Here is a 144,179-nt window from a genome sequence, read left to right as displayed (position 1 = left end):
ACTGAAAACACCTTTAAAAACAATACATGTGATATATTATAAGCCATAGAGCAATGATTTTAAAATAATGCTAAGAGATCATTCTTTGCTTTAAAGTTTATAAGAAAAGAAAATGGAATAATTTTAAAACACATGGTTAACTTATAAGAAGGCACGACAGTATAAACAATGGCATTAGAGATATGTGACAAATATCTAATATCAAGATGATAGACATAAAGCCTACCTTATGAACTAAATACAAATGAACTCAACAAAAGGAGCAGATTGCAGAACTAGATGATCCAAATACAATCTGTGTTTGTTACTTTATTTTTGTTGAGACAGGATCACTATGTAGTCCAGGCTGGCCTTAAACTCACTATGTAGCCCAGGCTGGCCTCAACCTTGTGGCGCTCCTCCTGCCTCAGCCTCCTGAGTGCTGGGATCACAGGTGTGTGCCACATTCCACGCTACTCTTAAATATAAAGCCACAGATAAACTGAAACTATGAGAAAATATATATACTATGTAATTGGTAAGCATAAGAAAGTTGGTTGACTTCATTAACATCTGACAAAATAGACTTCAAAATAAGAAGGGCATTTTGTTATATGAAAAAGGAAACATAAAATCCTAAATGCATATACATGACACTTTAAAATACATGAAGGAAAACTAAACAAAACTTTAAGAGCTACAGGTGAGTATACAGTGATAGCTGGAGATGTTAATTACACTTTCTCAGTAATTTATAAAATAAACTGTGGTAACAGTAAGAACACAGAATATCTAAACACTACCATCAACAAACTCAATCATATGGACATTATTATAGCTCTCCATTCAAATACAGAATACACAAGGAGTATAAGTGCTCATGGAAGGTTTACCTAGATAAACCATATATACACATATATTTACATATACATACATGTACCACACATGTAACATATACACCACAGAGCAAGAAGAGCAAATTTCATCACAAAATGGAAAGACAACCAGGTGTGATAGGCTGCAACTGCAATCCCAACACTCTTGGATGCTGAGGAAGGAGGATTGCAAATATAAACACAGCCTGGGGAACTAAACGACTTAGCAAAGAACCTCTCTCAAAATAAAAAATAACAAAAGGTCTAGGTATCCACAGTGGTAATCAAAATACACATCAAATATTTAAGTTTCAAAATGTATTACAAAAGACACATTGCCATCAGTCCCACTCAAAATACTCTCCTTTGCTTTGAACACGCCTATCTATCTTTCTTGACACTTTTTAAAGTAGTACTGAAAGTCCCCCTTTGTGTCATTATAAGGTCTGATCAAAAATACAGAAAATGCTGTTACCAAGCTCCATCCAATGGAAAGGCAGGCTCATAAAAACATTAGGGTATTCTCTCGTCCAAAGGAAAAGCAGGCTCATAAATAAGTTAGTGTGTCCTCATGCATTTTATTCACTGGATCTGACACAATGTGACTTCTGTTTGTTCCCCAAAGTCAAAATAATTATGACAGGTAAATGTTTTTTAATCAACTGAGGACATCCAGGCAGTCATGACAATGCCTCTAAAGACACCCACAAAAGACTTCCAGAACTGCTTCAGAGAGTGGCAAGAATGATAAAATAAGGGTGTTCAAAATGAGGAGTATTTTGAGAGGGATTCATGGCAATATTGTCTTTTACTGTAATAATCTTTAAAATTTTGACATTTACCATAGTGCTTGATTACACCTCATAGCTCAATAGAAAGAGCCCTGAGTTCAATCCCTAGTATCACAAAAAGAAAGGAAAGACATTTTTAGCTATTCTCCTAAAAAAAGTAATAAAAATTCCATCACCTAACATCTTTCTTTCACTCAAGTAAAACAGGTCATTCTATAATCTGTATATAGAGAAGATATTTTCTGGAAACTATGACTCATTATACACAATGTCCAACACAAAACATTAACAAAATATATTTATTAGCATAGTATATTAAAAGCCAAATTAATCAAATTCCAAAGCTTCGGTAAAAATGAAGCTCATAAAATCACTTCAACATTCTATTAGCATGTTCAAGGCTAATCTGGACTATACAATGAGATCCTGTCTAAAAGAGAAGCTGATTAGGATGTTTTAAACTGTTATAATTGTGAGCATTATTTTTACTGTTTATATTATTAGAACAAAATTTTTCAGTATCCCAATTTAAATAAATGGGCAAAGGGTGTGAGCTCATGATTCTCTTGTCTGTCCCCCACGTGCTGAGATTACAGGTGCACACCACCATGATCCTCTCCTTAGATTCAATTAATTTTGTAAAGCAATTGCTAGAACTTGGAAGCAACTTTATTATAGCAACAAAGAATATAGCAAAAGTCACAGATGAACAGTCAGATGTGTAGATGTACAGGGGAAGAGGCTCAAGGCTTCGCTGCCCTCCCTGGGTCACACCACTCTAGAAGCACCTTCATGTGTTCAGCACCCTAAACCCACAGCTCAGGGATTCCTATGAAGGCTTCATAGTATAGTCACGGTCAGTTAGTAACTCAGTCTCTAGCCCAGTGATGGTGAACCTTTCAGAGCTTTCAGTAACAAATGGCCAGCCGCAGTTTGTGTGTGACAGGTTCACCACCACTTCATCTACCTTCTCTCCCCTTCCCAGGTGATGGGGGCTAAGCTGAAGGTTCCAAGATTCTAATCATGGCTTAGTCCTTCTGCTGCTCCATTCAGAAGTCCACCAAGAGTCACTTCATTTGAACAAAAAACACCTTCTCATCATTGAGAAATTCTAAGAGATTCAGAGTTTCATGTCAGGACAAGAGTCAAAGATAAAATATTCATAGATACACCTAGCATCCTTATTGCTGAAAAATTACAGGAACTTAAGAGTTCTCTAGTACCAGAGGCAGAGACCAATAAGTGTGTATTTCTTATTATTTTACAAACATATGCAAATCCACACTCGTATATAATCATGTGTATTATTAATTTGAAGAAAAAAATGAGACAAATCACAGTGTTAGGTAGAGTATAGCAAACATACTCTCACACATTTTTGGAGGGACTACAATTGGTATAATAAATTTTGCTGATTTAACTAAAAATTTGCCTCTAAACATTCAAAAATCATAAAGTTTACTCTTAAGAAACTCCTACAGATTACTGATGTTCCCCCAAGGCATACATCTTCATTGCTGCACTGTTAACAGCATAATATTGGAACCTATCTAACTATCCATAAGTGGGGAATTGTTTAGTAAATTAATAATGGTGTACCATGTATCTTTTTCAAAAGAAAAAAGAGACTGAAACATAATAGCTTAGAAGGATGCCCATGATGAAGTGAAAAAAAAAACTCCATAATAAAATTTGGGGCATATAAATAGATAAAAGGTATGAATGGATTTGCATTATACCATTAAAACTGGTTATCCCTGGGATGAGTCTGTAGAGCAGACTGAATTTTCCATTTTTACTCTATACATACATAGTGAACTAGTGTTGATATAGATGATTTTTTATTCTCTCTTGGATTTTATTTCAAATGCTTAAAAATTAATTTGGTACCTTAATTTGCTAGCTTTTATGTAAGATTTCTGTATGTTTACTCTAAAATGTGTGTATGTGTGTGCATATTTTTGTCCTACCTGAACATCAAAGTTGTTATCTTGAAAAAAAATGAATTGGTAGTTTTCTATTTTCTGGGCTATGAAAACCTGAATAAAATAGGAATCGTTTGATTTTGACAGAGCTTCTTAGAAGCTGATATTAAAGTCATCTGCCAGGAATATCCTCGAAGTTTTTTCTACTTCTTCCACCAGCTCTCAGTCTGCTACATCCAGACTCCCTTCTATGAATAAGATTAGTTTAAGAACTATATGGACTTCTTCTCCATGGAAAAGTTATACTCACTCTGTTGCTCATATCCTCAATTTGCTTAGCTCGCTGGATTCTCCTCATTTCTACAACCTTTTCTCTCTTTTTTTGCAACCATGCTTTGAAGACCATGTCGTTCTCTTTTTTCTTTTGTTTCTCTTCTTCTATTTTTCGTTGTTGTTCCTAGAGGGAAGAGTATGAAAAGGTATGAGTGAAAAATTATATAATATAGTGCATGAGCTATCAGAATAGACATAAGACACAAAATTAAGACTTCCTGTCCTGAAACTTTCCCACCTGAAAATATTTTCTCTTTAGAAAATAGGACTCAGAGTCAGGCGTGGTGGCACAGGTTTGTGATTCCAGCATTCTGGGAGGCTGAGACAGGAGGACTGCAGGTTGTAGCCCAAGACTGGGCAACTCAGTGACTTAGTGAGAAACTATTTCAAAATAAAAGAAAAAGGCTGGGGATGTAGCTCAGTGAGAAGGCTCTGGGTACAATCCCCAGCCCCCGCCTGCTATAGCAGGACCTCTAATGTGCTTAGGAGGGAGAAACAATTTTTAAAAGGTAAGTTGTCTTAGTTTCTTTCTTGCCACAGAGACACACTGCCTGACACGGCTGAAAGGAAGAAAGGCTTATGCTGGCTCACACTTGCAGCTGGCTTCTCCACTTCCTGGGGTCCCATTCTGCTGTCAGCTTTACCCTCACAGCCTCACACATGCCCTCTCAGAGGACACGGCCTGGCCTCCGAGGCTTTCTTCTGAAATCAAGATGGATGCCCCCATGACCCCGCACCCAACTTATACTCTACTTTCACTACAGTGCCCACTTGCGTTCTTACCTCTCTCTTAAGCTTTTCTCTCTTCTTTTCTAGCTGTTTCTGGAGTTCTTTCTGTTGAAGGGAAAGATAGTATGTTGAGGTCACTGGCGATATATTGGCAGACTGTGTCCGATGATGAGATTTCCCATTTGCTTTATTTCGATCTGAGGTGGCAGCAGAGCGAGGATGAGTCTTGGGGTTGAGTGGTGGCTGAGGGACATAAGCCAATGATGGCTCTCCTGTTGATAACTGAGTAATGTGTATCTTTGCACTGGGCTCCTCTTTCTTGATGCCGTTGACAGATGAGTTGGGAGATCTGAGTACCAACTGCTGAGGTTCATGTTCTGTACTATTAGCATTAATAATGGGGGGCAAAAACCCCTGGCTCTCAATGTCTTGTAAATTCAGAAGTTCAAACTTTCCATCTCTCTCTACCAGTATCTTCATATCCTTGTTTTCTTCAAAGCTTCCATCAGTAAGTGACAGGAGTACCTTTTCTTGCCCTAACTCACTTGAAATGCATAACTGTGACAGTTTTCCGGACATACTACTTTCATTTTCAAAATAAGTTCTGTAAGTATCACTGTCTTCTAGTGGAGGCACTTCCAAATCAACTAATTTGTCCTTGAACTTAAGTTTTCGCTCCCTTTTCTCATCCACGGGTTCTTGGGTCTGTAGAAGCTTGTTAGCTTGTATAATTTTCTCCTTAATATATCTGCTTACTTCCTCATCTTCTTCCTCCTCCAAGTCTTTCTGACTTTCTAGTTTGGATTCCTGAGAAGAGTTCTCACTATCTGAATCTGATATGCGATCCAAACACTGAATACTTGGGACAGAAATAAAGTCATTTCTTCTTGGTGACATTTCATCCTTCAAAGATTTATCCAGATCAGAAAGCTGTTTCATGTGTTCTATTTCTGTTTCATTTTCTTTTAATTCCTGATTAATATTCTCTTCCTTCTCATAAGCCATCTAAAAAAAGATGAGGTTCTATTTTTCAGCAAAATTGAGACTGTTCATTTAATACACAATCCCAAGTAGAACTTTCTTATTCATGTAGTTTATAGATGGAAATATTTTAAGTACTTCTTGCTCATACTGCACTTGTAATATTCTGATTTATATTTATTAGTATTCTAAGGGTAACATATATGACAACCATCAGGGAAAATATAATTCTACCTATGAATTTGATATGAATTTGATGTTGCTAAGTGCTACACTGATATAAAAAAAAAAAACAATTTTGTGCTAATGCATAAAAAGGTAACTATAAATAATACAATATTGTTTTAATATCTCTGCCTATGAAATGTTTCTCCATTTACATTTTCAGAGCAGTTTTATAAAATGTTTCCTCCTTGTAACATCTGCATTCTTCTAAAAGACATCTTCCTCCCCAGATCATTACAAGGTCAGGTCTTTTGGTCAAGTCCTAATCATTTGAGGTTAAAAATGATTAAAAGAATTATTCAGACTAGTATTGTTGCTAACATCTGCAAGACCTATATCCAAATTCCAGGTAAACTGTTATGTCTTGATCAGATCGTCCTTCCTCAACTATTCTCAGAGGCTTCAATAATCCATACTAACCATCATCAAATAACTTAACCTTACATTAAAAAATTTTAATTCTGCAAACCCTATGCATCAAAAAACTCTGCTCCACATCTGTTGATTCTAACTAAAGGATCCTTCCCTAGCATTGCTCCCATATACACACTTCATTCACATTACACTTTATTCCTGCAATATGTAATTTTTTTCTCTTTTTCAATTCTCTCCCTCCTAATGCAGTTCTAAGAGATACCATATGCTGCTTATTTCAACTCCTTGAAATTGATTTTCTCCTTTACTTGCTCTCAGGTTATCTTTTCTGACAGCCTTTACTTCCTAACCTGCAAAACATGCTAGATATCTAGCCTACCAATAAACTTGGCCCATTAAAATGATTGCCAAATAACTACAATTTAAGTATGATCTCTGCATTGCTCTTTTTTCAAAGCCTTGATTCTCTGGTTCATTTCTACAGTATCTATCTATGAATTCTCCTTTGGTTTTCTTTTCTTTTCTTTTTGAAACTCACCTTTTACAAAGAAATCTTCTCCTGGTTCTCTTACCTGTTTCAAGTTTTGTCATTTTTTTTTTCTCTCCAGCTTCAAAGGAAGTGGTTATTATACTCATGCATTGGAATGTATAAGATTCAAGAAAGCAGTTTGGTTTTTGTTTGTTTGTTTGTTTTGGGTGTTTTGTTTTGTTTTGTTTTGTACCAGGAATTGAACTCAGGGCCTCATACTTGTCAGGCAGGCACTGAGCTTCTGAGCTATATCCCTGGCCCAAGTACTTTGTTTATGGATTCCTAGCTTATCCTCAGCACCTAGAATAAACTCTGACATACAGTAGGGGCTCATTACATTCATTGAGTGAATTAAAAAGTCAAACTAAGAATCAGTGTTATTATGGTGACAAGAGCTGTCAGCATCCAAACTTCTTTGGTAGCACACTTCTGCCCAGCACGAACCATACAGTCATGAGGTGCTGCAGTAATGAGGGAGGACTAAAGCAGCATAAGGTAAAAGTAAATACAAAAGCATCCTTTCCTCCCCAGAGCTAATGTCGTATCTTTCCCAAACACCAGCTGTCCTTATCTAACATCTGAGGGAACTTTTGTGAAGCCTGAGCCAGACCTTAAGCATTTGCAACTTTAGTTACAACATAGGTGGTCCTAAAAAATTAGCAAGGAATAGGATGCCCTGGAAAATGCATTTCTAAAATAGTTACATTTGCCAACTCAGATCCTTTCCTATTTCTTTAATCCCTTATTAAAATCCCTAATTAAAAAAACACAAATCTCTCTCCCTAAGTGTGCTGATCCTCTCTTGGAAACTCACTCACTGTCCCTCTTGACAGTGTGCCCAGTGATCTGCATGAACTCTTTTCTTTCCTATATTCTTTGTCTGTAGGTAAACTCGTTACACAGTTCATGGTCAGTGGTTCTCTCTATGCGCACAGTCTGACATGGCAATCTCTGCCTCTCTAATTCTATCTCCGTGCCGTGGATCTCATACCACTCCCATCATGAGATCTGGGTTCTGCCTTTCACACTGGGTATTTCTGCCTCTACTCATTATTTTCTATGAAGAGGCATAAAATTTCCTTTTAAAAGCCATCTTAAAAATCTTTCACTTTTGAGTCTGTTGCCTCTTTCAGATATTATTTAGCCCATTTGTCTTCTGCATTGCATAAAAAAGCAAAACAGACATAAGAGAAGTTTGTAAAACCTGTCCTCTGCTATTACTGCAGATCACTATCCTTCTAGGGCCACCTATTCACAATCCGGTCTTAGTGTTTTTCATGATTTCCCCACTTATTGACACTAAAATAACCATTATCCAGGAACTGGTTCATTTTCCTGGATTGCCCTTCTATATCTCTGATAAACAGTAAATGATTATGTTTAATGGGTCACATTTTCCTGGAAGTGTCTTATGGCTTAGTCTTTGACCTTTTACTTTACCTCTATATTCATTCCTCTGAAGAACTTATTTAACCTTAAAGTTTCAACTACCTGCTAAAGATTGTTTTTCAAGGATTTTTTTTATTTTCCATTTGTATTAAAATATTACCCCATGATTTTACTCAAGTTCAAAGACAGTAGGAATTCACCATAATTTTTAATTTTTGACCAGCAAATCATGATTTTATTATTTCTTTATATTATTTAGATTATACTTATCAGTTTAGCTCTAAATGCTAATTTAATCCTTGTTCTTGCACTAGCCCCATGTCTTAGAATACATCTAAACTCTCTATGCCTCAATTTTCTCACCTCTAACATAAGGATGATGGTATTTGTACACCAACGTACACCAAAAAAATTTGTGAGAATTAGATAACACATGTGAGAACTTCAGTACCACAAAGCACTTTCCTAATATAATTATTATAAATGTCGCGGCAATTCATATATACCTCTATTATGCTGGCATCAATTTCTTTTTCATTAATTAACCACTCAAGGTCCTTTTCAAAGTCATCTTCATATTCTCCACTTTCTTTTGAATCGGTGTCTTTATTTTCATTCATTTTCAGTTTGTTAAAGAATGACTGCTACAAGATTTTAAAAGATAAGGTACACATTAAATCCCTGCTAGAGGTAGAATAGAGTATGGAGATTAATGTTGAAGGTAATTAACACATAGTAACAACATATAACTTTCAAAATAACCACATATTCATATACATCCTAAAATACACTTACAATGGCAAGACACTTCCATAAGTGGATATTTCTAACAACCCGTCCACCTCCTCCCCAACTCCCAAATTGCTCGTCTACAAGGAGACTTAAAAAGGGAAATAGGAATGAGGTTTAGAAAAGGATTTCTCACATCTGTTGCCAATTATCAAAACTGACCCTATCAGATCAAATGACTCAGTTTTTTAAGGTTTACTTATTTACATTTGCAATGTTCAAATAAAAATGAGTATACCATTTCCCATCTTCAGCTTCTCAATCTTTCTCATAATTTGTATATTGTAATCATACTGTGTGATCTCATGACTTTTAGTAAGTATGTAATAACTGATTCTTAACCACAATGAATTGTCAGTCAACCCTACATACACTTCTTCTTAAAGAAAAATTCTTTAATACCTAACACTATCAAGAACACAGTAATAAATAGAAATGTCAAATGAATGATAATGTTTGTTAAAATATTATATAAATTCAGTCATTAAATGGAGGTCAGTTGCAAGCCCTGCCAACTTTTCAAGCAAATGAAGTATAAAAATCTTCAACTACAATGTCTGTATCTATACCTGTGTATTAGCTTACATATGTACATATAGGATAACTCTGATAAACATTTGAGAACACTTTTTTTTTTGTCTTTTTGAGACAGGGTCTCACTGTGCAGTTCAGGCTGGCCTTGAGCTCACACTGTAGCCCAGGCTGGTCTCGAACTCGCAACGATCCTCCTGCTTCAGCCTCCCGAGTGAGAGAACATTTATTATAGTCCCACATATACTCCTTTAACAATTTATAAAATGGACCTATGCTTTTGCAGTGGGGCCTGCAGTCTCCAGAAAAGACAAAGCTAAATAAAAAAATATAAATAGCTGAAATCAAAATACATGAGACTAAAATGTATACAAAGTGATTAATTCCATAAAAATTATTAATTATTTAACTTCATTATTCAACTGGATCATTATTTCTAAAACAAATTATTTAGATTATAATTATTTGCATTATATTATAATCCAAATTATTTGGATAATTCAAATTAGAATAATTATATACAACAATATAATTAATAATATAATTAATAATTATAATTATCTGGATTATAGTATACTTATTTGGATTATATTATAAGGCAAATTATTCGGACTATAATTCCTCTCGGATTATTTTAAACTAAAATTACAAAATGGATCTTCTTAGGGGCTGGGGATTTAGCTCAGCGGCAAAGCACCTGCCTAGCAAGCGCAAGGTCGTGAGTTCAGTTCCCGGTACCGGAGAAAAACCAAAAAAAAAAAACCCAAAAAACAAAAAACAAAAAACAAAATGGATCTTCTTAAGGGACTCAAAAGTAATGCTTCTATAGTTTCCAAATTAGAGGGTGAAGCAATCATTTTTTAATTTTTAAAAATTTTTGGCACTGCTACTGATTGAATCCAGGGTGTTGTGAATTGCAGGCAAGTTCTCTACTGCGAAGTTATGCCCTGGCCTTTTTGTTGTGGTTGTTTGATTTGCTTTGTTTTGGTTTTTGTTTTTTGAGTCAGAGTCTAAGATATCAAGGCTGGCCTTTCATTTGTGATCTTTTTGCCTCCGACTCCCAAGCAGCTGGCATTCCAAGTGTGCACTATCTCATTCAGCAAGGGCAATAGTACTTTGAGCTAAACCGGACAAGCTAAATCAGTATTTCTGAGTTAGTTTACTTACTACTCCCTAGCTGCAAGGTAGGCTCTACGCCTACCAACACACCAGTTAAAAATAAAGACACCATAAATAATGTGCAACACACTAAAACTCATTCTAACCTAAAATACTTACATATATAATACAATTTTTCACACTCACAATGTCTTGGGATACTTTCTTTTCAGACCAAAGATCTTGAGATTTATTATTTTAAGATGTGTAAGACTGAGGGAGGAAGATGGTACGTCAGAACCCAGTGGGCAACTTGGTGACAGCAGACTCTGTCTTAAAACAGAAAACAAAAAGGGCTGGAGATGTGTAGCTCAGTGCGAAGGCCCTGTTCAATTCCCAATACCACAAAAAGAAAAAAAATAAAACAGTAAATAGTTAAAGTACTATTGAAACAAAGTCCTTAATGTTTTACCTAAAGTTTATAGTAAATACAGTCCTAAACTAATAAGTAAATGATTTCCTGAGGACTGCGGTAAACATGCTTCATTATTTACAAAGAATCCCACCCAGGTGAAAACCCAAGTATAAAACTAAAACATGCAATCAACAGTAAAAAATATAATGATTACAAATTAAACATAAGTGTTATTAAGTAGTACCATGATAATTTAAGAGACAAAACATTGTTGAAGTAACTATGAGGGGTAAATAAAGCTGCATCATATATGAAGTTATTATATGCCTGAATTTAAAAAAACTCATGACTGATTCTAAGTAAACAAAAAACATAAATCATAAATTCTTGTTACCAAGTCCCTTAAGCCTTTTCAAATGCGTCACAGGATATTAAACCCCTTCAATTCTTTTAATCTTCATCCCCAGGAGACTGTCCATATGGTACATAGTCAACATGCTAGAACAAAAACACTTCTTAAATAAACCAAATTACTTGGCACTTCTTTCCACTGTGAGTTTCACACATTTAAATCCCGACATTTATCATCTGTAAAAACCTGGGTAAGTAGCTTAGACCAGATCCACCCTCTGCACAAGCACCTGTAGTACGACACTGAAATTAATTCCTTCCTCCTAAGCGTCGACATATCCTGTGTGAATAGGTGACTGCAGATCTTTTAGTGCGAGTCACAGCCAAGTCCATATGTATACATAATTTTGATAACTTTCACCCAATAGAATATTCAAAAATATTTTCATCTAATTTATTGACTCCCGTCTTACCCTATAGCCTTCTAAATGTATATTTAAAAATCAAGAACTCAAAGAACATTGAAGCAAAATGTCTTATAAATTAAGTAGTTAAGCAAAAAAAAGTGCATTACTTAAGGAAAAATCTCTAACATTATGAAACCATCATCCCCAGTTGTCCTGACGCAACCCACCAAGACTGTGATCCCATGAGTACATTTTTAAATATCACGAATTATCACGATAAGCTACATTATACAAGCACTGGGTGATGTGAATTTGCATTAGCGTCCCAAGGTATTGTTGACTAAATGAGTATTATAGCCTCCTGGTGGAAGCTAATGTTTCTGGAGTGACTTTTTCCCCTCACGGATGAAATTATTACCTTTCATGTTCGAGAACTTTGAGAGGGGAAAGAATTTGATAAATATTCGGGGCATCTACGCTGTCCTCGGAGGGGTTTCCCTGATACAAAGCGAAGCCCGGGGGCAAAGGAGAAAACTGGGTTCTGTAGATCCTGGATCTGATCCTCACACCAGACACGCGTACCTCGACCCTCTCCCCCCCACAACCATTTCCGCAACATCCTTCCCTTCTCTCCCTCTAGACCCACTCCTGCCTGTGTTAGATGCGACGGCTGGGGTCACAGAGATGGCCGGGGGAGTTCTCCTCCCCTTGTCTTTCTAAGCTCTGACCAGCAGGCAAAGGAGACCCCAGCGTTACCATGACAACGGCGTCACCGCGTCCTCCATCCGGGCTTTTTTTTTTTTTTTTTTTTTTTGCTTGCGCAGGCGCAGACGACAAACTGAGGTGTCAGATGACACTTTGGTCCGCGCCGGCAGGCTCTTCTCCAAAGACAAGCAACGTACCAATAAATTTTTGAATAGTCCAAATTGTAGAGTAAGTTAAGTTTATAAAAAATGTGAACGTTAAAATTAATTAAATACAGAGTGTACTTCTTAGCTCAGGTGTAGAATTTATAAATGTAATGACCAGCTGTTTCTACTGCTTCAGGATCCACCGAGGCTAGACACCTGAAGAAGACAAAAAAAGATTATTGACTTAAAGGAAATGTTGTCACATCCGCTTCAGTGAATGTAGAATTACGACTAAAGCTAGAAGTAGCCCGTCGGTTTCAAAACTTTTAGTGTTTTTTCCTCTGACCACACCTCAGAGGTGTAAATATGTTTTCGTAAATAATGATAGATGGCATAACACAATGAACCTGAAAACAAATACGTCATATGAAATAAGGTAAACACAAAAGATTGCAAATGTAAATTCCATTTATATGAAATGTCCAGAAGAGGGACACAAAGTAGATTAGTAACTGCCGCAGGCTGAGGCAGGGGAGTGGTTAGAAGGAACTACTGTAGAGGTATGACTACTGGAAGGGGTGATTTGTATCGTATATGAATTATATATCAAAAAAGATGTTACAAAAGAGTAATTGAATAGTAGGCAAGCCATAACTAGAAAGTTGAAAATATTTGGAAAATATTTTCCTATCTCCTATGTTTAACTAACTCATGAAATATTTTAATTTCTAAATCTAGTTTCTCCTCTATAACATAGAGAATATTTGTCTTTAAGGTTGTGAGGACTGAGCTGATCCATGTGTTTAGCTCTTGCATGATACGTATAAACTGTTGAACAAAAGTTGACTGTTATCATTACATAATTTTTCAAAAGCAGGTTCTAAAATCTTGATAATGCTTATGTGAGTATTCTACAAGAAAACTATTGCCTGTATCAGTATTTTAATTTGTAAATATCTATATGTTAACCAGTTTCAGAGAACATATATTAAGCATTAAAATAGATTTCTTGTTTATATAACCTAGCATTAAAGGTGAAATGAGTAGCATTACATTCAGAAAAAAGATCTCACTAAAATGGTGGAGTTCCAGTTCTCTCAACCACCTCGTTGTGAACAAAAACAAGTGAAAAAGGCTTGGAAGCAATAATGCAAAACTTACCCTTTGTGATCTAAGCTTGACCAGTTTGTAGGACTTTCACAGACCTTTTGCTTACGTTATTCTCATAAACTCGGATCTCTATATTCCTAGCACAGAAATTATAATGTGATCACTTGAAGGAATAGAAACAAGGGGATTGTTAATAGTAAGTGCAATGACACCAGAAGAAAACCGAGAATTCTGACAGAATGACATGTAAGAAGAAGAAATGACAAAAAGAATTAAAAGCAGAGACAACCTAGAATAAAGGCAAACTGAGACAAATACTAAATTGCAATATTGTACAGTCATTTACAAACCACAAAAATAAGCCCAAGATACTAAAAAGGTTTATTTCACTCTTTTTTTTTTAATTTAAAAAGGCAAAGACTATTTGGTTTTCAGTAATTTAGTTTGATTTTGTTTATTGAGCTCACTTGGAAGTAATTCCTACCCTTGACATGTGGGAGCTCAGAGATTGATAAAAGGAAGAGTGCTACATGGCACAAAATGGAGATTTACCTTTTTTTAAATGCAGAGATCAATTAAGAGGGACAACCAAGTGCACACTGCAGAATTGACTTTTGAAGAATGAAAGGAATTATGCAAGAAGGGTAGGGTTTTGTATACAGACATTATAGCACATGCAAAGTTGTGGAGGCACCAACCTATTTACTCTTGGATGTTTGGGTAATTGAGAATTGCTGACTTGAAAGATGGGTGTGGTATAAAATGAAATGTATGTCTCACTACTCGTGGCAGCCTCTTAGGTGTTGCAAACATACTCTAAAAACCAGTGTAATAAAATATATGAATTATCATCAAAATTAATATTGTCCTTAGTAAAGTTAAGTATATCATGCATTTCTACTAAATTACGAGTTCCTTAAAAGCAAAGACTGAGTTTTAGAAATTTCTGTACATGTCTCAGTACAGGCGTGTAAGCATTTAATGAAGTCCTGCTAAGTTCACATGACTAATATATTTTTAAGTGGGTTAATTTTAAAGATAATAAACTAATTTTATTGTAATTAAATTACATATATGTAATTAACTTCATAATTTCCTTCTAATCAGGATAGTGGAGATTACAGAAGGAATTGGTGTTTTAATAGTCAAAGAGAAGAAAGGAATAAATTTCTAAAATGTTTGAAAGTGCAGAACTTCGGTAAATAAATATAATCATAAGTATCATGAAATCACAAGATTTGCATGTAGACAAGGAAGAAATAATGGAGGATGCTAATGACACGCCTTGTAGGGCAAGGCACCCATTCCCTCTCCATACACATGCTGTTCAGGATCATCTCTCTCCCCTCTGATGTGAGTGTCCTTGGGCTGACAGTGACTGATCAAAAAGAGAAAATTAAGGAAATGTAAAAATAAGATGATTTAGGGCCGGGGATATAGTCCAGTGGCACAAGCGCCTGCCTGGCAAGCACAAGGTCCTGAGTTTGATTCCTGGTACCAAAAAATAAGGAACAAGTTGATCTAGGAAGAACCAATTACATAAAGAAAAGGAAGTTGTTTGCTGTACAATATCTTTCACTTACATTTATGATTTTTAAAGTCTATTATGCTAATTATAAGTAAATGACTATTTCAGTGTTAGAGCAAATAAATTTACTATATATATGTGTGTATATATATAATTATGTGCAAACACTGTTTTCCTTCTCTACAACTTGATATTAATTATAGTGACAAATTTAAAATGTGTATATCCTAAAATAAGAGCCCAGAAATACACCCCCAATTTTGTCATTTTCATTATACACTATGTAAAATAAGTACACAATACAAGGAAAAGTGATGTAAAGTTGAGCAACTCTATACATGTGTTTTGAATGGTTTAACTTAGAAAAGCCAATATTCAATTTTAGTGACCAAGTAGAAAGATTAAATAAAGTGCTAAGAATTTGGAAGATATGGCCATATATGCCTCCTAAAACACTGTTCAAATATGGTTTACAGAAAATATTTAGATTTCACATAGTTAAAAAACATTTTAAATCACTCAACAAATAGTTATTCAGCACTTATGTGTCAGATACTGTTCTATGTACTTAAAATTTATCAGTGCACTGGTGTATTACCTGGAAGTCAATCACCTACAACCTCATTGCAAAAACCAAACAAAAACCATACAAGACTTCAAAACAATAATACAAATCTATTACAAAATTTGTGAGTCTCTTTTTGTTTTACATTATTCTAATAAACTCAGATTTCTTAGTTCCCAGTCCAGAAATTAGAATATGATAATTTAAAAGGAGCAGAAATAAAATAGATGTGATATTTAAGTGGGTTGTTTTTCTGATTTTTTACACTTATGCATTCTACCTTTAATGCTCATTATTTATAGAACACAGGGACTAGGGGCTGGGGATTTAGCTCAGCGGCAAAAAGCGCCTGCCTGGTAAGCGCAAGGTCGTGAGTTCGGTTCCTGGTACCGGAGAAAAAACAAAAAAAAACAAAAACAAAAACAACAACAAAAAAATAGAACACAGGGACTGTATTTGAATGTATTTGAAACAGATACATTAACATTGAGATATTTTGGAAATTAAACAACTGTTTGATAATATGAGGAATATTATCTTTAAAAACTCAGAAATTTTTGTCTTCAGTGAAAGGAACTCACTTTCTAATAGGGAAAGAAAACAATAATTAATAAACATGCTAAAATATATGATATGATATGCTAAAAAGTGATTATATGCAAATCATACATGTGTCTCATTCATGGATGGAGTTATACTGAAACTATTCCTAATTATAAATATCCCAGGATATTCTTTTTATGATTTATCCTTATAAATGAGTCACCTTGAAGGCTGGAGGGCTTGAATTTGCCTCTGACCCTTAGCAGCAGGAGAGACCCACTTCAAGTTTGTATTCCAGCAATAGGTTCTTTAGAACAAATGATCTCAGTAAAAAAAAAAAAAAAAGTATTTACAGACTTCATTATTTTCATATGTTCAGTAAAATGGTCAGCCTTTTCAGTGTTTTTCCAGGCATTATAGGACAGAAGTTTAGAGGGATTCCCTGCTGTAAGATTCTGGTTCACATAGTACATGATTAGGAGTTCTATACTTAACTATTAAATGAAAAACTCCTGTGCTTAACTCTTAAGTCTTAACTGGCTTGAGAAGAATACATCATCATGTGAAGGAAACAAAATGAAACCGAATTTAGCCTTTAAGAAAGGAACAAACAATTTACATGTTAACTTATTAACAAAAAATCCATGTGTTTAAGAGTGATTTGTAGATTTTCTTGGTCTGTTGATTTTCTTTCTTGTGAAATTTGTCCTTGGAATTAGGACAATGCTGGCATCATAGAATTAGGAAGTGTTCCCTCTGCTTCTATTTTCTAGAAGGTACTGTAGAGAGTTAACAGCATTTCCTTCTTAAATATTTGATGTAATTCAACAGTGAAACCATGTGGGCTTGATGTTTCGTTTTTGGGAAAATTACTAGTTAGTGATTCAATTTATTTAATAGATGAGATCTATTCAGATTGTGTCTTTCAGTGAGTTCTTTCATCTGAGTTATGAAATTTATGGGGATAGACGTGCTCATATTATTCATTAACCTTAAATGTCTATGGGATTAGTAGAAATGATTCCTCTTTCATTTCTGATAATGACAGTTTGTGTCTTCTCTGTTTTTTCCCTCAGTTCACTTGCCTAGAATTTTATTGATGTTACTGATATTTTCAAAGAATTCTCTCTTTGGTTTTTCTCTCATTTTCCTGTTTTAAATTTCATTGATTTCTTCTCCAATTTTTATTATTTGTTCTGTTTGCTTTAAATTTAAGTTGTCCTCTTTTTTAAAAAATTAATTAAGTTTACTGGTACATTTTAAGTATATATAATGATCACATTCATCATAGGGAATTTGTACCTGTACATGATATATCATGATTCTTGTTTTCTCCCCTCCCCCACCTTCCCTTCAACCCTCCTCCTCTCCTTATTTATAAACGCCTTGTTTCCAATTTTCCCTTCTTTTTGCATTGTTTTTTCCCTTCCTTATTTCCCGGCCCCCCTCCCCCGTTCCTCTTCCCATTTGAACATTTCCTTCTTATTTCACAAATTGTCCTCCTCTCTTTAGTTTTGTAAGGTGAAAGCTTAGACTTTTAGTATTGACTCATTTATTTTCTGACATATGAACTGCTATATTTTCCTCTAAACACTACTTTTGTTATGTCCCACAAATTTTGAATTTTATTTTCAATTATTTTGAAGTATTTTCAAATTTCTCTTGAGATTTCTTTGACATATGTGTTATATCGCTTAGTTACCAAATATTTGATGATTTTTCAGCTTTTTGTTACTAATCCACTTGGCAATGGTGTAAAATTGTGTTTATACACTGTTGGATTCAATGTGCTGTGTTTTTAACAGATGGTGGTTTGGTTTTATTTGTGGTCTGAGAATACAATTTGTATGATTTCTATATTTACAAATTTACACAAATATTTTATAGTCTAGAATGTACCTTACTTTGGGAAATATTGAAGTTTGAGAAAAATGTGTATTCTGGAGTTTTTAGATGGCGTATTCTATGCATGTCTATTAGATTAATTGATACATCATATCTTGATCTAACTGATCTAACTCAACTTGATCGTGTTATTCAGGTCAACTATGTTTCCCTGCTTGATCTATCAGTTATTGAAAGATAACGTTGAGTTCTCTAACCATAATAGTAGATTTACATATTTTCCTTCACAGTTCTATAAGTTTCTGTCTCATGTACTTTGACATTCTGCTATTATGAACATTCACGTTATGGATTATCATAGCTTTCTGGAAAATTGTTCCCTTTGTTGTCATTACTTCTGTCTACAGTCAGTTTCTCTGTTCTGAATTCGCTGACTGCAAATGTGTAACTATGTTTAAACAATTTTTTCCACTTATTTGTAAGTTTTAAAGTTTTAAAATTGTTTAAAGTTCTAGTGCAAAATTTTAAACATTTTTGATAACTTTTCAGATTATCTATGAAACCTCACTTTAATTTTAGACATTGATAATATTTCTTTTATTCAGAAAGACATTAGATGTCTTGTATAAAGTATCTGAACAAATCCTATTAGATTTTGTATCAACTAGTTGCAGGCTATATCTATAGCCTTGTGAATCATTAGTTTTATTTAAAAAGATGACATATTTTGAGATTTTTATAAGTAAATTTCTGTTTTGGGGGAAAGACAATTTGGAAAAAGTCCTAGATAGTAATGGCTTGCTAGGTATGTTTTGTTTTAGTGTGAGTTACCATTGGGGCATTTGTTCACTGTAAAAGCAGACACTTAATATTTACAACAGTTTTCAACAACGACAAAAAATTTTAAGTGCTGAAATTCAAACATATCTTAATGTAAAAATCATCTACTTGAGGTGTTAAAAGGCAGCAGAATTAGTCCCCAGCTCTTGAGGGCAAACATAAAGTTGTTTCCCACTTGCCTACTCCATAGACTCAAGAATATTGACAAGTACCTTTTTTAAAAAAACAAGGTAAAAAAATTAATTTTAAAAGTAAAAATTAGTATAAATTTTGCTTTTATGATAATTGAAAAACACAAAGATAAACAATTTTATTAGCACTATTAGTAAATAGCATTATTGAGGGTGGCACATAAGTAGAAATCCTACCAGCTAAGCATGTGAAGTCCATAACTATTGTTATGCCCATTTTTATCTGGCTTAAAGCAGCGGTAAATCAACCAATAAAGAAAGAGATATTATAGAGGTTGCCCCTCCTCTCTTCCTTCTTTCTGAGGGGGTAGAGGAAATGCAGAGCAGAACAAATCAGTTCTTTCTCAGAATCTGCCCCATTTCCTGGCTCTAGGCCAAACAACTTCTAGGCAACAAGTATAGATGAATGACTTCACAAAGAATTACACAATACTCAAGCTGATGCAATAAGGAAGATGGAATGAGACATGGAGAAAAATGGTCATAGGATTTGTTCACAGGATGCCGGTAAAAGGAGAGTACACGCAAGGATGACTTACATCTTTTAGTTTTCACAAATGGGAGGATGAAATGGCCATATACTGAGATCCAAGAGAAGCAGGGTGGGTGGTGGTTAGGAATTAAAAGCTTGATTTTTGGTTGTTACGATTAGCTACACAGTTATGTAAAGATAGAACTAGACAGCCAGAGAAGAAAGAAATACATATACATATACATTTACATATACATATACTTGGGAGTGATCAATGTATAAATGGTTCACAAAGCTATAGGACAGGGTGAGGGGTGAGGGTACATAAATGAGAAGGAAACAAAAGATGAGTTTGGAGACCTGAGGCCAGAGTGTTCAAACTTTAGCTGTTAGGAAAAATGGGAAGAACCAGTCAAGGAGATCCAGGTGTAACCAGGAGAAATATAAAGGGAGAGCTCAGAGTTAGGTTTCAGAAGACAAGTGAAACATACGCTTCTGGAAGGGATATTGGGCTATGTCAGATGCTGCCCCCAAGTCACATGTAAGGAGGATCAGGAATCACACCAGAGTTACTGGTATGTGGAGATTCTAAACAAAATGAGAGCAGAGAAACGCTAGTATTGACAGCTCTTTTCAAAGAGTTTTGTTGAAAGGGAGAAATAGGCCAATAGGGGAAAAGGCATAAGAGTTAAGTGGAGCAGAATTTATCATGCAACTAATAAAGTCTTTGGGCTTCTCATCTATGCATGTTCCTTCTATATCCCTGGGAGATACAGAAGGTCCTAAACTATGCATGTAAAAGTGTGTTTTTATAAACTTTTAAAAATAAAACATTTTAATTGCAATAAACTAACATTTCCTTCCATTCTAACTTTCCTTCATCAGTTATTCCTTCTTTTTTGTTGGTTGCAGACACTTCACGAAGTTAAGAGTTCAGTTAGGAATACATTTAATTTAGGTTTATGTGTTTTTCTTGATCTAAATTTAAAAGCTGTTTTCAAGTACAACAACAATAACCACACTGAATTGAGAATTTTTTCTGCATGCTTAAATCCTGAAATTCTAAGAAAAAATAAATTTAAAGTGCTAGGCAAAGGGAAGTACCAAGAATTAGGTTTCTGAATGCTAAGTTATGAACTAATGTAGTTATTCTTGGCTGCGGTCCTTTTAAGTAGGTAATTGATGTGAGGCAAAATAAATTTGAAAAAGGAAGGAAGCATTTTTTAAAAGGAAAGAAATAGAAGAGGAAAGCTACGTTATGAAATGGGAAGAAGAAAGAGCAAAACGAGCACCCTTTCTCAGTAGATAATGACTATAGCCAAGAGCCAAACCTCTTTATTAAAAGCATTGCAATAGAATTGGTAAAGAGGATATATCCATTAGTATTTTTAGACTTTTCTGAGCTAGCTAGACAGTCGTAATTCAGTTAATATTAATCAGAAATAGTAGCAATCCACTATCCCCATAAGATATAGTAGTAGATGAGTTTTTATAAAACTGCTAGTTTCACACAGCCTTTTCTGTTGTAATATACAAATACATGATCATTCAGTCTAGCCTAGAAGAATACGAGCTACACAGAACCTGCCACTCTGACAAGGAGCCCACAGTTTTGCTGTTTACTCTGCTTCACCACACAGCAGGGAGGTCCAGGACAGTGAGCATGGATCAGAACCTCTAATCCTGGGAACGCCAACCCCAAGCCCACTCGCCTTTAACTTTATCCTGTCCCACCCAGCTTCACATTTCTCATTTTGCATGCTCTATGCGCAACTATTTTTCCTCTTTTCGGCACTTAACAATATACATTTAAAAGACTATGTGGGTTTCAGGGAGGAAATGTATTTCTGGGATCATAACTGCCACAACATCTTGAAGAGAAGACAGCTATATTGCTGACAAACCCTAGCTAAACCGATTCTAAAATTACCTCCACCTTGCGGTGGTGGGTTTCTTTTTCAGAGACATCAGACTGACATCTGTATAGAATAGGTGGAGTCTCAACAGGGTTCCTACTCAAGTTGTTGCTTTGGTGTCCCCTTTCCTTTAGGATCTAATTAGCATTCTTGAGACAATTTCAAACCTACAGCTGATTTCTTCCACTTCTCGAATGCCTTCTCATTGTTTTCATTTGAAAGCAAAGCCACTTTTAGTAGTCAGAAAAAAGCATAACTTCCTTTTCCTTGTGTATCTTTTTCAGTTAGACAAAATAAAATCTATATTTCAACACTATTGGAATACAATGTAGATAACCTATAAAAAAGGATACTTTTTGTCATGATTACTCCAAAGAATGAAAGTACCCTTATTCATACCTCTTTAAATAATATGTTCTTTAATGGTAACTCCACACAAAATTATTCATCAACTCTTTTTTTTTTTTTTTTTTTTTTTTGGTACCAGGAATAAAACTCAGGACCTTACACTTGCCAGGCAGGCGCTTGTGCCACTGAGCTATATCCCCGGCCCTTCATCAACTCTTAAAAAGATATGAAGACACAATGTTTTAATATTTTGGTATTTGTTCACGTATTACACAGAATTAATGCATTAGTATAGGATTATATTTGGGTGTTAATCAGCCATTGCAGAGAAATTAAAAGCTTACAGTGAAGAGAGGCAACTTTTAGATTGCTCTCAGTCAGCAGAAAATATTTACTTCAGGGTCAGACATACGTGGGCTGAATTATGGGCAAAGAAAGCAGAGGAATCAAAAATCCTAATCAAAATTTGTGGGATGATCACAATGCTTTACTCTTTTTAAAAATATCATATTTGATATGTACAAATGAATATATGTACATAAGCTATATAGATTAACAAAACACCTATCAAATTAAAAGTATTACCAGTGTTTATGATTTACCTATCCCACTTCCCTATCTTACCAATAAAGTAACTATATTACACATTTTGACTGTCATATGTCTGTAAACAAGTTTTTTACTTATGTACCTTATCTTTAATAAATACACTGTTCAATTCTCTTGCTTTTGAGCTTTATTTTAAAGAAATTATTTAACACAGCATGGATATGCTTACTACTTTTTTTCTTATTTGAGTTTAATTAATTCCCAAAATTTATAAATTATGTTGTATGGAATTATGTTTATTTTGCCACCATCTCATTATTATGATATAACAAAACTGTTGTATTCATTTTCCTGTCAGTGGACATTTGGATTATTTCATAGCTTGAATGTTTTTGTTTAAATTGTCATATTTTTATTTCAAAATTGAAATTTTACTTGACCAGTATACACACATTATGGATAACTTGTAAACAAGGCTTAAATTAAATTTTCTAAAGAACTATTCCATTCTTTTCTGACCAGTTACTCCAGTTATTTTTCATCTTAAGATCTGGAGGCAAATTTCCCTTAAGGGAAGATACAAGGTACAAATCATATATTGATAAATTCTTAGATTTAAAGCTCCACTAAGTCACAAGTTAGTGTCATATACACTCCATACCCCAAGCTTTCCAGCCTTTAACAGAATATTAACAATTATAGTAGACTGAGTTTTTTTTTAGGAGCATGGAGTAATTTGAAATGTTAAGGCGTATTTAGTAAATGACTGTAACAATCATGACCCTTGCAGGGAGTTGTATGCCTGGCAGGACAGGACAGGGCAGGATAGAAGGGCCTGTCCTAGCCTGCCTGGACTCTCCTGGCCCGGTGTGCAACATGCATGCAGCTGCAGTGTCAAGCTGGCAGCACTCCTGAGGCTCTTGAGTGTTTATCAGTGGAGCAGACACTAGGTAGAGGAGCCGTAAACCACAAAGCTAACAGTTGTCCTCCCCTGCTGCAGCCCTAACACAGCTTGGGGAGAGGATGGTAAAGATGGACTTCCTACTCTGGTGCCAGTGCCCCAGGGGCAGCACAGCAGCTCCCGGAGACTGAAGGGCCATGAGATTAGAGATGGAAGATTCAAATCTTTGAGAAAGCTGCCACAGGTGTCACAGACTCCTCAAGATGCTCTGGCAGAAGCAGCACATAGCTGCTCTCTGCCTGTGTCCTTCCCCTTGGCTGAGAGGAAGACAGCAGCCCAGATGAGAGTGGCTTTACCTCAGACATTTGGATGGGGCCACAGTCACTGTGCTCACTTTACAGGGAAGAGACCAGGCCTTTCGGGTAAATGTTACAGTTCTTGAAGTATATGATGTTAGCATTCCTGTGGGCAGTTGGAACGTGTACATAACACAACTTAATTGCTTTTACAACCCCTTTCCCTTCTCTATCTCTCCTTCCACTTATACCTTAGTCCCCTTCCTTTTTTTGGTACATGTTTGCAGTACATAATGTTTACATTCCTTGAGTGGGGGGGTTGGTACCTGTACGTAATACACCCCAACTCCCCCTTTTCATTGGTTATCCCTCCCCCACCCATCTCTCGATGTTCTCCTCTGAGAACCGTCTCCCTACTTTCTATTAACTATCTTTTATTTGTTCCTTATTTTTACTCTGAGTTTCTCATATGAGAAACAATGCGATACTTAAGCTTGTGTGTCTGATTTACTTAACATTATGGTCTCAAGGTCCATTCTCAGGGTAAAGGAACACTTCTATACCACTGCTGGGAATATAAACTAGTACAATCACTTTGGAAATCAGTATGGAGATTCCCCAAAACCTCAAACTAGATTTGACCCAGCTATACCCTTCTGGGTATCTTCCTTAAAGAGTTAAAGACATATGCATACCCATGTTTATAACAGCATAATTCAGAATAAGTAATTCTGAGAAGCAGCCCATATATTCATCAACAGATGAATGGATAAACAAATGTGGTATTTACATACCTTGGAATACCATTCTGCCATAAAGAAGGACAGACTTAAGTCATCTGTAGAAGAATGGAGGCACCATTGATATTTAAGCTTGTGTGTCTGATTTAATTCACTTAACCTTATGGTTTCAGGATGCATCAGTTTAGGACAAACACTTTCCAAGGCACTGTTGCTGAAACCCGGACACTGGAGTTTCACATGGGATCCAGTGGCTTCTGGAGCCACAACTATGTTATTTGAGTGAATGTATGAAGGTTGTCAGGGAGTTCCTTTTCAGAGAGTCTCTTTAAGTATGGCAGCCCTTCACTTTTCAGTAACTTCAGTGGGGAACAGGGCAAATTCCTATAATTTAAGAACAAACTCTTGTGCTTTTCAAGCCTTGCCACAGAGATCTTACAAGATGGGATGTCATGACCAAGCATCCCATTAAGCATGCTGTAGCACTACATCTTATCAAAACTGGGTACACTTTAGGTATTCCTGCACTTCTCCAGCGTGAGGGCCTGTGGGCTGCACAGGGCCCACGTAGGGGGACCTGGTACAGTATGGAGTGTCCCAGGGACCCAACACGTGACCCTCAGTCCTCCTGCCACTCATCTGGTCTGGGCAGAGGCCCAGCCAGTTACCTGATCCTCATCTTTGTAGTTCAGGCTGTCCCGGACTCACTATGTAGCCCAGGCTGGCCTTGAACTCACAGCGATCCTCCTGCCTCAACCTCCCAAGAGCTGGGATTGCAGGCATGCTCCACCATGCCTATGATCGTCTTTTAAAATTGTTTTTAGAGCCATTTGAAACCTTACATTTATAAAACATATTATAAAAACATTTGGATAGTAGGGAAGAAAGAGGAAGCACTAAGACTCAACGAATTATATTGATCATACTGGGCTCATTTTCTTCCCTGTTTGAAGACCGAACTTTCCAGTTTCTCCACAAAAGTCATCTCTCACTTTTTGAATAGCCTTTCCAGTTCATTTGTTTTTTGCTCCTTTTTACTTTACAATTTTTGGCAGATTTATCTTACTCTTTTTAGCTTGATTTCCAGTTTTTCAGAACACGGCTAGGAACTTTGCCAATGTCCTCTAAGCTCCTGTTTTACTTTCACTTAAGCTGACCTGCGTTTATCTCAAGTTTCTTGGCAGTGACTTGTGGTGGCGACCAGTTGCCTGGCCACGCACAGGCCATAGCACCGCGGAAGGCTTCACAGAGCCAGAGGGCACTGTTCCTACATCTAAGGAGCTCTCATAAGCCTGATTTACACACTCCTTATGAATGGTATTTTAATGCAAATCACAAAACGAATCATTAATTTTTATTTAATCTAAATGTTTCTTCTGGGTAGAAGTTGTCTTCTCTCCATAATTGGGAGAGCTGATTGATTACATTGTCTTCGGGCTCCCAGAACTGCTTCTGAGAAACTCGCTGGGTGTACATGATTTGTCTTTTCTCTCTGGCTGTTTTTGTGAGCTACCATTGGTCCTGAGACCAGGAGACAGGGAAAGAGCACCTGAATAAGAGTAAGAGGGCCTGAGTAAATTGAATAAACTGAAGGCCAGGAATTCAGAGGAGCTAAATACAAGCCTCAAGAAAATAGAGCACAAACGACAAAGGATGAGTCACTCAGTAAACTAGGAAAAACCTGAAAGGGCTGAAATGCAAAAACCAAGGAAGTAATACAGCCCACTTTCCAGACATCAAAAACCTTACAATAGCAACAGCAGTAATTTCTTACCTGCTCGTTCTCCTACACCTTTCGTCAAATTCTCCATAGCAGGCCCTGGACTTACACATCTGCAATGTCAGTCTTTTGGAACCCCTCCTGACTAGGAGGTGCTTTCTTTTTTATTCTAACAAACCACACCTGGTACCTGTCCCTATTGCTTGCCATGTTGTACTAATCTTTGCTGCTCTCAGAACAAGGACCCAGAGGGAGGGCGCTGCTTAGAGTCTAACTTAATTGCAATTTTACTGTGGTGTGTCTAGGTGTCCATTTCTTTAGTTTCCCTGGTTGAGCTATACCATGATTGCAGTATCTATGGATTCTTGTTTTTTATGTTTTGCATAATTCCTACCTAAGCCTGGACATACTCTGAATATAAGTTAAAAATAAGGGAACCAGTTTAAAAGCCTCTGATGATTTTCATTTTGATTGAAACATTGTTTCTTCCAAAAGGGCAATTTTGAAATCAATGGCTCCAAATCATAAATGGACATCAAGGGGTATGGAATTAATTTCTCAACTCTTCCTCAGTGCCTGTGATGAGAGGTGTTTACAAATATGTTCTCTGGTTTCTTCACAACAATCCTGTGAAGTATTTCCTTTACAGATGAGGAAACTGATGCTCAATGGAATGGCTTTCCTAACCCATACCCCAGCTTTTAACAGCAAACCTAATAATTTGAAATCTCTTCTGACAGTATTACAAAGAAAAGTAGAGGAATTAGTATAAGATCTCTTTCAAGAATCAAGAACATTCACAAATGCCCTTCCCAAAGTACAAGCAAATGTAAGATATTAAATATGGGGGAGACACTATAAGTAAAACAAATTGAAGTCATCTCTTTTGATCAAACACAATACCAGGGTACTAGAGATCATCAATAGACATTTTAATGTTCATGATGATGTACTTTAAAAAAAATGGTGGGAATTTAGCAATTGCATTGGCAGATTGGTTAAGTCCATCAATTACCATTTATATTCTCATAGAGCACAAGAATGTTTTTTGCAACAAATGACAAACACGGTCCCTGCTTAGGAGGTTTATAATCTGAAAGCTAGTAAAGATACAGGAGATATAACAGAAAGTACAGAAAATTGTTTTGAAATTGTTTTTAATTGAAAAATTTCCACGTCTTTGGTAATAACCAAATGCCCCAATTATGAGGGTTTAAGAATGGGATATTAAAGAACACTATTACTGAAACAAAATTTAAAAAAATTAAAATATTAAAATAAAAGCACTAATAATATGACAAAAAGACTGATTTGGTTTCTGGGATATAATGTAAAATGACTTTCAACTAATGGCAAGAAACTGTCTGGGCCTAGAATAAAGAGGGTATGGAGTTTCAAAGTAAGGTAGTACTTTCAGCCCTTGCTTTAATCTTTATACAAAAAAATTCCGTTAACATTAAAGGGAATGATGATTTTTTTTTGTTTCTAAAGTGAGATACCAAGATGGACGACCAAGAAAAATCAACAGTGCAGTGTGGGGTTAGGAAAAAGAGGCAACAACAGAAGTAAGGGGGGAGCCCAGTGGATGGTCAAAAGGAATGGAAAAACTAATAGGATCACTACAAGTTAAAAGGTATTTGAGGGGAAGGCTTGAGGAAAAATTATGAAAATATTTAAACACATCATATAAAGCTCCTACTGAAACACAAGATACATTTTTGATTAAAAGGGAAAATATACTGTAAAATATTTATTTCATAAAAATAATTTTATAATCTATACAGAATTGAATAAAGTACAACAAATTATTTTCACTTCTTTGCAAAACTGTATACAGTATAACTAGCACACTGGATTCAGCATTCTGTGGCCATCCACCAGGATGGGAACATAATCTTGTCTTAAATAGGTAAAGGTTCTGGTTGGATGCCACAAAAATGTGGGTTAAATTCCAGGGAAACATTCCTTTTGTAATGTGAACAATTCGATTGTACCACAGTCCATTTCATTGTTTAAAAAATTACAATCCTTCAAACACGATTTTTCTACTTACTTGTGGATAACCTCTTACACAGCAAAAAGAAAACAGCAGAAAATGAGACAATATAAAACTGGAGATTGATAATTTATGACATACTTTCCCTCCCCTTCCTGAGCTAGTGTTCTTTTCTTTTCCTGTAACTTTTAAGGAAGGTGAATGGGAATGACTTATTTTTATCCTCACCTATTCTGCTTCTATGATCCTTGCTTAAACCACATGAATATGTCAATTCTGCAATCCAGACACTATTATTACCATTGTTTAGCTGTGTCATTCTGAAAAAGTTAACACCCCAGTTAAGAGACCTACTTACATGCTCTTCCAAATAAGGCAATAAAGTTGGCTTTGAAATAGTTTTCACATCTCACAAATATTAGCAGTCTCTTGGTAGACTGACTGCAGAATTAAACGCATATAGAACAATATGCTTTTCAAGTTAACTTGGAAATGGAATTGCTAGCAACTTTTCATTTAAACAAATATTCAAGATGATCCACCCTTACAAACAAAGGCAGATTTAAGGTACAAAAATGCAGGAATCAAAGACCCCACTGAAATAATTAGAAAGACGCTCAGTTTATGAAAAAGGCCTTGGGAGGATCCAACTGCTACTGACATCTTTATCTTGAATAAGAAAATCAAAATAATACAAAAGCTATAAATGGGAATGAAGTTATTTTAAAGAAAAATAGTTTCACTTCATTTTGGAAATAAAAGGGAATGCAAATACAAAATGGACTAGTTGTATCTTTAGCCACATATGATTTTTTCATCATGGAATTAACAGTCCTCCATAGTGAAGTATTATAGACAAACAAACCTAAGTTTTCTGATTAGGTCTCTTAATTTGGATTATAAGCAGGCTTTAAAACTTGCCTTCTTTTCTTACTAAATGAGCTTCTCTGGGAAGCATATGAATAATGCAAAAAAGTATTTCTAAAGAAAGTTTACACAATACATAATGGTAAAGATGGAAACCAGGAACATTCATACAATGAATTTTCTAAAAATAACTTAAAATTAGAAATGACACATACTCCTTGACATTAACCCAGAGCAAATATTGCCAGTCACAGGAACAACATTCATCTGTAGAAACACAAATGCACATGAGTAACACAGAAATCAGAATGAAGGTCAACAGATGCCTGTGCTGACAGAACATATTTCTATCATGACTTATAACGTCCTGTGGCCTCTTTGAAGCCCTAGTCCCACCAGGCCAAGAATCTGGCTAAGTGGATACAGATGTGCATGACCTACAAAACATCGAACACATTCACTAATCAAGTATACAACACTATGTGCTGCTTGATTGCTCGACTACTTGTTTTTCAAAATCAAGTTCACGCTGAATCAGAAAAGTCATCCTTGAATTAGCTCTCATAAATAATCCATGAAATAAACTTCACTTCTCGCTTGTGTCAACAGTATCATGATACCCCAAGAATATGAGGGATTAGTTGAGCAGCTGCTTTGAAGCCATGAAATGCACATTCATAAATATTTGTCTGAACCTTAAAAATATTAAATACATCCAGGCAGTTGCTGCGCAGAGTTTTTGCTGTAGGAAGCAGCTCTTCAGTGGTGTCTTAGGAAGTGGTTACTTGAGAACTTGACTCTGGATCTTCCTGCTTTCTACACTTCTTTGCAACACTGACTGCACCACCAATCAGGAAAACCACAGCGATGAGTGCAAAATAACTGGCGTAGATCAGGAACTAAGAGGCAGAGACGTAGTAATTAACAGAACAGTCAATTAGAGATGATGTATGTGAATATACACTGTGTAAGTAAAGATATACTCAGTTTTTCAGATATACTTCAAGAAACATTGCACCAGATGTGGCGGGGCATGCCCACAGTTCCACCAACTCCAAAAGCTGAGGCAGGAGAACTGTTTGAGCCCAGGAGTTTGGGACAATCCTGAGCAACAAAGGAGGACTCCATCTCAAAAATAAAAAAGCAAGGAAAGTTCCACGCACACACTATATGCCAGGCACTGAAAACACAAAGCAGCAATCCAACACGGCAGCACTGAGATCTGACTAAGTGTAGCTTCATTCCTTACTAGCTCTGTGATCTCGCTGTGACACTTAATTTCTTAGGCCTGACTGTTTCATTTACAACACAGACTTCATAACAACTCCCACCTCACCAGGTTGCTGGAAGGAGTCAATGAGATCATGCATGTAAATGTTGATGAGCACAACACTAATGCTGTTAACGTTTTTTAATTGCTGTTGCTGTTATTGTTATGAGTCAGAGTCCATATCCTTAAACTAATAGGTGGGTACAACAGGCAACTTCTGAAGATCAGAACTTCTAGTCTTTCCCAGAAGAGGGCAGTAGAGGCCAACTTGTATTCCATTATAGGTTTACTTTTTTAAAAATAAGAATTTTCTCTAAGACAATTTTTAAAAATGTGACCATATAGTTTTATCAACATTTCATTGTTTACTACTTCTTAAAAGAACTTACTAAATATTTATGAGCTCACATATTTACAGCACTTATAAACTGGTTCAAAGGTTCAAGTAAGGATGTACCCTTACATCTCTGAGCCAGGTTCTTTCAAACTTGGACACACTTCTACAGGAAGGCTTTACGGCAGTTAATGTCTGAACAGGTGACAAAACCCTATTTTTCCACTGCTGAAAGCCACCATTCTTGCAGCAGCAGATCATGTGTTGAGAATCATGATGCTATTTGTCAACAGCAAGTCTTTACGTTGCTATTCAGGGAGGGGTGCTTTAAGTAAAGAAGGGAGAAGATCAAGCTATGAGATGAAACAGAGCATCTCAAATATGAACTACAGTATTCCAGGCATAGATCAAAGATGACTGGGCTATTGCTCAGTGGCAGAGCGCTTGCCTAGCATGTGTAAGGACCTGGGCCCTGAACTTGTGACCTTTCTGCCTGGCCTCATGAGTAGCTGGGATTACAGGTATGTGGCACCACACCCAGCTGTGAATTTCCTTTTATTAATCATGCCCCACTTCTGTTACCCAGACCACATCAAGCTATCTTCAGGTCAAGGGAGAAAACTTACCTGAATGGTGATTTCTAAGCCAAGGCCACTGGCATCCACCACAATCAGAGTGAGCACAGTCTGTAGTGCCAGGGCAATGAAGGTATTTACACCAAACACCAGGGCGTAGCGTTCCATACTGAGGTTTGCAGCAATCTGAAACCTTTTTGAAAAAGTAAAAGAGCGAACAGACTAAAATTGCTTGTTGGGTAGTTACAATTTTTACTTTAAATGTGAAGCCCAGTCCCTTCTTTGTACTGTCAACTTTCTTGCTAACATGAGGCAAAAATTGTTGCTAACCATCAATTTCATGCCAACATGTGAACAGTAATAGACAAACAAGGGAATAGGCCAACTTTGTCTAAATGTTTCCAGAAGGGAAGAACTGATAATGCACAGACAATAAAATGTCTCCTCCCATTTGCCTCTTTCACCTACATATTTTAATTTCTTGGTTTGTAAAGAAATTAATAAATGCATACTGCCATGACTTTTCTCAATGCTTCTCTAAGCCAAAATACATACGTCGCTATTGTGATGAGTAACATGTAGATGATTCTGAAGACGACATAGGATGCATAGCACGCCCAAATGTTACCCACGGTGTCCATGATGTACACTGCAGCAGCAATCAGGAGGGAACACAGGGATAACGTCATCTCTCCCCAAGTTGACCAAGATATTTTTATGTAACCAATCGCACACACAGCAATTGCACCTACAAAACAAAAAGTGATCTAGTTATTTTACTAAATAGATCTATTTCAATAAAAATTCATTATTATTAAAATTTTCAATCTTTAAACTTATCAATTGGATAGCTCAAGATTATGGTGGACCTTGAAACTCTGGCAGAAAATTCCATGTTTGATAGAGTAAGTGATATGGAGCCACTGAGAGATGGTGAGAGACTGAACTAGGGCAGGTGGCAGTGAGATGGAAAGGGAGGATAGAGCCCCAGATGTACTGCTAAGGAAAAGACTCCAGGGCTGATACACAGGCAGGAGTCAAAAAAAACCACTGCTTCTAACTGGCAATACGGCAGGGTGAGTCATCTCTCTTTGAGACCTAAGAGCAATCTATGGTTTCTCAGCCCTTTGATAAAATGATGAGAGCTAAACTATATGGAGTATTTCCTGGATGCCAGACACAGTTAGTATTTATAGGCATCATATAAAACCTTCCAATAACCTTACAAGGCAAGGCAACAGATCAGAAAGGGACAATCTGGTACAATGTCAAGGACACAGGCTCTGAAGCCACCCTGCCCAAGTTTAAATCTTGACTTCATCACTTCCCACCTACATGACATTAGGCAAATTATTAAGCTACTTGCCCCAAGTTTCTGTTTATTAAAAAAAAAAGCAATAATAAGTGCACCTATCTCATGACTGTCTACCACATCTTAACATTTAACAGATGCTAGTTTTTACTGTTAAAAACTGTAATATATTGCTACTTAACATTTCATATCAAGTGACAAAATTATTCAATAAATACACTGGTAAGAGAAACTTGGACAAGCAAAAAAAAAATTTTGAAAATTATGTTAGGTTTCTCCAAAACTTAAAATAATTCAAATTTTCCTATCAACATCCTCCACATGAGTAGTTCTAAATTTTCCTAAATTACAGAATTTAAAAGAAATAAATTAATCTTTGCAGCTGCATCATGTTTGGGAGGAAGAGTTACTCATGGTTAGTGTAACTACCAGGACTCTCCCTGCACTACTGGCTACCATCCTGCTTCACTTACCCAGTAAGGTTGAAACGGCCTCCACCCCACCATTGTAGATAGCAGCATGGCGAGAAGGCATCACGGTCTCCCACAGGCCCTGCGTGTAGTTGATGACTTGGAAATAGCCACAGGTGGAGAGGGCCCACCACACAGACCAGCAGAGCAGAGGACGGGAGGAGTAGCATATCAGGAAATCATTCCACAGCACCTTCAGCACACGGAGGCGGTCTGGCTTGGGTTCCTACACAGCAAAGGGAATACAGCAGAAACCCAGGATGCTAACTGTGCAGACAGCACTTAGTGTACGGACCCAGTTTTCTTTTACCTTTTATAAACTAACTGCTTATTTCATATAAATAAAATATAAACTCACTAGTAAATTATATTTAATCCTGGGGGGGGAGATTATTCTCTTTGCAACCTTATAAATGATAATCTACAGTAAAGGTACAAAATTATTAATTATTCATGTCTAATAATAATATTAATAACACCAATTACCATGTGTTAAGAACTTACTATGCATACTCATTTGAAAGCTTTATATTGTCTCATTTAATATTCAAAACAATAGATATATGAATAAGAACACTAACTCCACAGAATTAAATAACTTGCCCAAGAAGTTTTAGAAGTGGAACTTGAACTTCCTTTTCTTTAAAATCTATTATATTTTGCTGCTAGAAATGACATTATTAAACTCCAGAGAAGTACTAATTGTGCTGATCTCATTGTTTTATAGAACTCAAACATGCATACACACAAGGATGGTTACCAAAAGATGTTCAGTCTACAAATAAAAGCATGGCAACATTAAGAGAACATCTATTAAGTACTAATGGCACACCAGCCCCTACGCTAAAGAGTTTAATTTGAATCTCTGCGTGTGGTGCTGAGGATCAAACTTAAAGCATCACATATGCTAGCCAAGTAATCTCATACTGAGCTTCACCCCCAGCACCCTGAATCATTTTTAATGGATGAAGAACTCAAAATATGTCAGGTCCAGTTATAACAAGCATGAGTCTAGTTCCAATCGTGAAAGAAAATTCCTGATTGCTCTTCTTCCTGCAGTGTCAGCAAGCTATGCTCCAAAGGAAGCGGTTTTCTCTGAAAAGAACTTAAATACTCTAAGGTAACTTGTGGGCAGGATTATCACTTTGACTCCACCTACTTCATTTTCCCTTTCTAAAAAATGAAGATAAAACTAACCACTTACCTACTCTTGAATAATCACAACTGTATTTGTGGTTTAATTATGGGTCTTGTCAATTTAAAATGGCTTTGATCCCCAATATCCATAGTCTGACTTTATTTTGAGCTTGCCAAAGAAAAGCAGCAGTATTTTAGGGCCAGTGGATCCAGGTACTAAGCAGCACCATCCACTTGCTGAGCCCAGGACATCATGGAACTGACTTTAAACCTAATTCTGACTACACCATAGCCACTTGAACGGTTCTGACAAAGTTGCCAGCCTAGTGAAAGATTTTACAGAGCAAAGTGTTGTGAGAAGTGGACCTTATATATGCTCTTAACATGTTTAGGACTATTACCTGCACAATACTGCATAAATTGCTAATCTCTGATCCTAATCCTTATTAGGGTGAGAGGTTTGATGACCCCCCTGATACCTTTTAAGATGCTTGGATTGTTCTATGACTTGTGGTTAGAATAATTTTAAACTTTCTAACACTTTATAATTCTTCAGTATGTAAAAAAAACCTGACATCTTGTGTATTTATAAATGATAAATTTCAAATTGGTCTAGGAGAGTTTTTTACACTATACGTCATAACATATGATTAATAAAATTGATTTAGTAGGCAGTGACCTGATATAAACATTAAAGTTTGAAATTCACTGGTCTATAAGAATCTGTAAAACTATGGTTAGTGTTAATAGATCGAAAAATTGTATTTCTTCCCTCGCCTAACAGTCCTTTTATGACCTTCCAATATCACCTAGCAAACTAAAATGGAATGAGCGTTTCATTAATAGATGAAATGATCAGCAAGCATTTCACTCATACTCCTGGTCATGCTGGCTAATGCTGCCCACAGGTGCTCTGGTAGTCAAGAGTGAGTGTCATGTGTGTTAAACAGACTCCTGGGGGGAACAATAACCTAAATTTCAACTAGTAACCTATGGTAAAGAAAGGAAGTAGGCAAAAGAGAAGTTTTCACTGAGGGCCAGGTTGAAACCACTGGGTGAACTCCACATAGGAACCATGACTCTGCTCACAGTGGGTCTTCATTCTCACTGGGTCCACAAAACTCATGGAGCGTGGTATTATGTCTGACAGAGCCCATAGGCCAAGTGTGAATTTCTAAACATGTTTCAGAAAAACTCAAACGAATTCATTGTTCTTGGAACGAGCTTTGCCCCTCGGAGTTTATAACATAGTATGGAAAAACAAAGAAACTTTTATCAAAAAATAATACAAAAAGGTGAGTGACTAGGGAAGCAATTCATCTTCCTGGCCACAAAAAATAAATGTAAATATTTTAAATGCCATATTCCTCTCCTCCAAGAAGTAACTTTACAATTACACTTTTACTATTTATTACATTATCAGCTTATATTTTTCCCTTGTGATTTTTCTACCTCTGTATTATTCATTAGTACTTCACCTTGGAAAGGTAAATAACATATCATTTTTAGCAAAGGAAAGGAAAGTGAGCTTCTATCTTCAAATACTTTTGACTTTGGTTCAGAATCTAGAAGTACAGATGAAACATTTTTATCTACTCCTTAAGTAAAAAATTTGGTGTTTCCCCTGGACCCGCACCCCTCAAGTTCCCTTGTGTGAGCCAGGAGAGGTGGGATGAAGAGCCAATGCTTCTCCCTGTTGGCTGCAGCCTCCGAGATAGAGGCTATGAAAGACTACGTATCAGAGCTGAAGCACTGACCCCAAAACATTAGATACTATCTCAACTGTGTTATGCAGATTATGCTTTCTGCATATCGCAAAGGTGATTTCTGCCTCCTACCTAGCCCAGCTCGCAGCACTCACCTACTTCCTACCATTCTCACAGCCACTAATTCTCAAGTCACTCCTTTCTTCACAAATAAAACCCAGATTTGGCTTTGGGTCGAAGCTTTTGTTCCAGATAGCCATTATTGTGGCTGGACTCAGGACCCCCTTGATTCCCCACCATTTTGGACACATTATTGTGTTTTTATTTATGCCATGGGTTGCACTGGAAGGGGCAGATTGGAATTAACTCATTACAATTCCAATAACTTTTCCGTGGGATTGCCAATATAATCTTCCTGGGCCATGACAAGGACTGGGAGGGCTCTCTATACCTCAGCTTCCCAAGTGCTGGAATTACAGATGTGTACTGCCACATCCAACTACTAGCAAAAAATTTGAGTGCTTTCTCTGTACATTAAGCAGTGCAGATAGAAACATGGGGATGCAGCTCCTAAAACTCAAGATACCACTGACATGAATATATAATGCTGTGCCAGTCTGAGTTTCAAGCAATTTAGGGAAAAGAAGTTTGTTGTCCTTAACACAAATCCATTTCATCTGAATTAATAAATGAATGAACTAGTAACCAACTCAAGATAAAACTGAATCCAAATGAATACAAGATCTAGCAAGAAGGGGTTTCCTGTCTGTTACCACTATTAGTCACCCCGCAAAACTCTAGTTACAAGAAAAATTTAACGCTGAGCTTACCGGTTCCTCCAAGGGAGGCTCCTCCAGATTTAAAGGGATTTTTGACTCAATGTCTTCCCACCCAGGAAGGTGGTTAGAAGCAGATGTGTCAGTACCAATGCCGCCGTTTTGTACCTTGACCCCATTCATTCCCTGGCAAGATGAAGGAACATGGTGGAAGAAGAGGCTCTTCTGTGGCATAGGCAGAAACCAGGCCACAGCAAATGCCACAGAAACACAGGTGAGCGAGACAACATTCAGGCTGAACAGGGACCAGCCTGCCACTGAAACAAGGATTTGTCCCAGGACGGAGCCCACTGTGAAGCCCACTAACGTGGCACTTCGACAGTAACTTGTGACCTTCTGGTACATGCCCAAGTCTACTACACTGTAGATATAAGAGTAATAGGCAATTTCCGTGGCTGTGGCGATGCCATAAAAGAATTCCAGGAACTGCATGGCCAGCAGTCCCTGGGCATAAAGCAACATGAACCATGTAACAATAAGGCTGAATCCCTGCAGCAGAACAACAGGTTTATAACGGAGGTAGTCTGTGGCGAGGAACACAGGAAACAGCAGCACCAGGTAAGAATAAGTCCATACTGGATAAATTTCATTGAAGACCTGGCAAAGAGAGAATAAAAACCCATTAATGATCAAAGACCTGACTATTCACAAAGAGTTTATTTTTAGAAAACAATGTACTCACACTTTCAAGATCTCATCCTTATCAACCAAGGAAATTTCAGTAATAGTTCAGCTAATTATACGGATACTCTTCCCTATCTCTACTCCATCTTTTTCCTAATAAAGCTTAGTTCAAACACTTCCTTATCCAGAAAGGTTTTGTTGGAGCTCATCGTATTTCTATGACAATATTCAAGGTTCTCTTGATATGCTTGGTAGGTGCCAGTGTCCCCAGTTAACTCATCAGACTGTTTCACAATAGTGGCTGCACATGTCTCAAGAAGCTGTGAAAACTTCGATGCCATGCCAAATTTCTAAAAACCTCCCAGGAGATTTCCAGGGCAATGGTTCTCAACCATTGCCTTATAAGGTTAAAAAGACAGACCCAACATTTATCTGTACAACCTAATAGCATACTGTTTAGAAGATATGGGACAAGCAATGCTTTTGAAATCGAATCATTGTCAGTTCTTTTAGGTACAGGTCAGGGAGTTTTAACATTACTGTTTGGTTAAGTTTTTCTGGTTTTAAATTACATTTTTGAGGGGACAGAGGAATAGGTAAAAAAGGCAAATCTGTTCTGACATATTGTCATTATGATTTTCTCTAAATGTAGGCAATTTTTATGACATTTTATTTATTTGTAATATAAAAGAAGTTTTTTTCTTTTTAAAAATTCATTTTTAACTGATAACTACATATTTATGGGGTACGGTACATACTACTATATATATATATATATATATATATATATATATATATATATACACACACATATATACTGTGTAATGATCAGCTCAAAACATTTAGGTTCTCATCATTTCTTTGTGATGAGAACATTCAAAATCCTTCTGGCTATTTGGATTTATATGATACAATGTTAAGGACAATCACCCTTCCGTACATGGTAATAAGTACACCAGAATTTACTGCTATTTTCACTCTAATGTAAATTTTAAATTGGGGAACAGTGGAAATAATTTTTAAAATCAGTTTCAAATCAGAAAGAATTTCAGTTGCTTCTTGCTGTGTGATTAGAGATGCTTCTTGACTTACAACAGGTAAGTCCTGCTGCACTCATGTAAGGTGAAAATGTATGAGTAAAAAATGCATTTAATACACATAGTCTACCATATATCACAGATTAGCAACACAGTACACAGGAGTATGTGTTACTTCCCCTTGTGGATGCACGGCTAGCTGGGAGCTACAGCTTATCCCATATCCCACATCATGAGAAGAGCACAGAATCACATGTTGCTAGCCCAGGAAAGAAATAAAAATTCAAAATCTGGAGTATGATTCCTACTGATTGTATTGTATTGTATTGCCTTTGTTCTATCTTTTTTTTTTGGTACTGGGAATTGAACTCAGGATCCTGCACTTGCCAGGCAGTTGCTTACACCACTGAGCTATATCACCAGCCCTTTTGTTCTGTCCTAAAGTTGAAATGCTGCTGAACTAAACTGCTGTCAATCAGAAACTGTATAGTTAAGGTTCTTTAGTTTTCCTCAGTTTTACTGTCCACTATCAATAAAAGACGGATAAAACTTTTTTTTTTTTTTGGTTTTTCTCCGGTACCGGGAACCGAACTCACGACCTTGCGCTTGCCAGGCAGGCGCTTTTGCTGCTGAGCTAAATCCCCAGCCCCCCGGATAAAACTTATTTTGACAGGATTGTTTGTTGCAAAGATTAAATGAGAGAATCCACTTTTTTTCACAAAGTAGGAGATTATAGCTGAAATATAAAACACCTGTAGCAATGTGAATCAATAATTATGGACTATCATTCCTACTCTTTCAATAGCAGTCACTGTAGATGACTTTTCCTTCTTTTTACCCTGAACCCACGGTCTAGCGAGGTCCTGAAGGTATAAATAAGTCCGTTTTTAAATGATAATTTTGAAGTGCACATTAGCAGCTTCAATTTTTAAGTGCTTTCTGGAAAGTAGTCTTGGTAAGAAACTGAATAATTTGTAAAAGAGCAATCCAAAGCTAGACTGGGACACTGAGTCTGAGGGTAGTGTTCCATTTAACTGTCACATATATCTCAATTCACCCAAGTGTGAAATGAGCTAATTTAATGAGCTAATTTTTTTTTTTTTAGGTTTTAGAAAAACAATAAATTAAACAAATACTGTAAAATCTCTTGCCAGTACTGAGGACAACTATAAAAGTAAAACATAATCCTCATTTTCAGATATATATTCCAGACTTGATTTATGACTGACCTTGAATCACAAGTGACCTATTTAATGGTCTTGGTTTCATGAATGTTGGTTAATTTGGGCTTAGAAATCAGCATTAATCACTTGATCAGGAAACTGTTGCATCTCTATGCATGTATGAAAGGATAATCAAGAACTATAGAAATTATTCTTACTCCAAAATGTGCAAACGTTAGGAAATGAGGAACAAAGTGTCTGTGGCTGGTGTGACCACAGCAGAATGTACCTCTCAGTAGAAAGTACACCAGGGTAAGCATAACTTTGAGATGGAAGATGTGCATACTTTTCACAGTTGTGTTCCAATGAACAACTTCCCACTCCCTTTTCTGCCTGTGCTTTTACAGATACCACTCTCCTCCAGTTTTCTAAAATTTGAAAGTGCCTGCTGTTGGACTTAGGATATTTCTTAACCTTTACATGTTCCCTAATATGTTTCTCTGAACACAGTGACACAAAGCTACTGGCCAATAAACCTTTAAAAATTATCTCTACTAAAAATGTGGTACTGCATTTATAGCAGCACAGTCTATAATAGCTGTAACTCGGAAACAACCCAAATGCTCATCAACAGATGAATGGATAAATAAAATGTGGTTTGTGTATACCATGGAGTGCAACTTTTGTCATAAAGGATAAACTTGAGACATTTTTAGGTAAATGGATGCAACTTGAGAACACACTTTTAAGTGAAAGAAATTGAACATATGTGTTTAAATATGACTTTGTTTCTCTTGTGTGAAAAATGGAAACTGTAAATAAGGACCAACAAGAATGATACTGGGAAGTAGGAAGAAAATGTTCACATGGGAAGGGGAACAAGAGAGAAAGGAGGGAGAGTGCAAGGAAGGCAAATAGAAAAAAAAGAAGTAAAAAATGCAAATAAAGCTTCTGTAGATAAGGAGAGGAAGAAGGATTAAAGGGAGGGAAGGGGAGGGGCTGGGGATTTAGCTCAGCAGTGAAGTGTCTGCCTGGCAAGCACAAGGTAGTGAGTTTGATTCCTGGTACCAGAAGAAAAACAAAACAAAACAAAACAAAAAACAAGGGAGGGAAGGGGAATGGAGAAAAAGAAGAATCAAGATATACTAGTACAGGTACAAATTCCCTATGACAAATGTGATCATTATGTATATCAAGTGTACCAATAAAATTAAAAAAGAAATAAAAATGTGCCATGTATACATGATGGGGGTTACTCATTCATAAAGAAGAATGACATCCTATCATCTGCAGCAAAACAGATGGAACAGGAGACAATTATATTACATGAAATAAGCCAGGCACAGAAAGACAAATACTACATATTCTCTCCCACATGTGGGAACTAAAAAAGTAGATACAAATGTTTAAGAGAGTGATTGCTCCAGGGTGAGGGACAGAGGGTGGGTAATGGGAAGCTGGATATCGGGCACCAAAACATAGTTACGAAAGAAGATAGCCGGGCACAGTGGCACATGCTTGTAATCCCAGCACTCGGGAGGCTGAGGCCGGAGGGTCTTTGTGAGTTCAAGACCAGCCTAGGCTACATAAGTGAGCTCAAGACCAGCCAGAACTGCACAGTGAGACCCTGTCTCAAAAAGACCAAAAAAAAAAAAAAGAAGAAGACAGAAGTTTTGGTGTCCACAGCACAGTGTGACTATAGCTCGTAACAACCTATTACATATTTTATGAATAACTGTAAGAGAGGAGCTCAAAGGTTCCAAATAATGAAATGATAGAGAGGGGAATGCTAGTTATTCTGTTTTGATTAGTGCATGCTATATGCACATGTTGAAATATCACACTGCATAAATACGTAAAATTGTTACTAAAAAATTAAATGAAATATTAAAAATTTTTCTCTATTGCTCTCTTCAATACCCCATCTTATTTTGGTTCAGGTCTTTGGTTGACTCTTCACTCCAGTAATACTGTCTCTGCTTAGACAGGTTATACAATTTTCAGAACAGTTGTCCCTAAGTAATTAACTGCCAAGTTTCATTCTATAAATCCCATCCTTTAATTCAATTTAAAGTATCTCATATGCACAAGCCTAATTCTGCTCTTACTACAGAACCACAAGTTAGATCATGAAGATGAGGGAGGCAACACTGCTAGCTTTCCAATGCCAAGTGAAAAATAACAGCAGGGAGTAGTGGGGTGGGGCTTCAGGGGAGTCCAGATGGACTCTCTAACTTACTCGTATTGAGAGACCAGTTATTTTCTACTGTAAAAGACATCAACCCAAGGTAAATGTTCCTCCACCATTATTATCAGTATCATGACAGAAAATCTCTATGGATGTGCTACACACTACACTAAAACACTATCTACTTACACCCAACTAATCCAACAACTGTCCTAAAAGGTAATGATTTTATCATCTCTACTTTACCATGAATGACACTGGCCTTACAGAAAGATTAAGTAAATTATCCAAAGTTACCACAGAATGGATTGGCAGAGGAAGGATCTGAAACCAACACTCAGAATCAAGTATTCTGAATCGGCAACTAAAACGCCTATTTCTTCCATCAGAAGACTGTTATTGATCTATTATGTTTCAAGGTTACTTCTGATAACTATGTTAGCTTTCTCAGTCTGCATGGAGGTGCTTTTACAGGGTATTTATCAAGTGATAAAGATCGTACAATCTCCAGAGCTTGCTACTGGGTCTCCAACAAAGCAAAGTGATTACACTAGAAAACAATTCTTTTTTTTGGTTTTGGTTTTTTTCCTGGTACTGGGAATTGAACTCACGACCTTGAGCTTGCCAGGCAGGAGATGTGCCGCTGAGCTAAATCCCCAGCCCCTAGAAAACAATTCTTTGACAGACACTTTCATTTTGAAAGGGGAACTTCCTGGCAGCAAGAATGTTCATATTACAGACAGTATACTAGTCCTAGACACTGTCCAGACATTTACCAGACATTATCCAGATCTAACATCTCACCTTGGGTAAAATCTGCCATGTGTTCAAAGGGAACTGATTTTATTCTCTTCAAAGTATCTTTTACAACTCTTTGGATCAAAGCTTGTTTGTGGTTCCTTCTGAGATGCAAAAAGTCAAGGAAAACAATGTTTAATCTTAAGCTCTAATTCAGACTTAGACTTTATTTTAGAATTGTGTTTCAATTAAACTTTTATTTGGACAACACTGTCCTCAACGTGCACAGAGATAAAAATTAAGAATGAAATGCCAGCTCTCCAGGAGTTCTGAACTGTGTGAGGAGTACATACACACAATTATTTACTGCAGAAATAGGAAATATGGGTTTTTTCTTTGAGATAGACATTGAAGGACAAGAAAGGGGCTAACAGAATGATGTCAACAGGGCTGGGGATTTAGCTCAGTGGCAAAGCGCCTGCCTGGCAAGCGCAAGGTCGTGAGTTCGGTTCCCGGTACCGGACAAAAACCAAAAAAAAAAAAAATGATGTCAACAGATATGCAAGGGAAAATTCTAAGCAGATGTCACATCTTTAAGTACAGGGCAATAGATCAGAGTTTGCAGCTATACCAAATTTATGATTATAATTTTAGGAATGAAGCTTTGCTATATGGAAAGTGGGGAAGGGAGAAAGGATGTAGTGAGAGAGAACACTATCAAGGAGGTAAAAATCAAACCCTGTAAGGCTCTGAATATCAGGTAGAATGTGGAATGGTTAAAAAAAGAAAAATGGGTAAATATCAAAAAGCATTATTCAAAGTTTGGTTTTCAACAACTGGAATACAAATTTTAACCAGGTAAAATGTAGAAGGAGGTAACTTTTAAATTAACGCTTTTCCTAAAATCTAATAAAGAAATTCTTGGAGAGTGGAAATATGGAGGCAACTCTTCCTCACTTCGGTAATAATAGCTCTGTTTAAGATAATCCAATTTGGCCCTTCTGGGGGCAATGAAAATTTCAACAGAAACATCACTGAACATGACTTGATACCTGCTTTGCTAACAAATCATGTAACATATTTTACTTAACTGTCCATTGCTGAAAATAAGCACTCAAAGAGTGCAAGTTGTACTATTTATTTCAATTATTAGTTACTTAAAAGAAATCCAAGGTTCTCCACAGGGGAAGCAGAGCCCTACGTGTACAGTCAACAGAATCAGCCATGATTTCAAAGATCTTAAAAACCAACGACACACTTTAGATCTCAGACTCCTAGATTTCGCGTCAAACCCCTTTCTCCTCACCTAATTTGCAATAACAGACGCATGCTTTTGCTTTTGTCACAAAAGCAACAAATATTTACTGGGCCTGGCAACTCTGCTTTATTTCCAATCCCCTTGAATGTATTTCACTCACTCTAGAAAGCTATCTGCTAAGACAGAGCACATGTTTACCACACACAGCACACACGTGATCCTTTACCCAGGGCACATTCCCAGGGCACGGGATAACAGGTTGGCTTCCAAACAGCAGGAGCAGCATGCCCCCCTCCGTGCTCTTCTGTGCAGCAAGGTGCACAAACTGTGCAGATCACATGGCAGTTCATATGAAACTTTGTCACCTTGCTCACAAGCAGTGACTCCACCTCAGATTCAGTGTTTTTCCGAGTCTCCAGAATCAAATGTTCTCTTATGAATGCAGTAGTATTTTCTTGTAAAATAATTCTGTTCACAAGAATTTCATCTTTCGTTTTAACAAGTATCAAAATTCAAATAGATAATAACTGTAACAGTGCTTTGAGTAATTATCGGTAAGACTAAGAAACAGATGGTCTAAGGTTTGGGTAAAAGTTGCTACAGTGAAACAACATAACTCAAATGAATCCAGCAATCAAAACTGACTTTCAATTCCCTCTCAAATGCCCTTGGAAATGAAGGCACACTGCACCAACGAACGGGACTGAGTAATTATATCCTACCAGTCTGCAAATGACTCTGGTAGTGCCAACTTTTGCTCTGACCTGTTATGCTGGGGTACTGACCGGCTACTCAGTCGAGATGAGTGAATACTAACAAAACCAGAAAGAATATGGTTTAAACGGGAGGAATGTTTTATAGCAACTAGGGCAGGGAGGCAGGCTGAGAGGAAAAAGGGGTGTAGGAAAAAAGGGACAGTTAACCTGTGCTCATTCACCTGAGAGTAGGGAAAAGGATACCAGACCTCAGCTCTCGCCCTTTGTAATATGTAGGGAAAGGCATACTGACTCTGCCTTATTTTGGCTTTGTGGTAGCGCTTTGGGTTTAATTTGCTTGTCCATTTACATAACGTCTTTGTTCTGCAGAAAGCAAGTACTGGGATTAACTATGAACTTCAAGAGTTAAACGCATTTCTAAAGTATTGCACACTTAAGAAGTACTTAGAAGCCCTCATCTCGGGTAAATCAATCAGCAAAAAGTTCTTGATCGTGGACGATATGGTTTCAATTACCCTAGGCAGCACAGCAGGTACAGAACCTTTGAAGAGCTCATCGTGTAGTTGAGAAGCAAATTTAAAACATGTGAAATAACAATCCACAATACAAGAAAAACTGTAATTAAGGCCTAATTATGCGATATCATCTGCATTTATCACAGGAGATGGGGCTTAGGGAGCAGCATATCTTTGGATGTAACCTCACCTAATTAAGAATAAAGACAAATGAAGTCAGATTCTGTCCCGGCCCGTCCTTCTTTGACGAGCACACCCACCTTGTAAAAGGTCATGAAAGCTAGGACCGGAAGGCAGGAGGTGTGGCGGGTGGAGGGAAGACGCTGGCCGAAGAGCAGCGGTTACCGACTTTCAAGCAAAGAGTATTTACTGAACTTCTCGCTCCTCTAAAGTGCAGCTAACAGGTTTCATTTCTTTATCAAAATATAGCCCCCTTCCCGCTGCAGGAACCGCGGGACCAGTCCGGGCAGCGCCTCGGACGCAGCCCGCAGCTCACCGGCGCGGGTCTCAGGACGCGCCCCTCCCCGATCCCGCCGCCGCCGCCTGGACGCCCCGCCCCGCCCGCTCACCTGCCGCTCGGTCAGGTTCTCCTTCGACCTCAGCAGGTAGGGCGTCAGGAAGGGCTCGGACGGCCGCAGGCTGGCGAAGAAGCCGTAGGCGCAGAGCAGCGCGGTGGGCAGGAACCAGCACTCGCGCGGCACGCGGGCGGTGCGTAGTAGCATGGCGGCGGCGGTCGCCGCCGCCCGCCGGGACACCGGGCCCGACACATCCATCCGAGACCAGAGGCGCGGGCAGGCTGCCCAGCTCTCCCTGCTCGCTCCCGGCTGTCCGACCGAGGATGGGCGCCGGCCACTACGGCCCGCGGCTGGACGCAGACGCCCGGGGCGGAGCCTCACGGGGCTCCCACCCCCGAGCGACTAGAAGCCAATCACCGTGGACGCTTGAAGGGCGCCTTCTTTCCCATTGGTCAAGAGGCGAGCCAGCGGCCGCGGCGGCGCCAGACGGCTGACGTCGGGGCGGGGGCGGGGGCGGGGCTCCAGGGGGACGCTGCGGCTTGTCTGGAGACTCGTGCTTGTCCGGCAGGCTCTCGGGCGATCGCCCTGGTTTGGAGCACGACCTCGAGCCCAGCCGCTGACGAGCTTGCCCCACAGTCACCCTTCAGTCTCAGTCACCACCCTCCTCCCTGAGAGACGCAGTGACCAAAGCCGGGCGACAGTTTAACCTTGGCGTGGAGAGTGCTAAACCTTTCCTCCTCAGCTTTCAGGTTTTAAACTCTTATTTATGTGCCCTAGAAAGCCGCGGGAGTCTCAGGATGTCGACCCGTGGGGCGTTTGCCTAGAGACGGAATAGAGGACAGTAGAACGCGTATTGTGAAAAGTCTGAACAAGCTAGTCACCAAACACAAGGACCGTGAAGTCCCCATGAAAGGGTTTTGTTTTATTTCGTCTTTATATCCTGGACATAAAGAGAACAACGAACCACCTATAGTGTGGCCTATGGATCAGAAGGAAAAGTGCAAACTCCTGAGTCATTAAAACATTCATTTGATCGATTTCTACATTTAAAAACAAAACACAACGATAACAACATCTTGGCATAGTTTTCAAGGGCAACGCGTTACAAGAATTCCTAGTGCTTTTCTTTCTTCTCTCTCTGCCTTGCTGCTCCGCTCACCCAGCCTCTGTCCTAATCCACTGCAGACAAAGCTGCATTATTTAAAGCAATCTGCCCTGTATGTTGTGATCTACCTACCTCTGTTCTGAACCTGTGAGAGCAAATCGCACTTTTTTTTGCAACGAACAATCACACTTTCAGCAACAAAAATGAGTTTGCAGATGGAACAAGATACTAACAAAAGCTAAGATTTGTCTCTAAGTGAATGCACCAAAATATGTGAGTTGACCAATCTGTGAAGAAGTACAATTCGTGGAATTTATGTCTCTCACTGAGCCTTGTCGAGCCACGGAGGTCCTTGGAACCTTTTGAGCTTCCACAAGGTCAAAACTGTTTTCTTAATCATACTAAGGCTTTGTTTCCTTTCACACACAGAGGCTACGTAATGTGGGATGATATCATCACTCTAGGCTTAGAGAACGTATGCTTAAAAAACATTCTAGGTTTAATTGATCATGTGATAACTATCAATAAGTATAACCTGCCAAAACCAAAGATCTTCAGGGGCCTCAGTAACAGAATCTTGAGACCAAAAAGGTTGAGAATTTTGGATCTATAAAATAAAATTATCTAGTTCCTTAAGCTCCCACCATACCTAATATCTGCTTCTTACCATGACCACAGAGAGAGTGCCGGTAGTCCTCTTGGCAATTGTTTTGCATTTCTTTTTTTTTTTTTTTTTCTCCGGGCACCGGGGATTGAACTCAGGACCTTGCGCTTGCGGGGGCAGGCGCTATGCCACTGAGCTAAATCCCCAGCCCCTTTATTTTGCCTTTCTATTCACTGTTTTAGAAGAAGAGAAGAAAGAAAAAGAAAGACAGGACACCTCACAAGGAGAAAGAGGTTTACCTGTTTTTTTTTTTTTTTGGTACCGGGAATCAAACTCAGGACCTTGTGCTTGCCAGGCAGGCTCTTATGACACTGAGCTATATTCCTAGCTCAAGGTTTACCTATTAAAAGCAGCTTTCCATCCTTTCTTTCCCTGAGGCTTGGAGACTTGACCTATATTAACCTGTAAATCACTAGTTCTGTAACTTTTTTTTTTTGGTGCACATTACTTTGGAACTTCAAATCCTCTTTGCAGTGAGGCTGGGTATAAACAACAATTACTTTTCAATTGAGTACAAAATGTTTTCTTATTATTTCTGTTCTGGTCATGACAGGCAGAATTGGAAGGACCCAAAATGACCCTTGCCCTTTTATAAGCTCTATCCATTTGCCTGTGGGGTGGAACTTGTAAATTTAGTGAGATCATACTCATCAACTGTGACTATGTAAAATTTTATGGTAAAAGTGGGGTTATTAAGCTGGGCTCAGTCTAATCATGTGAACCTTTCAAAAACAGAATTTTTTCCTACTTCTACAGTAGCAGAAGAGGTGGTCAGATTTGAAAGATAAAAAGGATTTGATGTGCTGTGCTGGAGGGGACTATATGCCAAGGAATGCATGTAACCTGAGACTAACTCTTGGCTAACAGCAAAGAAGGAGGGATCTTATTCTTAAAGAGGAAAATGAATTCTGCTAAAACCAGCAATAAACTTGGAAATGGATTCTTGCTTAAAGCAAGGAAGAATAGAAGAGCCAAAGAAGAGCCCAAAGAAGAGCCCAGCCGTGTCAACATCTTTGTTTTGGTGTGTGAAACCCTAAGCGGAGAACCCACCCAAGAACACCTGGACTTCTGAGCTACAGAACTGTGAGCTAAGCTATTATAATTTTCTTAAAATGCTAAATTTGTGATAATTTATTGTGCAACAATAGGAAGCTAACACAGATATAAATACAGTATGTTTTTAAATTGATGTAATATTTATATAACATAAAATTAGTGTTGTACTGAGGGTACAACTTAAGGTCATAAGTACATTCACAACATTGTAGAATTATGTAGAATTAGTTCTAAGAGATTTTCCCCACTCTTGAAAGGCGACTCATACCCATTGGTATAGTTTAGAACAAAAATGTTCCCCCAAATTATCATATGTTAAGAGGCCAGGCTTTTGGAAGATGATTGGCTCCTTAGGGCACTATACTCATCAGTGGGTTAATCTATTGACAAGTTCATAGCTGAATGTTCTGTTAGTAGGTGGAGCCTTGTCAGAAGAGGTGGGTCACAGAGGGAATGACCTGGTAAAGTGTATTCTTCTCCCTGTGCTTCCCTTCACTGTTCTGCTTCCTGGATGCCATGGTTTGAGTAGCTTTCCTCTGCCATGATGGCTCTGTCTTGGAGATACCCAACTGTGGATTGAACCTTCTATGAGCTGCATAATCATTTTTCCTTTTCAAATTGTAGATGCTGAATATTTTGTGCCAGTGACGGGAAAGTGAGTAATGCAGAAAATTGGTACCAAGAGTAGGGTTATTGCTGTGACTGTACCTGACCATGTGGTTTGGAAGCCTTTGGAACTGGTTTGTGGGAAAAATTTAGAAAAGTTTGAAAATGCAGCTGGAGAAGCCGTACAATGTTGTAAACAGAGTTTAATGGGTAGTATTGGTAATAGTTCAGAAGAACTGAATGCTGATTAGAATGTGGACAGTAAAGACCAGGCTCAAGAAGTTTCAGTTGGGAATGAGAACTCTGTGGGGAATTGACTAGGGTCCATGCATGCTACATTCTGGGAAAAATTTGCCTTCATTTTGCCCATACACTAAGACTTGTGGGAGGCTGAATTTAAAGGTGGTGGACTAGTTAATCCAGCAGGGGAAATTTCAAAGCAGCTTATTGTCTAGGTAATGGCATGGGTCCTGTGTGTTCATTTTGTAGCCAAATAAGCCAGGCAGTCAAAGGATTTTCTTAAATTTCAAGTGTAATTACTAGTGGATATTACCTTTAAGTCACACATCACATTTCACACAAAAATTTATAGTTCTAAGAAGTTATTAACAGTAACTTCAAGATTCTAAGAGGAAGAACAGGAAACCAAGGCAGAGAGTCTACAGAGATGTAAGAAGTCATCACAGGTGACTAGATAAGATTACAGACCAGCCATTGCTTCGCCAGGAGGTTCAGGGCTTGTCAAGAGTGCAGAACTTGTGAAAGCTTGAGTCTAGAAAGCAGACAGTTGAGTGAGCCATGTTAAGTGGGATGGTCAAGATAAGCTGAAGATGGGGGACAGAGAATTGGAGCTAATGGTCTGTCAACCTCGTGATGCACTCACCAGGTGATCTGCTGAGTGAGGTACCACCACACCCTAGTGTTGGGTGTCCCTCTTTTCATATGATCCAGATGAGGAAGTTCTATTGTTTGTTCATCTGGTGTGTCCAATAAGCTCATGGGTCTGTATTTTTCTGATATAACTTAGATGAATCATATGTTCACGTGTCCGCAGTTTAATATGATAAATTTACAAGTGGCAATTTTTTTATCAGCAAGATTAATTTGTTTATTAGTGTAGGCTTTACATTTGTGCCATGCAGTCTGGAGTTGTTTTTATTGATAAGTGTGTTGTATCCAATATCTGAGGGTTGTCTGTTTGCACTGATGGGTTACAGAGTCATTCTCCCTCAGCATTTGGAAGCTCCCCTCACAGTAGAGCAGGGTGCTGCTTTATTAGATGGAGTCACCCAGAACAAAGCACAGCCTGAAAGCTACAAAGCATGATGAAAAAGAAAAAAGTGAGTGTTTTCATTTAAAGAAATTTTTTAAAGTATTACAGTAAAAGATACATTACCATTAATCTTCCTCAGAATGCTTCTCACTTCAAACACACATCACTTTTGCCACTTAATGAAATCCTCTTTTGTGTCTTTAGTTGTACTATCATGGTTTCCTTGATGAATTGGTTCAAAATGTTTACCTTTCCTGGTTGTTTTGACTTTGGGGAAGAGTCAGAAGTCACATGGTGCCAGATCTGGTGAATATAGTAGATGAAGGAACACTGTAATGTTTCTATGAACCTGCCTCTTTTGGAAGATACTCAGCAGCAGTATTCACTGTATTTTTTTATAACATTTATAAAGATATTAGTTAAAAAGGGCAATACATGAAGTTATGAGAATGGAGACCCTAGGGAGTTGGAGATGCCTGGAACATGGAACATCTCCAGAGGAAAGATGCAGCAAGTGACTGGAGCCGGCCCAAGAGAGAGATCAGGAGGACTGCTAACCAGCAAGGTCATAGCAGCGAGGCTACCCAATCCCTTTGGAGTTCACATCTCACCACCACCTACCTCAGGTCCTGGACACAGAGCTTCAGGGTTTTATGTTTGCCTTGCTAGTTTTTGGTCTCGCTTTGGTCCGATTCCTTTTTATTTGCCTATTTCTTCATTTTGGAATAGGAATAATGCCTTCTGCCACTATATGTTGGAAGTATTTAACTTTTTGATTTGAATTTTCCTAGAGTCTCAGAGGAGGGCTTGGGCTTGGACTTTTCAGCAATGCTGGAAGTGTTAAAACTTTAAAGACTCTTGAAAACAGACTAGATTAATTTTATATAATGAAGGTTGAGGGGAATCTTACAGTTGTATTCTAAAATGTCCCTCAAACTTTTCATGTGTTTGGACATGGGGCTTTTGGAAGGCAGTTGGATCATAGGGGAGCCATATTCATTGATAGGTTAACCCACTGATGAGTTTATGGCAGAATGTACTGTTAGGAGGTGGGTCAGAGGGACCGTGACCTGGAAGGGTGTATTCTTGTTCTCTGTTCCTCCCTCTTCCTGGCTATCATGGTTTAAGCAGCTTTCCTCTACTATGCCCTTCTGCCATGATGTCTCTATTTTGAAACCAGCCAACACAGACTTAACTCCCTAACACTGTGAGCAAAATAAATCTCTCCTTCTTAAGTTGGGGGTTATGGGTATTTGTCCCAGTGACTGGAATGTGGCTAATACACCTAGCAAGTTATTACTCTTTCCTCTCTCTATCCCCAACCCCTAACAAATGCTCATGTGTTTGTCTCAATGCACTTATGTATTCTAGAAGTCTCATCTAATATGTGATCTCCGTTGTCTGATTTCTTTCCTTTAGCATGTTTCTAAAGGTTCATCCACATTGTAGAATGTATCAATTCATTTCTTTTTATAGATAGTAATATGTGTATATACTATATCTTATTTGGATGTTCATCAGTTGATGGAGTTTTGAATTGTTTTCATCTTTTGACTATAGTGAATAGTGCTACTGTGAACATTTGTGTGCAAGTGTTTGAATGCCTGTTTTGAGTTCTTTAGGGGTACATATCTAGGAGAAATGCTGCTGTACCATTTGGTAAGTCTATGTTTAACTGTTTAAGGAACTGCCAAACTTTTTTTCCACAGAAACTACAACATTCCACTTTTCTACACAAAATGTAGAATGGTTCTATATTTTCCACATGCATGTCAACATTTTTTTTTTTTTTTGGCAGTACTGGGTATCGAACCCAGGACATTCATACTGAGACAAAGCATCACTAAGTCACAGAATTGGCTAGCCTGGGCTCAAATGTGTGATTCTCCTGCCTCAGTCTCTGAGAATACAGGAATTATAGGCACACACCACAGGTCTGGCTCTTTTTCCTTTAAAAAAATGCTAGTAGGTATAAAGTGGTATCTTGTTATGATTTTGATTTTCATTTCCTTTAATGACTGATAATGTTAAGCATCTTTTCATGTTTTTTGCTATTATTATTTCTTCTTTTGGAGAAATGTGTAAGTTTTTTTGCCCAATTTTTAATCAGGTTGTTTGTCTTTTTGTCATTGTATAGTAGGGGTTATTTATATGTTCTAGATACTGTGTTTTCCCATTCTACAAGGATAAATGAGATTTTAATGGATATTTTTCTCTATTAATATATAGGTGTATATGTTGTTTTAAAAGTAGTATTTATATTATATAATTATACATTCTTTTGGTTTCTGCTTTTTCACTAAGTAATGATTCATGAAGAAGAGTTCAGGCATACCTTTAATTCTTTTGGATGGCTACTTAATGTCCTCTTGTTTAGGTGAAGTGTAATTTATTCACACTTTTCCTATTTGAAGTCTTTCATTGTATTTCTAGTTTTTCATCATGGCCAATAATGCTGCAGTTACCATCACTGCCCAGTACATGTTTTTGTCTTTTTAATTTCGTTTTAATGGCATTTATTCCCAAGAGTGGGATTGCTGGGTGAAAGAATATGTGTATTTTTAATAGATATTATTCAGTCATTTTCCATCAAACCTGCAGTAACTTACATTTTCACTGGAAACATATGAAAGTATTTGTTTTGCACCTCATCCCTGACTATAGGTGTAATTACACAGGCCCTTTAAAAGCAGAATTTTCTCTTGCTGGTAGGAGAAGTCAGAGACATATGGAGGATGAGAAGGATTTTATGTGTTGCTTTTATATTTTTTGCTTGTCAAAATCAGGTGTAAATCAGTGGTTCTCAAACTATAATCATTTTGTCCCATAGGGAGCATTTGTCAATGTCTGTATACATTTCTGACTTTCCTTGCTAAGGGACAGGTATACTAATGCTTACTGGGCAGAGCTAGGGAGTCTGCTAAATACAATACAGTATTCAACACAGCCCCCACAACAGTTATCCTGCTCAGAATGTGAGTAATGAGAAAAATGAAAACGCATATAAACAGGTTAAGAAATCATGGTGTAAGATTTGAAAAACATTTATGAGTGAGCTTGAGCATATGTTTGTAGGCTCTTGGATTTACTGTTCTGTAAATTGGATACTCATTTTCTTTGCCCTTTTTCCTTTAGTTTTATTACCTTCTCATTGATTTATAAGAGCTTGTTATATTTATTGGCCCTTTATTGCACTATATTATATTGAAACATTATGATGAAAACATTATATTTCAAATGTACTTTTTATTAAATTTTACAGTATCCTTTGCCAAATAATAAATCTTACTGTACATCATAAAACAAAGTCTGAACAAATGGTCAGGTAAACTGTGTCCTTGGATAGGAAAACAGCATCATAAAAATGTTCTTTTCTTGAAAGTTAATCTGTAACTTTAATAAAGTTTCAATTGGAGCTCAAACAGTATTCAGTGAACAATCCAAAAGTACTTTAAAATTTATATGGGATGATAAAAAATGCCCAAGGATAGCCAGTAAAATTGTGCAAAGGGAGATTAGTGAGAGGGTACTTGCCTCACTGGATATCAGGACATAGTTTAAAGACCCTGGAATCAAATCAGTTTGGCAGTATCATTAGAATAGACATATACATAAGTGAAAAAGTATACTGAATCCAGAAATAGATCTTAAATATGTATGAAAATTTAATAGATGACAAATATTTTGTTCAGCTAAATGTAAAGTGATGGGTAATTTAAGAAATGGCCCTATAAAACTGTCTGCCCATATGAAAGCAATTGAATTTTAAATAGTTTTATGTTACATGTAAAAACAAATTCCAGAACTATAAATGACTTAAGTATACATAATATTCACCAAAATTCAGAAAGCTAGATGTATGCTTTAACAGACAAGGAAACACCTTAACTACAAAAGAAAACTCATTACATAAATAAAATAAAAAATAAAGAGAATGATAAAATAATCATATTTATTGATTTACGCTTGCTGACAAAATTGCTGAATTGATGCTAGAAATCTTTTTTAATGTCTCTTATTTCTCTAGCATAGTATCAGGTAAGCTGATGGACTTTAATGAATCTTGGTGAATGAATCATTCCTCTGTAGACCAGTGATTCTAATTCCTTAAGTGACTCATCACAAAATCTCAGGGAAGCTTTATAAGCTACTAGTGACTTAAAAGACATGAGCCAGTCAAATGTTTTTTGTGTATGTATGGCACTGGAGATTGAACCCAGGGCCTTTTGCATTGAGCCATATCCCCAGACCTTTTTATTATAGTTTATTTTGATACAGGGTCTTGCTAAGTCACTCATTTCCCTGGGCTGGGCTTAAACTTGTGATCCTCAGCCTCCCAGACTGCTGGGATTACAGGCATGCTAGCTACATCGTGCCCAGCTAAGTGACCCAAATATTTTTTATTAATATATGTTTATGGTACATATTAAATACATTGTGGGGAATATTGAATTTTAGTGCAGGCTAGAAAGGTGTATTGATTCATATCCATTGTGTGGGTAATAGAATTCTAGATCAAAAACAAGAATTAAAATCAGCTTGTCCATTGCATTACTTCTAAAGGAAGAAGGTAAATTACAGAGGAGTTTAGGGACATGTGATATGATAAAATTTGGAAAAAGCTTGTTCACCCAGTTTGTACTTTATTATACAGTAGAAATGATGGAATTCAGTAAAAATAATAATCATAGACTGTTCATTTTGGAATGAACATTGAAGTTGAAGCCAAGAAATATAAATCAATTTATCCAATAGCTTACAGAATTAGCCACAAATTGAAGTCTTTGGTTGTGCAGAGTTGCACATCAACACTACTCCTTTGTCATCCAACCCCTTATTTTCTGTATCCTAGTTAATGTTTCTGTACTTTTGGTATACAGTGTGCCCTCCCTACTCATGAGTTCTGCATCCACAGATTCCACCAGTTGTGGATTAAAAATATCTGGAAAATGCCAGGCATCATGGTGTATGATTTCAATCCCAGCACTTGGAAGACTGGGACAGAAGTGCCATAGGTTCAAGGCAAGGCCAATTTGGGCTGTATAGCAAGACCCTATCTCAAAACCAAAATAAAAGAAACTAAAATATTTAAGAAAAGATTATGTCTATACTGAACACATACACACTTTTTTCTTGCCATTTCGCTAGACTATATAGTACAGTAGCTGTTCACATAACATTATTTTTGTATTAGCTAGTATAAGTAATCTAGAGATGAAAGGGTATGTGTAGGTAATGGGTAAATATTACACCATGGACTTGAGAATTTCCAGATTTTGGTATCCATTTGTGAGGGAGTCTTGGAACAAATTCTCCATGAATATATAGGGCCTGTGGTACTGTACTACAAAGCACTTCTCCTGGAAAACCATTGTAATGTCTTTCAAAGGCACTTATTAGAATTTGGATTCATACTACAGTCTCATAAGTGTGATAAGGGAAGAAATTCACATTTTCTTTAGTTTGTAAATGGGAACATGGAGAGATAAAGAACCTCAGTCCTTCAAGGTTCCATTAATTTTCTCAACATGAATTTATTGACAGCCAGATGTTTAAGGTAATTGCATTTCATGGCATAGGGAAAAAAAGATATGATACCCCTAATCTCAGAACTCATTGGATAAATCAGTTTTGAATCAGTCACCTAAGTCCCACACAAAGCTGTGTTCCTGAAATATCTCCAAATTCTGGAGATATTTCACAAGCAGAAACAAGTTTTGTCCTGACAATCATCACAGACAGAATGACTGTGCTGTGCTCTCCAGTAAAATGCCAACTCAGCACACAAGTATCTCTCTCTCTCTCTCTCTCTCTCTCTCTCTCTCTCTCTCTCTCTCTTCCCTGTTTGTTAAATACTTGACCCAGAATTGTGTATTTATTCATCAAGGTATTGCCCCGCAGCTGAGCTCTGTCATGCAGCAGCCCAACCAAAGGCTGCCTGCTCAAAAGCCGCTCAGCGTGTGTGGGCTGGGAATGCGGCTCCCCACAAGCAAGGCATTGCCACCCCCACAAGGGTGGAAGTGCTCTGGAACATGCCCAGCATACATTTTGTGGCATCATTCATCTCTATTGACTTTATTTGTTTTCTGGCATCCTTTGATACCTCAATAGGGGGCCGTACAGTAAGGGGGCACAAAAAAGAGCCAAAGCCAAACTGGCTTCTATCACCACCGACACTTGAAATACCCCACTGGTTCATTTAGCCATTAGTTCATGAGTGGGTTAATTCATTCACAAGGGCATACCCCTTAACTTCTCAATGGATATTAAATTTCAGCATGAGTTTTGTGGGAACATTCATACCATAGCAGCCAGGAAGGCCCTGCCTGATCTACTCTATGGCAGTATATTTATGATCTCTCCTGCAGCTCTACTTCCTCCCATTCTGGGTCAGCCACACTGGAGTCCTCATTATTCTTTGTATGCACTAAGCACCCTCCCACCTTAGGACCTTTGCACTTGTGCCCTCTGACTAGAATGCCTTTCCTAGATGTTTGCATCATGTTCTTCCTCACTACTTTCAGATTTCTGCCTAATTATCACTTTATCCTACTTAAAATAGCACAGGTTCCCATGCTGGCCTCTCTGTCCTTCTAGTCTGTTTTATTCATCTTAGCACTCATCCTCCAGTTGCTGTATTATATATTTGTTTACCTTTCATATTACCTAGAATGAGAAGTAGAATAAGAACTCCATAAAAGTGGTGGCTTTGTTTTTGTTTGCTGGTCTAGATGGTGCTTAGTGATACACTTACACTCTTTATATATTTGTTGAATGAATGAATTAGTGAATGATCACTTCTCTGCACGCTCCACTGACACCTCCTGGGTACTTATTCTATTCTCTATTCCTTTGGAACTTGTGTATATTTCTATTATAGCTAGTACATTTTAGTGTAACTTTCATTTCTTACCCCTCATCAGTATATACATTCTCAAAAGCAGATATTTTATGCAACTTTATATCAGTCCTGGCACTTAGCACAAATTTGGTCAAAATGAGTTGAATGAATTAAGGTGGGAAAATCAGAATGATACAGTCACATTAGAGATTCTATGGTGGACACTTGTGAGGCCTTTATTAACCCCATCTTCAGAAGGCTAAGTTGCTACTGAATTCTTGCATTTTTCAATAAAGATGCTCAAGGTTAAAACCATGCTTTTCCATTCTATCATTTCCCAAATTTTCTTTCCTAAGGATTTTTGGCCTTTCTGAGCATCGGGACTCACTTGGGTGGAAATTCTACCTGAAAGTTTAAAAACAATTTATTGTGTCACAGCTGTGATATAAAGGCCTTATCACAAAAACTACTAAGAACCCAAGGAATTCAATCTGACAGTAAAATTGACATCCTTAGGAGCAAGACATAGACCCATCATCCGGCTGGATGGCATGAATCCATAGACCTCAAAAGACCTTACAAACAGTATATAGAGAAAATTTATTGCAGTCAAGAAGAGCACTGGATTAGGAGTGGGGGAACCACAGGTTCCTTCTCCTGTTTTTCTACAGATGAGCTAAGTGCCTTTGGGTAAGTAGTTTACCTTGCAGCCCAGGTTCCTCTGACATAGGGATTGGGACTAGATGAATTCTCCAAGTCTCCAGCCGTAAAGGTCTCTGACTATTGATTCAGCTGAGAGATTGCAACCAGGTGTCAGAAACAGACTGAGTCCTGGAAGAAGAATGCGCTCTGTCTCAGCAGCAGTGACCTTAATGGTGAGGGTATGGTAACAGAATGTGACACTTGGCAGAGCCTGGACTCTGGCATGAGATGACACTTATATCCCTGTTCCTGTGGAGGCAGTTCCCTCCCTCAGTCATACAGCAGTTGAGCTCCCACCAAGATCAAAGAAAAGAAGGGTGGAGAGATCAGGGCACACTTCTAGGCAGGTGTGAGAGGTGTGTGTAGCTGAGAAGGACCTAGCCAGGAGCCTGAAAACCTTCAAGCATTGGGCTGATTGTCTCAGCTCTGCTGTCAGGGTTTTCTCTGAGAACTAGAACTAATGTGGCCAGGATTCAGGATGTGTCCTTTGGAAGTCCCCAGGGCAAGAGTGGAGTAGTTCTGAAGGTTGCCAGAGCTATACTGGCAGCAGAGCGTCACCTGTGAGATGGTGGCCTGGAATACTGTCTGTGACTCAGCTGGTGCAGCTGCCTCAGGTCCTTCAATCAAACAGGACGGATTTCACAGGAGGCCAGAACTGACGGGACTGTTTAGCCAAGACAGGCGATGCGAAAGTGTACTTCCTGATATACTTTATCTTTTTAAAAAATGCATCCAAACTTTGTGAGGAAACATGTTAAGTATTGTTTTCTAAAAGCATGAAACCTCTTGTGATAGTTTCTAAAAGTGTCACTCACAATCACATGTGAATGAGTCATAAGTTAAGAAATCCTGAATGATTTCTCTCATTAAATATTCATTTGTGGCAACATAATCGACCCAAGGAACAGATCTGAAGTGCTTTGATAGTCTCAAAACCACAGAGACAGGCCAGATCTGTTAAAATGTTCCTAGCATTCTGGGAGGCTGGGGCAGGATGATGAAAAGTTTAAGCCCAGCCTGGGCAACTTAACAAGACCCTGTCTCAAAATTTAAAAATTGTAAAAAGAGAAGCGGTGCTGAGGATCTCCAGGACTGGAAGAAATAGTTTCTGCTATGTCACTCCCCTCTTTCCGTGTATAAATACATTCAAATACAATCACACACCTATTTTCTCTCCTTTCATTTAGTTATGTATTCTCTGTATGGTTTGACATGTCTAAAATACTCCTCCATGGATAAATGGTTCAGAACATTTTATGTAAAGTCCTCCTAGATAGAAGAGATTAGTAAGGACATACTGTCCCTAGATCTTAATCTGAATACTGATTCAGGACCCCCTTTTCAGGTTCTCATAACTGAAAACTTCCATTGTATATATTCTTCTCAACCCTGATTCTGAACATGAGGGTTCTTGGCTGGAATTCCTACTAACAGACAGAGCCATTTTTAGTTCTGCACCAGGCATTCAGGTATTAGAGGACATGACTACACAAGCCACATGTACTCATGCTTGGCCCTAGTCATATCCTCTTAGTAAATAATTTCTGGTTCTTGTACACATGCCTGTAGGAAATATAGGGATTTTTTATATTAGGAACCAAGAGTGTTCTTTATCTTTTCCTTGTCTCCTGTGGTGTTTTAAGCATAAAAATTGTCTAATTACATTTTTGGTTGACAGATTTCTAAGTGGTCATGAGTTACACTTGCAACCTACATGATACTTCTTTTGCAGCTTATTTATGGGTTTTGTACATCAAAGAGAGCTTAGATATAGCATTCTATGTTCATAGCCTAGTTTTTATCTTAAAGATATTTTGGTGAAACCAGCTTTAAAGTCTGTTGCAATCAACAGGAATGAAAAAGGTCTATCTCTGTATTTGAGTATAAGTATCCCTCAAGGACAGTTTTTCATTTATGCTTCTTCCTGAAACCCATGCCATTTGGTGATTACAGCCTCACTTTCTCTGTCCACCAACATTCCAGGGCAGAAGCTCTCCCTGTCTTGAAATATAAGAGAGGATCTATGGGTCGATAACATTGTGTCTGGTGGTGCACCAACTGCCCTTTGACCTCCATTTCTTATTCTGGCAAGGGATATCATGGGCTCCCAGCAGTGAGGACATGGTCTTCACATAAGAGAGGTCCATGAAACTTGTGCGCAACTGATTACCTTTCTACTCATCCCCCACCTAAGGCACCCTTGATGGGCTGAGTTATAAAGGCCTTCTTGGTAAGCTTATCATAGAACAGAACTGAATTTAGTTCCCAGTCACCACTGCAGATTTGGGCAACCCTGTGGTCAAGGCATGAGGCCTCTTGGAGGCTGTTTTTCTTTTTTTTTTCTTGGTACTGGGAATTGAACTCAGGACCTGTGCTTGCCAGGCAGACACTTATGCTGCTGAGCTGTATCCCCGGCCCAAAGGCTGTTTTTCATGTGTAAGACAGAGGTAATATCTATTTGTTTGGTTAGATAGGAGGGTTAAATAAGATTGTACATGCCCTGCGTAGTAGTGCCTGACACAAAATTGATCTTTAAAAACATGAGTTTTATTATTTTATTTAAGACCTTCAGCAGACCCACTGGGCACAAAGATGGAAGCTTGTATAGACAGCAAGTACAGAGTACATTTTCCAATTTAGCTTTTATTTGTTTTGGCAGAGGCTAGAGTGTATTCATGAGCAGAGAGAAAAGGAGCAGAAGAGAGTCAGAATTTTTTAAAAGAAATTTTAATGTCTTACTGAGGTTTAGTTTTTATACAGTGAATATCACCCATTTTAGGTGTATAGTTCAGTAAGTGTTGATAGACATATATATATATATATATATACATACAAAGATTTAGCTGTTATGAATTGTGTTTCTGTAAACATGAGGATGCATTGTCACAGTAATATATAATTATATAATTACCACTGTGAAATTCAGAGGTTTTTGAAATAGGTATCCAAAGTATGGGAGCTGATAGAGTCTGGAGCTGAAATTCAAAGTTTGGTTTTGATTAATATCTTATACTCTGAATAACTCCTATGAAGATAACAATGTGCAATGTATTAATTATTGTTACTGTCCCACCAGCCTGTTTTGAGCTCTGTTTTATTTACTTTTTATTTTTTTGTACCAAGAATCAAACTCAGAACCTTGCACTTTCCAGGCAGGCGCTTGTGTTGCTGAGTATATCCCTGGCTTCTATTGCTGTTGTTATTCTTATTTATTTTTCTTTCTTTAAAATGAAAAAAAAGAACGTGAGGTGTTTTTTTTTTTTTTTTTTTTTTTTTTTTTTTGAGACATGATCTCAGGACCTTTTTTTTTTTTTTTCCACCTCAGGGAAAAAGGTAAGGTAGATGAACCTGTACATAAATAGGCCCTGAGTGGAGGTGAGGAGTATTCCCTAGTGTTATTAATTTTGGCTATGTGGTAAGAGGCAAGGTACTGAGAAAAAGGTGAACAAGGATGGGACAGGTTCTACTAGACAATATGAAAGTTTAAATAGCTGATGTGGGGAGTGACTGATAAGGGACACATGAGGAGACTTCTCTGAAGCCTACTTGGTGCTACAGCCTGCGTGTAGGCCGGAGAATGCAGGCTGACTCACCCAAGGTTCAGGGCTGGGGACAGGGCTTTGTAAACTGTGTTGTGAATCATGGGGTATGCTGCTTGGGAGGCCCAGGGATGTGATCCAATGGAGGGAATGGGTGTATTGGAGGCCTTGGTGAAATCTCAGAGTGGGTTGGGTAGAAGCTGACAAGAGTTGAGATGCACAAGGAGTTTCCAGCCAGGTGGGTCTAGCATTCCATGGGAGCCTGTTCTGAGGGTGATGGGGCTCAGGTTATGCGCACAGGAATTGGCTGCTGAAGTAGAGCAGAATACAAAAGGCTATCTGTTAACAATTGATAAAGATAGAATCATTTAGAACACACCATTAATTTAACATCCCTCTGCATCCATATACATTTAGATGGTAAGAAACTACAAAACATCATGAGAAAGAGTATTTTAAAAAGTGTTGGGCTGGGGATTTAGCTCAGCAGCACAGTGCCTGCCTGGCAAGTGCAAGGTCATGAGTTCGATTCCCAGTACCAGAAAAACAAAACAAAAAAAAAAAAAACAAAAGAAGTGTGATTTAGTTTTAAGAAGATCAGTGCTTTGGAGGAGGCTAAAGACTGGGGAACAGAATGTGTTTTGGTAAAATAAGTAACAAAAATGATTACTTCAAAAGTACTATTAATATGAAAAAAGAAAAAACTTTCATCCTGTGAGTACTGAAAATGTATAGTAAGTAAAGTGTTAAGGAAATGGATGTATTAGGGAGGAGAAGGTAGTAAAATATAAACCTGGCTATATTTACAGAGCTTTGATCTTGATAAATAGTACCTTCTTTAGAGAGCTCATATCTATGTTTCAAAATCTAGGTTATAGTCCAAACGATTTCAAATCTGGGAGAAACTGTTTAGTCTCCTGTTCTGAGTGTATGACAATAAACCACAAAATATTAAGAAGTTATCTATTAAGAAGAAAATAATGTGTAATTACACAGGCCAGACCTTAATAATTAGGAATTTGTTTATGAGTTTGTGAATTCTTTGAGGACTACTGTCTGTGGTATCTAAAACTTCCTTTTCTGTAAATGATTAACTATCAATATTTGTTTAATTGAGTTGAAAGACTTTAAATGTGTTATATTCGCTTTCAGGAAAGATAATTATTGGAAAGGGTTAACCTATACTAAATGAAGTATATAGAAAAATCAGATTATGTCTGTACATACAATGTTTGCATGTTAATATCTTTACCAGAAGTAAACAATTAAGATCTTCTACCACCAAAATAGGATGGTACTTTTTGCCTAAGTAGCAACAAAGAAGTTAGATTAATGAAAATAATTTTCTCAATTTACTTATTTTCATTAATTGCTATCAAACATTTTTCTACTGACATCTGTTTTGTGATAAGAATCTGAGACAAGAATATAGCCACTTCACAAAAATGCAATTAATTGTTACATCTTACAGAATGTAGACTTCAGCCTCATCATCAGAATTTTACTTATCAAAATCCTGACTTACAGAATTACTATTTATGATACAAGTCATGGTCTGAAAGAAAACTAGTTTTAGTTTTCTCCACACAGTCTACCTTTGTCTTAGCCAGGCTGGTAGGGAGCCGTGCACATGGACCTCTGCTTGTTTTTTACGGAACTGCACTTTGGCGGGAACCCTTCATTGTCTGAGAACTACACGGAAGCAGCCAAATAAAACTGCTCTTGTTAAAGGCATTGTGCACGTTACATGGTGGCCTCTTTCTATAGACCTTTGGGAGAAATTTATTTTTAATACTGGTCTCAAGAAAAGTATGCTTCTTTTGAACATTTTTTGGGGACACTGCATTTTATAACTGCTAAGGTTCTGTTTTCATTAGTTAGTAGGAAGCTCCTACTAAATCCAGGCTTACTCATAGCAAGGTCAAGGGCTTTATGAAATGCGTTTTCATGTTAGTGTGTTTCCGCTGTCTATGTTCTTTCCCCTAGTTTGGCTTTCTCTCTTATTTTTAACATATGTTACCTAGTAGCATTTTATGGTTTCTTTTTTTTTTTTTTTTTTTGGTTTTTTTCTCCGGTACCAGGAACTGAACTCACGACCTTGCACTTGCCAGGCAGGCGCTTTGCCGCTGAGCTAAATCCCCAGCCCCTTTATGGTTTCTTTTAAGTAAATTGCAGCCTTGGGGGGACAAAAATGAGAGCCAAATCTGATCATTTATTCGTACAGACATAAAATTATGTGTGTTTAATCGTTTGGAATTTTATTTTTAACTAAGAGCACTGGTTTTCCAATTAGCTTGCCACATGAATATGAGAAATTTTAATTTAGAATGTTGGCTACTAGCGAGGCAAAAAGGATTCTTTATGATATCTGGCAAATATGAAACCATATTATCATCACCAGCCAGTAATTTTTAATGACCTATGTGGTGCTTTGTAAAAAGTGAAGTTTCATAATACATAGTAGTGTAGCATGCTAACCATTCTTGCTGTTTTAGCCTGTGGTGAACTTACCTACTTGTCTATGCTTCACCTCCTCCATTGACCACCAACTAATTTTTCATAGAGAAACAGTTTACTTAATTCTGTTCAAATTTTCCAATTTGTGTGTGGATAACTGTTGTGGCTTGTGTCTAGATTTACTCCCTCCAAAGCTTCATTTCAGAGGTGGCTGGATCTAGAGTGTGTGATTGCTAAATCAGTCTGTTAATAGGTTTGGGATAGCTCTGGGTAGGATTAAGGGTGTGAGTGCTACACCTGCCCTAGGGCAAGTAGCCTGCCTAGAATATAAGGGGTAGAATGAGGAGGGCTAATGAACTCTTGCCTTCCTGTTTGCCATGAACTATTTCTCCTCTGTAAGACCCCTCTGCTATGCCTCTCTTAGAGTCAGACAACTATGGACTGAAACCTCTACAAACTGTGAGCCAAATAAATCTCTCGTCCTTTAACTTTGAGTGTTGGGTATTTTGTCTCAGCAACAAGAAAAGTAACACAGTAACTGTTTTGAGTAGCATACAGGGTCTGTGGAATATTTATATAAACTGATGTTAATCATCCCTACTTTGAAGATAAGCATAATTAGATCAGTTCAATCCACCTAAGAAAGTCTGTGCAGTTATTTGTTTTACTGAGATAGTTAAGGCTTGACCTCTGTGTAAAAGTCTCTAGAACTCTCTCAGTACAGTTGAACACCACTTCCGGGGTTTTCTCAGGTAGAAAATAGACCAGCAATAAAAAGGGAAGAGTGGAGGATGGTTGCAAAAGTATGAAAATGTATTTCATACAAGGAGGAACAGTAGTACAAGGCAACCAAGATAAATAGAATAGTAAATCTACTACTATTTTTTATGCCAATAAAACTAGTAGCTTTAAATAAAATGCTAGATTTAATGGCAATAAAAAAGCAGGGGATATGAATTTATCTGCACAGCATTCCTAAGACATTGAGAAAGCTGCCTTTAAGTGAATTGGAGGTGGCTCAAATGTGGACCAGTGGCAAAGCAAAATAAAACCATCATACAAGTACTTTAAACTTTTGTCATTGTCCAAATATCCCTTAGTTGTTTCATATCCTATTTAGTCAGTTTCTCATATATGATACAGTTTTACCCATCTTCTCCTCATCCTAGTGTCATTCTCCAGACTTCTATTCTTATTTGCTCCATTTGGAGTTCTGTACAGATTGCTTGCTACATATCCGTTATCCTCTTCGGATCACCTAGGCCAAATCTTCTCCAAAAACTTTCATCATCCCACATGGGCTACTCCTCTGTCTTCTAACTACTCAGGTATAATCTGTCAGGTTTAATAGGTCTATAATATACATTCTCTTCTAATGTTTTTCTCTCTCCAACTGGATGATGTCTTCGAAGATCCACTTTTAAATTTTCTTTATATATTCTCTTCTACAATGTCTATTATAGTGCTTTGTTGTACAGATAAAATATATGTAATAGTTTTAAAAAAGCAATAAATTAGCACAATAAAAACAAATTAAAATTATTATATATCATTTTAATATTCAGGTGGTTAATATTACTAAGTAGGTTAATATATTAAGGAAGTTAATATTATTGTTTTCTTTACCTAAACCAAATGCAACATATATATGTATACATTTTTTGATGTAGCACATTCATATAAGCTAAAGCTATAAAAATCTTAAAGTTCTGTAATGTCTCCTAGCACTATACCTGGATATAAAAAAATCTTCCAGTTACCTAGACATTGACTATGAAAATGTTACTCAATACATAGTCATTGTACCTATCCACTTCTTGCCCTAGCTCTAGGCTATAAGAGCATAAGAACTTTGAAAAATTTGCCATTCAGAATTTTCTATAAAATGTGTGTTGGGGAAAATGTGAAAAAATAGCAATATGGAACTCTTAGATATTTCAAAGTCTGTGTTAGGTCCACTGTTTTAGGGCATGTGCAGAAGCTACTGCCACATAAATTGCTCCTTTTTGGTCCATCCAGAGAAGTAAATGGTTGAATATTCCTGCCCTTTTGAGGATTCATACTCTGTAGCTGATGCTTCTCCCCTGAGTTTGCTAAAATGGTTCTGAACTCAAAATACAGTTCTTACTCTAAGTTATTCTAGAAAACAGCAGCATATTTGTTATCTTCTTTAACAATTTGAAGTAGTCCTGAAGAAATATTGGTGTTTCTTGAGGCCCTTTTGTATTTGTGATCCACTCACATTCTGTACAGAGATTTGTCCTCTGAACCCTAGGCAGCATAACTGTAGTTTGTGATGCCCCTTCTATGTAGCTGTCCAGTGGGGGCACTGACAACCCCACCCCTAAAGGTGCTGAGGCTCTGTGCCAGACTCTAGCACAAGGTCTCCACCACTTTGGCCAGGTGGAGCTTGCGGAGACCTGTGGAGTTTCCTGGTAAGGATGGAATGGAAACAGAGTACACACAACTTTCCTCAAAGATGCTTGTTCCTTTTGATCCTGCTTTTGCTAGTAGAACCCTATGAAACCAGTAGCTTACCAAGGGGAATTGGCGACATGCTGCAGCCATAAGTTGACCACTGCTCTGTAAGTAAGCCCTAATAAACTCATTTCCTTGCCAATCTTGACTTCTCCAAGTTAGGACAACCCCCTCTCAGAATTCTTTTACAGCTCTCTAGGAAATTTGCACAATACGTTCTTTTCCAATTTTTGGTTAGAATGACTAATGATGTTTAGTGTTTTATCTTTCAGTTTCTCTTTCCAAATTATGGTTCTTCTGTGAGTCATTAAATTCCTTCCCATAGCAACCAGTTATACAACAGTGCCCTATGTTATGTCAGTGGAGGATAGGCTGTGCAGCCAAAGCTGTAAGTTCCTTTAAATTACTTCAAAGAGAGTAATAAAAAGTGGAATGTCTTTTCTTCAAAATCAGTTATAGTTCAAATATTTTGTTGATATCAAAGCAATATTTTCCAGATCAATAGTAGTTAGTGTTCATATTTATGTCTGTCTGTTTTAGTGGATGAATCCATTCTATTTCTCTTCTATTTTATGGAAGAGAAACCAGAATGAGAGAGAAGTTGGGAATATTATCATCTGTTTTCTGTTTTCAGCTGTGCCCCTGACAAGCAATAGCTTTGGGCAAACTTTATTATTTTGGACTGGTCTTAGTTTTATCCGTATAGAATAACAAATTCAAATCTTATGCTTCATTGCTATCTCTTCCCTGATCTAATATACCACATCATTCCCTGTTGTACCTCTGTAGATTCTAGATCAAGAGAGTTCTGCCCAATTCTGTAGCAGAAAGACTCAGGACTAACTTCATAATTTGTGAGGCTCATTGCAAAAGAAAAATATTATATTACTTATCAAGAATTTTAAGGATTTCAGAAGGATGTTATTAGAGCATTAACCTATTCATGGAGTCTTTCTGAGCATGGAGTCCTTTCACCTGGATAGATAGTACATTTACGAAGCCGGCCCTGGACAACAAGAACAAGGTAGGAGGAATCAGAATCCTAGACTTTAAGTTATACTACAAAGCTACAGTGATAAAAACAGTATGGAATTGGCAAACAAAGAAACAAACAAATGAACAAACAATAAACACCAGACATGTAGATCAATGAAACAGAATAGAGGGTGTGGAAACAACTCCAAGCATATTCACTTACCTGATTTTCCATAAGGGGACCAAAAGCTTATGCTGGAGGAAAGATAGCCTCTTTCTTTAGTAGTGGTGCTAGGAAAACTGGCTGTCAGCATGCAGGAGATTGAATCTAGACCTGTGTCTCTCACTATGCACTAAACTAAAATGGGTTAGATATCTATATATTAAAATGAAAACACTTGATCTTCTGGATATACAGAATATACAGATAGGCTGTATATTCTGGAAGATACAGTAGATAAACTTTTTTTTTTTGGTACCAGGAATTGAACTCAGGACCTTGTGCTTGCCAGGCAGGCACTTGTGCCACTGAGCTACATCCCCAGCCTGATAAACTCTAGAAAATATAGTGTAGGCAAAGGCTTTCTGATTGCCTAAGAAATAATATCAAGAATCAACAAATGGGATCATACCAAATTAAAAAGCTTCTGCAGGGCAAAGGAAACAACCATCCAAATGAGGAGACAACATACAGAACAGGAGACAATTTTTGCCAGCTAGTTATTAGACAGGGGATTAGTATTTAGAATACATAAAGAACTCAAAAAATTAGACCCCCTCCCAAATAAAAGACTCAGTCCAAACAATGGGTGACAAAAATGAACAGATACTTCTCAGAAGAAAAGAATATAAATAGCCAATAAATACATGAAAAAATATTTGATACTTCTGGCCATTAGAGATGCAAATTAAAACAATACTGAGATTCCATCTTACTTCAGAAAGAATGTTTATCATCAAGAAATCAAATAACAACAAATGCTGCCTAGGGGATTGACACCCTTTTTCATTGCTGGTGGGAATGTGAACTAATACAACCGTTATGGAAATCAGTGTGGAGATTCCTCAGAAAACTAAAATAAGAAATTCCATTTAATCCAGCTATTACCCTCTTAGTTATCTTCCCAAAAGAGTTAAAGTCATTAAATTGCAGTGACACATGCATAGCCAGCAACAATTCATGATAGCTTTATCTTGGAAGTGGCCTATATGTCCATTAATAGATGAATGGATAAAGAAAATGTGGTATTTATGTATAGGTTTTTAGTCTCTTTGTCAAAGATCAGGCAGCTGAATGTGCTTGGAATTGTTTCTGCATCCTCTATTCTATTCTATTGAGCCACATGTTTGGTTTTTGTTGTTGTTGTTGTTTTTGCTAATACCATGCTGTTTTTTTTTTTTTTCATTGTAACTTTGAAGTATAGAATTGTGATTCCTCCTCCCTTGCTCTTGTTGCCCAAGATTGCTTTTGCTATTCTGTCTTTCTTGGTTCCATATGAATTTTAGGATTTTTTTCTCTAGTTCTGTGAGGAATGCTATTGGTGCTTATTTAGATTGGGATTGCATTAAATCTGTATATCAATTTTAGAAGCGTGGCCATTTTGACTGTATTCTTCTGCCTATCCAGGAGTAGGGGACATCTTTCCATTTCTGATGTACTCTTCAATTATCTTTTTAAAAGTACTATTGAAGAAGAAATTAGTCCATTTTAAAAGGTGATCCTCTGCCTTCGCAGATCACAGCAGTTTCTGCCCTCCCCAGCAATTCTCTGCCACCCCACTCTGATGTGCTATGTGCTAATTGGGGGGAAGCAGTTCACAGTTCTCTAAATCTGCAGGCGAAGGGAGCTTCTCTTTTTCCGCTTCCTCTTCTCCCCTCCCCTGGGACTTCACTCCCTAACTTATGGTGCCTATCCCCACCTCCTCCATTTTAGGTTAGATTCCCTACCTGATTGACGTGGACGAGATGACTAAAGTTATAAACCTATCATTTTTGAGTAACTGTCTTTGTTTGAGCTTGTTTTTCCCCACCAGAAATGCTATAAAAACCTTTGTAACACTGTCTTTGAAGCTCAGAAGTTACAAAGACTGAGGTTCTCTGAGCCAGGCTAGCCAAATGAAAGGCTTTCTCTGCTTCACCGGGAGAGCATGCTTTGTTCCTTAGGCTGTCTGAAAAAGTCTGATATCTGGTTTTCCACAACACTGTAGTATTCACTGTAGTGGTCTTCCACTTCCTTGCATAGGTTAATTCTTGATGCTATTGTGAAAGGTATTATTTCCTTAATTTTTTCTCATGTGTTAATAACAATGCTATTGTTTTTTGTGTGTTCATTTTGTATCCTGCTATGCTACTGAATATAGTTATTAAGTCTAGGAGTCCTTCAGTGGAATTTTTTTGGGTCTTCTTTGTAGAGGATCATGTCATCTGCAATAATGATAATTTGATTTTTTTCTTTTCCTGCACATATCCTTTTTATTTCTTTCTCTTGTCTGATCACTCTGGCTAATGTTTCAATAACTATATTGAATAGTAGTAGTGATAGCGGACATCCTTGACTTGTTCCTGATTTTAGAAGGAAAATTTTTAGGTTCTCCCTGTTTAATATGATGTTGGCCACTGGTTTGTCATAAATGGCTTTTATCAGATTGAGATAAGGACCTTTTGTACCTATATTCTTCAGGTTTTTAAAAAACAAATGGATGTTAAATTTTGTCAAAGGCTTTTTCTCTATCAGTTGAGATGATTATGTAATTTTTGTCATTGTTTTTATGTGATGTATTACATTTAGTGATTTGCATATATTGAACCAGTTTTGCATGTCTGGGATAAATCCTACTTGGTCATGGTATATGATCTTTTTGGTGATATCTTGCATTCTGTTGGCCAGTATCTTGTTGAAGACTTTTCTGGTTATGTTAATTAAAGAGACTGACCTATACTTCTTTGTTTGTTTGTTTGTTTTTTGTTTTTGTTTTGGAATTAGGGTAACAGCATCCAGGAATGACCTTGGACATTTTCCTTCCCATTCAATTTTGTTAAAGAGTTTGAGGGGTATCAGCATTGTAGAATTCAGCAGTGAGCACATCGGGAAGTGAGATATTCGTAGTTGGTAGTTTTAAAAATTATTTCTTCAATCACATTGCCTGGTATTGGATTATTCAGAGTTTTTATATCTTCTTGGTTTACCTTTGGTAGTTAATATGTGTCTAGGAATCTGTTCATTTCTTTGGAATTCTCCATTTCATTAGAGAACTGGTTCTCAGAGTAGTTACTAATAGTCTGGAGTTCAGCAGAATCTGTTGTGATCTCACATTTTTCATTTCTACTTGCTTGATTTCTTCCTTCCTTCCTTCCTTCCTTTCTTTTTCTTTCTTTCTTTCCTTCTTTCTTTCTTTCTTTCTTTCTTTCCTTCTTTCTTTCTTTCTTTCTTTCTTTCTTTCTTTCTTTCTTTCTTTCTTTCTTTCCTTTTTTCCTTCCTTCTTTCCCTCCCTCCCTCCTTCCTTCCTTCCTTCCTTCCTTCTTTCCTTCCTTCCTTCCTTCCTTCATTCCTTTCTTCCTTCCTTTTCTGATAAAATTGACTAGGGGTTTGTTTATTTTGTTTATCCTTTCAGTGAACCAGCTCTTTGATTCTTTGTTGGTTTTCTTTTTTGTCTCAATTTCATTAATTTCTGCTCTGATATTTATAATTTCCTGCCTTGTGTTTGGATTATTCTTGTGTTTTTAGGACCTAGAGGTGAATTTTTAAGTTATTTATTTGGATTCCCTCTGTCTTTCTAATATGAGCAATCACAGCTATTAGACTTCTCTCTTAGGAATACTTTCACTGTGTCCCATATGTTTTGGAATGCTGTACTGGCATTATCATTTGATTTGAGGAACTAAATTCTTCCTTGATTTCTTCTGTGGCCCACTGATTATTCTAGAGGGCATTGTTTTAGTTCCATGTGTTTGCAAATTTTTTGTGGTTTCTTTTCCTATTGATTTCTAGTTTAATTGCACCTAAATCTGATAGTATGCATGCAATGATTTTGATTCCTTTTCATTTACTTCAGCATGCTTTATGAGCTACTGTGTATTATTTTGAAAAAAGTCCCATGTGCTGCTGAGCTGTATGTGTATTCTGTTGTTGTTGGGTGGAATGCTATTTAGATGTCCATTTGTTAGAAGGTTTGATTCAATTCTGATATTTCTTTGTTGATTTTTTTTGTCTAGTTGACTTGTCTATTTGTAACAGTAGGGTTTTGATACAATTATAACTATAATTGTGTTGGTATTATAACACACTATAATTGTATTGATATTATTCTAGTCTTTTATGTCCAGTAGTGTTTGTTTTATGAAGTTGGGCACACCAATGTTTGTTGCATATATTTTTATGATTATTACCTCTTAATTATTCTCTTAGCCAATTTGTAGTGACCTCTGTCTCTTCTGATCAGTTCTGGCTTGAAATCCACTTTGTTAGAAATTAGGATAGCTTTTCGTGCTTTTTTCTGGGTTCCTATTGAATGGAATATTGCCTTTAATGTTTTTATTTTAAATCTGTGTATTCCTTTTTTGATTAAATATGTTTCTTGCATACTGCATATAATTGGTTTTCTTTCTTGATCTATTCTGTCAATTCATGTCTTTTTACTGGGGGAAGTGAGACCATTCGCATTGACACTTATTACTGATAGGTATTGACTTTTTCCTATCATTGTGTTATTTTCCTGTCACTGATTTCCTTTCCCCCCCTCTCTTTTCTGCTTTACTGCTCACCCTGCCTGGTGTATTCATGCTTTAGGGTTTTGTTTTTTTTTTTTTTTTTTTTTTTTTTTTGGCTTCATTGTCTCTTTCTAGGATATCCTTGAGAATTTTTTTTTGTAATGCTGGCTTGGTGGCCATGAATTTTGTGAGATGCTCTTTGTCATGGGACTATCTTGTTTCTCTATCAATTTTTAAAGAAACTTGCAGGATATATAATTCTGGGATGGAAGTTGTTATCATTTAGGGCTTGAAAAACTTCACTCCAACCTCTCCTAGCCTTTAAGCTTTGTGTTGAGAAGTCTGCTGTAATTTTAATAGGCTTACCTTTATAAGTGATTCATTGCTTTTCTCTAATAGCTTTTAAGATTCTGTCCCTGTATTGGACTTCTGAGATTTTGACTATGATGTGTATGGAGAGGTTCTCTTTTGGTCATGGCTATTTAGGGTTATATATGCCTCATTTATCTGTATGTTTAATGCTTTGTGTTTAGGTTTGTGGTTGCTTACAGTAGAAAGACTTTATTGCTAGTGTGGAGACCTCTTTAGTTAGTGTGGTTTTTAGTGATGAACTCAGGACATGGACAACTAGAATCCTTTGCCTGCGTTCCAAGATCTGACCACCTCTGTTAATTTGGGAAGAGAAGATGCAGTGTAGTTAACCTGGTATCCATTTCTTCGGGGATGGATCACAGTATTGTTAATGTCACAAAGGCACTCTGGGTATTGGCATACAGAGAAAACCTATTAATAGCAACAACTATGAGACCCTAGCAGTATCAAATAAATCAGCAACAGTAATGTTGTCTGAGACAAACTGGATATTGACATACCATAAGAACCAATAATATAATACCCTTAACCTTAGAAAAGAAATCTATAATTATAGTATAAAAAATAAGACAAGCCAAATATTGACATACAGCAAATATCTACTAAATACAATAACTATACCTCCACTAATGATAGAAAATAATTCAACAGTAGTAACTTAATGTTAACTAGCTATCTAAAGATTAATACATCTTAATGGTTATATAGTTAAAGATAAAAGGGGTTGGAAATGGGAGAATGCAAGAAAAAAATTTGAAAAATTAAACAATGAGAGATGAAAAGGAGGAGAAAAAATGAGACAGAGGATTCTATTAAGTAGTGTAATGATATTTATAGAATTAGATTAAGATAATAGAATAAAAACATATGAGAAATAGCAGATAAAAAATTGAAGAAAAATCTGGAGAATAAAAAAATTGAAAAAGTTAAAAGGAAAAATATTAAAAGAAAAAGAAGAAAAAAACCAAAAATTTCCTAACCTTCAATAACCATTGAAGGGCGGGGGGAAGGATGAAAGAGAGAGAGAAATGAGTCTAAAAACAGAAAAAAATTTTTCTCTGTATTTTTGAATGAATGGTTTCCTTCAAGTTCTGCATTTTTGGGGTCTAGCAAGTCATAGTTTTCTTTGCCTAGCCTTACATCCTGTGGGTTTGTGTGCCTCCCCATTCCAGAGGCCTCTCTGTTTACCCCAGCCTGTATCAATGTCCTTGCACATGTTGATGGATAGGGAAGGCAATAAGACCTCAGACCTGTGCTGGATGTAGGCAGCATCATTCAAGTACTTAATGCTGGCATTTTCAAACCCACACATCTCTGAGCACAACTCAGTTAGAACTGGCTTCTCACCACTGAGGATAGGGGCTGTGTCCTTCCTGGCCTGAGCTTAAACTTCATAGGGGAATCTCTTTCTAGTTTCCTGTCTGTCTGCGGGTTTTCTGCTGTGGCTATCTCTCACCCAGTCACTGTGGGAAGGTAACACTTGGAAACCTGATTATGAAGTTGTTTTTTAGTTGTTCTTAATTCCAGATTTAAATAATCAACCTCTTCCCAAAATGGTACCTGATTGAACACTCTCTGGCGATATGGCAGGTGCCCCTGCTGGAATCCCTCTCTTACTGTTACCTGCCATGGAGAAAGAGTCCTCTCAGAGCAAAACCACATACTTCTTTTGCAGTTCACAATATCCATGGGCTCATGCCACCACCTAGTCTACCAGTGTTTATTCCTGGATCTGCTAGCCCTGGGTGCTTACCTTGCTTTTGTGGAGCCAGGTTCCCCTCCTCATGATCCATGAGCCAGGGAGAGCATCCAGATTATTTAGTTATTTCTCTGAAATGCAGGTCATGTGTTCAACTCCTCTGTAGCTTCTGTTTTTCCTGTTTCTTCTTTCCTGATTCCCCCTGAACTATTTCACTTTTTTTTTTCTTGGCCAAGTTGTTATTTTCCAGTGTCTGGATTCTGGATCTCAGAGAGGCTTACTTTTGCTACTGATCACCACTCCACCATTTCTCCTTCTTGTTGTTATTTTAAGCGCTAAGTTTTTGATGGCTGTCCAGCCTGTCAAGTATGCTAAAAGCCTCCCAGTTATAAAAACTACAGGATCATTGGATGCCAACATAGAGAAGGGAGTGATAAAATAGGAAGGAAGAGACAGGAAAAGGTTGAGGCCACAAAGAGAAGGGCACTGAAAGAAAACCTAAATTGCTTGCCAGTTTCGCCTGGAGCCAGTTACAGTGGGAGTAGCTGCATTTGGGCCAGCAGTTCCAATGTTCTGCTTTACGCCTATGAACTTTCCTTTATGTGAACATGCTTTGCAACAGCACACTAGTGTGGTGGCAGCTAGAATGAAGCCAAAGCTACATTTTCTATTCTTCTGTGGTCACTTTGGTTTTGTTGAACGTCGATATGTATAGCCAATATAGGGAACCCAGGATAGACTCACAAGTCCAGGTGTACTACTGAGAATGTGCTTGCTTGTTTCCTTGCTCATAGAGAGTCACAGAATTCATAATCTTGTAGAAAACATGTGGCATTGTAAGCATTTATCATTTCATATGGCAAGATTGTTTTTTCTCTCTGCTATCAAGAGAAACAAATCATTACAAATTGTCTTTGCTTCCTTTTTTCTTAAATCATAGTTCTTTTAAAGAAAAATGGAGGAATGAAAGTTTTCCAGGTCTATAAATGGTTTGCAAAGGTAATATCTTTTTTATTAATGTATATAGAATTTAAAAGAGTGTAACGAAGTGTATTAAATGCTGCATGGATATTATTCTATATAGCATTTTAATCATTGTGAAAAATAAGCCATTTTTACTGCTTCTTGATATTTTTCATCTAATATTCAAATTATTGTAGAAGTAGTAGCCACCATCTCACTTAATGGCATCAGTGAGTTACATTATAAAAGTTTGTTATATAAAATAAAATTTCAAATAGAAAAAAAGGCAGTAATAGAAAAATGTTAACATTTAAAATAACCACAAAACACACTGCCAACCCTAGAGACTTTGAGGTCTTAAAGACTCTTTTCTGTTTTGTTGAATATTCAGTTCTAGTAAATATCACAGCCGTACAGTTCCAGGCGAAGTGCAATATTCTGAGTCCATGTTTTAGGAATGATGCGGATAAACCTGGAAATGATTGGTGGATTGAAAAAGTTCTTCACATGTCCTTTGACATTGCCATTTCCTTCAAAAACCTGAAAGCAAAATAAGAAAGATAATTTTCAGTGTTGGTATAGTGGATATAAAGATGTGACAATTCCTTATCCTTTTAGTGCAAACTGAGGACATCAAATAAGGGACGAGAGGGTAATGGGAAAAAAAATGAATCACAATATGTCACATACAGGTACAAATTACTCATGATGAACGTGACCATTATGTATACCTGAAATGTACCAATAAATTTAATTAATTAAAAAAATAGCACTATCATAGAGATGATCATCAATTAGTGTCTGCTAGACAGACCCATTTAGGCATTTTCATTTCACCAGTGATCTGAGTGAAATTAAAGAAAAATAAATCTGATGCAGTGCTGTATAGCAGCATTTTCTAATAGTTCTTAGAGCCTTGTTAGTTGTATGGCTTCAAAGAAGTCAATTATATTCTCTCATTATCCATTTCCTCATTGGCAAAATAGGGATGATAAAAATTTCACCTCAGAGAAGTTGGAAAGTTTAAAAATGTATGTCAGCATATGACAAGTGCCTGTCGAGTAGTGGGCACCAAGTGGTTAGCTGCAAACAGTTAAAGTATGATTAAGTATGATCATGCATTTCTGTGCATTTATACTTTCATAGCATATGCTCTGTGTCCTCAACTAAACTTTTAAAAAATCCTTAAGAGTTTCTCCAAGATTTACACACACACATAGAAACTAAATCAGTTATTTATGACAGTGGTGCTTACTGTGGTATGATCCCATAGTATAGTGAGAAATAAACCAAGGGAAACAGACAACAGGGGTTTAAAAAAGTGAGAAATGGGTATACATCATTAACTGAGTTAAGTACTGAGCATTTGATGAGAATTCATTACATCTCAGTTCCCTTTTCCTACATTTATTTTCCCACTAGATTTAGTCCAGTTTCCATTCCTGGAATATTAGGCATATCTCCTTAACTTTGTTCTGGAACATTTTTAAACCATCTGCTAGGAAGTAGAGAAGCTCAGAATTGTAGTGAAGTAAAGTAGTTTACCAGAAATTTATTTTTCCGTCAGAAAGGATAACAATGCTTTCTTCTGTTCAATGACAATATGACACACAGAATTTTGTGATCTTGGGCATTTGATCGGTCATGAATAAGAAGTGTAATCGAAGGCAGTGCTAATATGGCATTATTTCACAGTGGAAGGTTTTTTTTTTGGATGCCTTCTCCATCTTCTCAGTCAGAGCTAGTTAAACTCATACTACACCCTGGTATTGTGTCCTCACTCTTTTCACAGGAGGCTCAGTCAAGACAGAAAGGTGATGTGCATGATCCTTGTCCCAAGACCAGGTGCCTGCAGAACTAGGCTTTAGAAGGCTTAAAGAGGTAGCAAGTGTTAGTGCATACTTGTCAATTACAAGGCACTACTATTATTCTCAACATGGGACAGTTTTCATATTGCTTTCTCTTTGCCCAGAAGCCAGCCCATACCTTGTCTACCATGAAGGATTTCTGCCTGTAAGGTTTCCACTCCGTGCCCTGGTTGCTGTAGTAAATGGTGTAGCTCTTCACATACATTTCAGAGGATAGAGACTTGCAGCCCTGTGTTACAATTGCAGTGATCTTCTTGATTTTGAGCAGATCAATTTGTAACCACTGTTGGTTGTTGTTTGCCTATGAAAATGATGAAAACACATGGACAAATACAATTTTAGAAACTTTGCTTTGTTTAGACCAAGCTCTTTAGGAAAGCATAGAACTTGAAAGGTTTCTTTTCTGTCTCATACCCTCGGATTTATTGTCTTTTAGAAGACTTTCATATTTTTTTCTTGCTTGTTGTCACAAGTGTATAAGTTTCTATTGGTATAATTCATGCCTTATACAATAATCGTTTACTTCTTTATATCACTTATTCTTTAAGGGCAGGGGCTTTTAGTTTGGTTTTCTGGTATTTAAAACAAGGCAAGGCGCATGGTTTGTATTCAATAAATACTTGCTGAGTGAATGAGTAAATTAATTTTACTTGAGAGATTGCTAAATTATCTGTAATATTTTCTTAAGCAAGTTTGTTTACATACAATGATAATACTGTTGCAGGATTATCTGGGAAAGAATTGGATAGCATCCCCTCTCTATTTAATACACTTTAGAAAAGCCCAACTTTTCTTTCCACTGCTGTTGTTAAATAGGAGAAACAGTCTAATTTCTTATTTTCTCAAATTTCAAATAAATGTAATGTTTGAGAGAGCTGATAGAGCCATAAGTAGGACTTGATACACATCATAGTAACTGTCCTGTCCCTAGTCTAACATAAGAGCCAATCATGTTCAGTGATATGCACTTGGACAAAGTCAAAGGACTAATTGATGTTTTGAATCATCTGAGATGAATTTTCACCTTCCAGAGAGTTATCATGCCCAAGAGATCTCACTGAACTTTATATGAAAGAATAAATACTGATATGTTTCCTTAACATCATCCTTTTTCTGTGGATGTATGTGTATCTTTTTATATGCTTGTGTATTATATGTGTGCATTGGCATGATATATTTTAAAAGCAAATTGATTGAATTAAAATGATTGTGGTAGAACTTTTATTAATTTTGTGACACCCTCTAGTGACATCTGGGTGGTGTCTTAAGTGTCTTCAAACTGATGTTGTACCGTGAAACAGAGAGGATTTCTGCAGGCATAAATGAGTTAGGGACACTTGAGTCAGAGAGAGTGCACATCTGTGTGCCTGCCTGAATGTGTTTAGCTTGAAGCTGTTAAAGAAATCCTATAAATGTATTTCATATGAATAGAAGGTTAAATGAAACAGATATTTCTAGATTAAGAATTCTGGATTTAGGATAATAGCATTAAAAGTTAAAATTAATGTTTTATCTTTCAGCTTTTTTTATACTACAAAGACTAAGAGCAAGCTATATGGGAAATAATTTTTTAAGGTTGTAAAATGGGGAGGTGAGAGAGGATTGGGTGACATCACTCTTTAACCATTTAAAATTTATATCAGTATATAAATATAATAGACTATAATATAATGTAATATAATACTGTTATTTTAATTTCCTTGGGTGTCAGTTTTTCTCCCTGCAAAATTTAAAAATGAGGTGTTTGGGCTGCTTTAAATGGAGAAAAGACCACTAGCTATTTACTGGGAAAGGAATTCAAATTCTGATTCTACCACCAAATTAAACTGAAATTAGTTATTGTTTTTATTTAGACAGCAAAGGAAAGGTATGGAGCAAAAGCTTTATAAACAGCCTGCCACTGTAGTATTCTTGATTCCATGATGGGCCAGATGAGTTTTGAGGCACAGAGAGGGATCCCCAAGACTGTGTGGGGTACTTGCACCACAATTCTCTTTTCCTTTCTAGTGGTCTAATCTGAAGACAGGACCTGGGCTTCTACAGAGAGCTCAGGAAATTGGAATGTAAGTCTCTTAAGGGAGGAGTTGGAGGACAGTAAGGAGGGAATTTGGATTTAGTTGGATGCAGGATGCTTAAGTTACTTGGGGATTCTGATTTTTCAGGTCAGTTAAGAATGAAACAAAACCAAATAAACTATGAACAGTTCCCCTAATGTTAGGTCACCTGAATTACTCAATGGGTTAAGTATCACTCTCTAAAAGTATGTGTTAGAGGAAAAGTATCACTCTCTAAAAGTATTTGTTAAACTTAGATCACTGATTTATAACTGTGATTTTGCAGCATTTTACCATGACTACAGTCATCTCAAGGATGTCTTAAAATATGCTCTTAAAAAATGAGCACAAAAAATTTAAATGGCACTCTTAAGAAAATGAAAAATATTGTTAAATTGTGAAGAAACCAAACAAGGCATGTTCTAAATCTAAAGCATTTGTTACTAATGTTATCTGTATCAGAAATTGGAAACTACAGCCATGATAATGCATTTACATATTGTTTATGGCTGCTTTTCTGCTATAATGGCAGAGGTGAGTAGTTATGATGAGAATGTTTGGCCTAGCAAGCCTGAAATATTTTCTCTTTGAATCTTTACAGAAAAATGTTGTCTCCTCATGGTTTAAATCAAGGCTAGGCTAAGAATAACAGATGATAAATGATTTCTCCCTGAACTAAAGCTATTGATTCTACAGACATCTTAGATTCTCAGACCTCAGATTTTCATCTGAGACATAAAACATGATATTCCTGTTTTCCAGACCCCCCCCATTCCCTTTGGAAGGGCCACTGTTTCCTTCTGGGGATACTGAGAGTTCATTCATTCATAGGGTCTGTATCACCTTGGCTTGCCAGGCATTCACTCGGCCCTGGGCATTAAGGCGGGCAAGGGAGGGCTCCCAGTAATCTCCCCACCAGGATTTTTTAAATGAGGAGGCTGTGATTTGCTTGTTTTCTATTTTTCCACTCTCCATACCCAGTGGTGTGGAGCACCCTGTCAAGAAAAAGGTAATGGGATTAATTACACAACACCAAAATCTCTGCATGATGTTTCACACTTTAGAGTCAATAAGAAATAACATTACTACCAATTAACAACAAAAACCATCACAACAATGCACATTCATTGAATTCATATGGCAAGTGCTGCTCGCAGGTGCGAATGTATTCTTTAGTGCTTACAATTATCTCCATTTTACAAATGAAAAGACAAGGGCTGGGGATTTAGCTCAGCGGCAAAAGCGCCTGCCTGGCAAGCGCAAGGTCATGAGTTCGGTTCCCGGTACCGGACAAAAACCAAAAAAAAAAAAAAAAAACAAATGAAAAGACAAGATTACAGCATAATTTGTGTAACATAATACAGCCAGAGAATTGGAAGTTAAATTTAAACTCATACAGTAGATGGTAATATCATGTACTCAATATTTAAACTCATTTTTCCTCCTATAGAAAATCATGGAAACTTCAGACTTTGCTCTGAGGTAGGCAATAATTTCTAAACCATTCATATATAGTCCTGTGCTGCATAGTGTCCTTTCAGCTGATGACAGACCACATATGCAACAGTGGGCCCTTCAGGTTACGATGGAGCCAAATATTCCTGTTGCCCACTGACATCATAGCTGTCATAACAGTAACATGACACACTACCCACATGTTTGTGGTGATGGTAGCGTAAATAAACCTAGTTGTATAAAAATATAGAGCATATAGTTGTGTACAGTTCATAACACATGATAACAAGAGACTATGTTACTGATGTGTTTACTATATTTTTTAACCATTGAGACTGTACGTCTTCTATTTATAAAAAAAGTTCATTGTAAAACAGAACACCCAGTTATGCTATCAGGCCTCACACATTTTACTCCTCTTGATTGCATCGAGAGGCCCCATGGAGTGATTGCCCTGTACCATCTAAGTTTGTGTAGTTACATATACTCTATGATATCTGCACCATGAAACAGCTGCCTAATGATGCATTTCTGAGAACACATTGCTGTTAAGAAATGCATGACTGCATGAGTGTATATCAAAAAGCACTCTGTTTCTTCTCCTAACAAAAGTGACAGAAAAATATAGTGCCATGTTGGTAGTCACCATCTAATACTTCGAACATCCTGGGCAGCAAGGCTGTTCTGTTAGTGTGAGAGGTGTAGGGCTGAGCTAGCCCAGTAGCTGCCCATCACCCATGACACTTTCGTTCTCCCTAGTAAAACATACAGAAATTGACAAAAATCCTAAAAGGAATACCTACTGCTAACGCAGGCTATATATGTTACAAGAAAGTAATGCTTCTTATACAGAAAAGAGATGTTTTAAATAAATTAACAGTTGCATGCCACATTGTAGGGTAGCTTGACTCAATACTGTGTACAAATCTACCATTTATACCATAGGCCATATGGGAAGAAAGAAACCTTAATGACTTATAGAACTGTTTGTTTGTTTTTTGTTTTTTTTTTTTTTTTGGTTTTTCTCCGGTACCAGGAACCGAACCCACGACCTTGCGCATGCCAGGCAGGCGCTTTTGCTGCTGAGCTAAATCCCCAGCCCCTACAGAACTGTTTGAAACATTGTTTCTGCCTGTAGAAAATTTTCATTTTATATGGGAGGTGCTGTGTACTATTGCTTTATGGATGTTAGCAAACATCCATATCCATATCCCTCATGAATACCAACAGTATACTGTACCTTTGTCTGCACTGATAAAAACTGATTACAAGGTTCAGCTACTTTCTCCTCTGAGTTACAGCTTCCTCTCCTGTGCTGAGGAAAGCTGCTTCATGTCTCCAACTGTGTGACATAGCAAATTTCCCATGTGATCTATACTGACCCCTCACTCTTCAGCCTTTCAGCAGCCAGCTGGGCCTGCTTCAGCTTGGGCATGAGGCAATTGCTATAACTTCTTACCTCAGACTGCTGGGCAGATATTATTTTTTATGTGTGCTTTAAAGTGAAAAATATTGGAAAGCATTCATTTACATGTCAGAAAAAGTTAAGACTCTTTAAACATCATTGTTATATAAAATAGAATTTTACTATAACCACTTATCATGACCTGGATTTATTTATATCATAGGTCATATTGCATCCCCTGAAAAACAGCAGCTTACAAAGAAAGGACTTGAGTACCAATATAGAATACAGAAGAGGATACAGAGCTGATGTTCTATAGAAGTTGGAAAGCAGACCCAAATTTCAAAAGCATTCATTGAATAGCAAGATATGCCAGTAATGTTGCTGAATATTTTCATTGAATTAAAGTCTAAGTGACCTACAAGACATTGTAAGAATAGAGCCTAGTTTGAAGCGCAAGTCATTCTTATTGAAAATGCGCTGGTGGAGGACCCTTCCTTGGGGCATCATGGTTGTATCTGTATCATCTAGCATTGTTCAAAGAGATGCTGCCCTCTGGCTAGTGGGACCAGACTCAGTCAAGGCCAGATGGAAGAATTTACCTGGACTCGGTTTCGTGACGATTTTTCTAAAGCCTAAGTTATTAAAGAGAACTAAGAATTCTTTCTATTTCCCCACACACCCCAAATCTAGAGCATCTGAATATCAGTGAGAAGATAGTACATCTTTGTTCCTTACCATTAACTTCACAGCCTTGCAGCTCCATTCGAAGTGTGGGTCTGTTATAGGATCTTGTTGGAGATATCCTAATATATCTAGCCATAATAGGTGGCTCAAACTGATTCTCTTTTATTGTAGAGGCATCTGAGTTGCCATCAAAATACTAGGATAAAAGAAGAAAGCTTAGTTACATAACAGCTCTCTGTGAAGTGACTTTATAATAATGTTTTCATCTAACTTAATATTAGAATATTAAATTTTCATGGTGCCTAACTCAAATTAATTTGATCTTAAAAAATAATTGAGGATACTTCTACTGCCAGGAAGATGATGTACTATATCCTATTTGCTCCTGCTATGTACAACTCGGTACCCTGGACACAAACATAAAAGAAACAAGACTCTGAACTGTGGGGAGAAGAAAGGATACTGACAGGGGTTCTCAGGACTCAGGGAAAAACCTGGCGGTGGCTACCCTTCTCTTACATATCCTAGTCTTGGAGATGTCTTGGAGATGAAGAAGCCAGTAACCTGAAAACACCAGTGGTGCAGGCAAACAGCACTCCAACCAAAGGACCGGGAAAGGACAGTTTAACTGAGCAGAAAAGGTTCAGACAGTAACTTCTACATGAGCCAAAACCCACAGAAAACATAGTAGACCCTCCCAAAACTAGCAGAAAAAACAAAATGGGGAGACTTTTATGCTTGTCAAACTAAAGAGGTACCCTAATACCCTTGTTGGGGCTATGTCCAAAAAGTCTAGGGTAGGAACCCAGAACTTTCATCTGCTCCATCCCCTAATGATGCTTCTGCCTTGCAGTGTCAGTAGAAACCACATGGGGAACTCGGTTCCCACCCGAGAGCAAGGTTTCTTTTTGTAGGAAGGGAGGGACTTTGAGAGGAGGGTTCCTGGCTGAGCCCATGAAAGACCCAGCAGGGGAACATCATTCCTTAAGCATGACTGCAAGTAAATCTGAGAATTATAGTGCCTCATAAATACTACTATTTCCTTCAGGTATACTGAAATTAAAAACAAAATAAAATGTAATAGTAAAATCAAAACTCTTGGCAAATGTCTAACATAAACTTGAGAAATAAGACCAGATATTTTATTCTGTACATAATCTGCCAATCTAGTGTTGTTGTTGTTTTTAATAATACAGGAATAGTTTTCAATTTTTGTGCGGTTTTGAAGTTTCAGTAGTTCTGCTTATCCCTTTAATTTTTAATTCACAGACTGCCACCATATTACCATTTTCTTCCATAAAAGCCTTAGATAGCTTTTCTCATTGCCTAGACACCCTAGGGTGAGTCTTGCAGTTAGATGGACGCATATACACGGACCATCACATTCTTTGTGCTGTTTCCCTTGAAGATCTTCCAGTTGGTACGGTCAGAGCTGTAAGCCACATAGAACTCGGTGGTGTAGCAAGACTTGAGGTAATGTTTGGCACCCTGGGTCTGGATCCCTGTGATAACAACTTCTTTTTGCATGTCCACCTGCAACGGAGGTCAGCTGTCAACAGAGCTGTCCTTGTATATGAATACGTGCTGCATTCACTCACAATACATTCAGCTTTCTTAAGAATAAAAGAACCAACGCTTAAGGTTTTCTTTTGTTTGTTTTTTAATCAGGTATTTTTATTAGTACATGTGTTGCAGTACATCCTTGTGTGGAGCTGGTATATGCACAGAACACATCTTGACTCTTTTTCTTACCCTTTCTCTGCTCTTCCTCCCCCTACCCCACTGTCTCTTGATTCCCCGACCATTTGAGAAACATCTGTCTCCCTACTTTCTATTATCTATCTTTTATTTCAGCAAACTGGTAAGATGGCTACATGCAATCTATATTTTAATACAACCTGGACTTGATTTGCAGTTCAACTACTAACTACCAGTGTGCTTTGGTACGTTAGTTATCATCTCTCTGCCTTGGGTTTTTTTGTCTATGAAATGGACTATTACTTAGATCTACCCTCCCAGGGTTGATTTTGAGGATGTAAAGTGCTGAGAATAGTGCCTAGCAACTAGTGGTTTCTATTCCACTAATCACATCACAAGAAAAACAAGAAGAAATTATTAAATCACTGTTATGTCTAGTATTATAATCACCATAAATATTATCAGGCTAATTAGACATACCTGGATCCAAGGTTTAGAGGCAATTTTTAATTTGCTTTTTTCTACACTCCAAGCATTATATGATCCACCATTGTTTAATCTTGCTAGTTTGGGTTCCCAGTAATCTAAATTCAAAGGAAGAAAAAAAAATGTTATGAAAAAAAAGATGTTTTTCCCAGTACTAGGGATTGAACCCAGGGTCTGTGCACTGAGCTACACCTTCAGCCCATTTTTAAACTTTTATTTTTTGAGACTTGGTCTTGTTAAGTCATTATGTTGCCCAGGCTGGACTTGCACTTGTTCTCCTGTCTCAGCCTCCCACAGTGTTGAATTTTTAAAAAGACAATCAGCAATTTCTCAAGTGAGTTTAGTCCAGCAGAAAACCAGATCCCTGAAGGACCTGTTACAAGTAGGAGACCAGGTGGTTAGCATGGGCCTTCACTACCAAACCAGTTCCTGGTGATGAAATCTTGGCTTCAGGTCTGCCTGTGTTTGGTTAGCTGTCCACCCACTCTGTCCTGCACAAAGGTCGTGTTTGCCTTTTCATGGTTATGTTGATATAGCTGCTGATGACTGTGTCTGCCTAACAGGAAGATAGGGGAAGGGTGTATGGGAGCCTCATTATCTTCTTGATGATGGCCTCTTCATCTTGGAGAAGATTTGAGGCATAAGGAGGTAATTTTATTTAGCAGGAGCTCCTGACTTATAGTGGGTGATCAATAAAAATAGGTGAATGATTATCACAGGTGAAAAGTCACCTTACTGGGGACTACAGCTTTTATACCATAAAACCCTGTGAATCTGGCTGGAATATTATGTGTGTGATCAAACCTAGAAAAGAAGACTGAACAGTTTTGGAAGTGGGCACATAGTCATGAGTTAAAGCTATCTACTCCTGCCGCAATTCCTGTAGAGACCGAACTGCCTATATAGAGATACCAGTGATGCCTGGGTCTTGGTTTTCCTTGTGGGTGGGGGCCTCTTTGGAAACAGTATACACCAGAGGGAGTGGCAGTGATAAGAACATAATAATAACAGGCTTTTAGCTTCTGCCATAGGGATGCCTTCCTCTACTACATAATTACCCTAAATAGAACTATTTCTTAGGTTGCATGGAGGAAAGCCTGGAGAGGAGAAATGGCCTATGGCCAGGGTTGTCATGTACAGTTTCTCAGGCTCTATACTGTGCAGTAGTAGAAGTTGATACTCACAGACTATGATGAATGATGAAACTACTTACTTAGATGCTCAGAAGCCTTGATCTGTGAATCAGCTATAACACCAGTGCTTAGGCCCATTGGCATCTTACAATCTATGAAAAACCAAAACAATGAATAATTTTTGCTTAGAAAAATACATAAAACAAAGTAAAACTCCAGGGCTAGATACTATGCCTTTGATGTATCATTCATTACATATTTTCATTTTTTTTGTGAAACACTGACTTAACTATGTGTGATTATACTAAATATACTAGTAAAATTGGTCCTTTAATTGAAATTGGAACACCATAGAGGAAAACAGCAGAAACCTTGAGATATAACTGGTTTTAAATCTGACTTCCATCTTCTCAGATCTTAAAGTAAGCAATTTTACAACATTAAGTACTGTCCCTCATAAGACTATGGCTTCAAAATTTGACTTGTTAGTTCCAAGGCTGTTTACACCTTGATTAAGGAAGGGAATAGCAGCCACTGTGGTACCTGAGTGTTGGAACAGTATTTGATACTCCATAGGTGCTTAGTAAAGTTTGATAGGTGGATGGGTGGACAGAGGGAAACTATGTTTTTGAATACTAAAATGGCAAGTGCAGCAACTACTTCAGTCATTGTTGAATTCTTGTTCTTTTTCCTCCTCTACTTTAGGAACATGGAGAATTTCTTACATGCACTTTCCCATGGAGCACAAATCATGAGGAAAAATGCTTTCCCTTGGTTCCCCAACTAAGAGGAATGCCTTTGATATAAATCCTTTGGTTTATGTTTGCTAGTTCTGGGCTCCCCAACCTGGCTGCACAGCAGACTGCACAGCAGACTGCACAGCAGGTGAGCAGCCAGTGAGGGAGGGCAGCTTCGTCTGTATTTACAGCTGCTCCCCATGGCTTGCTTTACCAACTGAGCTCTGCCTCCTGTCAGATGGATGATGATGTTAGATTCTCATGGAGTGTGAACCCTATTGTGAATTGTGCAAGCTAGATTGAAAGCTTTTTGGAACCATTCACAGATCAAAATTGTCTTCAGGAGACCCATCCCTGGTGCCAAAAAATTTGGGTACCACTGTTCTAGATGGTCCAGAATAAAAACAACTATGGCTATAAATTATGCCTTTGTCACAGCAGAGTTATCAGAAGTAAGCAGCCTAAAAGTCGGCAATATTCCAGTTACTGGCACATTCTTTCTAATAAATATCGAGTGTCTCTTGAGTAATACCTTTGTCTATGATGAGAAATGGTGTCTGCATCCCTGCTCTTTGGTTTTCTCCAACCTCTGTGTCTAGAAGCCACCAACCAGGTTTTGATGCCTTCATCTCAAGAGTTTTAAATGAACCTAGAATAGAAAGTTAAGGACAAAATAAAAACTCAAAGATTAACAGGTCCATCTAAACTTCTGTACCTACATCTGAAGTAGATTAGTATCATGATTTCCCCACCCAAACTCCTATAAGGGTCTTCCTTTCACTAGTTCTTCAGACAGCATTTGTAGAAGGGAGGCTGTTTATTAAAAACATAGAATCCAGGACCTGGGCCTGGTGCCACATGCCTGTCATTCTAGCACTCTGGGAGGCTGAGACAGAAGGACTGCAACTTCAAGTCCATCTTGGGCAGCTTAGCAAGACCCTGTCTCAATAAAAGAAAAGCTCATAAGAGAACTGGAGGGGCTGGGGATTTAGCTCAGCGGCAAAGCGCCTGCCTGGCAAGCGCAAGGTCGTGAGTTCGGTTCCCGGTACCGGAGAAAAACCAAAAAAAAAAAAAAAAAAAAGAACTGGAGATGTTCCTTAGTGGAAAAATATAGCAGAATCCTGGTAAGTCTACCCAAGATCTACCTTATCAAAGTCTCTGAGAGCAAATCTCTGCTTTTTAGCTTCTGCATTTTAACCAGATTCCTAGGGTTTTACTACAAAGTTTGTGAATCAGTGGCCTTTACATCTCATACCCCTATTCACACACCTACTAAAAAACATATACCTATAAATAACTTATTAGTACATCTTAATCCTTTTTGATGATTGTGGTTTGTTTAAACCTACATTTACAATTATTTTGCACATGAAAATCTCTACTTTTTTATTCTTTAGCTTTAGCGATATTTTTAAAAAAGTTTCCTTTTCTCAAAACAGCATTAGGTACCATTTCATGATTATGATTCCTGGGGTTAATTACCTACCAAAAAAAGTCAGGGTGATACCACCAAGAGTAGAATTCAAGAACCCAGAAATCCTAGTAAGTTTTTAATCTTCCTCCCAACAGGAAAAGCTGCAGCTTCCCAAGGTCTTATTTTGTCTTTGGCTTGAGACTTGATCTGCACATTCCTATGAGCTTGGGAGACAGACCCTCTGCAGAACAAGTTGGGCCACACATTTATCCATATGGTGCTACCACCTAGTTCACTGCTTAGCCGACATTGTACTGTGTGTACAGTTTTGATGTTGGATTTGCCCTGAATCTGTGCCTGTATTTTGACTCCTAAGGAAGTAAATACACAAGAGAGAATGTAATGGGGTGAGGGGTAGTCAGATGCTAAGATTGCCTTGTCTTGCTATTTCTTAGCAGGGACCTCTTCCATCACCAGCTCTTTACCAGGTAGAAGGGGCCAGACCCCTAACTGGTGCTGTTGAGTGCCGTTCTCCAGCAAGGTCTGGCCGTGAAAGTGAACCACATGAATGTCTCGGGAGCCGCCCATGTTCAGCAGGTGTAACCTCACCCACTCTTGCTCGTACATTCTCAGGCCAGGCAAGTTGTAGATCATCCCATTAATGGCTGAAAGGACAGAGCATTGCAATCAACTGAAACCCTGTATACGCCAGGAGAAAGCTGATAAGGAAGTGTAAGGCAACCCACTCACCACCCATTTTCCTCATCATGTGGCCTTCCCTGGTCCCACCCAGGCATAGAGGGCTGGTCTATGTTATAAAACCGATGTGAGAGGCTAGAGCAGGACCTCCAGCACCTCATGTCACTCCCACCAGCCTACTGAGGTGTGGGCCAGGTCCTCCTCCAAACAGGTTATCTTATCATTCTTTCCCTAGAGATTACACCTGTCCTTCTCTGTGCTTTGCCCGTTTATCCATTGTATCAATAGTGTAAATCTTCCTTTGCTACAAAAAGATGAAGACTGACGTGACAGATAATATGAACAGCAGGATGAGAGTAAGGGCACATGTAGCATGTCGCTCCAGGTCCTTCTGAATTCAGAGACAAATAGGAAGTTGGACTTTACCTTTGGTGTACCCACTAGCCATAGTGACTCATGTTTATTTCTCAGATGGGTTCTCAGGTTGTATCCACTCTCCCCTTAGGGAATTTTATGTTTGTTTTTAAAAAACATGTTCACCTTAAAAATATAACACAAAATTTTAATGGTAAAGCTTACAGCTAGCAAGCATTTAACTGGAACAGACAGGGAAGTTTTTTCTTAGAGGAACTGCAGTGGACTTTCAAGGACTCTGGAAGGGAGGTTCTTGTAGGGGCAGAAGTTGAGATCAGTCAGGCACCCTGAAAATTATATCAGATACAGAGATACCTGTCTACAGACATACATAGCTCTTATAACTATTTTGGGTTTCTGTTTAAGAAACAGATCTCATATGAGTAGAAGGCAACTCAAATGATTATTAGGTCAGGACTGCTAAACTGTTGTTGCACCAGGATATGGAAGGGAAGACTCCCCACACAGTAGGTGCTCAGTAAACATTTGACAAGTTGAGCTGAATGATAGAATTCACTTATTTATTCATTGGTTTACATACTCACTGAGCACATACAAGAAAGGCCAGACATGAAGCTAGGGACTGGGAATCAGGAGGTCCTCCTATCACATAACCTGAGAAGTAGTACATCATGGAGATGATCACATTACAGAAGCATGAACTTTAGTACATTTAGGACTAAAGCTACCTTGGATACATTTCACTCTTTGCAGAAATCAGTACATAGGAGCTCAAGTGAGTAAAAGACACAGCTAAGAGAAAAACTCACTTAATTCTTCAGTCTTTGCTTTCCTACTAGGCTGAGAGGTTTGGTGGGCCTCCTGCTTCAGACCCCAAGCATACCAGACCAAAGGGTCTACTGAGGGGAAAGGGGAAAAGGGCAGAAGAGAGAAAAGAGAAGTGGAGGGGAGAGGAGGAGAGGATAGAAAGGAGAAGAGAAGGGAGGGGAGGGCAGGGGAGGGAAGAAGGGAAGTGGCGAAAGTTCTGCTTGCAGTCTTAATTCACTGACTCTTAATGGCCTCTCCTCCAGACTTCTTCATAGACTCTAAATATTTGAATTTAGAAACTTTTAATATTTTCATGATAATAGAGTCCATCCTTAATTGGAACAGGTCATAAATCATATGTTTGCCTACCTCTGTCTCAAGTATGCCTACAGGTGAGATCATTAAACTTCTAGAAGTAGAACTAAGGTAAAAAATAAGATAAAGAAGGGTGGCCTGAGATGGGATGGTAGGACAGGGAGGAAACCCACTAAGCCTTGATGAGTGGCTGCAGGCAGCACTGATTTCGATGTTGTATATAATGTCTAGCAGGGTTTTCCTTTCCTATTACACTGATCTATTAGCCAACACAGGTTCTCACAGATAAGAAATCTCAGAAGAATCATGCCATCCATCAAACTTTTCAAAAAGGGTTAGTCTTTTTCTTTTTTTCTAATTTCCACATGTCATTCTTTTTGCTCTCCATCAAATCCTAAAGTCTGCCTTTCTTTAGAACTGTTTGTAATTCATTTGTCAATGTACTGGCTAAGTTCCAGAGTAGATTTCTAAACAGGCATCCTTTTCCCCTTGTGACTGCCTAAATGGTCTTTTGCCCCTATTCTCCCATTGCCTAGCCGCCAGGATCCTATCTCCTTTTGTTCTCATGTGTCACTGGCTATGGGTGCCACTGATAGCTGCTGAGAGCTAGACCTGCTGGGATCATTCTTATTCTAGAAAAGACACATGAGTGGTCATTTCTTTTGTATAAATACTCGCTCCTTTAAAGAGCAAGAAACAGGTTCATTAGCTTCTTAAAGTGCAGAGCAATGTTAATTCCTTTTCCTTATGTTGCTGTCTGAGGTGTACTGGCCTTTGCTCATTGGTTTGCTTTGCCTTGCAACAACCTCTGTGCACCACCTTTTGGACGCTTTCTGTGCCCATTGCCCTGCAGTGTTTCCTGCCAGGTCACTCAGCCCTTGGAGACGTTAAGAAGCTGGGTTTAGTTGTAGCTCCTGGCTCTGCAGAAGCACTAAGCCGAATCTCTGAAGCTCTAAGGACAGGAGTCTCTGTGACCCAGTGTGATTTAATTCAGAGATTAGATCAAAGTGAGGAAAATACCATGGAACTCATGGGAGTCTTTTACTTCTGAAGATTCAAGTTTCCAAGCCCTTTTATATTTTCCATAGTACCAGCTCTTTTTCTCATCAAAGACCATAAAGAGTAAGACAAATTCTCTCATGTCCACAGGTATGTTGCTCTGCTTGTGCAATGTTCCTTTTCGGCAGATCAGAAGGGGCCCTATCAAGCCGGAGTGGATGTCTTTCTCCTGGAAGACAGGAAGACAGGAAAAGCAAAGAGCATGCATTCTCCTTTGCTCAGGATTTTCTTTTCTTTCTTGACAGTTATATAGAGAAAGCAATATCTCCTTAGAGACTCTGCATGTAAACATTATTAATGAATAGTTTAATAAGCCTGGATATTTATTTACTTCTGTTGTATTCATATTCCTTTCCTCTGATTATGCTGTCCTTGAGCTCAGGAATAATGATGTAATAATAATGATAACATAATGGATATTATTTACTGAGCATCTATACTATATTGAATGCTTTGCTTAATTATCTCATTTAATTTGCACAACTATCCTATGTGATAAATATAAATTCATTTATTGAACTAATATTTATAAAGTGCCTACTATATGCTATGTACTACTATCCCATTTTTAAGTTTGGAAATTAAGGGTAAGAGAAGTCAAGCAATTTTCCTTGGGTAGCACAGTGACAGGGTAGGAACTTAAATCTAAATCTAAACCAGGAATTTAAATCTAAATCATGCCTGTAATCCCAGCATTTGGGGAGACCAAGGCAGGAGGATTGTTGTGAGTTTGAGGCCAGCCTGAGCTACAAAGTGAGCTCAAGACCAGCCTGAACTGCATAGAGAGACCCTGTCTCAAAAAGACAAAAAACAAAACAAAACAAAACTAAGTCTAGGGGCTGAGGATGTACAGTGGGAGAGCACATATTACTCATGCAGGAGGCCCTGGACTTAATCCCCAGCACCAAAAACAAAACAATAACCAAAAAAAAAAGAACCAACCCAAGAAAAACCCCACAACAGACCTAACTCTGTGCTCTTACTACTATGGTTTGAACAAAGGACCCCTTTTGTAATTTATCAAAAACCTATGTATATTTATCATGTATATTTGTTTTGAGTTATATATACATTGTGAAATGATAAATGAAAGACTATTGGGGCCTGGGGATTTAGCTCAGCGGCATAGCACCTGCCTGGCAAGCACGACATCGTGAGTTAGATTCCCAGTGCTGGAAAAAAAAAACAAAAAACAAAAAACAAAAAAAGAAAGACTATTGAATTTTTAGTTCTTTCATAAATGGAAGATGGAATACTTGTTTAAGAAAATTGCAAATAAACATCTTTTGCTATAACTACAGGAGTCTAGCTTGGGGCCAACAAGCATATCAGTAATCCTCCTTCCTCTGGAATTCGAAGCTGCAAGGGAAATCCCTGGTTATGGTAACTGTATGGTAACTGTGTAGCTGACTACAAGGCTTCCACATCCTTCATAAAACACAAGACAGGCTTTTGACAAAAAACAACCCAACCCTTCCACTAGGTGGGCTTGGGTGGTAAGGTTAGGGGAATGGCAAGAACTTGCGGTAGAAGCACCTACCGGATTCACAGCTGAGTAGTAGGCCCAAGCCCGACAGGCGGAGCCAGGGTTCTCTGGCCCTGACCGATCGGTGGCGTGCCATACATACGTATAACTGCTATTGGGCTGGACAGCATTGTCATCCTGAAACCACTCAGGAGAATCATCTTCATAAGTCTTTCCTTCTGACGATTTCTCATAGGCCAGTCCATGGGCATGAAGAGAATATGGTCTAGACGCTAAATTTTTAAAGCGAACCTAGAAAAAGGAATGTACTTAAGTTTAAACAAAAATCCAAACCAAGGCTGGGTACAGTGCTGTACATCTGTAGTTTGAGCTGCTGGAGAGACTGAGGCAGGAGAAGAATGAATTCGAAGCCAGTTTGGGCAACTTACTGCGATATTGTTTCAAAATACAATAGAAAAAGCTGAAGATATAAGAGCCCCTGGGTTTAAACTCTGCACTAAAATAAATAAATAGATAGATAGATAGATAGATAGATAGCATAGAGAGGTTGTAAAAGATGCTATAGGCCTAAAACTGTAAACAGGATTTTGAAAGAAATGACCAGGATTTAGAAGAGCCATGGGAAATCTGATTGTTTGGGGAGGGCACAGAGATACTTTTACTTCCTTGCTAGTTCTCTTTAACTTCAATTTCTTTTCTTTTAAGAAAACAACAGAAAATTACAATGTGATATTTTTCAGTATGTGATCTTCTCCAGTTTATATAGTTTTCAGCACTTATAAAATATGAGATCACTGTTTTTGTCTTGAAGACTGCCAAATGGCTTAGCAAGCAGTCCTTGAAAAGAAATGTAATTTTGTGTTAATTCTGGAAAATAAGTCATCTATGCCTCTTTTGCTACCTTCACCTTTATATAACCTCTGGTGCTTCTGGAAATTCTTCTGATGACCTTGGTAGCACTCAAAAGTTGACTTACTTGGATGACATCATCTACTTCAGCTCTAATAATAGGACCGAGAATGCCAAGATGCTCTTCATATTCACCCTGAGGGTCACGTTTGGTAAAAGTGCTATCCAGGTACTTTCGGAAAACGACTTTCTTGTATGTGGTGTCTTTTTTAATGTCATCGCTGTCTTCATTGTCCGTTTCACTGAAATGATAGCAGTAGGTTTTGTTTAAAGGAAGAAATGAAAGTCTGTTCAAGGAATTTAGGAAATTGTGTCTGTTTCTAAATATAGTATCTAGCATAGAGTCTTTTCTCAATCCTTCATGGGCAAATTAATGAATATATAAATGAGTGAAACCATAAGCCAGTAAATATTTTCTTAACTCCCAACTCAGGTATTTGCTAGACAAATCTCACTATGATCCTTTGGACTAGATCAAGTCTCTTGTATCATTCCGTATGTTTCTATAATGGTATTATAGTATATGTAGTAAATTCCTGTAAGTGTTCATATCTATATTTACATGTGATAGTTTTATATATATTTATTTATTTATTTATTTATGTGTGATCCACTTGTGAGACTATCTTTTAATATATGACTGTACCATTAGGGCATAGTGTAAGGTCAGAGATTGTGCCTAGTTTGCTCATAATCCTTTTCATAATGCCCAGCATGTTATCTGGCATATAGTAGACACTTAATAAATTTTTGCCATACGTGTAAATTAATGAATGAATATAATTATATATCAACATAATTTTTAACATCAAAGACAGACAAAGCCATTCAATGGGACCTTGCCGGACCTTGGGGCTGCTAAGTAACAATGGTCAGCTGAATCAGAAGGTTACCTCTATGAAGGCCAGTGGATGGATGGGTGTTTTGTACCCTGAGAATGGCCACACTCTACATTTGCTTTTGCTAAACTACGGTATTTCCAAGTGTTTTTTTTTTTTAGTACTGGGGTGTTTTGTAGTACTGGGGCCTTCACACTGAGCTATATCCTACCCTTTTTTATTTTGAGATAAGGTATTTCTAAGTCACTAAGTTGCCTAGGATGGCTCAAACTTGTGATCCTCCTGCCCCAGGCTCCCAGGATCCTGGAATTGCAGGTGCGTGCAACTTCACCCAGCTTTCTGAAGCTTTTTTACATTAGTCTGGGCAAAGATGTCTTGGATATGACCCTAAAATGAAGGTAAGAAGAGCAAAAATAGACAGCTGGGGTTGTTTCAAAATAAAAAGATTATGCACAACCTGGGAAACAATCAATAGCAAAAAGACAATCTGTGGAATGAGAGAAAATATGTATAAACCAAACACTTGATAAAGGCCCATATAAAATATATAAAAATTTGAACACGTCAATAGCAAAAAAACAAACAACTTGATTTAAAAATGGATAAAGTACCTGAGTATATTTCTCAAAGGAAGACATGCAAATTTACAATAGGTATATGAAAAATGCTGAACATTACGAATAATAAAAGAAAGCCAAATTAAAATCACAATGAAATATTACTTCATAACTGTTAGGATGGCTGTTACAGAAAAGACAAGAGATAAATGCTGGCAGGATATGGAAGAAAAGGAATCCTTATACACTATTGGTGTGAATGTAAATCAGTGTACAGCCCTTATAGAAAACAGTATAGTAGTTTCTCAACAGAATTAAAAAGTAGAACTTCTGCATGTCCAGCAGACTCACTTCTGGTCATATATCCAAAAGAAATGAAATCAACATGTCAAACATCTGTACTCTAGGTTCACTGCAGCACTATTCACAGAAGCCAAGTGTCTATCAGTGGATGAATGGATAAAGAAAATGTATATGTAATGGAATACTATCAAGCCTTTAAAAAAAAAGGCAGTTCTGTCATTTTTAACACCATAGATTAACCTGGAGATCATCTGTGAAATAAAACAGACACAGAAAAGCAAATATGACATGATCTCACTTATATGTGACATTTAAAAGCACTGCATACGTTAAAGAGTTTAGCTTAGTTATTTTACAATTTATACATATATTAAAACATCATATTCAACACCATAAATAAAAGTAAAGAACAACAAAAACTGTGGTACACATCTTAAGGAGTACTGCGTAGCAATAAAACGAACTGACTGTTGATACATACAAAAACTTGGATGAATCTCTGAAGAATTATATTGAGTGGAAAAATGCTGACCCTCAAAGGGTATATGTTACATAATCCATTTGTGTAATATTATTGAAGTGACAAAATGAAAGGAATGGAGATCAGAGTAATAGTTGCCAGGGGCTAGGAGGTATATGGTGAGGGAGGAAGGTAGATGTGACTCTACAAGGACAAGAGGGATTTTTGTAATGATGAAAAGTTCTGTATCTTGATACACTGGTTGTGATGTAATGAAGTTTTAGAAGCTGTTGCCACTGAGAAAAACTGGGTAGAATATACAAGGAATCTCTATGTATTATTCCTCACAATTGTATGTGAACTTACAGTTATCTCCAGATGAAAGGGTTAATAAGAATATAATATAGCACATTATTCCCCACATAGCTCATCAGCTTAGTCTGAGGCCAAAGCAAGTCAAATTCTCCTGCTGACTCTCAAATTTCCCAAGTCTATGTAAATAATCCAAAAGCTCATCCATCAAATCGGTAATATATACTATACTACATGACCCATCAGCACAGAATTTTATTAAAAAGTCTTTCTATTCTCTTCCCTACAAACCTCATCCATCTGAACTCTGATTGTTGCATAAAATTTCGCAGAACATATTGGGATAGGCAGAGCAACCTTGTCCATCATAAAAAATACAGGTTGCAGGCTTGGAACAGGATGTAAGCATCTGAAGGAATTGATTCCATCTCTTTCCACTTTGCATACCCCTTAGTCCTGTCCCCCAGAAGACTGGGCTTAAAAGTCCTCAGATAATGAACAATTTGTATATAGTAATGGTTGCTACATTTAAGTCAGGTGTCATAGAAGAAAGAATTTTGAACAGAGGTCTAATGTGGAAACCCTAGCCATCACTAACAAGTTAATGTGCACAAACCACCCCATAGGTTGTTTGCCTACTCTAATTATATTTTGTTTTGTTTTGTGGTACTGAGGGTTGAACCCAAGGCCTCTGCATTGAGCTACTTGCCCAGTCCATTTTATTTTTTTAAATATTAAGACAGGGTCTTGCTAAGTTGCTAAATTGCTAGGTGGGCTCAAACTTGTGATTCTCCTGTCTCAGCCTCCCAGTATGCTCAGATTGCAGGCAGGCACCACCACCTCCAGCTCACTTTGGCTTTTAATTAGTGTAATAGCTTTTGTAAGTGCCGTGGGCTATATTTAGACATTTCATGTGCAGTCACCAGGCTGTATCCCTGGGAACCTCTCATTGCCCAAGGCTTCTCCTTTCCTCCTTTCTATATATCTTCATCACCAATATAGAGCCCAGTCCAATATGACTTCCTGCCCTTTAGTAATAATGATTTGAAGATGATCTCTTCAAAAATCTGGATCCCTTCGAAACTCTGTACTGTAAACAAGTAAATGCAAAAGGAGATCTGTACATCAAGATTTGGGTTTAAAGCTAATTTCAATTAAATTGTATTGATTATCAGATAGCACTGGAGCAGGAAGGGGGGTAAGAACGTCTGTGATAACAGAAGGAGAGAGAAGAGGGGGCTCACTTACCTATAGGATATCACAGACTTCTCACTTTGATTATTCTCTTATTGTATGGCTATTGTCCAAATTAGAGAAGCTAATTTTGGAATTGACAAAGGAAATGGTATAGGCCAAATTGCAACATGAGAGCTAAACAATATTCTACAAAATTTGCCCAGAATTATTTTCCTAGACTGTTGTAATTACTTTTTGTTAGCAGTAGTGAGAACATGATAATATAACAGGAGAAAACTAGCCAAACCTTTGTGCAAATTCTGCATAATCCCAGGATATTTCTTCAGCAGCAATGTAATAATACTTTCTGTTTCCCTTGTTGCTGCGGAGGTACCATGCTGCAATATCATCGGGATTTCTTGAAGAGTTGATGTCTGTCCTCCTATCAGTTTGGTAGGGGTCATCATAGTTTACATAATCAATTTCAGCATAGTCTTTTTCTTCAGTGATTTGGACTGGCTGTGGAATAAACTCAATGTATTCTCCATCATCCCCACTGAGGCCCACTACAACTGGTGGGTTTAATTCATTTGATATAAAAGTGTCATTGAGGGTAGGAGATGGGAGAGGAGACGGCGGCATGTGACCAAGGTCTGGATAAGGAGAAGTCAGATTAAATTCTGAAAGAGGCAATAACTGGCTAGACTCAGAAGGGTAAGATATCTGATCAAGGTCTGAAGGATGTAATTTTTGCCTGGAATTTGGTGGAAGAGTTGTCTCAGTAATGTCTGGAGAAAGAGTTACCTGGCTGAGGCCAGGGGAATGAGGTATCTGGTTGAGATCTTGAGAGGAGGTCATCTGACTGAGATTGCGGGGGAGTTTGGTCTCACCAAGTTCTGGGGATAGAGGCATCTGGCTTAGGTCTGGGGAAGGGGTCATCTGAACGAGGTTGGGAGAAAGGCTGGCCTCACCAAATTCTGGAGAGAGCGGCATCTGGCTGAGGTCTGGGGAGGAGGTCATCTGACTGAGTTCTGAAAGGTCGGTCTCATCAAGTTCTGGGGATAGAGGCATCTGACTGAGGTCTGGGGAAGGAGCCATCTGACTGAGGTTGGGAGAAAGGTTGGCCTCACCAAGTTCTGGAGAGAGGGGCATCTGGCTGAGGTCTGGGGACGGGGTTGTCTGACTGAGGTCTGTGGAAGGGCTGGTCTCACCAAATTCTGGGGATAGAGGGATCTGGCTGAAGTTTGAGGAGGAGGTCATCTGCCTGAGTTCTGAAGAAAGGTCGGTCTCACCAAGTTCTGGGGATAGAGGCATCTGGCTGAGGTCTGGGGAGGGGGTCTTCTGACTGAGGTTTGGGGAAAGGGGCATCTGGCCGATGTCTGGGGAGATGGCCATCTGGCTGAGGTCTGAGGGGAGGGTCATCTGAGATTGACTTGAAGAAGAGGATGTTTGACTGAGCCCTGAAGACATAGTTATCTGCCAATCTTCACGTTCCCGGGCATGGGATAATTGGCCAATGTCAAGAGGGTATAACTCGTGGCTTAAGTCAGCGCTGAGCATTTGGCTGGGCTCTGGAGGAAAGGACCTGTGACTGGGGTCTGTAGTGGAGTGCATTTGATCACGGTCTTGAATAAGAGATGTTTGATCGTGTTCCTCTGGGGGCACTGTCTGATAAAGATCTGGAGAGTAGCTTGTTGGACCAGTGTTGTTTGGTGGGCTCAGATTATGGTCAGGAAGTGAGCCTGTTTGAACAAGATTGACAGAGGGGTGTGTTTGATTGAGGTCTATGGGAAGAGATGTTTCATTGGACTTATGGAGTAACAATGAACGGTTAAGTTTCCTGTCTGAAAATGTGGTGTAGCGTAGTCCTTTGAGGGGGTGAATGCCCATCGGGGAGAGAGGAATACGGTGTGTAAGCTTTGGTTCCTTTTTCTTTTTCCGTGTTCTGATGAAAAGTGGCCTTTTCCTCAATTCACTATTTTCTGTATCCTGTCTTACTTGTAGAGATTTATGTCTAACTGCAGAATATTTTGGGGGGTCACTCTGCTTTCCTGGCTTGTTTTCAGGTGGAATGCTTTCTTTCTGAATCCTGGAGACATTCTGGGGGCTATTCAGCAGCTCATTAACAGCCTTGTCTTCATCATTGTCTTGGATTATTTCATAGCTGCCTTTTTCAGAAACCACATGCCATTGCCCATCCAAAATCTTTGATGGATTCTTTTGTTTTAAGAGTAACAGATCACTGGGAAGATCCTCCCAGGTTCCCATTATTGAAGAGGTATTGTCTTGATTTGAATGTCTCTCAGTTTTATGGGCTGGTAATTTCATCCAGGAAAACCTGTGCTTTGTTAATTGGTTTCTTTCTGACCTGAATTCTTTGTGTTTAGCATGTTCTCCATCTCTGAATCCTCTTGCATCTAGTAGGCTTATCTCTGTGACATCTGACTGTAGAGGATCTTCTATCTGGTCTTCAAAATATGGGTTGGAATACTCTTCTGTGGAAGAGCTGACAACTGGGTTCTTGTCTAAGCCACTGAGGTGTTCCAGGAGGTGACCAGCTATGGAAGCTTCTGCATGAGAAAGGGTTTTCTGAGGTTCTGTGAAGTTATTCACAGTGGTTCTTGAGGAAGAATTGGAGCCTGTAACTACACCTGTACTTGGAGAAATGAGCTCAGAGCTGTTCTCCAGAGCAAGGGCAGTAAGATTGAATTCATCTTCATTTTGATTAAGGGTTAAATTTCTGAATGATCTAATTCCTAATGATGAAGCCAGGCTATCCTGGTAATCATCATCTGGACCAGTCTCCTCATGTTCATTTTCTGAAGGAGACTGCATTTTCCGTACATCCATGGGTGGCAATGCTAGAGGTTCATAAATCTCATACGAGTCTTCATCATCATCCCGGATACATTTAACATCCCTGAATCTCAGCCGGAGGTTTTTGTTTCTTGGACTGGAATTCATAGTAGTCAACATCCAAGTTCCTTCACAAGAGAGACAGAGAGAAGTTTGAAAGTCCAGGAAAACATATGTGAACCCTAGGAGCCATATAACAAGTAACTTTTAATGAACTTTAGTCAGAGATACCTAAGTGTGACCTGTGGACCACTGAGGACCACTGTTACTATGTGAGCTACTGGTTACTGGCACATGAAGATATAAGGAGAGAAACTGGGAATAAAATATTTAGGTTTTTTCTTTTTTTTAGCAATTTGATATTGCTTGACATACAAGAACATAATCAGTATGCTTACCTTATTTAACAGAATACAGACTAAAAGTATTGGTGGGTAGAGATTAGGGAGAATAGAAAAGCCAGCACAGGTAGTTAAGTCATTGTTTTAGAATATATTAAGAATGGGGTGAATCAGGAATAAAACAGACCTTGAATATCATTAACATTTTATTAGCTCTGGTTTGAGAGTTGGAGTTAGGATGTTGATGATAGCTATTCACATTAAGTAAGAAATATTTGGGTATTTCTAAGAAATAATTCATGTGGGACCAGGGCAAGCTGGAATGTCTTTGAAATGGTATAAATCATTGACACACTTAAGATTTCTTGGGGAGTTGACGAGAACTACCACTTGTTGAATGTTAAGCCCTTGGCCCTTATTATGATTAATTGTCAGAGAAAATGTGTGAAGTGTTACTGCACTTTTTTAGACGAATAATTTGAGACTTCCTAAGCCCAAGTACTTTGTCCAGGATTATAAGAAACTGAGTTATGGAACAGCATTCGAACTCAGGTCTGTACTCCAAAGCTGTCTCCAAGGCAACCTATGAGGCACTCTATTTGATAACTGTTAATCCTAGAGTAGATAGCAGTCTTGAAATATTTGAAAAGGGCATTTTGATCAATGAAATGCTCCTTTATGGCTGAAATATTCATGGTACTTCCTTGTCTTTCTGTTACTGTATGTCTTTATATCCCACTTGGCCCAGAGATGTGTAAATGCAACCCCCATAAAAGAAATAGACCCAGGTACATCAACAATTTCCCAAATGGAAATGCTAAAAAGCAGTGAAAGGAAAGCCTGCAGGATGTTGGGGAGATACCCCATGAACAGTGGTCATCTGGAGAGCTGCAGCAGACCCTTCAGACAAGAAGTCCAAAGTCAGCTCCTTCCCCAAGCATCCATGTACTTACTCACCGACATTGTCCATTGTGACGGTTACAGACTCTCCACGCATGGGGAAGAGGGTCAAGGTGTCCTCGTGCCTCTTTCCATAGATAAATGAATGTCCAGTGAAGTGAATGGTCAAGATATCATCCTGGGTCCCCACACTGCAGAAATGCCACTGGACAGTATCATCAAAGCAGAACCCTAGAGTAATGATACTCTCGGGCACAAAGCCATTGATAGCTGGAAGAGAAAAATCTGTTAAACTGCCAGGCCTTTGCCAACAAAAGGGCATGTGTCTAATTATACCTAAAATAAAGGTCCCAGTGCTAATTTGGTTGTGTCAAAGTAATGATTACCCAAGATAAACTTTCCCAGATCTAACATGTGACTTGAAGGTCAAATTCACACTTCTCAAACAACAGCTTATTCTCTGGAGTTGGCCAATAAAGAAATGTCAGGATGAAGACAGAGCCTTTCATTTGCATTGGTTTATTTGCTTATTCATGAAATGTATATTAACTATTTTGTGCCCTGTGTTTTGCCTTTAAAGATACTCTAAGAGTCAATTTGGAATATTGTCCAGAATAATTCTATCTGGAGGAAAATCATAATGTAAAAAAATCCATGTTCTTGACATATTAGTCATTAAGAATGAATATTCCTAAAAAAGAAGACTATTTAGCATATTTTGTCTTTTTATTGCCACCTATCATCATCTATATAAACTCCAGTTTTCAATCAAGTATTGCGTTCACATTTTTCATTATCTTTAAAAGAGACACTGCTTATAGTTGTATCTCAATTACCCTATATACTAACCATGATAATCAGTTAAAATGTGATTTCTAGAAGGGTAGAGCCTGTATTTACCTTGTTTACCATTATAGCCCTAGTACTAATTCTGTGTCCGACGCATAACAAATTTTTAAGTGGGCATTTAACAAATACATGCTGAATCACTGAAATAATGTGTTATTAGTTTATACCTCATTCTAGATGCTTCCTGCCTGGTCTACAACAACTACATTGTCCAGTATGGTAGCCACTGGCTACAAGTGGCTATTGAACAGTTGCAGTGTGGGTGGACTGCATTGTGGTGTGCTGTCTGAATATAATACACACTGGATTTCAAAGATAGTAATAAAACAAATCTCATGAATTTTTAATACTGATTACATTTTTAAATGATAGTAGCTAGAATATAATGAGTTGAATAATACACATTATTAAAATTAGCTTCACTTATTTCTCTTGTTTTTTAATGCAGTTACCAGAAAATATGATTTCTGTTGCACAGTGCTGGTTTAGAACTATGGAAGATTCACTGCTGAAATGAAATTATGTGACGAAAGCTGAGAATAACCCCCTGTATGAAATTATTTGTCATGGCACCTCTCAGCTCTGATAATACCAGTTGTCAGTCATCTGAAACCATATGAACAGACCATGCAGAAATCATCCTCCTAGAAATGATTATTTGCTTCTCAGAGGTGCACAAGGTGGGTCCTAACTCTGCAGAACAGTACAGGGGACCCTGGCTATGATGGAGATGTTTGCTTCCAGCTGCCTCAGTGAAATTTCTCTTAGATTTCTTATAGCACTAAACTTGGAACTATAGCAAATTCTGAGAACATTTCCTGCTTCTGAACTTCCTGCCACTGACTTCAAAACTCCTTGTCATGCTTTGTGCTTTCAAGACTTTTGGGTCCCCAGACTTACTTGCTTTACTTTGATTTGATGACCCAGCTTTGGATTACTTATTTCGTTTCTGCTCTGGCTTTAAATAAAGAATATTCATCTTGTACCTCAGATCCTCAGGTACTCTGGCCAAGACCTGTAGCATCTCCCCTCCCTGGCTTTCTCTCTGCCTACATCACACTGAAGCCAGGAGGTGAAGTAGACTCTAAGCATAACTAGGTTTTAACCTCTTGTTGAAAAGATAAAGGGCCTTAGTTGCTGTAGTATCACCCAGGAACCTCATCAACAAGTGCTTGAATTGAATGTGAGGATAAGACAGCTGCTTTTTGATGAGTATATTCTTATATGTGTCTCTGCTTCTAGACACAGGCACACTTCAACCAGTTGAATGAAAAACTGACGGGTAAAAACAGTACTCTGACTTACTGCTCATTATGTTTGATTGATAAAACTTGGGGTCATCCCGTTTCACCCTTTCAGGATTTTCACAGAACTTGTTGATATTGTCCTCGATGTACCAGCTCTTGTTCTCATCAAACACAGCAAACACAGCCAGCTGCTCGATGTCCGCTGCCCTCTAGAGGATGGAGGGGCTGTGTTTAGTGCACTGGCTGATTATCTGTTAACACTAAGATCTCAGAGACCCCAGACGCATTCTCCTTGGGGCCACGGACACCTTACAATTCAGGCAATTATGACAGCCCATTGCACACCAAACATTTGTCAGAAGTATAGCTAATATATAAGAGAAGACAGATCAGAAAATCCAAAGATTAGAAGATGGTCTTAGGACAGCACAGCACTGAAACACTGTTTATGTCTGAAATTGAACACCTTTCAATAGGAGTGATTGGTCGAAGTGTCCCAAATAGTTGTAGACGACGAAAGGGAGCCTGCAGTAGGAAAGCCTTATGCCTCTCCCTACCCATTTCCTTCCTTATCTCAATAGATCAAGGTCTGGAATCAAGTATTTGTTTCGTAAAGCACATACTTATTTTGTAAGCCTTGGGATAAGACCTCTTTGATTATTGCTAAGCTCAGTTGGAAATTTCAGATTCATAAATGAAACTTGATCTTCAATGAGGATTAACCCAGAAGAGTAGTATCTTTTTTTCATCTTTTGTATAATTTAGCCTCACTAGACAAAGACCATTGACTGAGGCCAACATCACTAGAAATTGTGTCTTTAAGAGCACTTGATTTCTGGGAATCTCTCCTATTTCTCTGTATTGTGGATCTCTAAAATAGCAAAGATGGGTACAGAGCTTTATACTTTTACCTGGTGGTATCTCACTGATGCCCCATACCACCCTACAAAAATTTTAGGAGGAATATTACAAAGAGAAGTTAGGATAGGTTAGGATTTATTCATTTCAGTCAATAAAAATAGACATGGAGCTTGAAACTAAACCAAAATATAGTATCACCATTAAAGAATTGCTTGGGCAGTGAACATCCAGATGAAAACAGAAAAGATAAAAAATAGCTAAAATGATATGTTATCATACATGGTAAAGAATAACTAATATGTACTGTTCTTTTTTTTGGTACAAGAAATCAAACTCAGGACCTTGCACTTGCCAGGCAGGCACTTGTACTGCTGAGCTATGTTCCCAGCTGTACTGTTCTTTAGAAGGAAAAGCCCCTTTTTTGAGCAAGGAGACCTAATTGTTCCGCCCACAAGAAATGCCTAGAATTTTTCCACACCTATCATTTTATTAATATTTGTTTGTGGTACATAATAATTATATTGATCTTGAGAGGTTTGTGCATATACATATTGTTTCTTAATTTCTAAAGGGTTTCTCAAAAATAAAATACCTGTATGCCTCGCATATCCAAGGATCTGCTCTTACAAATTAGAAGAAGCCCTATCAGGCCAGAGGCAATGTCCCTGGTGACATCTACATCACTGTAGTAAGGTCTTGTTAAGCACTGGGCATCATTGTCTGTAGGTTCATCAGACTCAAGGATGTTCCATTTATAAGTATAAATTTCCCCAGGCTGAACTGCTCGGATCATGGTGTGATTGCCTGGAAGGAAATGGAATCAAAGTGGCTTTCGCTTGGAAAATTATTTTACGATTTTAAATAAGTTATCTTAGTTCTCACTAGAACCAGTTAACATCAGGAAAATAATATTCTTTTTACATTTAACACTACCTAATGTGGTCAAAAATATGCTGTTTAAGAGTTTAAAAACATTACAGTAAAAGACACATGCCATTAATCCCCCCTCAAAATACTCTGCCTTGCTTTGATTGCACTTATCATTCTTGTCACTTTTTGAACCAGTTCTAGAAGTCCTCTGTCCTGAGCATCTTTAGTTGTACTATTACAGTTGCCTTGATGTCCTGAACTGATTGGAAATGTTTACCTTTCATGGTCATTTTGACTTTGCAAAAGAGCCAGAAGTTTCATGGTACCAGATCTGGTGAATTCGGTGGTTGCAGACAAGCTGTAATGGTTTTATTTGACAGATATTGCTGTAAACATTTTGAATGGATTCAGGACATTGAGGCAACCATGAAAAGACATTCACAAAACAGGACTTCCAGAACTGCTTCAGAAAGTGGCAGTAACAATGAGATGAGTGTGTCCAAAGCGAGAGGGGGAGTATCTTTAGGGGGATGAATGGCACTGTGTCTTTTACTATAAGTCCTTAAAATTTTTTATTTAAACATTCATGACATTTTTTGATCACACATCATGCATGTAACCATTTAATATTGCTCCACTAGAGGCCACTATGACACTAATAAATGATACTGTGCCATATTTTGTAACTACAGAGAAGCAAAATCCTTGAAGTGAGCAGAGCTTAGTTGGAAGTTTTAAGACATCGCTACGTGTATACTACTGACTGCACTAGTTACACTATGGTGCAAGGAGGATAACAGAAAAACATGGCAATGTCTGGAGTGACTGGTTTCTTTCAGTGGAAGTGAAAGATTCCTACCTGAGGTGGAAGAAGAGTTGACTTCATCTTCATAAGGAGAGAAGGTCACTCCTTGAGGGTAAATGCTATAGGGGCGACTGGCCATATTTTTGAACACAATCTACAAAATTAAATCAAATATATTATTTCAGGATTTAAGGTCACTCAGAGTTAATGAAGGATTTTAGCTTCACATATTTACGTGTGTGTATGTGTGTGTACATGCTTGCACATACTCAGTGGGAAAACTAGTTCTGTTCATGTGATCTTTAGCTTTCTTCTATTATCTGGTAAGAAATCTCTGGGAGAGTTTTACTCACATGTGAAGGTAGAAAATACAGAAATCTGAATTTGGAGGGCAAGTTAAGAGAGATTACATTTTCTTCACAGTGTTTAAACCTCACCAGGGTGATTGCTCTCTCCCTTCCCTTGTCCTTTCAGCTTGGGTCACATTGCACTTCGAATCTGCTCCTTCTCTCCAGATCACAATCTCCATGTCCTGTCTACCAGTTCTCCTAGGATCCCTGTCACTGAAGCCTTCTTCTTGCACTGGACTGACAATATCCAGATCCAAATTCCTAAGAATGTGTGTTTACCCTGACTAAGAGCACCTAAAAGGAATTGGAAATGAGGGAAGGGCAAGGGACATACAATCCTAACATTTTTGTCCTTTTGTTATTTTTAAAATGAACAGAATAGGTTTTGTCTAAGGCAATGGTGGTGAACCTATGGCATGTGTGTTATTTTTTAAGGCAAAAGATGTTAATGCATGAGTTGTTTCTTCTAAATTAAAACCTCAGTATTCAAATTTAATTGTAGTGTTGGCACTTTGAAATAAATACGTGGGTTTGGGGTTGCAGTTTGGACACTCAGTCTCTAAAAGGTTTGCCATTGCTGCTCTAAGGCATGATTCACACAGGAGTCCTAGTTAGGTGCAGTAATCTTCAGAAGAGAACCTTCACCTTCTACTTGGTTGATTGCAGAAGCCTTTGAAACGTCTTTAATCCACAGATTATCTGCACTCTAGCATCTTATCAAATATTATAACCTTCAATTCTGTGCTTATCCATCTTACTGAAGGGTATTAGGTAATATTTAAAGAGTATTGTCTGAGAAAAGCTCCAAGCTCTTGGTATATATCTAACTTACCTTAACCAGTGCCAACCATTAGAGAATGATATAGCTAGACCACGTTACAGAGCTGTTTGTACTCAACTGTGTTCACTGTTATGTTCTCAGTTAGAGTGAGAAACATAATTTTAAAAAGCTGTTCAATTTTTAAAATCCATAATAATTATAGGAATTTGTCAAGGCTATCATGCTGTATCATGTAGCACTCTCACTAGAAGGAACCATAGAGGAAATTCCTCTGAGGCTTTGGTAACTGGGCAAACTGCTTCATTTATAGATGTGTAAATCTAGTGCAGACATATTTCCCTTTTACTTTGGCTACTATGAAACCTACAACAAACTTTGTACCTGCCTCAGATCACATGGTATGGATTTCATTATACATATCTGAGGCTTTATTTTGTTGCTATTTCATCTATCACCCCAATATATTGACTGTCTTATTTCTTTATAATTTGTAATCTGCTTAGATCCTTGTATTACTGAGTAGGTTATAAATAAATGCAAATACTGAATTAAAACCAAAAGCTAGATTTGCATTTAAAATTATACAAACACCTTTTTGTTTTAAGTATAAACAAAAAAAGTATACTCCATGATATGCCTTTCACTATTTAATTTCTTCCATGGTCCTGTATTTATGTTACTTACCTTGAGTGTGTCTCTGACCTGGGCTCTGATAATAGGGCCCAAAATCCCATGTGGATTAATATTGCGATTGTCCATGCGTTTGGTGAAGTTTTCATCTTTGTATTGTCTGTAAACAACTTTCTTATAGTGTTTTCCAATTTGGTTTGAGAAATTATCCAAGTGCAGAGATTTGTATATTCTTAAAGTGGAATGAAATAATAATAATTTAAAAACGACAATATTTCCTCAAATAGTGACCCCTGAAGGATTAGAAAATCCCTCAGTATTAGATGTCTCTGGGTTTATACTGGCTGAAAGGTTAGGATGCACTAGGAGTGTTTTTTAAAAGTCTTTCCTATCACTTAAGATACTCTTTTTGGCTTCCTAGATACTTTTTAATCTCCAAAACCATCTCCCCCACCCAGAAGATTTTACTGTCTTTATTAGTTATGGTTCTGTGCTATTAGGCTGTTCCTGCCACCGTCCACTCAACCCTAGGTGCTGGCTGAAGAGCAACCTCCTCTGCCCAGCTTCTGTAGCTACTGGGACAAATGACTTGGGAGAAGCAACATGAACCACTTTCCCCTTGGCTCTGTTTATTGCCTTAGTTTGCAAAAACAAAAGCTCAGTAACAGAGTATCTAATTCATGTATTTATTTTGTACAGTGAAAAACATTGACTGCCACCAAGACGTCACCAAATATCTCAGTTCTGTCACTATCTAGTCTTGGCCAAATTTTTTTTGTTCTTTTCCTTAGTTTAGTGTTTTTAAACGGAAAATACATTCATAAAATTTTTCTAACAGTTAAAAACTCTCACTCACATCTGATACTCTCCTTGAATTTTCTTAATTAATTTTAGGTGTATAATTCCAGAATCTTTATGCAAACATATATAAATATGACTCACAAATATGCAAATATAAATAGTCTTACTCCCAACTCCTTTAACAAAGACAGCTATTTACACCCTCTGTACCACATCTTAAGTGTTTAATAATACGTTTTGGAGGACTTTTTAAATTAGTATGTAGAGAATGTTTTCATTTTTTTGTTTCGTTGTGCAGATGGATAATGTTCCATTATATGAATGTTTTATAATTTCATAAACTGGCTTCCTAATGATGGAGAGTTTGGTTTATTTTTAATTTTATACTGATAGTGCAGAAGTGAATGCCCTATGCATTATCATTTTACCTATAAACAAGATTTATACAGTTAAATTCCCAGAGTAAGACTGCTGGGTTAAATGCAGAGTAAAACTGCTGCATTTATACTTTAGATATACTTTGCCAGGTTATCTGTAGAATGACTTTGCTAGTGTCCTTTTCTACTAGCAATGTATGACACTGCTTATTTCCCACAGCCTTGTCAACAGATGGTATCATCTAAACTTATGAATTAGATAGGCAAAAATAGTATTCTAATGAAGTTCAATTTGTATTTCTCTTACTGTGAAATAACTTGAGTATTTTCCCAAGTGTTTAAGAGCTATTTGAATGTCCAGCTTTCTAATTCTCTCTGACATAGTCCCTCTTCTGTTAAAAAAGACCAATATTTAACCTTCAGAATTGAAGAGAAAACCTTAGAAAGAATCTAATATCAAGCAATATCAAGCATTCAAATAATGGTAGCTGTTGTGGTTATTATTATTGTTGTTGTTGCTGTTATTAGGTTAAGTTCTCTTGGTGTTGTTGGGGTAATTCAAGACTGATTTGGATAAGAAAGCCTGAATGGAAACCATTACATATGTCCCCTTGCAAGTTGGGCCCTGATGATTCTTCACCCCTTCACACCCAGGACTATAAGGAACGTGCCTTAAACCCTCGAAAAGTGATGAGAACCCTGATGACTCACTTGTCCATAGTTGCTGGTATTATAGGTGCATAATCCCACATGATTTCTTCTGCAGCAATGAAGTATTCCCACCTCTTGATGTACCGCCTCTGTTCAAGGGTTAGTTTCTTAGTAGTCCTGGTTTTCTTTGGACAGTTTATAATATCAATGTGAGCCTGCATGCCAGCTAAATTAAGATAGAAAGACAGTGAGAAAGTGTAAAAGAAGAAATTATTGTTGATCAAGATTCATATTTTTAAAAGCAATTTAGGAAGATTTAACATGACTGAAAGGAATGCTCAGGCAACTTTTGAACACTTTGGTTTGGAATCTTTCAGTGGACAAAAATACAGACAAGAGGGGAAAGAAGGGTTAGAGGAAAAACTTAGAAATATTCCCTTTGTTTATTCTGGAAAAGAAGGATTTCTTGTTAATTTCCAGACAATACCCTGTGACTTAGATTTTTTTGAATTCTCATTTTTTCTGTTCTCTGTCCATTGGTCTGTAAAATGATGATAATATTAGTACATCATGAAATTTTAATTTAAAATTAAATAAGAATATATAAAGCATTTGTCCATAATGAATGTTAGTTCTATTAATACCAGGAGCTTTGTTTTCCAGGGATATTGTGACAATTTCTTTTTCTTTTTTTGTGACAATTTCGTTACTTCAAATGTAATTTTGCCTGCTCACTGTAAAAAGAAAATGAAATGATGCATTCTATGGTGTATTTCTTCCTCAAGTGTATTGCTTACATACATCACTTATGTAACAAGATTATTTCTTTTAGTAATATTATTACTTAGACTTGTGTCTTGAGATATAAACCCTCCTCTAATAGTTTTAAAGCAAATTGTTAATGGGACAATTAGTTATTTTGTTTACGTGATACCACATAACAACATACCACATAATCCCTGCTGATTTTTTCCCCCTCCTGAATTCTCTGACCTTCTCTAAACCCACCCCTTACCTGTGAAGATATGTTTGATCCATTCAACATATCATGGAATCCAAGAGTTTTCCTGTTAAAATTTTTACACTCTTGGTAATGTGGTGCTTTTCTAAGTTTGCAAATCATAGTCCTGTTCTAGCCTCTAGGTCTCTTCCTTTGCGTACATATGACATACCCCCAAGAAAGAGTACCTCTGCATACATTTTCTTCCTCTTCCTCCTTTTGAGGAAGTAGAAACCTCTTCAGCTTTTGCTTAATTAAAAAAAATATTTATCAGTGCCCTTACTTCCTTTATCCTCCAGCTAGTGGATTCTCAGTCTAAGAGCAGAGTATCGAAAGTCTGCTATTAAGAACAAAAGCTTGTATGTCTTGGGTGGGATGGCTTGAATGAGCAGAGGTGAAGGAGGGAGTTTGTGAAGGGAGAAAGAATGAAGTAAGACTGTAAGAAAAATTTCTTACCCTGAAACTGTCTAGGGATGAGAGAAGATATGGTCCACTTTCCCTCTGGGCTCACAGTCATGTTGGCAGTAGTGGATGTAGCACTGACCAAGGTGACAGTGGAAACTTTCTGATGGTTCTGCTCCAGGACCTGGCCATTGAAGTGAATGGAGAACAGTTCTGGCCCGGAGCTCATTCCAATCAGATGCCAGCTGATGTGGTCATGGGCACAGACTATGATAGCTGAGAGAGAGGAGGGGAGAGCAGCCAAAAGAGTCATTCAGTTCAGTGCTCTGTGATCAAAATGTCATTCACCAAAGACACGTAAAGTTCAAGGTTGGAGGACACATGCTCCAGTTGTGATTCCTCTTCAATAAAAGTAGACATCTGAGTTATGGACAAACAGGCAGTCATAGCTCATGGCAGTTTGTGGCATTACAGAGGTAAGAACAGAGCATGGGGATTGGGGGTGCATTGGTTCAGAGGTACAGGATTTCTAAGGGAGTAAGCCTAGGAGGGGACTGAGCAGGTGACCATTCTGTTTGCCTTAGGAATGAGGGGTGTCCTGTGGTGCAGGAATTTCAGTGTCAGCACTCATAAAGTCCTGGGCAAAATAGGGTGGCTGCTCACACCAATCCAGTTTCAGTTGAAAGAGTCAGCAGAATGCCATTCTATCACCTTGATAGAGATAAAACCTTTGCTTACACAGCAAAAGTGTGGAGATTATTTGAGAAAATTCTCCTGCTTCTTTATCTACTTTTTTTTTGTTTTAATGATGAAGTGATGAATGATGTGGGTTACATGCTTCCCATAAAACACAGCGGACTGTCCTCATTATGCTGGGCTGCTGGGAGCTTTCCATGGCAGGAGTAATAAGAACTGAAGACAGAAGCTTAGTTTTCCTCCTTCTTTTCTCCCACAGTGACTGGGAAAATACTCTTTTGTACTGTAGGAGATTCCAGTCCTGGCTTCTGCCCTTGGCTTACTTTGTAAATTTCAGATGCACAATCACCAGATTCTAGATAATGGAGCTGAGAGCTGTCCTCTTACCCAAGGAGGAGCCTTGTCCTTGTTAGCAGACCTTTTTAACAAGGTGGAGATTGCTGGCATCACTCGTGAGAGCAAGAAGCTAGAAGGTAGGAGGCTTTGGTGGAAGCATTCATACACACCAAATAAATACTCATAATGAATTCAGCAGTTAATACATACATAAGCTCTTATCAACTTATTCAATTTATACTGCTCCTAAGGCAGGGACTTCTATAGGCTTTAACTATTCTGTTTCTGCTAATGATGTTTTTCTTCTCTTTTCTCTTCCCTCTATGCCTCTTTATTTTTTCAATTACAAATTTGTAATCTCTATCTTGTGATCAAATTTATTTTTATTTTGACCCAGGGGCTAGAACAGCACCATGATCTACATATGTTTTTAAAATTCATATATGTCTACTGATTGTTCACTCTGTTAGGGCACAAATGGTTAATTCATTTTTGTGAGCTATCACCTTGAGAGGACTAATTGCTAACACTAAGGTGGGGAAGTGAGTGAGGTGTGAATACAGCTCTCCCAAGGGAGAGGTCTGTTAATTAAGCCCAGGCTTTACAAGCTCCTCTAATTACCCACCTGGAAGATGGAGCAAATGAAATGGAATAGAAATTAAGAGCAATACTGAGGCCTCAGCTTACAGATGAAGCCATTCGTGGTATTCAGACATAAAGAATGGCTTTCAGAAATTTAATGTTTCATAATATGGACATTTTTTTCTCTCAGTCTCATTCCTATATGCCATGGACTTTTAGTTCTAAGTCAGTTCTATGAGGAAGTAGAAGATGTAGTCTAGGCTGGGTGCTAGTGTTTGGGTATGGTTACAAGGTGTCCCTGTGGGTCCATGTGCTGGCAGATTGGTCCTCCCTGTGGAGGTGTTGAAATGGTGGAGCTTCAGAAGGTGGAGTTTAACAAAGAGGTGGAGCCTAGTTGGGCACTGGGGGTGCTGCCCTTGGAAGGGAGTGATATAGTTCTCACGGGACTGGTTAGTTCTCACAAGAGTGAGCTGCTCTAAAGCAAGGCCACCCATATGCTTGGCCTCTCCTCTATGTAGCCATTTCCCTTTGTGCTTCTCCCCCATGTTGTGACACATAGAAGAGGCACACATCTGAGGCTGAACTGATGGGCCTGCCCAGTCTTAGACTTTCAGTTTCTAAAACAGTGAGGTCTTTTCTTTATAAAGTACCTGGCTTCAGTCATTTTGTTGTAGCACTAGAAAATGGACTCATTGGTGGAAGTCAGGGGTTTGTCTCCATCTAGTAGTTGCTATGATTTTATTTTTTCACAGTCTGTGTGCAGACAAGAAGAGAAAACATTCTACATGCCATTGAATCTTATTCACCCATCAAATTTTTAAATGTTATTAGCATATTTTTATGTTAGGGATTTCTCCTAATCTTCTGTTTTCCTTAGAAGTGTCTTTATTATATTCTTTCTGCTGACCTTCACTTCTAGGGATGACCTTGAACTTCAGTATAAGTGGGTGGTCACTGTGCAGCAGGAACAGATGTCACTATAGGAGGCTGGACTGATACCCTGGAGGCACAGGACAAAGTGAAACTGCTCAGAGCACTGTACGTAATGGAGCTTCACGCTCGCTCTTAATCCAATTTGATAGTTGTACTTTCTGGTTTTAAAAAATGATAAGATTTTGAGAACCATTGCCCTAGCTTATGTAACATCATAATTAGGAGTTGAAAAACAGTGAATATTATCAACTTTCCTGGTCCCTTAAGGACAGCAACTGAGCCAAGGTAGTAATGACTCTACTGATGTTGGAGGGCATAGGGCCCATGTGTTACCTGGCATTGTTTTATTCACATAACCATTGACTGTGTACATTAGATATGGTGATGGATTCCAGCTCTTGCTTTCATCAAACACAGCAAACAGCAGCACATGTTGTTTGTCAAACATCTTCTGAGTCCCATCCTCAGTGAGGGTGCCTGAGAAAGAAAGATGTGTTTTCAGTAGCATCCTACACTGAAGATTTGTTAGCTTTCTGACATAGCAGAGAGGTTAAGATAAGAAACCAATCATCATAATATAAACTCTTAGAAGCTCTTATTTTTTAAAATAGCATCCTCATGAAGTAACAATGAGTGGGAGTTATTAAATTTCTGGTGACATTTTATAGATTTGGGGAACAGTGATATAAGGGTAAATTTCACCTGACACAGAAAGTATTTGGTGACTGCCAGGGTTCTATAAAAGAATCCCTTTCTTCAGTATTACTAGGCCAAAATGTGCGTGCCTTAGCTCAGGTAGTAGAAGCATCACACCCTAAGTTTAACGCAGCTCTCCTGTTTATGCATGAAATGGAGTACTAGAAAATTGGTGGAGTATCAGGATTAACCTGTTTTCACCTGAGGGAAAAATACTGCTGATGGTACAAGAGAAGAACTTTTCCTAAGTTCAAAAAAATTTTAGTGCCATCATAGTATGTTCTATATACCAAGCAATGGACTATATTTGTGTGATGAATAAATGAGTTGGGCGTGTATGTAGGTATGGTCTGTGTACATATGTAGTTAGACTGAGTCCACCACATTCTTTCTTTCTCATGATATGGTTTATTGTGATTCTTTGCTTTTCATTAAAAATGAAAGATGGGCTGAATTCTCTTGGTGTCAAAGGAAAAACAAGCCCATTCTTAAGAAGCTTACTCAATGTAATTTCTTATAAAGTCAGTTGAATAGTTTTGAAATCTCCCATCTGAAGTGTTCAGCTTATTACAAGAAAGGAAGCTGGAGTTTCATGTTTTTATAGATCAAATTACTAACCTAAACTTTAGTCACGTCAATTATGTTAGCCAAAGTTCTCCCCAAGAATACAGCAGAGGATCGGCTCTAGTACACTTTCAGGAAGACTTCAGCCTTGCAGTAAATGTTACAGACTACACAAATGTGATGTCAGAACATGCTTTCAAGTAGACATGTGCTTGGGAGAAGCTCCTATGGCTGAGATGAAGCAGGAATTTGAAGAAACAGGATGATTCAAGTCCTAATATGAGGTATTTTTTCTCTGTCAAACAGTGCTTTGATCTTTGCACCCTCCTCTCTCTGCCTGATGGACTAAAAGTTACCAAGAGGCTCCCAGATCTCCAGTTGCAGTGCTCCTTAGCACGACAGCATCTTTGCTGATGCAGAACCTTTCCTTATCATTGGCTTTACCTTTCTTACAGATGAGCAGAGGTCCAATCAGCCCTGAGTTGAAGTCCTCTGTCAGATTCTTGTAAGAGTAATAGATATGTGTGAGGCATGTGGGGTCATCCTGTGTGGGCCCGCTGTCCTCACTGATGACCCACTCATAGGTGTAGTCTTGGCCTGGGGCCACCGCATCATCCATTCTCTCTGCAGGGGATGTATGGTCCAAGTAAGAAGCACCTAGAGGAATAGAAGCCATGAGGATATCTTGGCAACTTCCGAAGGATGCCTTTTCATCACTGTCAATCTGAAGAACCTGTGATGAGTTTGCTGCATAGTATATACATCTCCATAGTGAACCTTCATAATTTGGAAAGGTTTCATATGAGGTACAATCAAAATATATAGTGAAGGCTTAAATTCTAAAAAGTTACTATCCTAAAAGCCACATTGCCATTAATCCCCCTCAGAATACTCTCCCTCACTTCAAACACACTTACCCCATTGTCGTTGACACTTTCTGAAGCTGTTCTGAAAGACACTTTTTCCTTAGTGTCATCGGTTACACTGCTATGGCTGCCTCGATGTCCTGAATCCATGTACCTTTCATAGTCTTTTTGGCTTTGGAGAAGAAGCAGAAGTCATGCAGTGCCAGATCCAGTGAAAGGGAGGATAAAGGCCCACCATAATGTTTTTGTTTGACATCTATTACTGCAAATGTTTGATTAATGAGAGGTGATCACAAAATACAGTGAATGTTTAAATTTGAAAATATATCACTGTGAAAGAAACATTATCATTAGTCCCCATCTGAATACTCAGAATACTCTCCTTGATTTCAACACTTTTTCCATCATTCTTGGCATTGTGTCTTTTGCATTAATAAATTTTTAAAAATTTAAACATTCACTGTATATTTCCATCAGTCCTCGTATGTCTCCTTCTATGTTCCTATAGTTATAAAGGCCTTGATACTGTGGTGAGCTGAAGAATAACTGTTACTAGTAAATAAGATAAAGATTAGCAAGTTATTTTTGCAAGGTGTCTCAACAGTTGTTTAAATACAGTCTGAGACTCCAATCACCTTTGTCAGAATATAAAAAGTTTATATTTTCTCTATGGTCCTTGACAAGTCGTCCTATTTATACTTAACTGCTCATCTTGTTCACACTTATGTACTTAGAATTGTGTATATACTGTTTTGCTTGGCTCTGGAGCTGTCATAACTTCCTTCCCTCTGCAACTACCCTCTGCCCTGTGTTATCTCTTACTGCATTTCCACCATCTGATTATCTCAGCTTTCCCCCAGATCCTCAGTGTCTAGCTCCTGCACACAGCCTATCTGCTTTTGTGCATAAGAACTGTGTGTGTGCCCCAAAGTTAAGGTTTCTTGCTTCTGTTCCTCATGCACCCAAAGATCCATTAACAGCCCTAGGTACTCTAGACTTTCCGGGACAACTCCAGGGTTCCTTGACTGCTACCAGGAGAGCAACGGGGTGTAGAAACAGAAAGGGAACTGAAATGCTCAAGATTAAAAGAAGAGCAGAGGGTTGGGTGAGGCTCCCCACAATTAAAGGAAGATGTGGTAGAGATGGAGCAAGCAAGCTCAGGAAGGGGAAAGGTCAGTGTCATGTAGAGCCAGGAGGGCCAGGCTGCTTCCCATTCCTCATGTAATTAAGCGGAAGTTTTGCTATCACCAGCTGCCAGACTTTCTCTTGGGGAGGTAGTTATCTTTGATTCCATAATTTCCTTGAGGTGGAAGGTGAGCCCACCAGAGAGGAGATGTGGGAAGACAGTAACCAAGCCTGAAATGTTTTCCACAGAAGGGAAAGGACCAGTGGGAACTATTAAGTAATTGTATTTTTAAAAGCAGAAATGCTTAATTTCTTCCTCCCCTCTTTCTCATCATCTATGCTTTTTCTTTTCCTCTTTTTCTTTCTCTCTCTGTCTTGTTTCTTTCTTGTGACCCTTTCTTCCCTCCTCTATTCCCTCCCATTCATCATCTTTATCAAGGAATAATGTGCATGCAACAAAGTTCACCAAGTTTTGCTTAATATTTGCAGAGTTTTAACCAATGTGTACATTCTTAGAGCTACAGTCACAATCATGGCAAAGAGTGGATCCTTCATTCCAGAGTCTGGTTTTAAAACATGATTCCACTATGTGTCTTCTGTTTTTCCATTTGGTCTTTGTTACTTTTCCTCTCCTGCCCTGCTTTCTTTTGGGTTATTTTTGTTTGTTTGTTTGTTTATTTGTTTTTTGTTTTTTTGCAGTACTGGGAGTTGAACTCAAGACCTTGTGCTTCCCAGGCAGGCACTGTGCCACTGAGCTAAATCCCCAGCCCCTCTTTTGGGTTATTTTAAACGACTTTTTAAAAATCTCCACTAATGGCTTTGTTTTTATTTCATTAGTAGTGCCTTTCAGTTTATGATATGTATCTTCAACTTATCACAATCTCCCTTCAAATAGTATTATACCATTTCACTTATAAGAACCTTATAGTGATACATTTCCATTTCTTCCTTCACAGCCTTTGTGCTATTTTTCTAATATGTTTTACACTTTTGTTTTGTTTTTTGAGACAAGACCTCACTCTGTAATTCAGGCTGGCCTTGAACTCACTCTATATCCCAGGCTGGCCTCAGACTCGTGGCAATCCCCCTGCTTCAGCCTCCGGAGTGCTGGGAGGTAGGGGCCACCACACCTGACACATTTTATTTCTGAATGCATAATTTGAGTCACAACAAATGATTATTTTTATCTTACTATTTAGACAATTGCCTTTTCAAGAGGTTAGAAATGAGGAAAAACTTCTCTATATTTGCCCTTTTCTAAAGGAATTCCTTTTCTCTGATTTGCTAGTGAGAAATTGTCTCTCTTTTATATATCTGGAACAACATTCTTTTGCCTTCATTTTGAAATATTTGTTTTTCTTTTTTGATACTGAGAACTGAACCCTAGGCCTTGCACTGAACTAAGTTCCCAGGCCTTTTTAATTTTTGTTTTGGGACAGCATCTCACTAAGTTGCCCAGGCTGAGGTTGAACTTGTAATCCTCTTTCCTCTGCCTCCACAGTAACTGTGATTTCAAGTGTGTGCCGTAAAATCTTTTTTACTTAGAATACTAAGTGGACAGATTCCCCCAAAAGTCTAGACCTGTCCTTGTTTGTCTTCTGACTTGTATTGTTTAGAATAAGTCTACTATCATTTATTTATGTTCCTCTGTATGTAATGTATCTTTTTTCTCTACTTTTAACACTTTCTCTTTATCATTATTTTTGGCAACTTGATTGTGATGTGCTTTGGTGTGGTTTTGTCTAGCCTCTTTAAGTCTGTAGGTCTTCATCATATCTGGAAAGTTTTCAGCTGTGATCGCTCAAATACTTCTTCTGTCCCCACCATTCTGGGATACAATTACATATGTACTCTGTCACTTAATGTTGTCCCACAGCTAACTGATGTTCTGCTCATTTTGCTCAGGCTCATTTTAAAATCTCTGTGCTTCATTCTGAATAGTTTTTATTGCTAAGTACTCATGTTTTCTAGTGTTTTCTTCTACAGTGCTTTATCTATTGTTAATTTCATCTAGTATTCTTTTCAGCTGCTGGGTTCAACTATAAAAATTCCACTTGTACATTTTTATATCTTTCATCTCTCGATTATGCTCATACTTTTCTCTACTCTCTGGAACATATGGAGAAGATTTATAACAGCTACCTTACAGTTTTACATGGCTGCAACATCAATTTCCCTTGTTTAACTGTATCTTCCTCTTTTCCATCTTTTGAAACTCTTTTCCACTTAGAACACTGCATGAGTTTGCCTGGGATCTGAATATATCTGGGTTCTTCAGGTGGGGATGGGAAACAGGCATATTATGAAGTCATTGCTCATGGGATAGTGAGGTAGAACAGTGATAGGCACTTCTCTACATCTAAGCCACTAAGCATAGAAGCCATAAATGGAAGGGTTGAATAGGTACATCTGCATTCACTGATGGCACAAAATCCTTAACACAGACTGCAGATCCATGTCTGATTCCCTGTTTCTTCTTCTCTGTCTAGTCTTATCATGTGTGAGTCTTTCCATTGATCCCTGAGTCAGGTCTCCCAACATGCTGAGTCCTAACCTACTTCCTAGTCTTTGCAGATATATACTGTTCCCTCTGCTTAGAGCCATCTGCTTGGTGTTCCTGTGAATAAATGCACCCTTATCATTTAACTTAATGCCAGTTTACCCTTTTATTTACCTCTGACTCTACTACATACTTTTCTCATATGATCAAGATTTGCAGTTAAATACTTGGGATACTATATGATTCATATTTCTACTAGATTGTTTGCATTCTGCACATTTGGTTGCCAAAGTATGACCTCCTTAAGGGAAGGTTCAGGACTGTGTTTATGCTGGTATCTCTGGTGTCTTCAACAGTACTGGGGAAGCATGGAGAAGATGCTTGATATGTGCTTATTGAACTCCTAATACTTAAGGTCCTGTGGATTAGAGCCAAGTCACAGCATGTGGGTGTGTTTTGTTCTGACTGTATGGTGTTAAAGCAGATTAAATACCAACATTTTAGAAAATCTGGAAATGTTATACAAGAGTCTGAATTCCTGGTTTCCTTTTAAAAAATACAACTAAAATCCGAGAGATCTGATACTGTAGCCCAAGCTACTGCATAGTATTTGGCTGGACCAATCTTGGCAGTGGTCTTCTGCTTTCTGATCACGGTATCTACTGGACACATATTTTCACTGAATTACCTACCTGGCTACTCCAGACACCTGTGTCTCGACCCTTGTGCTGGTATAGAGCTTAACATTGGACTCTGTTGTGTCTTGTTCCCTTTTAAAAGATGGCTTGATAGTGACTGTGAATCAAATATTTACTTTAGGGCTGGAATATTCAAATTATCAGGAGCAGAGAAATGATAAAACATCAAATAACTTCCAATGAGTTATAAGATTATTCTAGTCTAAAAGAAAAAAGAGTGTATGAAGAAGACTCTCAATTGACAAACAGTGAGCTTTATCTCCGGAAAGTTACAAAAGAGTTCTCGAAAGCAAAGTGCAAACAGGATGGGTAAGGAGGGTGGCCCTGCCAGGTCAAACACTGTGTGATGACTGCATGCAGCACAGCTAGTTGTGAGCCGCACGGTGGGAGTACCAAACCTGCCAGCCCTTCCTCAGGCTTCACTGCCTCATGGGGTTGAAAATTGGTGTTTCTGGACATGAAGTGTGCACTGTTCTAGCCGTTCAAACATCCCAGGGGATTCCTACTGTAGAAAATGGCTTTCTTTCCATTGCCTTCACAAGTTCTCCAAAAGACAGAGTGGGATTTTTTTTTTTTGTAGGATAAAAGGTAACTTTTAATGTTCTCCTTTTCTTTTCCATGTTCATCTTTCAGATGTCCAGTTACATAGTAGCTTATCCCTTCCCTGGCCTCTGATTGTGCTGCAAGGATTTCATAAATAGCACTCATCACAATTTGTAACTAAATATTTGTGAGATGTATGAATAATGATATTTTCTCCCACTAGGTTGTGGGAGAAAGCACATAAATTAAGGCCAAGGTTCAAATGTTTTGGTCATACTTCCTATGTGAACTTGGGAAAATTTCTCCATGTCTCTCTTAGCCTTTTTTCCTTTTTTTTTTTCCTCATTCAGAATCTAAGATAATATAGCCCTTTTTTTCCTGGAAATAATGTCATTTTTGATGGGTTTTGAGGATTGAAAAATATATGCCTATCACCTAACAACTGCTTTGGCAGCCTGTGGTAATATACCTTAGGATTTTAGTTAAGTGTTTTCTTTCTCAGATACAGATGATTAACATAGCTTCTTTCCTTTTAAATTTTACTTTGGATTAGATATAGCTTAAGTGTTGTTGATTTCTTGTAACACACGTAAGAAAGATGGAAATCGGTAACCCTTTTAGCTTGGTCTTCTAAATGGCAGACACTTCCCACATCCTTAGAAGCTGGAATGTGGAGGCCAGGGTTCCAGCATGGTGGGCTTCTTCTGAGCACCCCTCCTGGGTTACACACTGCTTTTTTCTCATTGGATGTGCATAAGGCAGAAAGAGGATATGAGAGCTCCTCTAGGGATCTCTTTCACAGGCCACAAACCCATCTTGAGGGCTCTGCCTTTATGACTTAACTCCCCCACCGAACCCCCAGGTCCCACCCCTGGTACCATCCCAATGGGGACCTGGGTTCCAACATATGACTCCGGGGGAGACACAAACATCCAGTCTGTTGCAGTGACAGATCTTTTCTAAAAATGATTTTAAAAAATGGCAATAAGCCAAAGTAACTGTTCACTATCACCAGAAAAAGATCAATAAATTTCAAGGCAAAAAGAAAATAACACATAGTCCCTGTTTTCTAGGAAGATCTCAGTCCTTCAGTTTAGTTCAAAATTGATTATCCTCAGCCTCATCAGCTCTGGGCCAGGGACCAGGTGCAAATGGAAAGCAGTCAGGCCTGTACCCTGTGAGTTCAGCGCAGTTAACAGTAGCATGAATGCAGTGGGTTCCTTGGTTGTGCTGAGCTCCCCTTTAGAGTTTTACTAGGGCCACTCAGTCCCAAGACCATAGTTAGAACACACTTTTCTGGAAGGAGAATCCAGCAATATCAGTATCTATGAATTACCTAAAGTGCCAGAACACTTGGGCTAGGTACAGCGTGACTGATTTTTAATGACATCAGACTTATTTGTAAATAGTCAGTGGCTCACATCCACATTTATTTTAACACATAGTAGATTTTAAAAATTTTGTCTATATACACATTCAGAGTATGTACCATGACATTTTGGTATATATGTAGATATTGAAAGTGTCCTTGAAGCTACACAAATCAATGACTGTACCATTGACTAAAATAAATTATTAAGAATTTATTTGTCAGTTAAATGCAAGATAAATGACAAATAATTGAGCAGATGATTAAAAGGTACAGTATACTGAAACAAATGATGAGCCACACCTGCAAGAGGGACATAGTCTATAATTACACAACTGCGGGTAACTAATGAGGTAGCTGGGGGATAATTTTATCAGTGTTTTCTTTTCATTTCAAATTATTTTGCCTTTACTCTAGAATAAAACAGACATGTTGTATCTTTGCTTTTACAACCTACAGAATGTCAGGTATAAAACAAAAACAGCAGCTATTTTGACTACCCATTTGTGAAATGCATTTTTGCTGAATCTGATTTTGACTTTGAACTCAAAATAAAAAATTAAAACTCTAAACTGAAAAAGGAAAAATGGACGTGAACAACTACTGTGCCAGGGCACAAAAAGTCCTTGCTCAGCTTCATGCTAGAATAAATGCTTTGCATAATGGTTGTCCTTCATTTTATATTTACTGAGTTCTCTTTGCTTCCTGCACAGTCCATGGTCAGCTTTGTAGTGTGTTTATACTTGTCGTGGTGTACTAATTATTTGCCAGAAGGCTTTCAGCGTTTTTTAAAAAATGTAAAATGGTGTGTACAAGCTTTAGAAAAGTGAAATTGCAAAAAGAACTCTTTTGGTTCCCCACTAGGGTGCTCATTCATTAAATCCTCCCCTTATTTTTGTTAACAACTCCTTTCCTCTTCATTTCATAAACTTGGTGAATGCTTCAGTGCATTCAAAGATTCGGAACATTCTTATCACAACTATAAGCAATGGGCAAATGAAAATGCTGTTGCTTTGCAAGGAGCCCAATTCCACTGCTAAGGACACACAAATCTCTTTTGTTTTTTTTTTGGTTTTTCTCCGGTACTGGGAACCGAACTCACGACCTTGCGCTTGCCAGGCAGGCGCTTTTGCCGCTGAGCTAAATCCCCAGCCCCACAAATCTCTTTTGAATGGGAGTTCACTTTATGTGCTTTATGAGAATTATTTTAAAAAATTTTTTTTTATTTTAAAGAGTAAAAGAAGGATAACATAATAATGGGGGGGCTTACCAAATTACAGACAAAGTGGTAGGAAATTATCAATGGTTATTGTTTTACATATTGTTATCTACAAGATAGTTTCTCAGGAAAACAAACAGACAAATATGAGAATTATTATGTTGGCCGTTACAGTTTGTTTTGGCCATTTATTGTATATTCAATGAAGTGTGTATGTAAGTACAAAATATCTAGATGAAAGATAAAAAATATAATCACCTATAATTTATCAAACATTGGAATGCTTTGGAAAAATTTAGAAGAGTAAGTTTTCAAAGAGAGAATTTGGAAACATTTAGATGCAAGGAACAATCTATAGTGAATTTTTTAAATTCAGAGCGTTGGATAACCAGCAGATGGCTAGATATTACAGAACTAATTTTGTGGTGTAATACTCATAATGAAACTCACATATTTAAACTATGAGTGTTATAAATCAAATGAAGAATACTATTAAGATTTATTATGAAACAAACTTTCTAAAGGTAATGACCAAAACATCTTTGAAAATGATCAGAACAACTTTGAAAACTCTACTGAATAACAGAATTTTCTCAAGGATGTGATTTTCACACAGCATGCTACTTACAAAGTTTCAGAAGTTTTAGCCCTTGTAATGATAGAAAGCTTTCAGATAATTATGTACAACTACAGATATTTTACTTCCTGATTTAAAACTATTCCTATTAAATACATTTCTAAAGGAAAGGTAAGCATTTTTATAAATCATAATTTGATCTCTGTCAAAAAGGGTCACCCACCCTTGCCAGATGCACTAGTGGGATTTTTCAAAGCTATTGTACCATTTCAGTGCTTGCCATTTCTCTCTCACGTGTCTACCTCTGAGAAAAAGGAATCTGGATTCTCTCATAGCTGGCTCAGCATCATCTGAGTTTATCCTCATTCCTGAGAAAAAGGCCTCAAAATGTCAAGGGAGGCCATGACAGTGGGAGATATATAGAAGGCATGATAAAATGAATGGAAGGCTTGTCTTTTAATATGAAGAACATGGTTTACTAGATTTCATTTCATTTTCAAGATCAAATTTGACTTTCCCCACACACCTGCATTTATCTTTCTCAGATTCATGGACACAGAGGCACTGATCAGTGCCAGTAGTCTGGTCACCAGGGGGAACTGTGGAGTGTTTTGAGTGATTTTTCATCCATGATTGCTAACTGTGGGGGAGCAGAGGGACAAATAAACATCCAAAGAAGAGGGATGTGTGGCAAGGTCCACTCACTGTGCAAACAGCCTCACTGGGGTGCAGAGTCCGCAGCTCTGCCCTGTCCCATGTTTGAAATGGAACCTACAAGGGACACTTTGGCTTTTTGAGCAAACATTCCCCTTCCTGCACTGCTGTGTTGAACACCTGGTGCAGCCCCTGGAAGTTCACACATAGGTTAAGCCGTGTTCACTATGTCACTGTATGATGTTTGGGACAGGGAGAGACCCGCGCATGCTGGCAAACCCAGGGTCTTGCCACAGTAGCTTCTCAAGATCACAGTTAAGCTTTGTTGTTTTTTTCTCAATCTGTGCAGATCCTCCTGGGGAAAGTAGTTCACAGTAGGTAGTGACCTGTCAGTCACTTACACCTTAGAGGTAATGGGTTTGACAATAATTTACATAGGAAACAATAAATGGGAACACCACTTTCTAACTCATAATTGTCAAATATTAAATTAGTTGAACACATTTTGATTGAGGAATCTTCTATACTATCATAGCCAATATTTCTCTAGGCTTATATGCTAGGTATTTTTCTAGGATTTCATAACAACGAACTTGTGTAGGTGTGTATGATTACTATCTTTGTTTTATAGATAACAAGGCTGAGTCATAGAGAGGTTAAGTAACTTTCCAAAAGTCACACAGCTGTAAGTATGTAAGCCAAGATTCACAATGGTGAAGGCCCATGTTTTAGGCCCATGTTATAAAATAATCTCCAATTCCTCTCTTTGATGGTATGATTGCTGGAACATGTGGGAAAAAGGAAGAGATTTGTGAAATATGAAAAGCCTGAAGTTATTTAAAAATGTTATTATACCATTGATTATTAAACATGGATACAGTTTTTATATTAGTTCCTGATAGGACTCCACTGTGCTTGCTATGATCTGAATGTTAACATAATAGGAGAAATTAGAACAGTATTAATGCCAGGTACTTAGTGTCATGTGGCTGAGGCAGTCACTTTGGTCACCATTGTCTTCATGACCACTGATGACATTATCATCATGGAGGCCTCATCATTTATTGAGGGCTTACCAAGCCCAGGAACCACATCCTAGGAACACTACCTAAATGGTCTCATTTAATCCTCAGAGCAACCTTATTGGGTAGGTATAATCATTCCCATTTTTCAGATGAGAAAGTTGAGGCTCATAGATTTTGAGTTAGAGAAATAGAAATGCTAAAGCTAAAACTTGAGTGTGTTCTTAACCATTTATGTTCTTAACCATTTCACTGTATCTAAGGTAGTATGTAGTACTACTTTACTGCCATCATCAAATACTGTGGGTTAAGTGTTATCTGTTTGCCATTGAGCTGGTCCTGTGTCACCATGTCAGCAACTCCTGGGCCCAATCCTGCCAGCTGCCCGTTTTTGTAAATGAAGTTTATTGTGACACGTCCAAGCTCATTCGTGGGCATACTTTCTATGGCTACTTTTATATATTAAGAGGCAGAGTTCAGTCATTGAAGCAGAGATCCTATGGCCTGCAAAAACAAAGCCATCTTACAATGTATGTGTTACTATTCCTCTTACAAGGTGAACATCTTGGGGCTGGGGATTTAGCTCAGCGGCAAAAGCGCCTGCCTGGCAAGTGCAAGGTCGTGAGTTTGGTTCCCGGTACCGGAGAAAAACAAAAAAAAAACAAGGTGAACATCTTGGATTTCATAGAGATTAGGTAATTTTCCCACCCAACTATTACACAACAAGGACCTAGTGAAAAGCTAAAGTAGAGTTGGCTTCAGAAGCTTTTGATTTTCATCTCTGAAACTTGCAATAATTATTATAATTCTCATTTGCAGGAAAGGAGATTTCCCTAACAATGCATGATTAACAATACCAGTTTTAAATGTTTGACAGTAGTGTTAGAGTTGTACATTTTCTCTTGTCAGAGGGATATTAAATTTCTCTCACCTTCTGAGAATTTACTGTACTTAATTCCTTGAGGATGGATGCTTACGGGCTTGTCTGCCTTATTCTTAAAGTGAACTTTCATGATGTCTCCAACTTCAGCATATAAAGTAGGCCCAAGAAGTCCTATGGGAACAAGAAGTTAAGATCGTCTGTGTTTAGGATCATCAAAGATAGAGATGCTATGCAGGAAGGCCCCAAAGTGACTGCTGTCATTCCTTCTGGTCTTGAAGTCAACCTGCTTCTCTGGAATCTTGAAGACTTTGCAAGCTCATTCACTCTACATTCTGTGCAGTTGTATAAAAACAGGAGGGTTGAACTTGGCCTGGACCCACAGCAAGTCAAGAGAAAAGGAGAAACAGTTTTGACCACGTCCAACCCACTCAGATGCACCATCTTTGCTTAGAGACCTGTGTCTTTATTTTTTATGGTACCAGAGATTGAACCCAGGGACTTTGCACTGAGCTACATTGTCAGCCCTTTTTTATTGTTTATTTTGAGACAAGCTCTCATTAAGTCACTTAGTTGCCCAAGCTGAGTTTGAACTTACAGTCCTGTTGCCTCAGCCTCCCAGAGCACTCAGATCACAGGTGTATGCCATATTGCATGGCTGAAACTACTGTCTTTGGTCAAGAAAAGAAAGAAAGTCATTTTCAGCTACTCAGGGGATATGAGGCAGGGGCTACTGTAGATTTCTCTGAAGTAGGTGGAACCTCAGAGACCTGAATGACACAAGGGGGAAAATCACACAGTTCTCTGGCCCTGAGGCTTCTGAATCAGAAGTAAGCTTAGTGAATCTAAAGAACAGTAAGAAAAACAGCATAGGAAGAACGAGAAGAGGTAAAGTAGGTAGTGGTGGGGTTTGGCTCCTGTGAGGCCTCATGGGTCATGATAAGGACTTTGGTTTTCCTTTCCATGTAAAATGGCAAAGCACTACAGCTTTCTGCAGTAGAGATATGGTCTGACAGGTATGCAGTTTTTTCTTCTTTAAAGGAAAATTCATCTTAGCTGCAGTGCAGACAGCAGTCTGTATGGTGAAAAGAGTGAGTGCAGAGATCAGGAAATAAAAGAAAGAGACAATGGTGTATGGGCCGGCAGGTAGCAGGGAAGTGATAAATGTGTTTGTAATCTGGACACGATTGATGGAAAAGCCCATGGCGTTTTCTGATGGATTTGATGTGGCTTCAAAGAGGAGAAGTCAAGGATGACCTGGAGGTTTTGATCTAAGTAACTGGGTAGACAGTGTTATTGGTTACTGCGATGAGGGGCACATGGGGGCAGCGGGTTAGAGTGGGGTTTTACTTGCTGCAGGACAGGCACTGTGCTGGCTTCTGTGGCTGCAGGAATAAATAAGACACAGGGCCTGCCCACCAGGAGCTCACCAGTAGTGTGGTGATAGATGGTAGAACCCGCCACTGAGATACGGACAAGATACATGGGTGCCAAAGATGCAGGACCACTTCTGTCCAGGGAATTAATGGAAGTGCTGATGTCTGAGTCACAGTTTTGAGTAGTTATATACTACAGTCAGCTAAAGCATAGCCCTCGAAGTCTCCACTTCAGAATAACATAGAGTCTTACTGAAAGAAAGGATCCCATTAGCACCTCAGCTCAGCTCTGGAGGTAGAGCTTGTGAGCCTCCACTGCAACATGTGGTCCCCCACTATTCTGGCATCCTTTAGGTCTTGTGGATCTATCACCAAAGCCCCACCTTGGACAGGTGCTAGGAACCAACTGTTCTTACCTCTGGACCATCCATAAGCTCTCATGGAATTGGCCTCTGCCCATTAGAGGTCATGGAGGCAGGAGATGGAAGTTCTGACAGGTGTGGAGTTCAACCCACATTCACTTGTAGTGATGGTAATTATGACAAGACATCCACTAACTGTCCTCAAGATATATTTGAGCAATGTGGACCCTTGTATCAATCCCCACAATAAATGTTTGAGTTACATATTGAGATTTTCACATTATGCATGATAGAACTGGGCCTCAGGAAGTTTAAGTACTGTATCTTGTCCAATACCACACAACTAAAAAGAGGCAAAGCTATAATTTAAACTTAATTCTGTCTAACTCTAGATATTGAGCTTTAAACTCTTTATACTACACCCCTACCTTGTATTCATTCATTCATTCATTCACTCAACAAATAATAATTTCCCACATTATTGTAGGGTCAGAATTGTATTGACACATAAAAGTGTAAAATAGATACACTCCCTACCTTCATAGAGTTTATAAGATAGTAGGAGAGACAGATTTTAACAAATGATCATATAAATCTTTGATTATTAACTGTAAGCATTACGAAAGAAAAGTACAAAATACCCTGAAGAGTATTTACAGAAGGTTTAGTATAATTATGGAGGTAAGCAATGGTCATGGTTAGAAGCACTTTCTCAAGGAAGTGACATACTTTAATTGAAGTCCAAAGGCAGACTGGAAGGAGGCAGGAGAGATCTCACCAGGGAGTGGTATTAGCATGTACAAAGGCCCTGATGTGATCTAATCAGATGACTGAGAGATGGCAGTGAAAGAGCTCAGTGGGCAAGACAGTGAGGCAGAAAGTAAAGCTGATGGTACCATGGGAGTTCCCATCATTTGGGGGCATGTTGGCTTTTTAGAGCTTTGCCTTTAACCCAATAGCATTTGAAGGCCACTAAAGAGTTTTCAGCAAGAGCACAACATGGACCCGATTTTGGTTTTTAAATCTCCAGCTGACTTTGTGGAGAATGGCCTGGTAAGAAACCAGAGAAGATGCTGAGGGAAGGCTCTGAAAGAGACATTGGTGAGATGAAGGTTGCAGTGGAGATGATGAGAAAAGAATGGATTAGATTTCTACTTGAGAGATAGAGTTTGAAGGACTTATGATGGGTTGGATGAGGGATGAGGAAGGCCAGGTTGCCATGGGTGGCCTGTGGGGTTCTGGTGTGGGACGTGGGGGGTAAAGGTGCATGCAGGACACTGTGGGAGGGTTTCGTCTGGTGGGTGGGGTAGGTGGAGTCATGTCTCTCCCTCAGGTCTGTGAGTATGCTGCCTTATATGGCAAGGGGCTCTGCACATAGCAAAAATCAGGGCCTTGGGATGGAGAGGTATTTCTGGGTAATCTGATAGGCACAAAGCAGTCCCAAAGGTCCTTATAAGAGAGATGTGGAGGATCTCAGAAAGAGATTGGAATATGCTTTCTGCTGGCCTTGAGGGTAGAGAAAGGGGCTGCAGACCCAGAAACATAGGCAGTGTCTAGCAATTGAAACAAGGAAATGATTCTACTCTTGAGCCTCCAGAATAACAGCATTTGCCACACCTTGATTTTAACAGAGTGAAGCACATTTTGGACCTCTGACATGTAGACTGTAAGAGAGGAAACAAATTCAGTTTGTTTTGAGGAAATAGGTTTGTGCCCGTGGTTACACAGCCATGGTAAGCTATCGTCTCTGATCACATCTGTCCCTACACCTGTCTTCTTACCTACTGTTCCTTCCACTGTGCTGCCAGTCCAGCAGTTTACACTGTTCTTTGCCCAAAGCCTTTTGTTTGTTCTATGTGAGCTCTGCACAGTGATGTCATGGAGCTCACATAGTTCAAGTTCAACCCTTATATTTGAACTGGTTAACGAAGCCTAGAAGTAGGGTGGAGGAGTAGGGTGGCTTGCTGTGGGTCAGTCAGTGACTTGATGGCATTTCTGGAACTAGAACCCAAGTCTCTGGACTGCTAAGCCAAAGCTTTTTCTACCACGTCCTACAGAGCAGGTTCAGACCTCATTGTCCAGAAAGAGTGGAGAAGTCATCCCCTTTCTTGGCTGTGGACCATGCGTGACTCCATTGGCTAACCCTGCCACTTTGATCTTGGCTGGTCATGGTGTCCCCACTGGCCATCCCCCTGCCCGGGATGCCCATGAGCACAGTCTGTGCTGACCATGCTATCATTGTGTGCACTGCATTTTGTCACTATGGATCCCTTACTTGGCTGATTTGATAGGTGACATCACATGGCTGCACATGCTGGATGCCCAGAACAGCTTCCTAGAGACATCTTACTTCAGTGGGCAGTTGGGGTATTTATTCAGCCTCCCTTCCTGCTTCTTCAGCATTAAAGCAAAACTGAAAGGTGTTTTTATTCAGGCAAATCAAATACAAGTAGGCAGACATGTGGCTGAATGTTTTTTGAGCTGCTCTTTAGCTTCTCCCTCAGCTGGGTGGCCTAAGCCCTTTCCCACCTTCTCAATGCCCAGGGCTATGTGATGGGGCAGGGAAAACCACTGTAGGGCACAGGGAAGGAAGCATGGCCTGCAGGTGTCGAGTTGGAAAGGACTGCAGGAGATCGATAATCCAGGTCTCTGCTCCCCAGAGAGGAATTCATTACATGCCACAGGACAGGCCACTGGTGCAGCCAAAACTGGGTATTTCAATGTCTTAGCTCATCTGAAACAAATACATTCTAGGAGACAAAGGATTTGACATGAAGGTAATTGTCTTGGTTACTTTTTTCTCGCTGCTGGGACAAAATACCTGACGCCCAAAATTAAGGAAGGAAAGGTTTATTTCGCTTACAGTTCATGGAAGTTTCAGTCTGTACTTGGCAGCTTATAAGGCAGAGTGGCACATGGCAGAGACCTAGCGCTCAGGGCAGCAGAACACAGCTAAGCAGCAACCACACACCAGGTCGGAATGGGGGAGGAACACTCCAAGCACTCCTTTCCTCTCCCTTACATATGCAAAATATCCACTCCCGGGCAGGTGCAGCTCTCACACCCATATTCAAACTCTAATAGACTGCCCCTCAAGCCTGGCCGCTTGAGGCTTTGGGAGGCACACACAGATTCAAACCATAACAGTAATGTTTAAAACAAAACAAACATAAACATAAATCCAAGGCTGTTCTTATCAACTCCCAAGGTCTACTTTTCAGTAATAAGGTTAAATCAGGAAATCACTACAAAAGTTAATCATCTGATAGGATTTCCATCAGGGCACTCTCCTCTTCAAAAACTACATATGCCTCCTTATTGCTTTAAGGTGGTGATGGTGAATCTTTTGGAGCTTTCAGTGATACAAACAGCCTGCTGTGGCACATGTGCCATAGGTTCACCACCACTGCTTTAAGGTATCAAGCCCAGAATTGGTCCTCTCTCTGTTGTGGCACTCAGTACAATATCTTACCTAGAAATGGCATTAAACTTGGATAATTTGGCAAAAGCCATAAGAGGTGGAGCTTCAGATAGTTCCCAATTCCTCTTTTCTAGGCTTAGTGAATATGTTTTCCACCTATAGATGAACTGAGTTAAACAGTCCTTGAGTGTCTGTTATGCATGTTAAGCTGGAAGCTGGAGTATGAAACTGAACAGGCTCTGTGGTAGAGGACAAGAGATCTTTCCACTTCCTGCCCACGGGTATGAATGTCATTTTATGGACAACCTTACTGTTCCTCCTTCACTCAAAGGAGGTGGGAGCCCTTCTAGCCAACTGTGGGCCAGCCCAAGCTTTAAAGTTCAGAGCTTTCTGCTGCTTCTGAACCTTGCACCATCCATTATTTTTCCTCAGATGTCTTTATCTTTTCCTTCTCCCTTAAACATTGTTTCTATATTCCTTTCTGTAAAGCTCCAAATATCCTTAAATCCTTCATTTCCCTCTAGAGCCACTGTCTTTCCTCCTTTGCGGAGCCAAGTTTCTGGACTGAATTATCTGTAAATTCCTTCTGCCTCCTTTTTCTCACTTTCCATTCAGTCCTTAAGCCCTCTCCTTCATATGATCTTGCCCTACCTGTCCATGACAAAGGCAGCCTTTGAGTCCCTGTACCAGTAGCTTGTGGGGACTTTTGGTCATTTGCTTCCAGAATACCTCATTCTCTAGCTGTCCTCTGCCTTCTCTGGACAGATGTGCTCAAGCTTCTTGGTGAACCTTTCTTTCTTGGCTCATCCCTTGGACTTTGTTGCTCCTTTGAGCTCTGTCTCAGCCCCCTCTCCTGTGCTTCCTGGGTGATCTCTCAGCCTCCTGAACTTCATGTGCCATCTGCTTCCTTCTAAATATTTATGCCAATGCCTTCTAAATATTTATATCTAGCTCAGGTTTCCTCTCCTACAGGCCAGAATTCTACACCAGCAGCTCCTTTCACTTTGCTAGGTATATACTGTACAGACATCTCAAACTCGAAGTCTGAACACAGTACTGCTCCCTTGGTCCCAAGTGCATCTCCACACTTCCCCTCCACTTGACTTTCCAAGCTCCTACTCTCTTTTATTTTTTTCAGCCATCAACAGAGAAGTGGGAAGACATTTGTGACCACTGGACTGGAGATAGGTCTCCTATGTCCTACTGTAGCCTCTCTTCATAGTTCTTCTTTGTCACTATGCTACAACTATTTATCTACTTGTAGGGCATCCCCAGTAACCAGAAGGCACCTGAAAGTCAGAGTCCAGGTGTTACTCACTTTTATATCCCTGGAGTCTGCAGTGTAGTCATTCTCAAAACAATTTTTTGAAAAACAAAATAATACTTAAAAGTGTATTTACTTAAGGGTAAGTGAATATATGAATGATCAACTACCAAAATATATAGAGTGAAGGAATATGGATATGTAGATATCTATAAAAGAGATATATGATCTACTGGAAATATGATTAATAATCACAATAGCAAAGGTCTTGATAATGTAGCTAACTTATATTGAGTGCTGATGATGTGTTCCCACTGCTGTAAGTACTCTGCTTGTTAACTTCATTGATCAACCACAACATCCCTAACAAGAATTAGTTTACTCAGTACTGGGGGATAAAGGAAGAGGAAGAGTTGTTCCTGCTGTGATTGGGGAGCAATCAGTACAGCTTTGGAAAGGACATGAGTTCTGGGCAGGGAGGTGTGAAAGACCTTGTGGTGCTGGAGGATGGAACGTGGACGAAGAAGGTACAGTGGGGAAAATGGAGAAAAATCGCTAAGGGATCAGAAAAAAACCAAGGGAAGTGGCAGTAGGCCAACCAGGCAAAGAGAGAATTTCAAGAAGGGAGAGTGCTAAGGATCTCAGTAGTGGGGAAGGAACTGGAAAGGAGCCATGGGCACTGGCATCTGGGGATCATTGATGCCCTTTTGTGATGGTAATCTTAGTCACACTGAAATGGATGAGGGAAGGAATGTAAGGAGAGGATGTAGAGAATGGCAGAAACTCCAGGGAGAGAAAAGGAAAAGGTGGGTAGGGTCAAGGTGAGTTTTTCTTTTTCCTCCCCTAATATAGGGATTTATCTGAACATGTATTTTGCTTTGTTGATTTTTTTTTTTTCCTGATCCTGGGGATCAAACCCAGAGTCTTTGCCTGCAGCTACATCCCCAGGCCCTCTTTCTGTTTTTCTTTCTTTCTTTCTTTCTTTCTTTCTTTCTTTCTTTCTTTCTTTCTTTCGAGATAGGGTCTTGCTAAACTGCTAAGTTGTCCAGGCTGGGCTCAAATTTCCAATTTTCCTGCCTCAGCCTCCCAGAGTTTTGGGATTATAGGCCTGTACACCCAAGTGTGCCTTTGTTATTAATTTGTGACTGAAGGGAAGTTGAGGAAAGGTTGAAGATTACAGGTGATCATCAGATTCAGGGTACTGAGATGAACAGGAGAGGTGGAGGGTGAGTATGGGAATGATGACAGGTGTGAAGACCTGGCCAGGGGAAGGGTGGGTGAATTACTGACAAAATGACCCAAATAGAGGGGTTCTCCTTTGATCACCTGTGTCATTCCTATGAAATATTTCCCCAAAGATCAGCTCATAGACCGCTACTCAACTTAGTTTCTTTGATTAAGGGAAAGATGACACAAAATGAAAAAATCTTCTTGAAAATTCGCAGCCATTTGGTTCCTCACAGTGAACAGGAGAGTAGATGGAAAAGGCAGATGCAGAGAATCCCTGTACATAGTCCCTTTGACTGTGTCTGGGAAGGCAGATGGAAACAAAACCTTGTTCAGTTAAGGCTTACTGAACTGGACCACTGCCCCATGAAGGTAAGGTAGGAGTCTGCAGCATCCGTGGTGCTGAATTCAATGCCACACCCACAGCTACAGCGACACAGTGGCTTCTTGGATAAATGAATATAAATTCAAATGCTCAAAAGTCTTGTTTAACTATGCTAACCAAGATTAAAAAACATCACTGGCTTCATGGACATGTGACCTGTGTGGTTTCGCAGGGACCCATGCACAGAAGGGCCACCGTTTGGCTTAATGTGGTACCATCACTGATTTAAATTTTTCAACAATATGAGCACAGGGTCCCACTTTCTCCCTGTGCACTGAGCCCATACATTATATAACCAACAGAGGTTAAAAACAACGCACAAAGGATATTTTCGGTACAAACGAATACCATATTATCCGTAGAAATTTATCTTTAAAAATATACTTTAGGCTTACCTGAAATGCTAGGTCGTGGTTTTTCTTTCTTAAAATGTGGTTCATACTCTCTGTAGACAATTTTCTTAAAGGAAGGTGAAAAAGGATTCAAACTGGAAATAAAATACAAAACCTAATTTGAAAGATGAATATAACATCTGTTCACATTACAAAAAAGATTCCTCACACCCTCAGACTTCTATAGAATAACTATTTCTATTATATTTTAGAAATGTAAGGTTTGTAAATATGAAAAATAAGTAAAATGAAGGATGGAATTGTTGTTTTCTTTAAAAAGTGTGCTGTGATAAGCAAACATTTTCCCACAGATCTAGGCTCTCCTCATATTGTTTCTCGGAATCAATTTTCTAAAAAGGAACCTAAAAATCATAGTGTGAACTCAAACTTTAGATTTTAAGTGATTAAAAATATGAACAAATCACTTATAAGCAAATATGTGTGCTATTTTAAACTGATCTAGCACATATAGGTTTTTTTTTAAATGCCTAACTTTCAAAATACAACGTTAAGCTCCTGGAAAACATCATAAATTAGTATCAATTTGCTGGACCTTATTTCTAGTTGAAAGAATGGAGGGAGAGAGGTAGTAGAGTAAGGGCTGGAAATAAATGAAGAAACTGTCTTGGAAGATGAAGTGATCTTCTAAGACGATACAGCTCATAAATAATACAGCCAATCGTTTCTTCTTCTCTGTCTCAACCCAGTTAACCACTACTTTATTCTCTATTTCTAGGTCAAATGGGGGATCAGAATCTTAATAACTATGGTACCATACTTCACAGGAATGGTAAAGACCAGTAAGGAAAAACTTTCCAGCTTGACTGCCTTGTCAGTCTTCATTTTTCCTTCCTCACTGGGTGACAACTTGCTGATACACTGTTAATAGCTGTAGTCCTCATGTCAGGTTCATTCCATCTTTTTATTTTAACATTACTTCAGACCAAACCCAGGACCTTTACACTGAACTACATCCCAAATCCTTTTTTAGAGTTTGAGACAGGGTCTCACTAAGTTGCTAAATGGTGGGCTGGAACTGTGATCCTCCTGCTTCAGCCTTCCAGAGTGCTGAGATTACAAATTTGCACTATCATGCAAGGCTGGCTTTGTTCATCTTTAACTTTGTATCCTTTGATCTCCCCATTATCTCCCCTACTCCCAAGTAACAAACGCAACATGCTACAAGAAAGCCCCCCAAGGAGTGTGTGCTCTACCCATGAACAGACATGAGTGTTGGAAAGACTGTTATTTCCTTTGGGGTTTTAGGTAATGGAAGTCCCTTAAGAGCAGGGGTATTACTTAGAATATCACCTTGAAATGCAAATTTTAAAAATTATTATTTATAAAAGGAGATGTTTCTTCTTCTAAGGCCAAGGTAGTATGTAACACCCTCCAAAATAACCTAGTTCCACTGAAATTTTTGAAAGGATTAATATTATACACAAAGGTGGTCAAAAATATTACATTTTTTTGGCAAATTGCTTTGGTTTTGTAAAGAGGAACCTATATTTCACAATCAAATGTTGAGTGTTTTAAAAAAGTGAGTCAGTCACAGTAGGAGGTTTACCATTCAAAACAAATTAAAAAATGAAACTAACTGGAAATATTGAATGGACCGTATGATTTGGTTCATTTCTGGGAAGTCTTGTTTTTAAACCTTTCAATTAGAAAAATAGTTTGTAACTCAAAAAATTATTTAAACCTTCCTAGTCACAATTGCCCTTTAGTAGTGATTTTACCAACATATCCAGGGAAAGCCATATTCCAGGAATTAATTTAAAGAAAAAAATGAAGATCATATGAAATAGCCATGAATAAGTCAAACGGATGAAGCAGAACTAATGCTACTTCATTTTCAGAGTCATTTGTAAGAGACTCTGGCAGTAGTTACTCAATTATCTGCTTATAGTAAAGTGCAGAGTAAGCATCTTTACTTTTAGAAGATGAAGCTAAGTAGCCAGAGACTAAACCCTATGTAGTTGGTTCCTTGTAAATGGCAGACTCTTAGAACGCCAGAAAAGGACTTCGTAGGAAGGCGCTAATGAAGGAGGTAGAGCCCGGTGCTTTTGAAGCAGTTAAGCATACTGACAAATTAAGCATAGTAACAAATAAGCATACTAGCCAGGTAAGCAAACTAACAAAGCTGTGTTGAAAACAAACTCTTGAAAAGGAGGCAGCATATCACAAACCCAGGTGGATCTTCTCTGCATCTTCGAAGGATGAACTGTATGAGCAGAGGCAAAACTACAAGTCTAATGAACGAAATAAACCCATCACGTGCACTTTATTAACTGTATATACTTACCTGAAATCAGTTTTTAAATCTTTTTATTTTAAAGGGAGAAAGAAACGATACAGAATTTCAAAACAAGATGATAGGAAATTAACAATGGTTATTATATTACACATTGTTATCATCAAAGCAGTTGCTCGGATTACAAGATATAGGCATGCAAATTTGATTAAACAATATAAGCATTAACTGTTCCTTTCAATCAACTAATAGAAATTAGTAGTACAATTAACTTAGCTATTGTGTGTGTGTGTGTGTGTGTGTGTGTGTGTGTGTGTGTATGGATTCCCCCCCCCTTTTCCCGTTTCTTGTTTTCTCCTTCCCCGTCACAGTCAGTCTCAATCAGTCAGTCAGTCTTCTCTCTGTCTAGGTGCAGTTGTAAAGGCACCTTCTCTACCCCCGACCCCCAACCCCGTTACCTGGGATCTGAGGGCTCGGGCCGGTAGGTCCAGGTGACGCTCTGCGCGGCCACGTAGAACTCCCGGAGCACCCCCGCCGGGCCCGCGCGGACGCCCCAGCCCGCCAGGCCGGCGCCCAGGGCCAGCAGCACCCAGAGGCGCGCGCGGCTCGGAGACATGTTCCTCGGCGCGTGTGCCTGCCGTCTGCGCCGCAGCCTCGTCCCTCCCGCCTGCGATTCCTCCCCGGAATCAGGGTCACGGCCCCGAGGACGGAGGTATTGATTAGGCAGGGCGAGCGGGACGGCGACGGTGTCGCCGCTGGAACCCTCCCAGGGCTCAGTGCCCGGCCCCCTCCCCGCGGGCTCGGAGATCGGACCCTCGGATCCCGCGGAGACCCGGCGCCCTCGAGTCGGTGCCCTTTCGTGGGCGTGGAAACACAGTGCTCTCAGGCCGCAGGATGCCGCCTGCCCTGAGTCACTTTAGCAGGGCACAGCTCTGGGCAACGGCTTGTCACCATTGTCAGGGGGCGGGGTGGGGGGAGTTGCGGCACCGCGGGGGCTTTGGCTGCGATCCCCAGCAGTCCGGAATTCAGATCTATTTATTCTCTGTGTGGTGTGCGGCAAGTTACTCCACCTCTCTGGAGCAGAGTTCCTTCTTCTTCTTCTTTTAAGCCTGTCACCTTTATTTTAATGTCTTTCTCTTTATTTTGGGAAAATGCTGACACCCTCGCAAAGCAACCAAGTTTTGGTTTGAGCTTTGTTTTCTTTTGTACTGGGAATGGAACCCAGGGCCTCGCACTTGCCAGGCAGACGCTGTGCCACGGAGCTACATCCCGGGTCCCCAATTTTTAATTTAACTTTCTTTTCTTAGTATATGTTTGCAGTACACCGTGTTCACATTCCATGTGTGGAACGGGGCGTGTATATCACACATTTTAATTTTTCATCCCCTTTCCATTTCCTTCTTTCCCTCTCCCTCCCTTCATCTATAGATTCCCTTCCTTTTTGAGAAAGATCTATTTCCCTATTTCCTATTATCTGTCTTTTATTTTGCTCTTTATTTGTATTTTAGGCTTCTCATGTAAGAAAAACCACGTGGTATTTAAACTTGTCTAATTTATTTCACTTAACATTATGGTCTCAAGGTGCATCCATTTTCCCATAAATGACTCAAGTTTATTTTCCTTTGTGGCAGAGAGCAGAGTGGTATTCCATGATGTGTAAATACCACATTTTCTTTATCCATTCTGCTGTTGATGGACATATTGGCTGCTTCCAAGACTTAGCTAGTATGAGTTATGCTGCTGTAAACGTGGGTGCACACATTACTGTGATATGAAGTCTTTAAGTAGAGTGCAGTTTTGACATCTGCAAACAACTGGGAGGAGATTAATCTTTCCTGATAGGACTATTGGGAGGATAAAAGGATCTTGTTAATATAGTGTTCCTAGCATTTATAGAGCACACAGCATGGGCTTATTTCTAATTACACTTCCTGCTCTCAGGGTCTCTGATACTTCAGGAAGGAGCTTACTGTCTTGCCCTGCCTTGAATTTTATTTTTCCATTGATAGAGGATCTGAGACGTGTGTTATCTGAAGCATCACAGGGACCTGAGCTTCTGCCTATGCTTTATGGCATCAATGTATTTAGCAAGTTGTATCCTGGCGACATCTCAGGAAATGACATCAGGCTCCGCAGCAGCATATTCCCTACCCCATCTGTCTGTCTGCTCATTCGCTGATAGCATTCGACACAGAATGCTTTTTCTCTCCTTCTTTCTTTGCCCAGCTTTTAAAGTCGGTAGTCTTAGCCTTCTTCCAGATTCTGGACTCAGTTTTTACTTTTCCATTTTATAAATTCTAATGCCACTGTTCAAAGTATAATTACCCTTTAGCTTTTTTGTGGGAGGTGCTAGTATTGAACCTAGGCCTTTGCACTGAACTACATCCCCAGCCCATTATTTTATTATTCTATTCTATTCTTATTATTCTATTCTATTCTATTCTATTCTATTCTATTCTATTCTATTCTATTCTATTCTATTCTTCCTATTCTATTCTATTCTATCCTATTTGAGACAGTCTTGCTAAATTGCACAAGCTAGACTTCATTTGGGGATCTTCCTGCCTTACCTCCCAGAGTGTTGGAATTGCAGGTGTGCACCACTACATTCAGCTACCCTTTATCATTTTGTGTAGGTGCTTGTTGAATACCCAACTAGATTATAAGCTACTTAAGAGAAAGAATGATACCTTATGGTTGTATATCTACAAAACCAGTGGTTCCCAAAGGCGTTAGACCATCAGAATTCCCTAGGAGCTTTCACAAGTGTAGATTCTGACTTGAGGGAAAAGACTGAGAACCACTGCCATATAATACCTACCTATTCACATATAAGGATTGACATCAAGGGTGCTATTGGCAGCATCTCTGAGAAACTTTTGGTGAGTATCATGTTCCTAAGTCCCAAGATTGCTCACAAAGTTCTTGCAAAATCTTTGTAGCTCTTTAATTAACCCTTTTACTATTTACATTTGTGTGTTTGCTTATGTGTATCCAGTCTACCTGGTGGAGTCATCAGATTACATTTCCTTGCAACAAGACGATATATTGTTTGGCTAATATTTGCATTAATTTCAGGTAAACACTGTGTAGTTTTCAGTGACATATTTATTAAACATGTGATTTAAATAACCAGTAAAACATATCTGTACTGCTCTGTAGAACATGAAGGTGAAAACTTTTTCTGCTCCTCTGATTTTCTCATGGAGCAGGGGTGTGGATAGTATTTACCAACTCATTGAACAGTCGAACTGTAATTGGGACAACTGTAACTGTGCACTACATTGACGGTAAACAACATGATATACAGAGACCTTATTGAACAGAACATAAATAAAGGAATATGATATTTGGTGGGAAATCTCTTTACTTGTAGGTTTAAATATTGATCTCTGGGTTCTTTGGTGGAGAAATTCCACAGTAACGTATCTTTCGTACCCTCTGGCGCCATCTAGAGTCTCCTCTAGAAACTTCAGCAGCGTTTTAAGGGCCTTCAGAGACAGCAACCGCTGGAGACTCCTGGAGATCCTGTAGGAATTCTTTCAAGTTAGACATGCTCCTGCCTTCCAACAGTGTAGAAGATGCCTACTTTTTTTCAATCCAAAATTAATGAGACATCTCCCTTTCACTTCTCCTCAGTCTGGTTTTCTAGTGAATCAGATGCTCCAGTCTCTGACTAACTAGTATTTCCAGGACAGCCAGGTCGAAGTCCACAGACCACAGTCAAAACATTTGCTTCTGGCTTCTCTGGCTGGTGTTTTAGGAAGAAGGGAGGAGGAGCAGGAAGAAGGTGGGTGGAGAGGCGAGAATGTGGCACAGTCCTTCCGCTCTGGTCCAGAGCAAATCTGAAGGAGTATCCTTGTCCTTTATCCACAATATGTACAGAAACCTGTAACAGATGTGCTACAGCTGAAGTCAAGTCTAACAGGAAGTTCCATGTTCCTTAGCAGGATCCTGAGAGTCTGGAGGAGGTGACTAGGAAAAGGGTATGTCTCTGAAAATAAAACCAAAGAAATGAAAATAAGTATCTTTTCCTTTAAAAAATTAAAGAAAACAAGAAATCTTTCATCATATCTCTCCCTTGAAGCTCAAGATAAACTCTTCCTAGATTCCAGATTTTCTGCCATCTGAGTTACTTTTCCTAGGAAACTCAACTATCTCTACTGCACTATTTGAGATAAAGATGCTATCAGATTATCTCTGTCTCCCCAGGAGGCAGCATAAGGGATAGTGAGGCAACACCACGGTGTCAATACCAAATAGCAGTCAATAATGAGAATGTGACACATCCTGGAATAAGGATATCCTTAGAACATTTATCCTTAGAACTTATATATCCTTAGAACATTTCTACCCTGGAGGAATGGAAATCTTTAAACAAGTTCATTGTTATTACTCTATTGTCCTATTTATCTCCTGTTGCCAATACAATTTCCTTCATGGCCTGAAAACTTAATACATAATTAAAGCTGAATACATGATTATGTAAAAACAATCAAGCTTTCTATTGTTCTATTTCCTTAAAAAAAAAAAAGCCTAGTGTGATGGCACATGCTTTTATTTATTTATTTATTTATTTTTTAGCGCATGTTTTTAATCCCAGCTCTCTGGGATGCGAAGGCAGGAGGATCACAAGTTCAAGCTCACCCTAGACAACTTAGCACCTTAGTGAGATTCTGTCTTAAAATAAAAAAGGGGCAGGGATTTAGTTCAGTGTGAAGGCCTTGGATTCAATCCCCAGTGTGAAAAAAAGTCCTCATAGGCAACTTACCTTATGGGTTTGGGTCAAATGCGGTGTTTGTGAAAACTCCATATGTACCTAGGTGGCTAACAAACAAAAAAAGTACACTTGTTAGTCTTCAATGCAGTCTGACACAGAGATACTCTAGCAGTAGTTTCTAAAGAAGGGCAGTACTGTCCCCCTGACTTTTTTCTAAGGACATACAGTGAACAGGGGCCAAGATTACTGGATGTTCAAATAGGCATAGGATATAGAACTGTCCTGCTGTCCACATAGCTTTGCAACACCTGTTCCATATGCATACAGGCAGAAACCATTGAGCCTGGAACTGATCTGCTCTACATATAATTAAGTGGTTTTGGCATCTTTTAAATGAAATTGCTACGTTCACTGAGGGAAGATTATAATGGGCTTTACAAATCTTTGCCAAAGTTGTTTACCACTCTGAAAAATCAGGCTGCTGCTGACTATGTCTGTGATGCTGCTGGTGTCACTAATGCAGTATCCTCCAGCAGGCTGTCCAGCTGGCTGCTGCTTCATACCAGTTCTTCTGGGAGAATTCTGCAAGCTTCTACCAGCCTCATAGTATCTGCTAGCATAATGCTGAAGCGTTAGCAGTTTGTTTTTCTTACAAATCACTTTCCTTGATATTTTAATTAGGGTATTGGTGTATTTTTACAACATTATGGCCATCATCTGCATATTTTACTTCAGGATAGTAAAAGGGCATGGAGAAAGATTTATTTAAAAAGAAGGCAAGCATTATGTGTTATGGTTTATATCTAGATGTCTCCCCCAAAGCCTCATGTGCTCATAGATGAGGCTTTGGGGAGTGACTAGATCGTAGTTGTGTGACACTGGATCATATGTGTGTGATACTGGCTTAGTCCTCTGATTTGCTTAGCATGGTTCTGAGTGTGAGTGATAGACTTACTGAAGATGGAACACACACCCTGGGGTGAGTGGCACAAACCAATAGGCTTGTAGCCTGGATGGAATAAAAAATGAAAGAAGAAGGAATTTTCCCTGCTTCCCACGTGCCATGCCGTGGACTGTTTCTCCTTGGTCATGCCCCTCTGCCATACCACCCTGCCTTCAAGCCAGCTACTGTGGAATGAAGGCGCTACAGACTGTGCACTAAAATAAACCTCCTGCCAGGTGTTTTGTCCCAGCAATGAGAAAGTGATTAAGACGCTATGTGACTATCCTGCTCTAGTCGATGAGAAAGTCCAACTAGCAAAATGTACCCAATTATAGAACATTTCCATCTTACCTGTGAGGGCTCAAGGGGCATTTTCCATCATCTGAAATAAGAGAGAAAATATGAATGATTAGTTTAAAAGGAAAACAAATTATATGAAGGGGAAGAATCATTAGTGGTAGATATTATTGGGGAAAGTCAGCAGACTGGTTTTTAGATAGGTTTATTCCATGGAAGCATTGGGAACCATGTTTCCCTGAAAGGCAGGGCTTGTTTTAGGCTAAATGAAATATTTTACAATATTCAACTCCACAGTCCTCTCACTTCCTTCCTCTTACTTTTCAATACAACAATCTCTCCGCACACCTCTGAGGCCTTCAGCTTCTTTGTCCTTGAGGGCCGCTGTGGCTGTGTACTTCGTGGCATTCCTCACTCCCTGGGCCTCCTGATTCCCTTGGCTTCATTGCGGCAGGCTAATCACATAAACAAATCTGAACCAACAGAGCAGTTCATGTTTTCCTTCCCTCTAATATGTGTGAACAGGCATTTCCTGTCTTAATCCAAGCAGGACTCTGAGAGTTGTATTTTCAGACATGGTTTCAGCATTTTCCTATTATTTGGCCACAGAAAATGGGGGAGTCTGAAAGCCAAGTGGGATACGTCCAAGAGAAGTCTCCCATGCACAGGAAATGAGTTTATTTATTATTAAAGGTATCAGAGAATGGGTGACTCCTAGTCCTTTTCCAACTTAGAAATGTCTAAAAGTAAAGAAAGGAAAACTCTCAGGAGACAGTAAGATTTCAAATGTGTGTCCTTCCAGGGCTATATTACAAGATAGATAGATGATAGATAGATAGATAGATAGATAGATAGATAGATAGATAGATAATAGATAAATAGATAATAGATAGATAGATGATAGATAGACAAATGGAAACAGAAAGAAAGAGGGAGAGAGAGGAGGAGGAGAAGAAGAGGAGAGGAAGGAGGAAAGAGGGAGGGAGGGCCGGAGAGATGATGTGAATGGAGGAAGTAGTGTGATTCCTACATGACTGTGGAGATTAGGGTTCAGGTTTTAGGAATACTTCCTCTTTCTGGGTTGGTTGAGTAAACAAATGTTGCATAGAGGCATTAAATGTAGGTAGGCCTTGATACATCTCTCTGGTCTTTCATCAGAGTATTGCCTTTGGTCTGCTGTCTTGGTTACCCACTCACGGGAGAAAATGTGAAGGGGCTTTAGAAGAACTACCCCAATGTGATCGTAGCTTTGTGAATGGAGAGTGAGAAGAGGAGGGGATATGTATCCCTGATTCTGAGCAGCAAGAATGGATGTTGCAACTTTTGAGTTCAGTGAGGATTTTATCAAGTATTTTAACATAACTACATCCATAACCACGTTACCTGGATTTGAGCTTCCATTGCCCTTCTAATGTCCCTAGTTACTTTTTCTTTCATGTTTATTAGTACATGTTTGCGGTACATAATGATTACACTCATTGTGGGAAGTTGC

At 38.4% G+C, this 144,179-nt stretch overlaps 4 protein-coding genes across 9 annotated transcripts in view; all 4 read right to left on the bottom strand.

The window, feature by feature from the left end:
- The window catches only part of Ccdc181 (coiled-coil domain containing 181), an 18,756-nt gene extending 6,244 nt beyond the window's left edge, over positions 1–12,512 (bottom strand). The window contains exons 1-6 of one of the 6 annotated variants that reach the window (XM_005398195.2): positions 12,369–12,512; positions 11,359–11,462; positions 10,730–10,882; positions 8,638–8,775; positions 4,687–5,637; positions 3,881–4,027 (exon numbers count right to left, since the gene is read on the bottom strand). In XM_005398195.2, coding sequence (XP_005398252.1) covers positions 3,881–4,027; positions 4,687–5,637; positions 8,638–8,751 — 1,212 coding nt within the window. In that variant the 5' untranslated portion in view covers positions 8,752–8,775; positions 10,730–10,882; positions 11,359–11,462; positions 12,369–12,512. Of the gene's footprint in view, positions 1–3,880; positions 4,028–4,686; positions 5,638–8,637; positions 8,776–10,729; positions 10,883–11,358; positions 11,463–12,140; positions 12,340–12,368 lie in introns of those variants that run through there. The other 5 variants (XM_013521406.1, XM_013521404.1, XM_005398198.2 and 2 more) reach the window with 5 other exon arrangements.
- Positions 12,513–27,859: 15,347 nt separating this feature from the next.
- On the bottom strand, positions 27,860–45,768 carry Slc19a2 (solute carrier family 19 (thiamine transporter), member 2). The gene is made up of 6 exons (XM_005398189.1): positions 45,449–45,768; positions 36,635–37,237; positions 32,965–33,187; positions 31,735–31,927; positions 31,231–31,372; positions 27,860–29,899 (listed from the first exon to the last, which is right to left on the bottom strand). The coding sequence occupies exons 1-6, from the start codon at positions 45,650–45,652 to the stop codon at positions 29,771–29,773; spliced, it is 1,494 nt and encodes a 497-aa protein (XP_005398246.1). The 5' UTR covers positions 45,653–45,768; the 3' UTR covers positions 27,860–29,770.
- Positions 45,769–74,855: 29,087 nt separating this feature from the next.
- F5 (coagulation factor V (proaccelerin, labile factor)) lies at positions 74,856–137,684 on the bottom strand. The gene is made up of 25 exons (XM_005398188.2): positions 137,186–137,684; positions 134,477–134,568; positions 126,098–126,220; positions 115,038–115,250; positions 113,667–113,810; positions 110,841–111,062; positions 109,445–109,610; positions 107,610–107,787; positions 105,849–105,948; positions 104,712–104,923; positions 103,317–103,467; positions 101,220–101,432; positions 97,373–100,049; positions 93,486–93,660; positions 92,564–92,800; positions 90,985–91,192; positions 88,254–88,433; positions 86,887–87,003; positions 85,698–85,769; positions 84,479–84,582; positions 83,678–83,833; positions 82,352–82,496; positions 79,597–79,748; positions 76,818–77,000; positions 74,856–75,371 (listed from the first exon to the last, which is right to left on the bottom strand). The coding sequence occupies exons 1-25, from the start codon at positions 137,341–137,343 to the stop codon at positions 75,225–75,227; spliced, it is 6,525 nt and encodes a 2,174-aa protein (XP_005398245.1). The 5' UTR covers positions 137,344–137,684; the 3' UTR covers positions 74,856–75,224.
- Positions 137,685–139,817: 2,133 nt separating this feature from the next.
- The window catches only part of Selp (selectin P (granule membrane protein 140kDa, antigen CD62)), a 34,500-nt gene continuing 30,138 nt past the window's right edge, over positions 139,818–144,179 (bottom strand). The window contains exons 14-16 of the mRNA XM_005398187.2: positions 142,742–142,772; positions 141,499–141,554; positions 139,818–140,721 (exon numbers count right to left, since the gene is read on the bottom strand). Coding sequence (XP_005398244.1) covers positions 141,500–141,554; positions 142,742–142,772 — 86 coding nt within the window. The 3' untranslated portion in view covers positions 139,818–140,721; position 141,499. The remainder of the gene's footprint in view (positions 140,722–141,498; positions 141,555–142,741; positions 142,773–144,179) is intronic.

The sequence above is a fragment of the Chinchilla lanigera genome, unplaced genomic scaffold (genome assembly GCF_000276665.1).
Source record: "Chinchilla lanigera isolate Chin_1 unplaced genomic scaffold, ChiLan1.0 scaffold00061, whole genome shotgun sequence".
Lineage (NCBI taxonomy): Eukaryota > Metazoa > Chordata > Mammalia > Rodentia > Chinchillidae > Chinchilla > Chinchilla lanigera.
The sequence above is the reverse complement of the archived record's forward strand: the minus strand, read 5'-3'. Positions and strand labels throughout refer to the sequence as shown.

Excerpts from the sequence above, each read along its gene's own strand:
- Slc19a2 (XM_005398189.1), bottom strand. The coding sequence starts at position 45,652 with ATGGATGTGTCGGGCCCGGTGTCCCGGCGGGCGGCGGCGACCGCCGCC. Across the intron at positions 31,928-32,964 it reads GGCCGTTTCAACCTTACTGG|GTGCAATTGCTGTGTGTGCG; the intron begins GTAAGTGAAGCA and ends TTTGTTTTGTAG. Across the intron at positions 29,900-31,230 it reads GCTTAGAAATCACCATTCAG|TTCCTGATCTACGCCAGTTA; the intron begins GTAAGTTTTCTC and ends TCTGCCTCTTAG.
- F5 (XM_005398188.2), bottom strand. The coding sequence starts at position 137,343 with ATGTCTCCGAGCCGCGCGCGCCTCTGGGTGCTGCTGGCCCTGGGCGCC. Across the intron at positions 84,583-85,697 it reads CAAGGCTTCTGAGCATCTAA|ATTACTGGGAACCCAAACTA; the intron begins GTAAGTAGTTTC and ends CTTTGAATTTAG. Across the intron at positions 75,372-76,817 it reads AATCCTTCATGGTAGACAAG|GTTTTTGAAGGAAATGGCAA; the intron begins GTATGGGCTGGC and ends TTTTGCTTTCAG.